The sequence below is a fragment of the Typopeltis vanoorti genome, chromosome 5 (assembly GCF_054136105.1).
Source record: "Typopeltis vanoorti isolate ZY-2024b chromosome 5, IOZ_Tvanoo_1.0, whole genome shotgun sequence".
In the NCBI taxonomy this organism is placed as follows: Eukaryota; Metazoa; Arthropoda; class Arachnida; order Uropygi; family Thelyphonidae; genus Typopeltis; species Typopeltis vanoorti.
The window spans coordinates 159058308-159180607 of record NC_143553.1 but is presented as its reverse complement, the minus strand read 5'-3'; the positions used below and the strand labels follow the sequence as shown (position 1 = coordinate 159180607).

General features: G+C 37.0%; 1 protein-coding gene across 1 annotated transcript; it reads right to left on the bottom strand.

Moving 5' to 3' along the window:
• Positions 1-871: 871 nt before the first annotated feature.
• LOC150106996 (uncharacterized) lies at positions 872-87818 on the bottom strand. The gene is made up of 5 exons (XM_090393535.1): positions 87669-87818; positions 77816-77957; positions 37724-37863; positions 20374-20590; positions 872-1965 (listed from the first exon to the last, which is right to left on the bottom strand). The coding sequence occupies exons 1-5, from the start codon at positions 87816-87818 to the stop codon at positions 1796-1798; spliced, it is 819 nt and encodes a 272-aa protein (XP_090249661.1). The 3' UTR covers positions 872-1795.
• Between the last annotated feature and the right edge of the window lie 34482 nt (positions 87819-122300).

Below are 122300 nucleotides of genomic sequence, written 5' to 3'. Positions count from 1 at the left end.
TGAACATTACACAGCACAGTTTTAAGCAAAAATAACTATGACTGTCACCACAATATAAAACTTGCTAGAAAATTAAGAAATGCAATACTTGTGAACACAATTCCATTAATTTTAAAAAAGAGAGGAAGATATTCAACATTTCTGCAAATAATTTTTTAAGGTAATGCCACACAATAATAAATAAAGCTTATAATCCAAAGAAACATGAGAATCCTCCAAAGTGATGCTTCAACTTTCTAAATGACATAAGTTTCTAATTTAATTCAATATGATGCAATTCTGGAATGGTTTTATTAAAGTCAAAACTTTTTCTGCAACTGTACTAATTTCTTATGGATGCATGAATTTATATATGCCTGAATGATTATGAATCATGCATTTCAAATTTTGCTCAACTCAAATGTAAAATACGGGAAATATTATCTATTAAAAAAGTCAATTTTATAGAATTTCATTATGGAATGGAAAATTCACCTGATCACTTTCTTGTAGTGAATAGTAATAATGAATTTTAGCCACTATAAACAATGCAAAAATAATGCAATTTTGTGTAAATTGTTAGATGGGGTACAATATTATGGCATATGAACACATATATACAACATACTTGAAAAAAAAATATATGGAGGAGTATTGTATTTTTATTCGGATAATAGCTGCAGGTATTACATTTTCATAAGCAACTTATCATACACTTGGTAGCAGCATATCTGTACAAAAAAGGCTAGTGGTAAAGTGGTTCAAATCTCCTCTGTGCTATTTCTCTGTTTCCATTGTAAGATACTTTTCTCGATTCTTAAAAATAAATGAATTAATTCATGTGCAAACTTTATTACATGAATACTGCATTTGAGAAAGCATGATAACCAAAGCAACTTCCACGGATATTTATTTTATAATGAGGCAGTACATGCCCTATACATAATATGTACATACAGACACATCTTATACTAAAGTAACTTCCAAAAATTAATTAGCAGTATGTAATCATCCATAATGCATAACTTGCCTCATTTTGATGAACCAAATCTGTTCATCAAAGGAATTCATTCTATCTTGATGGAATGTACAAATATGTCCCAGAGTCTGCTTTAAGTCTCAACATTTTTATGATACCACGATCAATAAACACCTGGCAGTATACAAACAATACAATAAAATATTATGAACAATAAAATATACAAATTCTACACATATACGTATTTAACAGCTAACAAAACAGGAATTATCTATACCTAACTGCTTCAACACGCACATTAAAAAAAAAAATAATAATAGAAAAAGAGAGAAAAAAGATTAAAAAAAAAAGGAAAAATACTCCTTTGACATCTTTTGCTGCGTAGCCACATTCTAGCACTCCTAATAATGACTGAAAGCATATTATTAGGAAGAGTCATCATTTCTATCTTTGGAGATGCATTTCAAGAGAATGAATTGGAATCTTGAAGACATACTGAGGTAACCTTATATCCACCAAGATGTAAGTCTAACAATTTTAGCACTTCAATCTTAAGTTCAGTGTTGTTGTTTTTTTTTTTTCCTTGTTTGGTTATTCAAAATTTTCTTATTGTATAAATGATAACTTACAGCACTATATCCTACAAAGAGCCCTTGTTACCTTTGTAATGTGTGCAGGAGTGACCACTGAAACGTTGCACATGTATTCTGAAATAAACAACTGGGATGTTGCCTTTGCCAACACCATGTAAAAAATCATTGTGCAGCAGCTGCAAAATGAGAGGCTGATCTCTCAAGTTCTATCTGTTAATACAAATGAGAAGGATATGAAGAAAGTTTAAGCATAAAACTCTTTGTTGCTACTGCGAGTGTAAGAATTCACTGTTGGAGACCTTTTAGGTTCATCCAATGCATAGCTACCTTCATCTTTCTTCCTCATCCGATACACGATGAACATCACCAGAAGAATTGCACATAAAAGCCCGACAACTGCACCACCTATCACAGCTAGAATTGAATTAATAAAAAAATAATAATTAGAATACATGCATACAAAAGATTTAGTGACTTTTTAGAACATTAAATTTCAAAATAAAATATATTTAATGTAACAATAAAATTATATGTAGCAGAACAGTTTATAATAAACATCAGACTTCTCAAATACCATTATAATTAGATTACAAATTAAAATGAATAAATTACTTTAGAAGGATGCATCAATTGCTTTTCACTCCTGTGAAACAAAATAGAATATAATCTTAAACTGTTTTGGAATTCCAAATAAAATTTGAAAAAAACTTTCCCAGACATACCATTTGCCTGGAATAAACTGCATTTTTATTAATGCTTCCAAACCAAAAAAAAAAAAATCATTTTGTACATGGGTGGTTTTCAGGCCACCCATGTACATACAAGGGTGGTCTGAAAAGTTCTTGGCCTAACAATGAAAAAAAAAACGAATTTATAATTTCAAAATTATTTTTATTTTTCAGCACAGCTCAGGGTGTATAGGTGCAAGAAGAGATTTTGTTCCAATTACTGAGTACTTCGGATGTCAGTAAAGCAGTGGGACTGGATGGTATTTCACCACAGGATTTGAAAGAATGTGCTAAAAAACTGACAGCTTCTTTGACGTGGCTATGGGAAAGGTACACAAGGAATGGAAGGAAGGTAAGATAGTGCTATTGCATAAGGGTGGCAGCAGACTGGAAGTGTCTAATTATAGGCTGTTTGCATGTCATCAGTAATTGTTAAGGTCCTGGAGAAATTAGAGAGGGACTATATACAGCATTGGGAAGATGAGGGTAATGTTATCTGTGAGAATCAACATGGATTTGTTAAGGGGTGCTCTTGCTTTAGTAATATGATTGCCTTTTATAATCAAGTGAGAAGAGCAGTTGATGAGGGAAAGGCATGTAATTTTTGGATTTTGCAAAGGCGTTTGACAGGGTGCCACATGATAAGCTGATATTTAAGTTGCAGCACATGGGTTTAAATGTCGGGTTAGTCAAATGGGTTCAGGATTGGCTGACTGACAGGTATCAGAGAGTTGGGTATGATGGGGCAATATCAAGGAAGCAGAAGGTTACAAGTGGGGTTCCACAGGGCTCAGTACTGGGACCTGTATTGTTCAACCTATATCAATGATATTGTCAATGGATTGCAAGGGGACATTTAGTTGTTTGCAGATGATGTGAAGCTGGGAAGGGTTACAGTAATAGTGCAGATGTCGCAGCCCTGCAAGAGGATTTGAATAAACTAGACAGATGAGCAAATGAATGGCGGTCTCGGTTCAATGCAGCAAAATGTAAACTTGTGAGGTTTGGGATCCATTGATGGGAGGATGCATAATCGATTGGAGGAGCTGTACTGGAGGAGGTAGGGGAGACAAGAGATCTGGGGATGATGACTGATAGAAAACTGAAATTCAGGGAGCATATTGCAAAGGTGGTGAGGGTAACTCAGAGGATTGCTGCAATACTGAGAAGGATGCTGACCTGCAGAGATAAAAGAGTTATCATTCCATTGTATAAGACCCTGATCAGACCACACGTAGACTATTGTTCTCAGATTTGGTCCCCAGGATTTGAAGGGGATAAATTGACTGTGGAAAGGGTACAGAGGTGGATAACAAAGATGGTTTCAGGACTGTATAATATGAGTTATGAGGATCGACTGAGGGAATGTGGACTGCAGAGTTTGGTGGATAGAGAAAGAGAAGTGATATGATTGAGACTTTTAAACTGTTGAGAGGCAGCTACAGGGTAGACATTGGAGAGTTCTTTCACTTGGTGGAATGGTGGGAAGGAGCGATGATAAGGGGCCATCCCTGGAAGTTATGAAGGAGGCTGTGCGCTAGAGGGTGAGGAGTGGTTTCTTTGCATGGAGGGTGGTTGAACTTTGGAATGCAGTGCCTGAGAGAGTGGTTGGAGTGGGAACGGTCATGGGTTCAAGGAGTGGTATGAAAAACTGTGTTTCCTAAGTTGATTCCATGGAGGCCTGGATAATGATAATGATAATAATAATAATAATAATCTCCCTTAAGACTAATACATTTATTCCAGCAATGTTCCAGCACCATTATCCTGTCTCTGTAGTGGTTCTCAGTAAGATCTGCAAAATATCCCTCTACAGCTGCAATCACCTCTAGATTTGAAGAAAAATGCTGACCAGTGAGGAAGAGTTTTAGTTTTGGGAAGAGATAGAAGTCAGAGGGAGCCAAAGAGGGTGGATGTTCTAACAATTCATAGTAGGGATCCCTTAAATTTCCCATTGCCAAAACACCTTTGTGGGCAGGTGCATTGTCCTGATGAAAGATGATTTTTTTCTTCTGCAAACCGAGTCTTTTCTCATGGTTTTTTTAAACTAGTCTGGTTAAAAGATTGAAATAATATTCCCCAGTTATTGTAATATCCTTTTCAGGATAATTAATAAACAAAATGCTTTAGCATCCCAAAACACCGATGCCATGACCTTGTCTTCTTTGGTGTTGAACAACTGGCTTCTGTCCACTGTTTTCACTGCTATTCTTGTGTGTACTGGTGAATCCAAGTCTCATCCATAGCAAAAAAATTGATGCACAAAATCAGTTTTATTCTTGTTAAAAAGCTCCAAGCACTATTCAGAGATTTTCATGCAAGTGCATTTTTGATCTGCTGTGAGTGAGTGTGGCACCGATCTTACGCAAAGCTTTTTCATTTGAAATTCTTCATGCAAAATATATCCTACGCGCTCTTTTGAAATGCCTATAGTCTCAGAAATTTCCCACACTTTGACTTCTGAGTCATCTAATACCATATCGTGCACTTGATCAATGATTTCTGGCTTTGTTATCCTTCACGTAGATCAGGGCTATCCAACCTTAGGTAATCTGAGGGCTGCATTCTGAAATCCCCATGAATTACAGAAAGAACTTTCAACTATCAAACATCACATGAAATTAAATGGCTTCTCCAAAAAAACTACACAATGTCTGTTTGATTCCTACAGTCCAATCCAGAACAACAAAGAATCAATACGTCAAGTTCCAATTCCATATATTTCAGGGATTTCAGAACCAATTTCAAGAATTCTGAAGAAATATGATTTAAAAGCCACTTATATCCCTATTAACAAAATATCCACTTATTTCCCCTCTTCTAAAGATAAACACTCAACTATGTCTCTTCCTGGTGTATATCAAGTTCCTTGTAACTGCAATCTATTGTGCTTTGGACAAACCAGATGCTCTATAGAAAAAAGAATACAAGAACATCAACTATACATTCTTCACAACAAATCCGATAAGTCTGGATTGGCACAGCACGGGATAGAGATAAGCCACAACATTCTCTGCTCCAAGACTTGCCTTCTACACAGATGTTGCTATAAATTCGAATGCCTATTCAAAGAGAGTGCTCAGGCCTTACTTCAATGCCCTAATTTGAATCAAAATGATTGTATATCCTTGTCAAAAATACGGGAAAGTTTAATCCAGATAACACACTAAAAATTCATAATCACTAGCCTTGTAGTTCCACATATATCCTTTTTTCACAGAAGTTTTCATATGATTGGTTATAACTCAGGTGATCATCTTATGCAACTCTCACCAACTGAAGAACAATTACAATCATTCACGATCACACATTCTCTGATGATATTATCAGATCTAAGATTTTCAAATATCATGTGCCTCCTGTTACATATTGCTTAAGACAGGTGTCACTCAAACCTTGCAGAATTCATTCACCTTATTCCCTGATGCTATCTCTTCATTCCACTCAATATTACCAAAATTAAAATCACCCAAAATAACACCCTTTTCTTCCTCAGTAAGGCAATTTGCATATACATTTTTGTCTCTGTCTGCCACCATTTTCTGACTTATAGCAACATCCAACTAAATATCTCATTCTATCAACATCCACCTCATGCCATACTACTTCAAACTACTGTTTTTAAGGTTACAATAGGATAACATATCAAATATATAAATATAATGCATATAATTTTGCTTGATTTAGTGAAATTTAATAATTTTTTGGGATTTGTGATACGACAAGAAGTTGTCCATTTTGTCCATGTTAAATAACAAGCAGTTGTTCATTTATATTAGAAAATTTTGGCAAAATTTTTTTTAACTGCTTTAATAATTCTGCTCTAACAAGATAGAATTTATTGATTTTTTTTTTGTTAGTATCTCTATTAAAATTTTTCAAATTTGGTTTAGATTAGACCATGTACTGAGGAAAAATTCTAAAAAAGAAAATATTATGTGTTCATGTGTAGTATTCTTTCTTTTAAGGTTACACAGCGATCAGCACACATATTTGTAAATTTAAGGACACAAAAACACATGCGTTGAACAGATTATTTTATTAGTTACTAATAAAATAAAACTTGACGTTTCGACCCCTGTATCAAGGTCTTCATCGGAAGAATACAAGTGTATAAGGAACTAAACTACATGCTCATGCCCTGTATACCGGTAAACTAAATCTACGTAGTTAATTAATCCTTTTCCCTAGCCTGACCTCTAGTGATAAAAAAAAAAAAAAAAAATCTTCTTCTTCTGCAGCTTCTCCCACTTAAGTGAGGTCACTGTTGATGATGAGTCTCCTCCACATCCTCCTGTCTTGGGCAGTCACCACATCCAAGTTCTTCATCCTCAAGTCCTCTTCTACCAGCTCCCTTCATCTCTTCTTTGGCCAACCACGCTTCCTCCTTCTTTGCACATTTGCACATCCATCTGTATGACCCTTCTTCCCACATATTCATCTTCCCTCCTCATCACATGAGCAAACCATCTCAACCTTGCCTCCTGTATCTTCACTCCTAAGTTCATAACTTTTACTGTTCCCCTCACATAGTCATTTCTCAGACGATCCTTTCTGGTCACACCGCACATCCACCTAAGCATTCTCATCTCTGCTACTTCCATCCTGCTGATGTTATTTTTCCTCAGGGCCAGAGTTTCTATAGCATACGTCATAGCTGGTCTCACTACTGTCCTATAGATTTTGCCTTTCAGATTGATCGGCACCCTCTTATTGCATAACACTCCAGCCATCTCCCTCCAGTTCCTCCAACCTGCTTGTATCCTGCATCCCACTTCCTTCTCAGCTCCTCCATCTTCTTCCACTGTTGAACCTAAGTATCTAAAGTCCCTCACCTTCCTGATGACATTTCCTTCCAGCTCCAGATCTGTCTCCTGGCCGCTGCCCACTGTGCAACACATATACTCTGTCTTACTTCTGCCCAGTCTCATACCTCTCTCTCTCCCAGTACCTTTCTCCATCTTTCCAGCTTAGTTCCCGCTTCTTCTCTTGAATCTGCACACAGCAAGATGTCATCTGCATACAACATTGTCCAAGGCGCATCTTCTCTCACCTCCTCTGTCACCACCTCCATCACAATGTTAAACAAAAACGGACTTAATGCTGACTCATGATGCAAGCCAACTGTTACTTGAAAACTTTCTGTCTATCCCAGACAGGTCGAACATTTGTCTTCACATTTCTGTACATCTCCTGCACCAACCTGACATATTTCTCCGGAACCTTCTCCCTCAGACACCTCCAGACTTCTTGCTTTGGCACTCTATCATATGCTTTCTCCAGATCAATAAATGCCAGATGTAGCTCCCATTGTTTCTCTCAAAACTTTTCCATCATCTGCTGTAACCCAAAGATAGCATCTGTTATTGATCTACCAGGCATGAAGCCAAATTGTTCCTTTGCAATCTCCACTTCCTTCCTCAATCTTCCATCAAGAACCCTTTCTCGGATTTTCATTGTCTGGGACACCAACTTTATTCCTCTGTAATTTTTACAGTCTTGTGCATCCCCTTTACCCTTGTAGATGGGGACAAGAGTACTCTCCCTCCAATTCTCGGGTATATTTTCCTGTTGGCAAACTTTTATGAACAGGTTCCACAGCAGGTCAATTCCCTCTTCCTCAGTGACTTCCATGCCTCCACAGGAATTCTGTTGGGGCCCACCGATTTTCCATTCCTCATCCTCTTCATGGCCTCCGTCACCTCCACTCTACTGATGTTCTGCACCATCCCCTCAGAAGGCTGCCCATCTTCTCTGTGAGTCCTTGCATTTTCCTCATTCAAAAGTCCATCAAAGTATATTCTCCATCTGTTTCTTATGTCCACATCCCTCCATAATACTCTCCTTCAGCATCTTTGATCTGCCTCACATGTAAGATGTCCTTTGCTGCTTTATTTCTACATTTCGCTAGTTGGTAAATTTTTCTCTGTCTTTCCTTTGTTTCTAATTGATCATACAGATCTTGATATGCCATGGCCTTCGCCTATGTCACAACTCTCTTGGCTTCTTGCTTTCTCTCTCTGTACACCTCTCTGTCCTCTTCCACTCTTGACTCATCCCACTTCTGCTTTGCCTTCCTCTTAGCTGTCACTGCCACTTGTACATTATTATTCCACCACCAACCCTCTTTCTGCTCTCTAATCTTTCCAGATGTCTCACCAAGTACCTCGATTGCACAGCTCAGGATTACTTTTGAATTATGTTTCCACCAATCTTGTACACTTTCCAGTCCATCCGAAATCCTCGTTAACACCCTCTCCCTAAAACGATTCCTCACACTCCCTTCTTTTAAGCGAAAGCACTTAATTGTCTTCATCCCATGGCTTCCAGAGGTTCTTATCTTCGATCTTATTTTAAAGTCTGTGCACAGCAGTCGGTGTTGCTGTGCCACTTGATCTGTTGGAATTACTTTACAATTTGTCACAACCTTAAGATGTTTTCTTCTAGTCAAAATGTAGTCAATTTTTGAACTGCCGTTACCACTCCTAAATGTTATCAAATCTTCTTCCCTCTTGTAGAAAAACGAGTTCACAATTGCCAGATCAAAAGCTACTGCAAAGTCCACAACCCTCTCTCTCCTTCCTGTTTCATCATTCCCACTCCATGGACACCATGCACCCTTTCACAATCTCTATTCTGTCTCCCTATGTGTCCGTTCAAGTCTCCTTCGACAATCACCATCTCATTTTCTTTGATGATGACCTCGATACAGGGGTCGAAACATCAAGTTTTATTTTATTAGTAATAAATAAAATAATCTGTTCAACACGTGTGTTTTTGTGTCCCTAAATTTACAAATCATGTGTAGAAGTGCATAACCAATACATAACTGTGAGGTTCAATCCACTGATTGATCATGGTTCATACTCTCACTCTCATGCAAAAAAGATTATCAAACTGCCTAAACTCATTCAGTGTCTCCACTCACCAATCACTCTCCATGCACAGAGCCTGCTTCTCACTCCCTTGCCCACACCCTTCATATGCAGTTTTCAGGGATGGCCTCTTGTTCTACCCTTGTTTCCCTCTATCCTGTGAAAAATCTCCTCTATATTAATCTGCTAACCCCTCAACAAATTATATGTCTCAATCTTATCCTCTCTCTCCTCCTATCCACAAGGTTCTGCAAGTTGAATACTCTCTCTCTCCTCCTATCTGATATTCAATAGACCTGACACTGACTTAGCAAACCTTCTTTGGACTCTTTCCAGTACATCCTCATCCCCTTGAAAACCAGACAACCAAATTGTGCACAGCAGTCCATATGTGGCCTAATCAAACCCATATATAAGGGAACCATAACTTCTCTGCTTTTGCATTTCACTGTCCTCATCATTATGTGCTTTCAGTTTTAGCAATATCATCCCTTAGAATAATATTATACTCTTCAATCAAGATCAGTTTCTTTCTTCTTTTGGTTGACTTTCACATCTAGACTATCACAGCACAAAAAAATTACACACACAGTATGCTCTGTCCTCAACAAATTTAGTGAATTTTTTTTTTTTTTGTTCAAAACACTAGCACTCTTCTGCACAACTCCTAACATTTTAGAAATACCAAATCTACTCAACACTACAATGCTTTCTCACATTTGGGGCAATGCACTTAAAGCCTCCAGGAGAATGCTCTATTTTATTCAGAAGAGGGTATTCTATTTAACAGTTAACCACTTTCTTAACTGCTTTCTTCTTTTTGATTCTCTAATCTCTACAATTTCTATATTATGTATTTTATTATTATTATTATTATTATTAATATCCAACCTCCATGAGAGTCAGAGACTCATCATGGGAGGCACACACTTTTGCACACGATGCTCATCCAAGTGCCTTAAAATGATTCAATGTGTCTAAATTCACAATGCACTCTGTCAATGCATTCCACTTACCAACCACTCTCCATGCAAAGAATCTGTTCCTCACTCCTCTGTTCATATCCTCTTCATGCAGTTTCCAGTGATGGCCTCTTGTTCTATCCCCATCTCTCATTCTATGAAAAATCTCTTCCATGTCAACCTGATAACAACCCCAGACTAGATTATATGTCTCAATCATATCCCCCCCTCTTCCTCCTATTTGTGAAGCATTGCAATTTATATTCTCTCAAACTGTCATACTCTACAATCCAAAGACCACTGGCAACCTTTGTGAATCTTCTCTGGACCTTTTGCAACATATCCTTGTTGCCATGAAAACCTGGCAACCAAATCTGTGCACAATAATCCATATGAGGCCTGATCAAGGCCTTATACAATGGCATCATAACCTATTTATTTCTAAATGTCAGCATCCTCTGCATCATTGCCATTATCCAATGTGATGTCTTCACAACTTGTGCAATGTGGCCCCTGAACTTCAGGTCCTTGTCCACCCCCACTCCTAGATCTCTCATTTCCTCTATCTCCTTGAAAGTTTCCCCATCAAGTGTATACTTTGCATTCCATCATTGCTTACTAAATTTCAAAACCTTACACTTTGCAACAATGAACTGACAGTTCCACTTACCTGCCCATGCAATCTATTCAAGTTCTCCTGCAAGGCCATAACATCTGCTTGACTCTGCATTGCTCTCCCCAATTTTGCATCTTCTACAAACAGCTACATATCACCAGTTAAACCCATCCCAATATCATTAATACACAAATTGCACAACAATGGTACTAAAACTGACCCTTGCAGCACACCACTAATGACTTTCCTTTTTGGGATACTGCATCCCATATACAACTTTCTGATACCTATCTGACAGCCAGTCACTGACTCAACTCAGAAGTCTGTTATCCAATCCCATCTGTCTCAATTTTTTTAAAAGTTTGTTGTATGGGAGCCTATCAAAAGCTCTTGCAAAATCCACATACACCACTGTATATGCATCTCCCCTGTCCAAGGCATTTATCACCTTGTTATAGTACATAAATAAGTTAGTAAAACATGATCTTCCCTTAACAAACTCATGCTGATAACCACAAAGAATACTGCTGTTTTCAACCCAATTCTGTATCCTACTTCTCACCAATCTCTCTAGTACCTTCCACAACTCCAGATATAGAGATTGGCCTATAATTTGCCACAGTCTTCTCACCACCTTTATGCAGTGGAACAATTTTACCTTCTTTCCACTCCCTTGGAACCTGTGCTGGTGTAAGACTCTTATTAAACAAGCATGCCAATGCCACTGCCAATTCCCTGGAACATTCCCTTAAGATGCATGGTGATATTTCATCAAATCCTATTGCCTTACTGACATTAAGATTATTTATTTCCTCAGATACCTCCTGCTCACTCACAATTAAGTCATCCTCTCCTATGTCCTCTACACTTAAGTTTCTCATGTTTCCACCATGATGAGGATGAAATACCCTTATAAACTGATCACTAAATAACTCAACAATGTCTTCTGAAGCAGCTACCATTCTACCATTTTCATTCATTAACATCATCTTACCATGATCAGTCTTCTACTTGCTACATATATAAAAAACTCTCTAATGTTTTTCTTCACCTGATTTGTCAATTTCTGCTCATTCTGCACTTTTCTTTTCTTACTAACTGAGTCACTCTCCTGGTCTGTTCTTTATACTCTTCATGAAACTGATTATTACCATTCTTCATCTTGTACTGCCTCCAAAGTACCTTCTTTTCCATGTTGAAGCCACCTCATTCATCCATTTTAAACCTATCTTATTCAGCCTTTTTGGCCTTCTGAATAAACATTCACACATTGATGTTGTTTATTTGAATGAATGTATTTTTTTGTCAGTTCCCAAGAAGCATTTATTTCCTTACCACTGAAATCCTCATTCCATGCTATAGCTCCAAGATGTCTCCTAAGCTTGTGATAATCACCACCCTTATAATTCCACACAGATCCTTTCCTCACAGAAGACTGCATATGGCTAGCCATAACCCAGGTAATCACTTCATTATCACTCTCCCCAACTGGAGGAAAGTGCAAAACCCCACATGTAATTACATTCTCTGACAATTTGATCAGATCTAAAACTATTGATCCTCGTGTGCCCTCCTTTACATGCTGCCTAAGACAGTATTTAATTAAAAGTGCCCATAATAATTACCCTTCCTTTGTTCACTAATCCAAGTTGTTTATACATTTTTTCATCACCACCCTGAACATTCCCTGGCCTATAGCAACATCCAACTAAATATGTCTTCTTGTCAACTTCCAAGTTACACCACACTGCCTCATAACCAGTGCCACTATTTCCTTCTTTCATATCTACCTTATATGGAATTAATTCCCCTGCTATCATCAGCAGCACTTCCCTCCATGCTTTCTATTCTCATGAAAAACACAGTATCCTTCTATTTCTCTTCCCTTTTTTGTAGATATTTTCATTGGTCACTGCTCATCCAAACAGGTCAATACCATTTCTCCACTTTTCCCCTAATCATGTAAGAATATGAGCGGCCATTAGCCAATATCCAAAACAAAGTTCAGCTTCATTCATACCTACTTCTGTACTTTGTAAAAACCCTCTTCATTCCTTCTTACTCCCTGCCTACACATGACACAGTGTTGCACTATAGGTTTTGCAACCCTCATGTGCAGGGTTGATATACATCCACTCACTCACCCCCCCCCCACACACACACATATAACTGGAATGAAAATTGTTAAAGAGAGAGGGAGAGAGAGAGAGAGAGAGCATAAACGATCCCTGAAGTAGCTTGAAAAAGTTTCATATTTGGTCATTACAGCAGAGCTTATTTTAACCTTATCTTGATATAAGAAATGAACTGCTATACTTATTTATAAATGCCACAAGTACAAGAAGGGATGGAAATGCTGCTTGTTATATAAGGAGAATGCCTGCACAACATTAAGATGCACGGGAATAATGGTGCCAGTGGTTTTGAAGCAGTATGGTATGAGGTGGAGGTTGATAAAATGAGATATTTAGTTGGATGTTACTTATAGGCTAGTGAATGTGAAAGTCGGAGACAATGAAATGTATAAGCAAATTAGGTTGGAAAGCAAAAGAAGTGTGATCATTATGGTTAATTTTATTTAAGGTAATACTAATTGGAATATAGAGATAGTATTAGGGAATAATGAGAATTAATTTTGCAAGCTCTAGAATGACAATATCTTATGCAGCATGTAACATGGGACACATGAGGGTTATTATTATTATTATTATTACCCCAAGACCTCACGGTGTCAGAGACTCATCTGGGAGGTCCTTTTATCACACGCACAGCACATCATACCATGCCTTGAACACATTCAAACTCCTTGCAGACACCACACTCTCAGGCAAGGCATTCCAATCATTCACAACTCTGCATGAAAAAAACCTGCCTCTCACTCCCCTATTCACACCCTCTTTATACAGTTTCCAGGGATGACCTCTGGTTCTCTTCTGATCTCCCACTATTCTCTGCAAAACTTCTGCACCATTGATCCTATAACAACCCCTTACCAACTTATAGGTTTCTATCATATCTCCCCTCTTCCTCCTGTCCACCAGACTCTGCAAATTACATCTTCTCAATCTTTCCTCATACTCAACATTCCAGAGGTTATAAACTACCTTAGTCAGTCGCCTTTGGACCCTTTCCAACATCTCTTCATCCTTCTGAAAACCCAGTGACCAAATCTGGGCACAATAGTCCATGTGTGGCCTAATCAAAGCCTTATACAATGGAACAAGAATCTCCCTACTTCTACACATCGGTGTCCTCCGCATCATTCCCAAATGACTTTGTGTTGTCTTCACAATTTTGGCTATGTGTCCCCTAAATTTTAGATCCTTATCCACTATCACTCCCAGATCTCTTATTTCCTCTACCTTCAACAATATATTTTCACCAAGCATAAATTCTGCATCTCATCCTTGTTTTCCAAATTTTAAAACCTTATATTTTGCAACATTGAACTCACATCCCCATTTCCGTGCCCAATCACTCAATTTATTCAAGTCTTCTTGTAAGGCCACAACATCTTCACTACTCTTTATGGTTCGTCCCAAATTTGCATCATCTGCAAACAACTGAATATCTCCATCCAAATCTTTGCCAATATCATTAATACACAAGTTAAACAGTAATGGCCCTAAAACAGACCCCTGAGGCACTCCACTAGTGACTTCTGCTAAGGTAGAAGTGGAGGCATTTTTTGAGGCTTTAGAAAAAGCAACTGACACAATGAAAAAGGACAAGCTGGTCCTTGTTGGGGATCTGAATAGCAGAGTAGGAAATGATTGTCAGACATACAAAAATATTTTGGGAAAATTTGGAGAAAAGAGCAAAGCTAATAATAATGGCAAATACCTGTTGGATTTCTGCTCACGACATGGACTGGTTATTACTAACATCATGTTCCAACATAAAAATGTGCACAAATTCACATGGAGAGAAGAGGCAAGAAATAAGAAAAGTCTCACTGACTATGTTATTGTTGATAGTGATGTTTTCTCCCTGGTGCAGGACACCAGAGTGTACAGAGGATTTGAAATTGGAAGTGATCACTATTTAGTTGTGAGCAGGATAAAATTGAAATTCATATTGAAAAGAATAACTTTTAAGAAAGTTTTAACACAAATAAAAGTTGAGCGGCTCTCAGATGTGAACTGTAGACTAAAATACACAAAGATTATTGAAGAAAAATGAAGGAGTTTAAGAACAGAAACCAAACCTTGGAGATTCAGCAGCAAGCCTTGAAGGAAACCCTGATTGATTCAGCGAGAGAGGCATATGGTGAGATTGTCTGCAAAGATAGAAAAATCAGAACGCTATGGTGGACACAGGAAGTTAAAGAAGCAGTGAAGGAAAAGAAGAAGGCATATCAAAAGTTCCTCACAAATAAGTCAGCTTGTGCTTTTAGAGAATACACAGGCAAATGTAGGAAAGCTAAACACTGTGTAAAACTAGCTAAAACAAAAATCATGGGAGGACTTCGATAAGAACATAGAAAATAAATACCAAGAAGGTGGCAAAATATTCTGGAGGTTGTTGAAGAAGCTAAGGAATGGAGGAAAGAGTGCTGTAAAAGGAGTTAGAAATGATAAAGGTGATATGAAAACGGGAGAAAAAGATATCCTTGAAGTATGGAGTAATTACTTTGAAAAACTGCTAAATGAAACAAGCAGTGATGACAGCACAGTGTTAAAAAACACTGACCAAGCATGCAGTCAGGAATACATATCCATACTTGAAGTAGAAAAAGCCATCAAAGGCTTGAAATGGAGAAAGGCAGCAGGAGTAGATGATATTCGACCAGAAATGCTGAAGTATGGTGGTATAAAAGTTCTACAGTGGCTGCACTGCATAGTTCAGAAAGATGGACAGAGGGATGAATTCCCGATGGTTGGAGCAGAGCTCTCATAGTACCCATATATACAAAAGGGAAATAAAACTGAATGTGAGAATTACAGAGGTATTTCCCTACTGAGCGTTCCTGGTAAGATTTATTATGCACGTATACTTGAGAAACGGTTGAGAAGAATTGTGGAAGAAAAGCTTGGTGAGGAACAAGCTGGATTCATGCCAAATAGAAGCTATCAGGATCCGATCTTCACTTTACGACAAATAGTTGAGAAATCATGGGAATATAACAAAGATCTGTATTTGAGTTTTGTCTACCTGGAAAAGGAATATCACAAGGTGCCAAGAGAGAAGCTATTCAATACGCTACAGTTATATGGTGTCAATGGGGCATTATATCAAGCAATACTAGTCTTCATTTGAGTTGTAAGTCAGCAGTTAGAATTGAAGGAAGTACAGAAAGATGGTTTAATGTTAAATCGTGTCAGATAAGGATGTACATTATCCTCTCTGTTATTCAATGACTAAATGATTCAATGACTAAGAATCCATGACTAAATGGAATAATTGTTGTAATAGATATGGTATGAAGATCAGCAATAAAAAGACAAAGACAATGAAAATAGGCAGAATCGTTGAAAATGTCAACTGCATTGTGAACAGAGAACCTGTGGAACAGGCAAAACATTCAGCTACCTAGGCATGATTTTTAGTGAAAATGGTAAATTAAATATGGAAATAGACAACAGAATCAACAAAGCTGGTATGGTAGGAAGTCAAATGAATAAATTCATATGGAATAGGAGAGAAATTAGTTGGAACACTAAATTAGCTGTATAAAAGATAGTGTTCAATCCAGTTTTATCTTATGGATCTGAGAGCTGGGTCAGACGTAAAACATTTGACCAAAGACCGAAGATATGTGAGTCCTGAGAAAGATTAGAGGCGTGAACAGATGGCATAAATGGCAATATCATATTAAAAATGAGGATAATAGGAAAGAACTTGACGTTGTCAGCATCCAGAAATGCATCAGCAGAGCTAATCTCAGGCGGTATGATCACTTAAACAGAATGGGCAAGGAAAAATTAGCAAAACAAGTGTTCTCTGCTAGGTTGGCAGGAAAATGACACAGAGAAAGACCAAGATATAGGTGAATTGATACTGACAAAGTGCCTTAGATGATAGAAATATAAGATCTGATAATGTTGGAACCTTGACAAGTAACAGACTGAATTGGATTAAAATTGTAGTTAGGAAGTTAGTAATGATGTAAATTTTTCATGTAGTACTATCATATCCTGTACACCCCTTGAGGGTATATGGCAGGAATTTGATGATGATGATATTACATGATACCTCCAGGGAATCTAAAGACTCATCGAAGGTGGGCACCTACTCCAGAACTCTCCATCTCGACCACTCAATCCGCCAACTACAACTATTTTTATCATCTACACTAATGCGATCTATCGACAACCACTAGTATTTTCACAGACAATCACAAACAGCCATGCTCCAGATGGGATTCGAATCCACAATATATAAATATATATATATATATATATATATATATATATATATATATATATATATATATATATATATTATTATTATTATTATTATTATTATTATTACCCCAAGACCTCACGGTGTCAGAGACTCATCTGGGAGGTCCTTTTATCACACACACACAGCTCATCATACCGTGCATTGAACACATTCAAACTCCCTGCAGACACCACACTCTCAGGCAAGGCATTCTAATCATTTACAACTCTGCACGAAAAAAACCTGCTTCTCAACCCCTACTCACACCTTCTTTATACAGTTTCCAGGGATGACCACTGGTTCTCCCCTGATCTCCCACTATTTTCTGTAGAACTTCTCCAGAATTAATCCTATAACAACCCCTTACCAACTTGTAGGTCTCTATTATATCTCCCCTCTTCCTCCTGTCCACCAAACTCTGCAAATTACATCGCCTCAATCTTTCCTCATACTCAACATTCCAGAGGTTTAGAAACTACCTTAGTCAGTTACCTTTGGACCCTTTCCAACATCTCTTCATCCTTCTGAAAACCAGGTGACCAAATATGGGCACAATAGTCCATGTGTGGCCTAATCAAAGCGTTATACAATGGAACAAGAATCTCCCTACTTCTACACGTCCGTGTCCTCCGCATCATTCCCAGAAGCTTTTGTGTTGTCTTCACAATTTTGGCTATGTGTCCCCTAAATTTCAGATTCTTATCCATTATCACCCCCCCAGATCTCTTATTTCTTCCACCTACAACAATATATGCTCACCAAGCATAAATTCTGCATCCCATCTTTGTTTTCAAAATTTTAAAACCTAACATTTTGCAACATTGAACTCACATCTCCATTTCCGTGCCCAATCACTCAATTTATTCAGGTCTTCTTGTAAGGTCACAACATCTTCACTACTCTTCATGGTTCGTCCCAACTTTGCATCATCTGCAAACAACTGAATGTCTCCATCCAAATCTTCACCTACATCGTTAATATACAAGTTAAACAGTAATGGCCCCAAATAAGATCCCTGAGGTACTCCACTAGTGACTTTCCTTTTCCTGGATATTGCTCCCCCATACACAACTTGTTGATACCTATCAGATAGCCAGTGTCCAATCCAATGTGCTAATCTAATATTCAACCCCATCTGCTCAAGTTTGACTATCAATTTATCATGAGGTACTCTATCAAAAGCCTTTGCGAAATTTAACTATATTACTGTGCATCCTTCTCCTCTGTCCAAGAAAGCAGTCACTTTATTGAAATAAGTAGATTTCTAAAACATGACCTCCCTTTAGCAAATCCATGCTGTCCATCAAAGATAATACCATTGTTGTCAACCCAACTCTGGATCCTAGTTCTCACAAGCTTCTCCAACAACTTAACCACACACACAGATAGGCCTGTAGTTTGATGCTTGAGTTCGATCACCTCCTTCATGAAGTGGCACAATCTTGCCCTCCTTCCACTCCTTAGGAACTTGACCAAATGCAAGACTCGTATTAAAAATATATGTCAAGATAGGTGTCAACTCCCTGGCACATTCCTTCAGAATACGCAGTGATATATTATCAAGTCCCACAGCCTTATTTACATCTAGTTTACTCAACTCCCCATACACCTCTTGCTCACTTATAGTCAATATCTCCTCCCCATCATCTACTGCTCTTAATCTCTCCATGAAGTCACATTTGTAAGATTGAAAGACCTTTATGAATTGCTCATTAAGTATCTCTACCACACATTCTGGAACAGCTGTCTTTATACCATTTCCTCCAATCAATGTCATCCTTCCATAATCACTTTTTCTTTTGCTGGCTACATATCGAAAGAACTCCCTAGGATTCTTTTTGGCTTCATTAGCTAACTGCTGTTCATACCTCTCTTTAGCTACCCTCATCAACCAAGTCACCCTCCTTTCTTGGTCTTTGTAGACCTCATGGAATTGGTTATTTCCACTTCTCTTATGCTGCCTCCACAATACCCTCTTTCTCTGTATCGCATGCTTAATCTCTTTATCCATCCATCTCACACATACCTTATTTAACCTTCTCATCCTTGGAATACACTTAGATATTGCATATAGATATTATATCTTCTAGATAGTATTTGAAATTCCCCCAAGATGCAGTGATCTCATTTCTAGCTAACTCCTCATTCCATCATGCTACACCTGCAAGCTGTCTCCTGAGCTCTTCTATATATATATCGAATGTAAGTCAAAAAGATTTTTTTATTTTTCATATCTTAAGAATTTCTTTCACTAAAAATTTCAAATGAAGTGTATACCATCTGCTGAAAATCTATTATATCTGTTTCTTTTGATTATAATAATGCTGGAAAATTATGTGAAAAATTCCATAATTGAAGTCAATTAAATAACATTGCAATATTGCAGTGGCTCTGACCACTGCAAAGTTCAAATATTATTCCATTCAAAGTATACATCTGCAATCCCTGCTTTGTGACAATAAGTGTTAATGTATTGAAAGGTGTAAGCTACAAAAATGTAGAATAAAATTTCTATAACGTAAGATGAGCACAGCTGTACAGAAAATCAATGTCAGACTTAACTGAAATTATTCTAGTCACTACAATCAAAAGACATAATTCATACCCATATCATTAAGTGACACCACCAAATTTAATTCTGTCACACCATACTTTAGCAAAAAGCATTTTCTAAACATCCTTAAATATGTAAACACATCCATGTCCATGAAGTTGGATGAACTTGTAATGTGATTCACTGCGATATAAAACAAATGAATTCAAGCCCTGCATAACTTGGTTCATGCCAATCATGTATATTTGTTGTCAATTACAGATTGTACCACTTCTATGAAAATTCATGCTATGAATTTTCATAGAAGTGGTAAATGTCACAAAAACAAATGGCATTGTTGTAGCTAGTAGTATCTCCAAAATGCAGATTCCCTAGGTTTAGTGTCACCTCTGAACTTACATTTTTTTCTGTACATTTCCAATTGATTACTTAGAAATACTATAGTTTAATTAAGATATTAGTTTACACTATTTATACATTATAACCATTCTGAAAAGTATATACAAATAGTATATGAAATTACCATAATTCTCCAGAAGTTATAACACAGTGTGGCATGTAAACAAAATGAGAGTGTTAGATTTTTTTAAAATAGGTTATGTGCAAATGGAATGTGTTACTGGTTAAGCAATATCTTTTAACTCCATGTGGAGGTCTGTTAATAACACAAACAAAGACACGCACAAAATACATGCCTTACCTGCTAATATACCAGGCTGAGCAAAAAAGGATGATGGCCTTTCATCTTGTTTCTGTCCCAGTATGTGAATTTCATTACCCAGAGTATTGTGGTCAGTGGCTTTAGTAGGTACAGCTTCAACATTTATGGGAAACTTTGTGGATGTCTCATGTGTCACAGGATCTGAGATAATTGGTACTCTGTTTTCATCATCTGATGCTGATGGTTTATTTGAAAACTATAAATTAAGTATAGAATAAACAGCAATTATTATATTGATCAAGTCAAGTTTTTGTGAAAGACAATGTTTCATGTATTCCAAAAAATACTAGGATAGTGTTTGTGATTAACAAAATATAAAATAAAGCAGATTTAGAGTAATACCAAAGTAAAAATCAAATGCACAGATATGTATTCGCTAATAAAACTCAATGCCGACCCTCTGTGACAAAGCAAATCTGAAGTCAAATGTATGTTGTTGTTGTCGTTGTGTGGGATTCTCTCAATTTTCCTCATCCATTCCTTAGGACCGGTTGAACCATCCAATGAATGATTTTTTAAGTATGTATTTTTGACTGTAGATCCGTGTGTGTTCACCGGTTAGGTGAACAGGCATACTAGTTAGACTAGTTTGCCTGTTCTGAGGGATGAAAAACCTGAGTTTCTGGGTGAAAAAAACCCTCTACCCCTATATGAGACCAATTAGCTCACCTTTAGCTGAAAGAGACCAGATAAAGGTCCCTACGTTCAAGGATGGGAATCAAGCCCAGGTCTTTCTGACCAAAGGGCTTTGTCTATACTGACTGAGCTATGGAGGTTCAATAATATCTAATAATAAATCTTATAATGATAACTCCTCATCATTCTCCCCAGTTTAGTATAATCTGCAAACAGTTACATATGTTATTTCTGCTTGTGAATGTTCCTCTTCATCATTGTGATAATCTGATGTCATTAATCTATATCTTTCAAAACTCTCCCACCAAATGTATACTTTGTATCCCATTCTTGCTTGCCAAATTTCAGAACTGTACACTTTGAACTAGTTCCACTCACTTGTCCACTCATACAATCTATTCAAATCGTCTGCAAGATTGCAACATCTGCTTAAGTATAAACTTAAATATTTCATACTGTTAACTTATTTTTACATTGTATGCTTTTGTGATTACAGCATGATGGCTCTAGCCTTGATAATGACTTACTAATTGGTAATAAAATATTTGTAATAAAGTATTTGCTTCTTTTGCTTTTTTTTATCTCGCACATGATGTGTGTGTGGGGTTGCAATAAGCCATTAAACTTTAAAATAGGGGAAGCAGAGGACTGCCAGAGCATCAACAGAACTGTGTGAAAAACAGTGATGCATGAGTAAAAATGAGAGAGTAGAGGAAAGAAATAACAATTGGTGGTAATAGTTGGAAACACAGGTGATGAAAACAGTATCAATGAATACAAGGAATACAATAAAAGATTTGAAAATAGAACTGATGGAAATGAGATTAGGTACATGCTACATGAGACTAATCAATCAGTGAATGGAAGAGGAAGAATGCAAAAGGATAGAATGACATCGATAAAGAATGATTCAAGAGTATCGCTTTATGAGGATTCTCTTATCAGAAGTAAGGTGAATGAAATGTGTTACATGGTTTGTGTTCTGGAAACAAAGACGATCAGGATGACTAGAGCTTTAGACATGAAGTGCATATGAGAAAAGTTATCAGTGATAGTGGGAATAAGAGATCTGACTCGAGAGAAACAGAATGATAGGAAGGTTGTTGCTAAGGAGAGTTAAGGTTAATAGTGTGTAAGGGAGAATGGTCAGTGTGCTATCTATTGCTTTTCCTTGTCATCTTAACTCATCACTGGTAGAGCTGCGTGAATTGAAAGGAATGGAACAATCAAATTCATCCAATAATCAAATATGCAAAATAAATTCAGCAGCGAATGGAATATATAAAAGTGATTATGTTTATAACTGAGAAGCATACAGAAAAAAGGTTATACTGAAATGGGAAGGAACAAAAGAGATCATATTGGAGGCTTAATGGATTGTATACAGCACTCAGAAAGGATTAAAACAGAATTTAATACTTCCTATATATTTTGTCTCAGTAAATGAGACATCTTCAGGGATTACAAAAAAACTAATGTAACATCAAAAACAAATAACACAGACAATCGCAAACATCCATGCTCACAGCAGGATTTGAACCCGCTGCCTTTTGGCTGGAGAGTGGATACCTAACAACTCAGCCAACCAGGCCAGGCCAGCATTCCCATTTAAGTTGGGATTACATAAAAGAAAGTTCACATCAACATGAACCATGAACGATATTACAATAAATAATTGTAATATTTGGATTAAAAAATCTCCCACAAAAACTACAACAAATATCTAAAAAACAAATCAAAAGTGTATCTAGAAATTGGAAAAAAAAGCCTACGAAACAACAGAATTCCTCACAAAAAAAATTTTTGAGAACTAATAAAGGTCAAAACTGGTCTGGATAGTGAACCTTCCCATAATTCATAGCATTATACATGCCCATAAGGATATGTGCTTTGCATTATTATTATTATTATTATTATTACAGGTATCTCCATGGAGTCAGTACACTCATCGCAGGAGACCCAAACTATCAAAACAATATCATATCTCATTTTGAATTCATTTACACAGATGAAGAACTCACAACTGAATCAGGCAATGCATTCCACTCATTCACCACCCTCCAGGCAAAAAACATCGTTCTCACACCCTTGTTAACCACACTTCTCCTTAATTTCTAGGGATGACCTCTTGTTCATCCACCACTATCACACAGTTGAAATATTTCCCCTGCATCAATCTTATAAAAACATTTTAGTAATTTAAATGTTTCTATTATATCCCCCTCTTCTCTACCTATCAACCAACCTCTGCATTCCACAAGCTCTCAATCTATCAATGTAGGGAGCATATTTTACATCACTCACCAACTTAGTCACTCTCCTTTGAACCCTCTCCACAACCTCCTCATCTCCAAGGAATCCAGGTGACCAGACTTGAGCACAGTAATCCAAATGTGGAAGTATCAATGCCTTATAAAGGGGAATAATAACCTCTTTATCTCTGGATGTTAGTATTTCTTCAATAACCAAGTAATCCTATGTGCAATCTTGGACACCGTAGCAATGTGTCCCCTGAACTTCATCTCCCTATCCACCAACACCCCTAAGTCCCTAGCCTCATCAATCTCTTGGAGTACCGTTCCATCAATGTAGTACACAGCTGGTAATCTTTTAATTCCAAAATGCATAACTTTACACTATTCCACATTGAACTGAACATCCATTACCTTTTGCCCATTTTGCCAGCTTATTTAAAGCATCCTGCAAACTCTCAACATCAGCTTTATTTTTTTATTGCACTACCCAACTTTGCATCATCAGCAAACTGAATATCTCCCTTCAATTCCTATATCATTTATGTACAAATTAAACAATAACGGTCCAAGCACAGAGCCCTGAGGCACACCACTAGTCACCTGCCTCATCCTGGACTCGGCTCCTCCATACACCACTTTCTGGTATCTCTCCCTGAGCCATTCTCTTATCCATATCACCAGTTTAGTATCCATCCCCATCTACTCCAATTTGCACAACAGTATTCCATGGGGTATCCTGTCAAAAGCCTTAGCAAAATCCAGAAGTACCACTGTGTAGCCATTTCCTTTGTCCAACTCAGATGTCATTCTATTATAAAAAGTTAATAATGGGATACTAAGGCAAGGCTTTAATTTCCTCTCCTCAAAAGTTGATTTCCTCCAGTCCCACTATTTTAACAGTGAAATCATCCTCCTAGGTGATTTTAATGTCCGTAACACCAACTGGCTTTCCTCTTCCAATTGTACAGATCCTGCAGGCAGAGATGCTGAAATATTTGCCATCACCAATGACCTTACACAAATAGTTCACAAGCTGATCAGAATACCAGATAACCCAAATCACTCCCCAAATACTCTAGATCTCTTCCTTACCAATGACCCTTCCAAATATACAGTGAATGTAGTGAGCCCCCTGTGTAATTCTGACCACAACCTAGTGCTCATCTCCTGCCCCATGCAACAATAACAAAAGTCACACCTGCACAAGAGTATTAGTCTGGCATTATAATAGTGCCAAATGGGATGGCCTCCAAGACTACTATGCTTCATTCCCATGGTTGGATTATTGTTTGCAGTCCAATCCAAACATATGCACTGCACACATCACCAAAGAAATCCTCACTGGCATGATAACATACATTCCCCACACCACTCTAAACTGCCATCCCCTATCCAAACCTTGGTTCTCCAAAAGATGTGCCAAGGCTGTACTAATGAAAAATCAGGCATACCACAACTGGCTCAAAATTAAGAACTGTATCCTCCTTCAGTGCCTATACTGTAGCCCAATACAGATGCAAAAAATTATCAATAATTCCAAAACAGAATTTGAACGGGCAAAAAGCAGGAAACTTGCAGCCTGTCCTAGCGGCAGCCATGCCTTTTGGTCTCTTTCCAAAGCGATTGGTTGCAACTTTTGCCCTACACTACTTCCACCCCTATCATACCCAGATGGCTCAATTGCAACATCACCCACAGAAAAAGCTAATCTCTTGGCTTCACACTTTGCCTGCAATGCATGCATAACTGACAATGGCAAATGCCCCCAGTCATCCCAACTGCCCAGCATACAATGCCACCTGTATCCTTTAGCCAGAAAGAGATCATAAATCTGTTGTCAAAATTAGACACAGATACAGCCCCTAGCCCCGATGGCATTCCTCCAATTGTCCTGAAGGTCTGTGCAGCAGAACTGACTCCTATCCTATGCCATCTGTACACACTATCTTACTCCACTGGTGTATATATATCCCAAAGCCTGGAAATTGGCCTATATCAACCCATTCTCAAAAAGGGAGACAAATCGTTGACATCTAACTACCGCCCTATCTCACTCACCTCAATCATATCTAAAGTGATGGAGAAAACCATCAATTCTCAACTACTACTCTACCTTGAAGGTACCCAGCTATTAAGCGCCTACCAGTATGGATTCTGCCGATGCCGATCAACAAGTGACCTGCTCTCATATATCACCCATCTCTGGACATATACCATGGAAAAATTTGGCGAATCCCAAGTAGTTGCACTTGATATCTCTAAAGCCTTTGACCGGGTCTGGCACAAAGGCTTAAAAAGCAAACTTCCATCATTTGAACTGTCTCAGGACTTCTGCAGATGGATTGCCAGCTTCCTGTCTGGATGCACACTATGTGTAATGATAGATGGCTCCCTATCCTCCCACTATCATCTAATGGTGGGGGTCCCACAAGGTTCAGTTCTCTCACCGACCGTCTTCCTTCTATACATCAATGACCTACTTCAGTTGACCTCCAACCCAATACACAGTTTTGCAGATGACAGCACATTGCACTCCTCCCTTTCATTTGATAAACCTTACCCTACACAACTCACTTCAACCATGACTTCCCTTAACGCAGACCTCCAAAACATCCTCCGATGGGGCTCAGATCACCTCGTCAACTTCAAAGCAAGTAAAACCCAGTTCTGTCTTATTTCCCACAAAAAAGAACTATTTTCCCCCAGTGTTAATTTTGATAGCTCTCAAATCCCCAGACAAGATGAAATTTCTCTTCTCAGAATTACCATGCCATCAGGCCTCTCCTGGCATAAACACATTACAACCATTGCATCCTCAGCTTCCAAAAAACTAGGCTTTCTTTTTCGTTCAAGACGTTACTTCACTTCAAAACAGCTGTTAACCTTATACAAATCGCAAATCCACCCAGCTATCGAATACTGTTCTCACATTTGGAGTGGGACTCCTAAAAGCTCCCTCAAAATGCTTGACTCAATACAGAGGAGAGCAATTAGACTGATAAATGATCCATCTCTTACTGACTCACTCCCCCCACTTTCACATAGACGTTTAGTCTCTACAATTTGTATATTCTACAAGTATTTTCATGGAAAATGCTCATCTGAAACAACATCAATAATTCCCCCACTCTGTACTAAACCCATTGGAACACGTACAGTCACCTCCCGACATCCCTTCACAGAACAAGTTTCTTTTCCTCCTCCTCCATCTCTGCTACTGCTGTACTATGGAACAGTCTTCCCCCTGAGGTATTTCCCAAGGAATACAATATACAGGCTTTCAAATCGAATGTTAACAAGTTCCTCCTTTCCCATCATATACAGTACTAAAGTACTATATGTTGACCAGTCAACCTCTCGTATATGGGCCCAATATATATAAAAGTGATGTGAAGTCATTAGCCTCTATATATGAGCTGCCCGGTCGTGAAGTTACTTCATGTTCAAGCTTTGCTTACACTTGGATAAAAGATTAAACCAAGAATATAATTTCTTGGCATCTTTGATTTATAATATAACCAAGTGTAAGAACTTTCGACTGTTGGATTTTTCTTTTAACCAACTTTTCCAATACTTTAACAACCACTCTTGATAAATTAATTGGTCTGTAGTTTGGTACTTCTGTCTTGAAGCCACCTTTATGTAAGGGATCTATTTTATCTTCTTCCTACTCCCTTGCTGTGTCAGTGCTTCAACTCAGATTGAACAACTTCAGTAGAGGCAATGTCAGTTTTCTTCATATTCATGTAGTACATAGGCTTACATGTCATCCCATCCCACTACTGTATTCACATTCATATTTTTAAATATGCTGAACACCTCCAGTTGATCTACCTCAATTGTGACATGCATCTCCCTTACATTAGCAATTGCAAAATCTTCACCTGGATGACACCTTTGCAAAATAATCACTTAATAACTCAACTATTTATTTTGCTTCTGTCACCTTACTGCCATCAGCATTCAGTAAATTCATCTTATCATAGCCATTTCCCCTCTTACTTGCTACATAATGGAAAAACAGTTTTTCATTTATTTTGGCTTGCACAGTTAATTTTCTCTCATAATCTGATTTGGTTTTTCTTACTATACTAGTCACCCTTCTTGCTTGCACATTGTACTGATCATGAATATGCTGATCACCTTTTTCTTTAAATTTTCTCCATAGTGTTTTATTTTTTTCTGCAGCTTTTGCTGTATATCTCTACTCATTCTCTTAATTCCCACTTGGTATATCCTCCTGACCTTTGGAATGCAGTCTGACAATGCTTCTCACAATCTCTGACCACTTCCCATGCACTACTGACATTCTTTCTTTGTAGCTTCTCAAGCAATGGCACTGCTCCAAGGTGCCTCCTAAGTCTGTCATGCTTACCAACTTTACAGTTCAAGATTGTCCTAGGAGGTTGCTCAACATGTGAATGTTATTAGTAAATGAGAAGTGATCAGGGATTGTTTGAGCAAGGCAGTATCAGACTGCATAAACAGGGTCAGGAGGATAAATCAAGTGGGAATTAAGTGGATGAGTGCAATATAAAGCAGGAGCTGCAAAAATAAATAACTAAACTATTGTGGAAGGAATATAAACAAAAAGGTGATCAGCATGCTCATGAATAATATAAAGCATAAGAAAGAAGGGTAGCAAGTACATTAAGGAAGCCTAAATCAGATTTTGAGAGAAAATTAGCTAAGCAGGCCAAAGTAAATCCAAAAAGAGTTTTTTTGCTACATAGCAAGTTAAGAGAAAGATGATTATGGAAAGATAACTTTACTCAGTGCTGATGGTGAAAAAATGACAGAAGCAGAAAAAATAGTTCAGTTACTAAGTGATCATGTTGCAAGAATATATCATCCAGGTGGTGACTTTGCAGTTGATGTTGCAGAGACAAATGTGAGATTTAACATAAATGAACTGGAGGTACTCAGTATATTGAAAATCCATGTGAATACAGCAGTGGGGATGGTATGTCAGCTTGTGTGCTACGAGAATGTGCAGGTGAACTAGCAGTTTTTCTGATCAAGTTGTTCAATCTAAGTCAAAGCGATGACCAGGTTCCAAGGGAGTGGAAAGAGGGTAAGATAGTTCTCTTACATAAAGTTGGTTCCAAGACAGAAGTAGCAAATTACAGACCAATTGGTATCTCTGGTATCAATGGATTAATAAAAATATTGATACTCTATAAGGCGAAGCATGGCTTTGTAAAAGGGAGGTCCTGACTCAGTAATTTATTCACATTTTATAATAAGGTGACAGCAGAATAGAATAAAGGAAATGGCTACACTATGATATCACTGGATTTTGCAAAGGCATTTGAGAGAATACTACATTGAAAATTATTATATACATTGAAGCAAATAGGAATGGATATGAGGCTGGTGGCATGGATAAGGGAATGGCTGAGGGACAGATCACAGGATGATGTATGGTGGAGTGGAATCAAGCCAAATGAGGATGACTAATGGAGTGTCCCAGTGTGCTGTACCAGGACCACTACTCTTTAATTTGTACATTAATGATATAGCAGATGATTTAAAGGGATATACTCGGTTGTTTGCTGATGATGCATAACTGGAGAGGACAATAGTTGATAATAAACGTGATATAGATATATTGCAGGATGACTTAAATTGGCAGTGTAGGAAAAGGACAATGGTTGTCAATCTCTCTCTTGGATCTCCTCATGTCTGAGGATTCGTGACCTTCCTGATGATGCTTTGCCATTTCTTTCTCTCCTGTGCTTATCTTATTGCTTGTTCTAGTTTAAGTCCAGTGATTCTTGATATTTGGTCAATCCACCTGTAGGGTGGTTTTCCTCTTTTCCTTTTCTCACACAGTTTACCCTGGATGATTATTTTTTCCAGGCAGTTGCCTTCCCTTCTACATATGTGTCCAAAATAGTGCACTGAAACGGGTCTGGGTAGTGACCTCCCTACCATAATGTAATAACAGCATACATTTCCTAGGAAATGTGTTTTTACATTATGGAAAATACCTAAGAATAGCGATCAGAATTTACCGACTTTGCTGCAAGTCTTCCGGTATTGCACTATGTGCTAGGGTCACTTGCATTTGCTCATGCCAGTGGTCGCCGATACTTTATAGTTTACTATATATATGGCAAGAAACTCTCTGATTCCAATCTTTGAGTTTCTTATCCGGTTTTAAAACTATGTGGGATTTAACATCCCCTTAATTTAAGTAAGTGCACTAATCTCTTGTCAATTATGTTTATCAGTCTTGTGTGGATATTCAGTTCTTCTTGGATACTTTTGTTTGTTCATTTTTCTGTCCCAGGCACTCTTAACAATCTTCTCCAGCACCAGAGCTCGAACACCTCAATTCTTCTTCTCTCGTTGCCCAAGATCCAGAAGCCTAAAGAAAGATCAAATAAACTAAGGGGTTTCTACAAGCTTAATTTTGGTCTTTTTGGAGATGTGCCTGTCTTTCCAGATCTTAGTTAAATCAGTCATTGCTTTCTTAGCTAGTGCTGTTCTTTATCTTCTTCTTATCTCTTTTAAACATCCATCTTTTTTTGTTATTATCACTCCAAGGTAATTGAAATTGTTGACAATTTCAACTCCTTCTACATCTATCTCTTCTATGTTGTTTATAACCATTATTTTGGTTTTGTCTTGATTTATTCGTAAACTATGGCTTAAGCTTTCCCATTCTAATTGATTTAGGATGGATTTTAATTCCTGTTCATTTGTTGCTATTATCACTGTGTCATCTGCGTATCGTAGGTTAGTGATTGTTTGGCCATCTAATTTAATGCCTCTATTCCACTTTTCTAGAGATCTTTTCATTATAGTTTCACCATAAAGGTTGAATAGTAATGGTGAGAGTATGTATCCTTGTCTTGAACCTTTTTCAAATTGGAATGCAGGGGATACTGAGTTTTCAATTCTTACTGTTGCTTGATTTTGTTGATATAAGTTCTTTATGAGGGTTACTAGATGGTTTGGTATTCCTGATTCTTGCATGATGATCCATAAAATATCCCATCTCATACAATCAAAGGCCTTGGAGTAATCTATAAAGCATAGATAAAGGCTTAAGTTGAATTCCCTTGCTTTTTCGATTATTTGACTCACGTTAGATATATGATCTCTAGTTCCTTGACCGTTTCTGAATCCTGCTTGTTCTTCTGAGATCTGATAGTCTATAAAACTTTGTAATCTTTCCTTAATAATGTGTAGTAAAATCTTGCTGGTGTGTGAGATAAGGGCAATGGTGTGGTAGTTTTCACATTTGTTGTGATTGCCTTTCGTGTAGACTGGGATAATGGTGGAACTAGTCCAGTCATTTGGTCATCTTCCAGTCTTCCAGATTTTGTTGCAAAAATCATGTATCCAGTTGACTGCATTCTCTCCAAGGTTTTTCAGCATTTCAGCCAGTATTGAATCAGGACCTGGGGCTTGGTTATTCCTTAATTTTTTGATTGCTTGTTCTACTTCACTTTTGAGAATATCCATTTCCGTGTTTTCCACAGCTCCTACATCTTTTTGTTGAATAGCTGGGTCCTTGTAAAGCTCGGCGCAATATTCTTTCCATCTTCTGGCTGTGTCATTTAAGATCTTGTCATTTTCCTCTGTAATTATATTAAGTTTTGGTTTGAATTTTTTGGTTATATCCTTAACCTTCTTGAATAAATCTGTTGTTTCATTAGAGTTGGAGTGTCTTTCTATTTCTTTACAGATGTCTTGGATATAGCTATTTTTATCTTTTTTAAAGATTTCTTAATAGCTTTATTAGGTTGGTAATTTGGGATTTGCCAGTCTGTTGTTTTAATTTGTTTCCTTTTTTTTATTTTCAATTAGTTCTAGTGTTTCTTTTGTAATCCATTGACTGCCATTCTTCTTTTTTATTGGGATGTTTTGGGCTGCAGATTTTGCAGTGGTTTGTTTTAGGTGTATCGAATGTGATTCAATGCTTTATTCCCGAGGTGTGCTTTTTTGTTTCTTGAGCTCTGCTTCAATGTCCATCGTAAATTTGTTGTCCATTTGTGAAAAGTCACATCTTTTGTTGCTGTTATTCTTGTTTGCTTTCAGATGGATCTTTAAATTAGAGATTAATAATTGATGGTCTGATCCACAGTCTGCACCTGGAAGTCTTTTGGTGTTATTGATTAGTGTCCTCCATCTTCTGTCGATTAAAATATAGTCAATTTGATTCTTATCGATTCCCAAGTGCTACCCATGTGTATAGTCTCCTCTTGTGCTGGTTGTACATTGTGTTAGTGATTGCTAATTCCCTTTCAATGCAGAACTCCAATAGTTTTTCTCCTCATTCATTTCTAATTCCCAGTCCATATTTTCCAATGATTCCATTTAAGTGATCATCATGTGCATTGGATCCCACTTTAGCATTGAAGTCCTAGAATTATTCGAATATCCTTTCTTGGTATTGTATCCATAGTTTCATTTAGGTCTTTGTAGAATTTCTCACTTAATTCATCTTCTGAATTTGATGTGGGTGCATAAACTTGTATTAGCGTTGTTGGAATTGGATTAGTGTTTAATCTTACTGTTATGATTCTGTCACTGACTGGGTTGTATCCTTTTACTGCTTTACTTATGTTTTTATTAACAATGATGGCAACTCCCTTTTCACTGTTATTGTCTGGACCAGAGAAAAACACCTTGTTTCCCTTATGTGTTGTAAAATGACCACGTTCTTTCCAGTGAGTTTTTGCCAACCCTAAGATTAGTATCTTATTGTCTTCCATTTCATTCTGTATTATGCCTAGTTTCCCAGGTTGCAGGAGTCCTCTGATGTTCCATGTTCCTATCTTGAAGGTCTTTCTGAGAGTTATTTTATGATGATCTGATTGGTTGTTGTCAATCTAATGTTGTAAAATTCAAGGTAATGAATTTTGGTATAAAACAGGAGATATCATAAACCAGTACATTAATGAGGGTGTGAAGTGCCTGTGGCAAGTGTCTAACTTGCCCCCCCCCCAACCCAAAAATGACAAAAATTTTGAAAAATATAAATGTAACAAGTTAAATTTTACTAAATGCAATATGTTAAATACTTACTATTAACCCCATCAAAATGAGTTGCAGTGTGTTGCAGAATTTGTATGTCTAAAGCAGCATATTGCCGAAATTTAAACATACAATATAAAATAGCGGACTTTTATATCCATTTATTTATTTTTAACATGTTTTACATTTTGCGCACCAAACCTCGTTGCTCCCATGGCAGGCCCCTTTTTCCACGCCCTCGTTACAGCACTGATAGAGACCTAAAATTAGTAAAGGGTTGTTATAGGATCAATGTTGGAGAGGTTCTACAGAAAACAGTGGGAGATCAGGGGAGAACCACAGGTCATCCCTGGAAGCTGTATAAGGAGAGTATGAGCAGGGAAGTGAGAAGCAGGTTTTTTGCATGCAGAGTTGTGAATGATTGGAATGCCTTGCCTGAGAGTGTAGTGTTGGCAGAGAATTTGAGTGTGTTTAAGGCATGGTATGATGAGCTGTATGTAACAAAAGGACCTCCTAGATGAATCTTCAACTCCATGGGATTTTGGGCTGGTGGTAATAATAATAATACTTTGAATCATATTGATGGTACTAGATTGCGTACAATTGATGAAGCTAGGGAATGACAATAGACAGAGATTTGAAAATCAAAAGACATATTGCAAGAGGTGGAAAAATAGTTCAAAAGATGGGTGCTTACAGGTCAAAGCTGTATAACTGAGAGGAGACCTCCACATAGCCTTTAAAGGAATGTGGAGAACCAACCAGGGTTTCTGACCTAATGTCCAATCCTCACCTCCTCGTGGTGCACCCTGTTGGGTATCTACTCGAATACTGAACGAACGAGGATGGGCTGGCAATTTGGGATTTAGCCGACCAAATTGTATTCTTATTGGTTAAACCAAAATAAAAAATGATGGTACAACATGACAAAATTTCATGCTGGCTGGGGCATCACCCAGTTATACAAGGCCCCCGTTGTTTTTGCCAGGAAACCAGGGCAAACAGCGAAAAGTCAGCTACTGGAACAAATCTGAAAACAAACCCCAACTCAACATCATCAGAGTTAAAGTTCGGTACTATCAACATAAGACGCCTAAATGGCAAAGAAATAGAGCTAGCTGAGGAATCAGATAAGTACCAGATTGACATAATAGGGGTGACTGAGACAAAAACTAGTGAGATCTTTCTGAGCAATAAATACAAAATGTTATATTCAGGCAATGACAATCAAGGAAAAGAAGGAGTAGCCATAGTATTCAACACAAAATACGAGGCTAATCTTCTTGAATGGCAGTCAGTCTCAAGTAGAGTAATGTGGGCAAATATGAGAATGGGGAACTGGACAATGAGACTTATTTGTGCCTATGGACCCACAGAAGGTTCTACTAAGGTAGAAGTGGAGGAATTTTTTGAGGCTTTAGAAAAAGCAACTGACACAATGAAAAAGGACAAGTTGGTCCTTGTTGGGGATCTAAATAGCAGAGTAGGAAATGATTGTGAGACATACAAAAATATTTTGGGAAAATTTGGAGAAAAGAGCAAAGCTAATAATAATGGCAAATACCTGTTGGATTTCTGCTCACGACATGGACTGGTTATTACTAACACCATGTTCCAACATAAAAATGTGCACAAATTCACATGGAGAGAAGAGGCAAGGAAGAAGAAAAGTCTCATTAACTATATTATTGTTGATAGTGATGTTTTCTCCCTGGTGCAGGACACCAGAGTGTACAGAGGATTTGAAATTGGAAGTGATCACTATTTAGTCTTGAGCAGGATAAAATAATTTCATATTGAAAAGAATAACATGTAAGAAAGTTTTAAAGCGAATAAAAGTTGAGCAGCTCTCAGATGTGAAGTGTAGACTAAAATACACAAAGATTATTGAAGAAAAAATGAAAGAGTTTGAGAACAGGAATCAAACCTTGGAGATTCAGTGGCGAACTCTGAAGAAAACATGGATTGATTCTGCCAGAGAGGCATGTGGTGAGGTTGTCTGCAAGGATAGAAAAATCAGAACCCATGGTGGCATAGGAAGTTAAAGAGGCAGTGAAGGAAAAGAAGAAAGCATATCAAAAGTTCCTGTCAAATAAGTCAGCTTGTGCTCGTAGAGAATACAGAGACAAATGCAAGAATGCTAAATACTGTGTAAAACTAGGTAAACAAAAGTCATGGGAGGATTTTGGCAAGAATATAGAAAATAAATATCAAGAAGGTGGCAAAATATTCTGGAGGTTGTTGAAGAAGCTTAGGAATGGAGGAAAGAGTGCTGTAAAAGGAGTTAGAGATGACAAAGGTGACATGAAAACGGAAGAAAAGGAAATCCTTGAAGTATGAAGTAATTACTTTAAAAAACTGCTAAATGAAACAAGCAGTGATGACAGCACAGTGTTAAAAAACACTGACCAGGCATGCAGTCAGGAATACATATCCATACTTGAAGTAGAAAAAGTCATCAAATGCTTGAAATGTGGAAAAGGAGCAGGAGTAGTTGATATTCGACCAGAAATGCTGAAGTATGGTGGTATAAGAGTCTTGCAGTGGCTGCACAGCATAGTTCAGAAAGCCTGGACAGAGGGACGAATTCTCAATGATTGGAGTAGAGCTCTCATTGTACCCATATATAAAAAGGGAAATAAAACTGAATGTGAGAATTACAGAGGTATTTCCCTACTGAGTGTTCCTGGCAAGATCTATGCAAGTATAGTTGAGAAACGGTTGAGAAGAATTGTTGAAGAAAAGCTTGGTGAAGAACAAGCTGGATTCAGGCCAAATAGAGGCTGTCAGTATCAGATCTTCACTTTACGACAAATAGTCAAGAAAGCATGGGAATATAACAAAGATCTGTATTTAAGTTTTGTTGATTTGGAAAAGGTATATGACAAGGTGCCAAGAGAGAAGCTATCAATACGTCAATGGTGTCAATGGGGCATTATATCAAGCAATACTAGTCTTCATTTGAGTTGTAAGTCAGCAGTTAGAATTGAAGGAAGTACAGGAAGATGGTTCAATGTTAAATCTGGTGTGAGACAAGGATATACATTATCCCCTCTGTTATTCATTATCTATATGGATCACATTATGAAGTGGTACTAAACATGATATCAAAATTGGAGATGTTAACCTCAGCTCTTTGCTTTATGCAGATGATGTTATACTTCTAAATAAATCCGCTACCAGTCTGCAAGATTCTCTGACTAAATTGAATAACTGTTGTAATAAATATGGAATGAAGGTCAGCAATAAAAAGGCAAAGACAATGAAAGTATCAGGATCATTGAAAATGTCAACTGCGTTGTGAATGGAGAACCAGTGGAACAAGTAAAACATTTCAGCTAATTAGGCACGATTTCTAGTGAAGATGGTAAATTAAATATGGAAATAGACAACAGAATCAACAAAGCTGGTATGGTAGGAAGTCAATTGAATAAATTCATATGGAATAAGAGAGAAATTAGTCAGAACACTAAATTAGCTGTATACAAGACAGTGTTCAAACCAGTTTTATCTTATGGATCTGAGAGCTGGGTCAGAAGTAAAACACTTGACCAAAGACTAGAGACCGCAGATATGCGAGTCCTGAGAAAGATTAGAGGTGTGAACAGATGGCATCAATGGCAATATCATATTAAAAACGAGGATATTAGGAAAGAACTTGATATTGTCAGCATCCAGGAATGTGCCAGCAGAGCTAATCTCAGGTGGTATGGTCACTTAAACCGAATGGGCAAAGAAAGATTAGCAAAACAAGTGTTCTCTGCCAGGTTGGCAGCAAAACGATCCAGAGAAGACCAAGATATAGGTGGATTGATACGGTATGATAGAAATATAAGATCTGATAATGTTGGAGTCTTGACAAGTAACAGACTGATTTGGAGGAAAATTGTAGATAGGAAGTTAGTAATGATGTAATTTTTTTCATGTAGTACTATCATATCCTGTACACCCCTTGAAGGTACATGGCAGGAATTTGATGATGATGAAGATTATATGGATGTTGAAGAACACACCGACAAGTAAAGATAGAACATACAAAGATAGTAAAGATATAAGAGGTTATTATCCCTCTTTATAGGGCTATTATTCAGCCACATGTTGATTACTGTGCACAGATTTGGTCATCTACATTACTGTGGTACTGGGATTTGGCGGAGAGGATTCAGCAATGAATGACCAAGCTCATGAGTCTGTGGAATGTTCCCTAAGTGGACAGATGGAAGGTGTATGGATTGCAGAGTTTAGCTGACAGGCAGAGGAGAGTGGATATGATAGAAACAGATAAGTTACTAAAGGGATTCTGTAACATTGACACAACATAAAATTTTCAATACATGGGGAGTAGGGGGTGAAGGGAACAAGGAGTTGAACTTGGAAGTTGTCTAAGAGTGTGCAGACTAGGTTCTTTACTTGGAGGATGGTGAATAAGTGGAATAGATTGCCAGGGATGGTTGTGAGCACCTCAACAGTGAATAATTTTAAGGAGATATATAATAGGTATTGTGTTAATGGATAGTTTGGGTCTCCTGCAATGTCTTTTGACTCCATGGAGTACCTGTATAAATAATAATAATAATAATAAGATAAAGTGAATAGGAGGAGAGAGGGAGGTTAAGTTGGTTAGTGGTTGTTACCAGGTTAATGTGAAAAATATTTTTTCATAGAATGGGGGGGTGGCGATTGGAACAATCAACCATCCCTGGAAACTGTATGAGGAGTAAGGAGTAAACTGTGTGAGGTGGTTTTTTTGCATGGAGAATGGATTATAAGTGGAATGCATTGCTTGACAGTGTGGGGAATCAGACACACTAAAGCAGAGTTTGATGAGCTTTGTGTGTACTTTCTGTGATGAATCTTTTGACTAAATGGAGGGTTATTATTAATAGCCCTCCATTTAGTCAAAAGATTCATCACAGAAAGTACACACAAAGCTCATCATACTGTAAAATAATACAGGGCCTATGGCTGAGCACATCTAATGGCAGATAGAGAAAAGAGTTTTTAAATTTCAAGGATTAAAGTGAAGAGAGGAGATATGATAGAAACATACAGATTATCTTACAATACACAAGATTTTGAGAGTTTGATTTCAAGATTAAGCTTTTGAAGCTTATAGGTGATGAGGGTAAAAACTTGATGCCTCTTCCCATTCCTAGACATTAGCTAAAGGATGTGGCTAAGAAGAAGAAAGTGAGGTCTAGGTTCTTCTCAACTATAGCCCCATAGGTGTAATTCTAAAAGAAATTACTATAGCAAATTATCCACTATAACAAATTGTTCTTGGGTCCTTATCAATTTTTTTATAGAGAGAGTCAATTGTATTTAAGTATAAGTGAGTAAAGGACACCTCTTTGATGAATCTTTGAACTATGTGGAGGAGCTAATAATAATAAACTACAAGCTAGACAATTCTTTTTTAAAATTAAATATGCATTTAATCTCATTACCTGATTTTCTTTATCTGCTGTGTTTTTTGTTGCATCTGGTTTTTTAGAAGGTGATCTCACAGTAGTTGAGGTAGCAGAGGAAGCTGTAGTCATATCCTTAGGGTGTCCATCTCTTGCATTTATATCAGGTGGCACAATTACTACAATGAATAACAAACAGACTATCAGCAAAAATTAAAATGATCACTTTTAATTAAATAGAAAAACCAGGAATTTAGTTTCTACTGCATTTATATTTGTATAAAAAATATAACTATACTACAAATATATTACTAAAATTGTCAAAGAAATGAAATTCCTGAATGATGAATGTTCAATGAGGGAAAATGCTAGAAATATCTCATTTCATCTTCGGTTTACCCTCTTTTACCTTGCAGTGTCGAGAGTTAATTAATCATCGGACCTCAAACCGTTCACAGGATAAAGTGGTCAGCCCTATGCCCCAGTGTATCCTATGTTCATAGTGTTGAGTTCTCAAGGCCGGTTTGCCTGCTTTGCAGGATGAAAAATCCCAGGATAAATTGGGGAAAAAACCCTAGTGTCCATGACCAAGATCGGCTAACTTGGCTATGGATGAGGAAGATCCTTCAGCTCCTCACGTCACCGACGGGAATTGAACCTAGGACACTCCCCAGGCATATGGTTGCGAAGCACACAGCCACTAGGCTAACTGTGCAGACCTAGAAATACACAGAAAGTGAAAATAGTTTCTTCAGTGATTAAACTAATGATAGTAGTTCATGAAATAGTACATTTATAGCCATAAAGTGAATAATAAAACTTTATGCATATACTTTGTGATCCTTAGGGATGCGCAATTTTATTGATACATAATACAAATAATATTCAAGTGAACAGTTGGTCCCAATGGACTTTTCCAGATTTAACAAAGTGATGTTTAAAGAATAATCTTTAAATATTTGCCACATAAGGTAGGTAAGTGGAACCAAACTGAAGTACTGAAAAAAAAAAAATGAATAAATAATATGGACAATTTCTGATTATGAATATTTGATTGTTTCTCATGTCTATGGCATAGCTTGCTGATTTGGTCACAAAGTATGCAAGGAATTTTCAGCTTACAAGAAAAAAAAAAAGTAGAAAAACAATTCATAGGCAGAGTGAATTTAGAGATTACAGCAATAATATTTCCTGGATGCTATGTTTACACACAAATCATATCATGCATCTTTAGAAATGTGGCGCTTTTTAAGATATCTTCCGATTAAAGGGTAGAATGACAGCTCTACATTCTGATAGTGTTTGTGGTATATATAAATATAATGTGTAATGAAATTTTTAAGACTTCTTTTTTTATATAAATAACAGCATCCTTGATTGTCATTAGCTGATGCTACCAGTCTCATTAGTCAAGTGGACAGCATTTCTTCTCTGTTCAACAATCTGTGGGTTTGAGTCCCACTGTGGGGAAGGAGGTTTTGTGAATTTCCTGGTTGGCCGAGTGGTTAGTGTATCTGCACTCCAGCCAAAAGGCTGTCATGTAATTATTATTATTATGTAACACCTCAAGCGAGTCCAAAAACTCATCGAGGGAGGGCACCTACTCTACACCTCTGTCTCCGCCACTCCACAATCCACCAACCGCAACTACCTTCATCGTCTACACCAGTGGTTCTCAAGCTTTTTTGTCTGGCTGCACACTAAAATCAATAAATAAATTTCATGGCACTCCTAGTATTATTTGCTTTATATAGAGAGTAAAGTGCCGATTAATTGATTCTGAAAGACTTGTATATATAACCCATAAATAAATTGATATTACAGATACTAAAAATATGAAGGAAAGCATGTTTAAAAGAAAACAGATTTTATTTAAACTAAATTGGTTTATTTTCAAACAAACCCAAAATACAAAACAAATGCTATTATACAGGTTCAGATAATAAAATATAAACTTAATGTGAAATATGTGCCTGGTGTTGTTTGCATATTTCTTTGATATTAGTCCTTGTTTTTGAGAGACATATTCTCATCTCATTTTCAAGGGCCTTGAGTCTGTCTCTCTTCTTTGTTTTAATATTTACGAGTGCAGAAAAACCCAGTTCACACAAATAAGATGTAGAAAATTGCAATAAGATGTTAAGTGCTTTGAATCCTATATTGGGGTACTCCTTCATAGTTGTTATCCAAAATGAATTCAGACACATTTCTGAATGCTTCAATTTCAACGTACGATCGTTACTTATATCAATTAATTCTTCAGCTTCTATAATACTTAACTCACTGATTGCTGATGTTGAATCTACAAATGGATTTCGAATCCAATCGTATAAATTGACTGAAATGTCTGGAAAATAATGGTCAATTTTTTCTTCTAATGTAAATAAGCTTTTGCAGATCAGTGTTCTTACATTTTCTGGAGGCAACTTTAAGGAACATTTCTGCATTGTTGGTGCTTAATTTTATATTCTGCATTTTTATTTTATCTTTAAAAGCTTTAATTTTATCTGTAGATGTCAAAATATTTGTCACACTGAACAGAGAAATACTAAAATAGACAGCAGGACAACTAACCATTCATTAGTTCATTTTCCCCAGTATTTATGTGCCGTCATATATCTAGTTACTACGACATGCGGTGATCTAATGAAATCCCAGGATATAATATAAGAGTGATACAAAAAATTATAATTTTTATATACGCTTCATCCATTAAAATCAAAATATATAATTTTTTTGTTTTTGATTTAGTTATTTGTGGTAATTGAATATTTTGCTTTTTTTCAAATAAATGATTCAAAATTTTGCGGCACCCTTGTGGCATATTTGCGGCACCCAGTTTGAGAACCACTGGTCTACACCAATGCCATCTACTGCTGACCACCACCGCTAGTATTTCCACAGACAATCACAAACATTCATGCCCATGGGGGGGGATTCGAACTCGCAGCCTTTCAGCTGGAGAGTGGATACGCTAACCACTCAGTCAACCAGGCCGGAAAATATAATAATAATAACAATAAAATATAATAATAATAATAATAATTTCTGAATATGAATTTAGAATCAAGAATGTACATATCTCAGGATCTATCTGTAGCTCTTAAATAGCACTCAAGCAGCACTAATCTCTTTTCAATCCAAACTTCTCATTCCATACTACACCTGCAAGCTGTCTCCTCATAATCACCAGCCTTGTAGTTCCACATATGCCCTTTCCTTAAAGAAGTCCTCACACTGCTGGCAAACCACCCAAGTAATCACTTCATGGTCACTCTCACCAACTGGAGGGTGATTTGACACCTCATTTATAATAACATTCTCTGATGAGATGATCAAATCCAAGACTCTCAATCCTTGTGTGCCCTCTGTTATATACTACCTGAGGTAGCTGTCTCAAAAATTCAAGAAAATCATTTTCTTTACTTCCTGTGGCTGTTTCATGATCCCAATCTATGGTGCTCATAATGGTGATTTTAATTATTATTATTATTATTATTTGTGACACTTCCAAGGAGTCCGAAGACTGATCGCAGGAGGACACCCACTATACATCTGTCTCCCACTACAACGAACCTCTACTACCAATCATCTTCATCAACACCATCTACCGCCCACCACCACAACTAGTATTTTTTGTCTGTAAATTGCGTGTGTTCTGAAGGGCCGATTTGTCTGCATGCGGGATGAAAAACCCGAGTTTCCGGGAGAATAAACCCTACTACCTCCGTATGAGATCGGCTAACTCACCTTCGGCTGAAAAAGTCCACAAAGGTTCCTTCCATCACGACGAGAATCAAACTTAGGTATATATATATTCCAATCGAAGGGCACAATGTACTGTTATTCTTCCAATTGCGCTACAGAGGCTCTCATCCAGCATTATAGCAACATCAAACTAAGTATTTCATTCTATGCACCTCTATCACATGCCATACTGCCTCAAAACCACTGTCACTCTTTCTGCGCTTGCATCTCTACCATGTATGGACGTAATTCTTTTTCTATTCATCAAAAGTACTCCACCTCGCTTTTTTATATCCTTTCTATCTACACGAAATACATTGTACCCTTCAATCTCTATTCCTGTCAGAATATCATTCTTATCCAATCATGTCTCACTTATTCGAATAATGTTTATGTGAACAAATGCGATCAATGCCGTCATGACGAGAATCGAACTTAGGCCTATTCCAATCGAAGGGTGCAATGTACCATCGTTCTTCAAATTGCATATGGGGGGTTCTCATCCAGCATTATAGCGACATTGAACTAAGTATTTCATTTTATTCACCTCTATCACATGCCATACTGCCTCAAAACCACGGTCACTCTTTCCGCTCTTGCATCTCTACCTTGTTTGGACATAACTCTTTTTCTATTCATCAACAGCACTCCACCTCCCTTTTTTATATCCTTTCTATCTTCATGAAATACATTGTACCCTTCAATCTCTATTCCTGTCAGAATATCATCCTTATCCAACCATGCCTCACTTATTCCAATAATTTTTATGTGAACAAATGCGATCAATGCAACCAATTCATTTGCCTTGTTTCTTATACTTCTAGCATTTGAAATTAATGAGTGATGATGGTCACGAGGAGACATAAGCAGATAAAATAGTTGAGTTACTGAGTGACCACTTTGCAAAGGTAAGTCATCCTAGTGAGGGTACTACTCTAACATATGTGACAGACACTCATGTGGGAACAGAGGTGGATGAATTGGAGATTCTTAAGATATTGCAAAATCTCTATGTAAATACAGCTGTGGGATTAGATGGGATATCAGCTAGTTTGACAGAATGTGAGGGAACTTCCAAGGCCTTTGACTAAGCTCTTTAAGTCTCAGCTCTGGTAGAGTTTCAAGGTAGTGGAAAGAGGGCAAAATAATTCCCTTGCATTAGGGAGGTTCAAAGACTGCAGTAGCAAATTATAGGCCAATCAGTATCTCAGGCATGGTGGTAAAAGTACTAGAAAAATTGATCAAAAAGATAATTCAAGAATGGGTAGATAAAAATATGATAATGTATGATCAACATGGCTTTGTGAAGGGTGTGTCATGCCTTAGTAATTTACTCACTTTTTATAATAGAGTAACAGCTGAGTTGGAAAAAGGAAATGGCTACACGATGATTTTGCTGGATTTTACAAAGGCATTCGACAGAATACAGCATAAACTCGTTATGAAAATCAGAACAAATGAGGATGGACATGACACTAGTTAAGTGGATAAGAGATGTATGATTGTGCTCTACAGATATCAAAAAGTGGTGCATGGAGGGGCAGAATCAAGGTGAAAACAGGTGACTAGTGGTGTGCCACAAGGTTCAGTTCTGGGACCATTGCTGTCTAATTTGTGCATAAATGATATAGGGAAAACTTGAAAGGAAATATTCGGTTGTTTGCTATGTAAATACAGCTGTGGGATTAGATGGGATATCAGCTAGAGTTGGTGATGTGAAATTAGGTAGAGTAATAGTCAATCAAGGCAATGTGGAAACACTTGCAGGGCGATTTAAATAAGATGTCAGTATGGGCAAAAGATAATGGGAATTAGTTTAATGTGGAGAAATGTGAAGTTATGCATTTTGGGAAAAATAGATTACAAGCCATTTATCACATTGATGGCATTGTACTCCAGGAAATAGATGAAGCTAGAGATTTAGGGATTTAGGAATGGTGGTAGACAGAGAGTTAAAGTTTGAAGGACATTCCTCTTTATAAGGCCTTGATATGTCCCCATCTGGATTACTGTGCTCAAGTCTAGTCGCCTGGGTTTCTTCGGGGATGAGGAAGCAGTGGAGAGGATTCAGAGGTGAGTGGATTGTTCCTTATGAGGATAGATTGAGGGTGTGCGTGAATATGATAGAAACATTTAAGTTGCTTAAAAGGTTTTATAGGATTGATGCAGGGGAAATGTTTCAGCACTTGGCTAGAGAGACCAGAACAAGGGGTCATTCCTTGAAGTTGAATAAAGGTGTGGTTAGTAGGAGTGTGAGGAGTAAATTTTTTGCTTGGAGAGTTGAGAATGAGTGGAATGGGTTGCCAGAGTCAGATATGTGTGCTTTTTCTGTTAATGGGTTCAAAAAGGGGAGGGGAGTATGATAGATATTCTACATCTCTCTCTGTCTCCACCACTCAATCCACCAACGACATCAACTGCCCACCACCACCACTAGTATTTCCACAGACAATCACAAACATCCATGCCCACGGCAGGATTCGAATTGCCTTTTGGCTGGAGAGCGGATACGCTAACCACTCGGCCAACCAACATGGATGATGTCTTCACTATATGGCCATATCTTGAAGCTGCTCTACCTTCATTTATATCAAAATCAATTAGCCCACACCCTAGTATCTTGTCACAGAGAAAATCATGGAAAATTAGCTTTGAATATCTCCTCATATCATCTTCTCAAAAAAAAAAAAAAAAAAAAAAAAAAAAGCATTAACAAAAGCACAAGTTGTTTGCTCCAATCCTTATGATCTCAAACTAGAATCTCTTAAACTATCGAAAGAATTATATGGCGGAATGGCTTCATTCCATAGAAGATCCAGTGTATTGTAGATACATACAAACCTGTTTCTAAGCACTTGATCCTATACATAAAGTCCCAATCCCATACATTGTTGAATCTCTGAACCAATTTCAAGGATCCTAAAAAAAATATTAAGGTGATACTTACTTTCCTTGCTGTCAATAAATTCTCCTCCATGTTACCTTTAATTATTATTATTATTATTATTATTATTATGTGAGAGCTCCAAGGAGTCCAAAGAGTCATCGAGGGAGGGCACCTACTCTACAGCTCTTCATCTCCACCACTCAATCCACCAACTACAGAGAATTGCATCATCTACACCAGGGTTTCTCAAACTTTTTCTATGATGGAACACTTCACAAATCCTGAAATTCTCACGGAACACTTTGATTATTTTATAATGTATTAATTAAGACTTAATTGGTAATTTAACTGATTTTTTATTAATTAATAATTGATAATCATTATTAATTGATAATTAATTAAACATCAATTAAACTATCAATAAATTAATTTGTGCTGATTTTCACTGACATATCCTATTCTGATCACCAAAAAATTATATTATAAGTACTTATGAGTGAATGCAGACTTTTTCTCCTGTGTGCTGGTAGTTTTCCCCTCCTTTTGTACATCCTGGAGATCTTTGTAGGCTTGAGGTGGATGACTCACTATCTGTTCCGTCACAAACTCCTTCAATAAGAGATTTCTTAACACCAAAATTATACAAAGTGCCTTGCCTCTTATTCATATTAGAATTTAAATCTGTATTCCTATTACTTCTAAAAAAATCACGGCACTCTGGTTTCAGAACAAGCACTTACTCACTGCAATACGAACTTGGGAAGAAAGTATTCAGTATTAATAGATTTGAGAATCAGATACAGAATACCTTGATCTTCAATTTCAGTGGAAAAATTTTCTTTATACTTCCTTGCTGATTGGTCACTGACATTTGCCACCCATTGTTATAATCCGCTTGCAGGCAATTTTTATGACCGGTCATAAACAGCGGTATTCCCCTTCCCAAATGTTGAAAGGTTTCGATGTGTGAAAATTAACGATACACAGATGGTATTAGGGATTCTGTGTCTGAGCTTTTCGACATATGCACGAATATTATTCTCCTCAGAATATTTCTACTATAAAATATTTATTCATGAAAAATGCTTAGAAAATTAAAATGACAAATTCCAGAACTTCTCGCGGAACACCTATTCATCTTTCGTGGAACACCAGTGTTCCGCAGAACACAGTTTGAGAAACCCTGATCTACACCAATCGCATCTACTATCCACCACCACTACTAGTATTTTCACAGACAATCACAAACATCCATGCCCACAGCGTGATTCAAGCCTGCAGCCTTTTGGTTAAAGAGCAGATATGCTAACCACTCAGCCAACCAGGCCAGCTTTAACTAAGGATAAAGGCTCCTCTTTTCTTACCTAGTGTTTAACAGGTTACTTGTAAATGTCTTCTCTCATACTTTGGTAAAATAAGATGTTTAGTAAAAAAGAAAGAGACTGCAAGAATATCAATCCTACATCATCTATTTAAAAACAAAAAGTCTGCTCTGGCACAGCATGGGGTCAACACAGATCATGGAATCTTCTGGTTGAAGATCTATCTGTCACATCAATGTCATTTTATATTTGAGAGCTTATCCAAAGAGAGCGCTGAAGCACTATTACATTGCTCTGCTCCTAACTTGAACCAGAATGACTCTCTTTATCAAAAATTTGGGAAAGTCTGATATAACGACTATACTATACTATATCATTCTAGTAGTGGCTTATATTTCATTTGAAATCCATTATTGTTATTTGACCATTTCTTGAATCATCAGTTCACTGAAGATTGGTTATATACTTGATGATAGATTACATGCTCAAAATGGGACCTTGTCCAAGACAGGTTTTGTAGAGCATGCAAAGGTTCTCTGTCATCTTGTGGAACAAGGGTTGGGATATCTGCTGGACATATTGTGCAATCTTACTCCTCAGTTCATCAAGCTTTGAAGGCAGGTCATGGTGGAATACCCATTCCTTCAACATACCCCAAACTAAGGCATCATATGATGTGACATTAGGGAACGTGAAGAGTACGAAAATTATGTGAAAATGAGACTGCTGGGGAAGTATTCTGATAAGTGGGCTCTAGAACCATGTAATGTGTGACAGTTTCTCCATCCTGTTGGAATACCTGTGCATGAAATGGAACGTTTTTTGCACAGCACATCCTATTCAAATCCTGGGTGAACGGAACTAACACACACTCTCGACATAGCGTTTGCTATTCAAGGTCACGGTTACACCACCTTCTTCAATGACGTAAGGCCCAATTATGCCATGACTGGAAACCGCACACCATGCAGTGATCTTCTCACTGCAAAAAAGTTTCTTTTGGACAAATTCAAGTCTTGAGAAACAAAGAAACATGTAGGTTTGTCTGTTTACATGACTGCTTAGATGGAAATGCCCTGTCCGAGAACCAGACATTATGGAAGAAGGATGGATTTTCATATACGCTGACCAGCACTCATGCACAGTATTCTCACCATGTAGTGTAATCCATGACTGTTAAACACTGACCCACCTGAATGATGTATGAAAAAGCACCCAGCTCCTTAAGGATTCTCTGTAGCGACTGCCTTGGTATCCCAAGTTTTGATGCTGTTTGGTGTTGATTGAGTTTTGGAGATTGTAACATTTGCTCCAGCACACACTTGTATTTCTCATTTGTATTAACAGTTCGTGGTCCACATCATTTTGTACATGTATGAAATGATGAATAAACTGCTCACAAAAACATGTCATGGGCTTGGACCATTTGTTCTATCAACTACGTATGAACAAAAATAATGTTCAACAATGAATGTCTTTTCTTCCAATGTCAACACCGTTGCTACAGTTAAATGTAATTGCCTAGACTCTACACTTGTTCTTGTATTAATGTGCATGCAGTCAAGTGGCATATCTCCATAGCATGTGTACTGAAGAGGGTGCCAAAGTTCAGTACTGTTTTTTATTCTGAGCCATAATGTATAAAGCTAATTATTGCTATGACAAGACACTTGACAATGTCTGTCAGACACAGACATTGTCAAGTGTCTGACAGACACTTAACGCAGTTGGTTTGTCTATTTTGTGCTGTGCAAAATTACTTCCTTGCTATAACTTTCCTGCTGGTTCTCATAACATCATGCTTAGTATTCCTGACATACTATGAAGTTCATGTAAAAACAGTACTGAACTTTTTTGTACAACTAATGATAATAATATTATCATTAAACAATGGATCTATACAGGACAGAGATGACATGTTCTTCATTGGCCATATGGAGAACCCATCTAAACAATCAATGTCCCAGGATTCAGTTCACCCTTAGAAAAGAGAAAATAACAACAGCCTCTCCTTTCTAGACACACTTTAATTACATGCCAGCCTGATGGATCTATGGCATTCTCTGTTTACAACCCCCCCCTCCCCACACACTGGTAGATACATTCACAAACTACCCCTCTCTTTTCCAACAGTATGGGATTATTAAAACTCTATAATATTAATAGGGCTAAATTAATTTAGTTCAGATAACAGCACCCGCTCCACTGAAATTAATCGCATTCACAAAACCTTCTTAGCCAATGGATACAACTACCAACATATTTGAAAAAATATTAAAATCTCCAAACCACCTTCCCTCTTCAGAACAGAGACTATACCAACACTCTCACCATGTGCTGCCTCGTTTTGACAATTATCAGTTAAGTAGATGAGCGATGATAATGAATGATATGATTGCAAAAATGTGCAAAAAAAAGAGGTCTGGAATTTGTTGATGTCTGGAGTGTGCTTGAAGGAAAAAGACAGTTGTATGGTACAGATGGGCTGCATCTGAATATGGAAGGACATGAGCAATTGAAGAAGTTACTGTTTTCTGAATAAGTTGAAGTAATTGGACAGGGAAACTAATATCGAAAAGGTTGAGTGTAAGTGAAAGAAAATTTAGCAGTGATTGTATATTTATCGATCCTTATTCACAGAATTAATTGCAGAAGAGCGGGGATAAAAATCGGCATGGGAGTACTGAAATTAGTGACTTGTATATCAGTTCTAAAGCCGGTACAAGAACTAGAGGGAATCTGCAATTTTTGTATACCAATGCAAGAAGCATTTGAAATAAGAGAGAAGAATTTTTGGCATTAGTCAGTGCAATCTCACCAAAAGTTGTAGGCATTAGTGAAACTTGGCTGTCAGCAGAAGATGTGGTCACTGGAATTGAATGTGATGGGTACAGTATTTTCAGGGAGGATAGAGAAGATAGAACAGGGGGAGGAGTACTGTTGAGGATAGCTGATGTGTTGCAGCCAAAGAAAGTAGTATATCAAGATGATAGACATGTGAATGAGAGTTCATTTGAGGCAGTCTGGTGTAAAATAGTGACCAATGCAGCCAAATATACAGTTGGATGCTGCTATAGGCCAGGGGGGTATATTGAATTTATGCATCAGCAAATTAGTGCAATGAGTGCAGGTTTAGTGATTATTATGGGGGATTTTAATTATGGTGATATCAATTGGAAGGAGGAAATATCACATAGCAAAAAGGAAATGGAGTTCATACATCTTCTATGAGATAATTACTTGAAACAGCACATAACTGAAGGGACACGTGGTGTGAGATTGTTGGACCTGGTTATTGGTTCAGAGGATATATGCATAAATAAGGTATCCTCGTTTTGGTGAAAGCAATCATGTAGTATTGACTTGGGAAGTTACAAAATCTGTGGATTTTTCTGTTAAGAAGGGGTGTATACAGAACTACAGGTTAGGCAATTACTGCAAGCTCACTTCAAAGCTTGTTATAATTGCCTAACCTGTTGCAGAACATATTAACAGTGCATGGGATAAAATTAGTGGGTATCTGAGGAAAGCAATATCAGATTGTGTCCCCATGGTCAGGAAGACAAACAAGGTAGGCGTTATATGGATGAGCAGTAGTATCAAGCTTGATCTGCAAAAAAAGAAAATGTTATGGAGAATGTACAAGGAGAAATGCGATCAGTACAAGGCTCGAGCTAGGAAGGTTACCAGCATAGTAAGAAAAGCTAAATCAGATTATGAGAAGACCTTAGCCAATGAGATCAAGAGTTCTTCCGCTATGTGGCAAGTAAAAGGAAGAATGACTTTGAAAGGATAACTTTAGTGGGTGCTGATGGTATTTAGGTGACAAAATCAGATGTAATAGTTGAGTTACTGAGTGATCACTTTTCAAAAGTCTATCACCCAAATGAGGATATCTCTGTACCTGTAGCAATAACTAATGTGACAATTGAAGTTTAGAAATCATAGGTATTTAATGTATTGTAAAATTGAAAAGCAAACACTGCTATAGGTTTACATGGAATATCAGCTCGGGTGTTACGTGAATGTGCAAAGGAATTGTCAACCCCTCTTAGTTGGATATTTAACTTAAGTTTGAACTCTGGTATGGTCCCTAGGGAGTGGAAGTTAGGCAAAGTGGTTCCTTTGCATAAAGGTGGCTCTAAAACTTTGGTCTGTAATTAACTACTGCGGTAGTTAATTACAGACCAATCACCATCTCAGGAGTAGTGGTTAAGGACAAAAGTCAACAATGGGTGGATCAGGCTTTGATACTCTATAGAGGCCAACATGATTTTGTTAAAGGTAGATCCTGCCTTACCAATCTATTAACTTTTTATAATAGAATGACATCTGAGTTGGACAAAGGAACTGGCTACACAGTGGTACTTCTGGATTTTGCTAAGGCTTTTGACAGGATACCCCATGGAACACGGTTACGCAAATTGGAGCGGATGGGAATGGATACTAAATTGGTGATATGGATAGGAGAATGGCTCAGGGAGAGATACCAGAAGGTGGTGTATGGAGGAGCCGAGTCCAGGATGAGGCAGATGACCAGTGGTGTGTGCCTCAGGGTTCTGTGCTTGGGCCATTGTTGTTTAATTTGTATATAAATGATATAGGAATTCAGTTGTTTGCTGATGATGAGAAGTTGGGTAGTGCAATAAAAAATCAAGCTGATGTTAAAGTTTGGAGGATTATTATTATTATTATTATTATTATTTTGACACCTTCAGGGAGTCCAAAGACTCATCGAGGGAGAGTGTGCCGACAGCATTGAACGATTGGTCCCCTTCTAACTACTAACCGCGCTCAAACTTACTTAACTGAGCCATTAGTAGCAGAGGCTCTACCAATCGACCAACTTTTGCCGGCAAAGGTTGATTTAAATAAGCTGGTAGAATGGGCAAAAGGTAATGGATGTCAGTTCAATGTGGAAAAGTGTAAAGTTATGTATTTTGGAATTAAAAGATTACCAGCTGTGTACTACATTGATGGAACAGTACTCCAAGAGAGATTGATGAGGCTAGGGACTTAGGGGTGTTGGTAGATAGGGAGATGAAGCTCAGGGGACACATTGCTAAGGTGTCCAAGATTGCACATAGGATTACTTGGTTGTTGAGGAACACAGTGACATCCAGAGATAAAGAGGTTATTATTCCCCTTTATAAAGTGCTGATACTTCCATATTTGGATTACTGTGCTCAGGTCTGGTCACCTGGATTCCTTGGAGATGAGGAAATTGTGGAGAGGGTTCAGAGGAGGGAATAAGTTGCTGAGTGATGTAAAAAATGTTCCCTACATTAATAGATTGAGAGCTTATAGATTGCAGAGGTTGGTTGATAAGCGGAGAAGAGGGGATATGATAGAAACATTTAAATTACTAAAAGGTTTCTATAAGATTGATGCAGGGGAAATGTTTCAGCTGTGTGATAGTGATGGAAGAACAAGAGGTCATCCCTGGAAATTAAAGAAGAGTGTGGTTAACAAGGGTGTGTGAGAACAAGGTTTTTTGCCTGGAGGGTGGTGAATGAGAGGAATTCATTGCCTGACTTAGTTGTGAGTTCTTCATCTGTAAATGAATTCAAGAAGAGATATGACAGATATTGTTTTGCTAGTTTGGGTCTCCCGCGATGAGTCTACTGACGCCAGGAGATACCTGTAATAATAATAATAATTTCCATACATCCAAGGTACATCCAAAAACTTAACTGAAATCCTAAAAATATACAATCTTACAGCCACTTACATGTCATATAAAAATTTAGCATCCCTTATCTATTCCACTAAAGAACAGCCACAGTCCCTAGACCTGCTAGGTGTTTACAAGGTCCTTTGCAGTTGTAAACAATCCTATTATGGCCAAATGGACAGGACAGCCAACATCAAATTTGCTGAATATAAGGACTATATCTGAAATTGTTAATTCTTGACTACAAAGATTAATGAAAATTAACTATTATTTAGATATTGGTCAAGTGTAGGTGAATAACTAATTTAATTACCAACTAGTTTCACCGGCTTGTGCTATCGGTTTAATCAGGGTACAATCAGGAAAGCAAAGAAACGAAAATTACAAGCTAAATGTTACCTGACAATTCTATTTCAATAACAAAATAGTAGTGCACGTGAAACAATAATATAGTAACTTAGACCACAGGAACAAGGGATGTTATAAACTCCTGCATGTTTGTAGAAAGGATTGAAATCTTTTGTTGATCTTAGAAATTTCTGGATAGTTTCAACTGGTTTGAAGTATAGTCTAACTCCTAGATTATACAGCGTTCCAAAAGAACATAAGGATGGCTCCTCATTACACCCAATAGTGGATGGAATCAACTCTCCAACGTATTTACTGTCAAAATATCTAGCTAAAATTCTATAACAACACATCCATAATTCAGATACTTATATTAAAAACTCTCAACATTTTATAGAAAAATTAAAAAAACATCTCTATCTCTGAAAATGATATACTTGCCATCCTTGATGTCACTTCCCTGTTTACCAACATTCCAGTGGTTGAAGTTATCAACATCTTAGACAATTTATTCCCACAAGATGTCTCTTCATTGTTTAGGCACTGTCTATCTTCTAACTATTTCATATGGAAGAAAACAATTTACAAACAATTAACCGGATTGGCCATGGGCAGCCCCTCTCACCCTCCTGTGCTGACTTATTTATGGAAGATCTTGAACCTAAGGCATGGTTCAGATTTGTTGATGACATCTTTATCATTTGGAACCACAAAAAGGAAGAGCTATTAGATTACCTAAACAAAATCAATATGTTCCACCATACTATCGAATTCACACTAGCTCTTGTAAAGGACAAACAACTACTATTCCTAGACATCATAATAAAGAAAAAAAATAAAAAATAACAGTGTCAACTTATCAGTTTACAGAAAACCAACAAATACTGGATGTTATCTAAACTTTAGCTCATCACACCACATCTCCCAAAAACTCAGCATCATTCATATGCTAAAGAAAAGAGCTATACAATTCACCACAGACCATTATGATCTACAAGAAGAATTAAATGAAATATCAAACAACAACCTACTCCTAAATGGCTACCCTAGAGGATTTTTAACAAGATTCTCTTTTCTGATATACCACAAAGACAACGTGATGACACCCAATATATAACTACTATAACTATTCCATACGTTGGTACCATCTCCAAAAAACTAGCTCGCCTCCTAAAACCACACAATATTAGAGTGACCTTCAAACCAGTTGAAACTATCCAGAGATTTCTAAGATCACCAAAAGATTTCAATCCTTTCTACAAACATGCAGGAGTTTATAACATCCCTTGTTCCTGTGGTCTAAGTTACATTGGTCAGATGTCTAGAAGCTTCGAAGTGAGACAAAAGGAACACATCAGCTATGTTAGAAACAACAGACAAGATATATCTGGCCTTTCTTCCCACTTCTCTACAACTAACCACATTATTGAATGGAATAAAAGTCTTATGCCATATATAGAAGAAAACTACCGTTCCAGAATATTCAAAGAAGCTGCTACAGTCACTCATTCCACAAATAACCTCAACAGGAACCAAGGTTTAATCCTACCAGATATATGGAAGACTTTAATTAGATCAATAAACACACAAGAAATGAACTTCAGTGCAAACTACAAAATGCATCTCAACAAGTAAATCATGTATCCGCGACACGCATATCGTTTCACACGCACTACTATTTTGTTATTGAAATAGAATTGTCAGTTAACGTTTACCTTGTAATTTTTGTTTCTTTGCTTTCCTGATTGTACCCTGATGAAGCCAACAGCATAAGCCAGCGAAACTAGTTGGTAATTAAATTAGTTATTCACCTACACTTGACCAATATCTAAATAATACTTAATTTTCATTAAGGACTATATCTGTTTCCACTACTACAGTTTCTCTAGACTTATTGACCATGCCTTCGATGCCAGCCATAGGATACGCAGGAAGAAGGCCACTCTATTCCATCTTAGCAAATATAAGTATGAAAGGCTTTTCATTGAATCTGCTTCTGCTTAAAGAAACCACACAAACCTCAACAAATTTGGTTGCCTGAAACTGCCTCAAATTTGGGAAGCTCTCATCCTAAATACTTCAGCTAAGGACACCACTAATTAGGACTTAGGTCTAATTACTCTTAGTTGACATGCTTCAGCCTCATTACTTAGTGTAGTGCCTGCATGTACATATATCATATTATATTGTGTTCCCTGATTGTTGGCAATTTGACTTTGCCAAAATATTTGAAGAATTAATTAAATTTATTTTAGTTAATATTAGTCTGTATTATAATTTCTTTAAAAAAATACAGTTATAATATTATTAGCATTCTCAGAGCATCTCCATGGGGTCTCTCACTGTAGATTAATATAACCATTATTTACATGGTGTATATCATACCTCAAAAACTAATTCACTGACAATGTACTCACAGCTATCTTAAAAATAATTTATTCCACTTTTGGAAAAAAAAAAAAAAACTAGTCCTAGCATCCTTGCTAATGTTTTCTTTTTCTGCTAGTAAATCTAACCAATAAAGGACTGTTAACCCATAGTACAATGGTATCATTGCTGGACTCAGGATACAATAGATACAATGGGGGGGGATTTTACTACAGAATCTAAACATGGCATTTTTTCAAGCCACTTCAAGCATCTAATAAGTAGGATGGTCGTCTTGCAGCAGATTATCTAAGACTAAGGACTTTACACTACTTCTCTAATCATTTGTACCAACATCACTATTATTTCATCCACAATTTGCCTCACTTCATACTCATCAGCACATTCTCTATTGTTCCTCCAGGCAAACGCTCCTCTAATACTCTACTTGCACACACCAAATCATTGAATACATGAGTTCTCATCGCTCCATTTATTATTCTCTCACTGGCATTCCTTTCTCTCCAACTTGTCTCTTCTTCCTCTCATCTCTCGATCCTAGGTTGAGCCAGGCTAAGAATGGATATTGCAGTTTGGACATTCTTCTAGATGCTTATTTGGCTAAATAATATCAATGCAGTGTGTATCTACATAATGATATTTTGTACAAATATCATGGTGTAGGTACAAATTAAGTTGATACATGGAGCCAAAATGATATTTTGTACAAATATTATAGTAGAATAATTTTATCCCCTAATGCTCCTTTTGGACATGTCCTGTTGGTAGACACATGTTAAACAAAACAAAAGTGTCATTAACTCACTGGAGCATTTCTTTAACGTCAACTCTCTGCATCTCTGCAGCATTCCTTTAAGCATATGTGATATGTTCTCAAGTCCTGCCTTATTAAAATCAAGTTTACTCATTTCCTTATATGTCTTCTACTCACTCACTATCAGTCCCTCATACCGTATTTACTTGAATATAACTCACCTTCACGTATATCTCACACTCCTGATTTTACTTTACAAAAAAAAAATTAAAAAGTTTCGCATATACCTTGCACAAACAAAATAGATAGTGAATGTTTTTATGGCAGTTGCAGATATTTTGGAATTCGGTTGAAGAAAATCAGCATAGCAACTCAACAATTTTTGGCTTGCTTATTGTTGAGTGACGTGATCTTTTGTTAATACCACATCAATCATATGCACGTCTTCAAAAGTGTACTTTACTGGCCTAAAATTGCTGTCCGTTTCATGCTCAGCTTTCACTTCTCATTAGTCATTCACTAATTTGAATCTTTAGCAACAATGCTAATTATCATTAAAGATTCAAATGTATCGCATGATGAAGGTGACAAGCTGATCATGTAAATAATGTTGATAATTACATTTTTTTTATTTTATTTTATTTTTCTTTTTTTATGTTGAGCCTATACACAAGAGGTTGGTAGATCAACCTATAATACATTAGTACCGTGTATGGGTTGGGAAAGAAGGTACTTGTTCACATTAGATTTGAACGACTGTAGATTGTATTCCCTGGGGAACATCAAGGGGGAAGGCTGTTCCACAGTGTAGCGGTTGCAGGGACGAAGGAGGAGGAGAAGAAATTTGTTCTGTGGGTTTCAAGGTGCACCGTGTAGGGATGTTGAGCAGCAGCTGCACGTGTTCCAATGAGCCTAGAACTAAGTGGAGGAATTATTGATGCTATTTTGGGTGAACATTTTCCATGGAAATATTTGTAGAAGACACATAGTGCAGAGACTGATCGCCTGTGTGAAAATGGGGGGGGGGGGTTAGTTAGTAAGAGATGGGTCATTAATAAGTCTGATTGCTCTCCTCTGTATGGAGTTGAGCAATTTGAGGGAAATTTTGGGGACTCCACCCCATATGTGGGAGCAGTATTCAATGGTTGGGCAGATTTGTGATTTATATAAGGTTAACAGCTGTTCAGGGGTAAAGAAATGTCTTGAGCGAAAGAGAAATCCTAGTTTTTTAGAAGCCAAGGATGCAATGGTTGTTATGTGTTTATACCCGGAAAGGCTTGATGTCAGGGTTCCAAGAAGAGAAATCTCAGATTGTCTGGAAATTTGGGTGTTGTCAAAAATAATACTGGGAGAAACTAGTTCTTTTTTATGAGAAATGGGTTTTATTTGCATTAAAATTGACTAGGTTATCTGACCCCATTGGAGGATGGCTCGGAGGTCTGAATTGAGGGTAGTGGTGGTTGCTGTTCTGTAGGTTGAGGAGAGTTGTGTGGAGTAAGGTTTATCAAAAGAAAGGGATGAGTGCAATGTGCTGTCATCGGCAAAACTATGTATTGGGTTGGAGGTAAGCTAAAGTACAAATAAAATGCATTCATTTTATAAATAATGTGCACAATTATAAATTATAATGAATACTGAGGATTTAATTATAAACATCAATTTCATTTTTTCTTGAAAAACTTTAGTTTCCAAAAATACTTGTACCATGATTTTTTAACCTTAATTTTGGGGAAAAAAAGAGCGCGTTATATTCGAGTAAATACAGTACATCACCAGACCTTTAAAATTCAAGAATGAAATACAATAAACTGTATAACAAATATATCAAGCATATCCTCTACAGCAGTTAATAATGTGCCATATTCATCCAGTAACATTATCCTCCCATAATAATTCGTTCTTCTACTTGCCATTGAAAGATCTTTAGTATTTTTTCTTGGCTTGACTGTCTAATTTCTGCTTGTGCTGCACTTCAGCTGTCCTTACCATATTCTGAGTGGCCTTCATGGCCTGTTTTTGATTACCTTATACCTGTTTATTATCCATTATCTTAAGTTAATCTTTATCCAGACTATATACTTTGTCTCTTCATTCATCTATTGTACTCCAATCTTACTTCACCTTTTTACTTTTGCAATGCATCAGTGTCCTTGATCTCTCGATCAGTGCCCAAGTGGCATTTATCTCCTTTCCACCAAATTCATGTTTCCACACTACTGCTCCCTGTTGTCTCTAAGTTTTTCATAATCACCAGTGCTTTATACAGTGACACAACCACTTCTTTATCCCTACATGTTAGAGTACTTCTTATCATAGCAGCACTACGATGTATAGCCTTTGCAACACTAGCAATATGCCCTCTAATCACTTCATGAGCATGCTTCCCAAAAGGAGGAAGATTAGACACTTCCCATCCAATGAAGATATGATCAGATATATGATCCTTAATCTCAATAAGGATATTATATTTGATGTGTATGATACAACATGTGTCATACATTACATATTGCAAAAAAAAAAAAGTTATTCCTCAAGAACTTGTGAAATTCATTCTTCTTGTTCCATGATGTCATCTCTTCATTCCAATCAATATTACTGATGATGAATCCATGTGATATACTCACTAAGTTAGATTGAGTATTGCTATTTACATTCCAGCAAACGACACTTGAATTATTATTATTACACCCTCCATGGAGTCAGCAGACTCATCATGGGAGGTTCATTCAACTGACAACATGATTATCATATAGAATCTTAAAATCCTTAACACTCCTCGCATTAAAACAACACATTCCCATAATGCGTTCCATTCACTGACAATTCTCCATGTAAAAAATCTGCTCCTCTTCACCACACTTTTACATTGCTCCTCCCCAGGAATGACCTCTGGTTCTTCCCCTGTCACCTTCTACTCTTTATATAATACCCTCTGGATTAATCTAATAAAATCCTCTAACTTAAATGCCTCTATCATATCACCTCTCTTCCTCCTATCCACCAAACTCTGTAATCCACATCTCTTGAACCTTTCTCCATAGCCAGCATTCCAAAGTCCTGACACTGTCTTAGTCACTCGCCTCTGGATAATCTCCAATGTCTCCACATCATGCATTGAAAACCAGGTGACCAGATTTGAGCACAGTAGTCCAAGTGTAGTCTGACCAGTGCTTTATACAGTGGCACAACCACTTCATTATCCCTACATGCTAGAGTACTTCTTATCATAGCAGCACTACAATGTACAGCCTGTGCAACACTAGCAATATGCCCTCTAAACTTCCATCTACTCCCAACCATCACTTTCAAATCTCGAATCTCATCCACTTCCTGCAGTATGGGACCGTCAATATAGTACTGATCCTTATATTTCTGCACTCCAAAATGCAACACATTATATTTATTAATAATAAAACTGCAACTCCACCCCTTTGTCCAAGTAAAAAGTCCATTCATATCTTCCTGAAGGTAATTAACATCAGCAGTGCTACTTATCAGAAAACAACTGAAGATCCCTAAGTCCACACGATATTTAATTTACAAACAAGTTAAACACTGGTGGCCCAAGACCAGAACTCTGGGGTACTCCACTGGTTACCCTCCTTTTTTGAGATACTGATCCATCATACACAACCTGCTGGTATTGTTCAGACAGCCAATATCTGATCCATCTAACCAATATACTATCTATTATCATCCTCTGCAGGTTTGTATACCAACTTATTATTATTATTATTATTACGGGCAACTCCAAGGAGTCCTTAGACTCATCGAGGGAGGCCCTAACATCACGTCAAGAACAACTATTCAACATTCGCACAGTATCTATCATACTTTGCCTTGAACTCGTTTACAGTCATGCACCCACAACAGACTCTGACAGCTTATTCCACTCATTCACCACTCTCCAAGTAAAAAACTTAGCTCGAACACCCTTGCTAACCACACTCTTGCCCAGCTTCCATGGATGGCCCCTAGTACTCCCATCACCAATCCTATTTTCAAAAATATCTTCTGAATTAATCTTATAGAAACCCTTCAGTAATTTGAATGTCTCAATCACATCACCCCTTTTCTGCCTATCAGCCAATTTCTGCAACCCACAAATCCTCAACCTGTTCTCATAAGGTTCATTCCATAGACCTGCTATCATCTTGGTCTATCTATCCAAATCATTCTGATTTGGATAGTTCCAAATTATCATGTAGTAATCTATCAAACACTTTTGCAAAGTCCAAGAATATCACTGTATATGATTCTCCCTTAACATACTTATCATAAAATGCAAGTAAATTGCTAATTAGACACAATTACTCTTTAAAAATCCATGCTGACCATCATAAACAATGCTATGTCCATCAATCCAATCCTGTATTCTATTCCTTACATTCTCTCCAACATCTTGACCACAACTGCAGTTATACAGAATGGTCTATATTTGGAGACTTATGTCCTACAACCATGCTTGTGGGGGGTACTATTTTGTCTTCTTTTCACTCCTTAGGAACCATACCCACTGCAAGAATAAAAACCAAGTCAAGGCATAGCCAACTGTGGTGCACATTCCTTAAGAATACGTGGTGATATGTCATCCATTTCCACAGCCTTCTTAATATCTAACTCAACCAACATCTGATACACTTCTGATTCTTTCACTTCCAATTCTCTATACTTGCCTCTCTTCTGTATATTCCACCGCATCATTTACACCAGTAGGATATATGCTGGTAAAGGGCTTATTCAATAATTCCACTATATCCTTTACAGCTGTTATTCTGCTATCATGACTATCCACCAGTGTTAACTTGCCATTATTATTCTTTCTCTTAGGGAAAGGGAGATAGGGAGATCGCAAATACCTTGGCCTTTCATTTTCAAAATATAAGTAAACTAGAGATGAATACTAGAAAAGACCATCAAATATCAAAACAAGCTCGACAGCAGAAAAATGCTGCAAACTCCCCAAAATATCAAAACAAACTTTTCTGTGATCCATTTACAATCTCTGAATTGGGAGATGCCTTGGAGAGACCAGATATAAATAAATCATGTGGACCAGATAACATACAAGGAATTATGATCAAACATCTTCCTTCCCTAGCCCTAGATTGGCTACTTTGCCTATACAACAATAGCCTAAAACAAGGAAAAGTTCTGAAAGATAGCCACAATCGTACCAATCTTAAAGCCTAACAAACCGCAAGACCAACCAGGAAGTTATAGACCAATTTCACTGACTTCAATTCCAGGCAAATTAATGGAAAAAATGATACTCCAACATTTGAATTACTATCTAACTAAACAAAAATAGTATACTACCAAATTTTCAGGCTGCCTTTTTCTACTTAACCCAGATAATTCAAGTTAACTTCCAGACCAAACCTACCAAATCCACCATTGCAGCTTTTATAGATTTTAGCAATGTCTTTGACAAGGTGTGGAGGCAGCAACTCTTTTCCAAACTTTGTCATATTGGAATAGAAAGGAAAGTTCTTAACTGGATCTATGACTTTCTAAGAAACAGAACAATTCAAGTTAAAATAAATAATACATTTTCCAAGAAAGTGAAAATAAGACAGGGACTCCCTCAAGGTAGCATTTTGAGCCGACTCCTTTTTTCCATCTACTTAAATGACTTAGATAAAAATATAAATAAAGAAACAAAGATTGCTATGTTTGCTGATGATTTGGTCCTATTCTCAGCTCACAACAAAACTAGAAACAGCTAGAAACAGCAGAAGGTCACTTAAACAAAGCCATTGAAAGTTTAGCTACATACTGTGAAAACCAAAAAATCAAAATTAACCCTACTAAATCAGAAATCTGTGTTTTTACTATTAATAACCAACTCAGAAAGTGGAGACCAAAGATTAAGCTAAACAGTCAACTAATTATCATTTAATGAAAACCCCAAATATCTTGGAGTTACTCTGGATCCATCACTAAGCTTCAATAAACATATCAACAATGTTGCAGTCAGAGCAAAAAGAAGACTAAATATCATGAAAAGTATCTCAGGTAAAGATTGGGGAGCCGATGCTAAAACCTTAAAAGTCACATATATCTCTATTATCCATCCCATAATGGAATATGCTACGCCTATCTGGATGCAAACATCACAAACCAGTTTAGACAAGCTTATAAAAATTCAGAAAAATGCAGCTAAAATCATATGTGGACTAAGAAATACAACTCCTGGGAAAATAGCAGAATTTGAATCCAACCTTGTTCCTTTAAAAATTAGGTGGCAAGAAAATCTAACCAAATTTGTAGAAAAAAGAGCCAACCTTGCACATCATAGAACAAGTGAACTTTTTAAAAACTGGAAACCAACAAACAGAATAAAGAAAAAATCAACAATGCACGAAATCATAGAAAATAAAATTCCCTTGGATTGTCCAAATAAAATAGCCGACTTCCCAGCATTTCCTCCAAATCAAGACAGGAAAAATATAGTTATCAACTCTGAAATAGGAAAACATGAGAAAAAAAGCCTAGAAAACCCTGAAATCTTGAGATCATTAGCCCTTTCAAAAATAATGGAATATGGACCTGACTCAATAAAGATCTACATACATGGCTCCAAAAATCCAAATGAGAATTCTGGGAGTGGCATACTCATCTATGGCTCTCATAATATAGAACTAAAAACAACTAACAGTATTGGATGCAACTCATACCATGCAGAATTAATAGCCATTAACACTGCACTGCAATATTTGGACAAACAACACCCGAAGGAGTTTATATTTTTCACAGATTCTTTAGCAGCCCTTCAAGCTATTAAGAACTGCTACACTAGCCATCAAGAAATACTTAGAGACATAACAAAAAACATAAGGATTCCAAAATAATCTTCCAATGGATCCCATCCCATGTGGGATTAAAGGGAAACGAAACTGCAGATGAAGTAGCAAAAATGGCCGTAACAGCAAGTGATACCACAGATTTCGATCTTTTTAAAACCACCCAAAAAGAAAACATAAAAAGAACAATTCTTCAGGACATGACTCACCACTGGTACTCAGCAGAAAATCTAGGAGCTACCATCAACTCCAAGTTTAATCGCAGTGCCACTACCATGATCTCTCGCCTCAAGACCGGCCAAACAAGACTAATCAAGTTTAGCAATGGCATAAAAGTCTTCCCCACCTTCAAAATCTGTAACATCGAGGAAGCATCACCAATGCATTTGCTAAACTGTATGAATATTTCCAAATGTGAACTCTATAACAACCCAGAAAAAGTGCTGTATAAAATACATGAACTTGACCTCTATGATCTGGTGTAATAATACCATGGGATAATAAAAAAAATTTTTAAATAAAAATAAATAAATAAATAAAAAATTCTTTCTCTTGCTTACCAGAAAAATTCCCGTTAGTTAACCTTGACCTGACCAGCAAATCTCCTCTCATAATGCACCTTTTTTTTCTTTACCATGCTCATCACTTTTCTAGCCTGCCTTTTATACTCTTCACGGATCTGATCACCACGGACTGTCTTGTACCTCCTCCATAACATTTTCTTTTCCAGCATAGCTTGCTTGATTTCGCTGTTCATCTATTTCACTCCCACTCTATTTACTTGCTTAACCCTTGGTATGTAGTTATACAATGCTTATGACAGATACTGCCATGTGAGTTTCCATGCATTGTCAACATCTTTTTCGCTGAGCTCATCTACCCAGCGTACTGATACTAGCTGACTACAGAGCTTCCTATAATGACCTCCTTTATATTTCCACGTATATCCATTTTTGCCAGTAACCTTTTCTTGTTTCATCACTTCCCAAACGAGTACCTCATGATCACTCTCACCAAATGGCAGCAGTTGTGATAACTTCACAACTACAGTACATCTTGTGAAGTTATCACCAAATCCAAAACATTAAAGCCTCTGGTTGCTTCAATCACATGCTACTTAAGATACTTATCCCTCAGAAATTCCACAAACTCACTCTCCTTGTTCCCATCCATTATCTCCTCCTTCCATTCTATATTCCTGTAATTAAAGTATCCCATCAGGATCACCTTTTTACATGCCCAAATATTTTGCCTAAACATTTCAAAATTGGTATTCTCTGATTCCCTGGCCTATAACAGCAACCTATCAGATATACTAACCTGTTTATTTCAACTTCACACCACACAGATTCAAAATCTGTGCATGCACTATCAACTTCCAGACTTTGTGGACACAATTCCTCTGCAATCATTAACAGCACTCCTGTTCTTGTTTTCACATTTCTATCCTTCTGGAAAATTATATATCCTTCTATTTCTTTTCCTGGCATCACATCCTCCTCAGACAACCAAGTTTCACTTATTCCAATTATCTTTAGGTGTAGCGGCTCAATCAATGCAACAAACTCAGCTCTCTTGTTAATACTCCTTACATTCGTGTACAAACATAACTATCCCTGTGTGTTTGAGGTCATTCTACCAGCACCAACATTATCTGTTATATATACGTATTTAGAGTAGTAGTAATGGAACTAAATTTCTGGAATTTTTGAGAAAGAAATATCTTAAGCAACAACATGGAGTAGAGGGAACACAAATATTAAAAGTTTTGTATTCAGTCTTAGCAGGGATAGCTTTTTGTGGAGATAATTGCTTGCGAAATGGAGGGTATATAGCATAACAAGGGTAGTGAGAGCGCAAACAGGGAACAAGTTTAAGGAATGGCATGATAGATTTAATGTTTCTCTCAGATAAGCTTTATATGATGAAGCTTTGTAATTCTGTGCAGGCCCTGAATAATAATACACATATACATCACAGAACTCAGTCTTTAAAAGTTAATGTCTGAAAAAGAATTTCAGAACAGTTGAATATAGGGGAAGGGTAAATAATATTTTACCTAGTATTTAAAGAGTACAAATGCATATAATGAAGCTTCATTAAACAAATGCACAGATAACAATGTACTTTTAAAACAATTGCAGTATGAAGGTTAGAGCAACAAACTTGACATAAAAAAATTCTCTTGGTGTATTATGGAACTTAAATATCAGCTGAACAATTATGATGTTAAGTTAAGATTTAAATAAAATTGCTCCTTAAAATCGGTAAATTTTATATAATTTATTTTTTTTTTATCACCACATGTGGGCAACGAATATACGCATACTGGCAACTAAATTAGAAACCTAAATTTATGCATATGTACATAAATGACACTTTGATGTATATGCAAAATACTTGTTACATGCATCACCATGGTTTTTGGCAACTATTTAAGAATTCTGATGTTCAGTAATTGTCAACAGTGTTGAGCACAATGGGAAAAACAAAGGATCTTTCAGAGTTCAATAAAGGATTTATTGTGGGTGCTCATCTGGCTAGAGTGACGATTTTGAAAACAGCAGAGCTGACTGGTTTCTCAAAAGGTGAGATATCATCATCATAATGCTAATTATGGATATAGACCATATCAGTCTGCTCCAGTCTCATTATCCATTTAATTATTATTATTCATGACACCGAAGACTCATTGTGGGAAGTATCACGAATTTACTGCCCACCACCACCACAGCTAATATTTTTTGTCTGTAAATTGCGTGTTCTGATAATGCATCTAATAGCCTCTTTTGAGATCTACCCAGCCTTCTCTTTCCAGTTGGTTTATGTTTTATTAATTTTTTAGGAAATAGCATCCTGAGATGCTATAGCATGATGGTTATAGCATCAGAAGAGTTGATAATAATTAAGATGACATCTCTACCACCAGTTGGAGAGAGTGACCATATGGTGTTGACTTGGAAAATGAATAGACATGCAGGAGTATCAAAGAGACGGGAATGTATGTGGAATTATAAGGCAAGTGATTATAATAGTCTAAGATGTCAACTTGGGGAAGTTCCATGGAGGGAGGAATTGGAAGGTCGGGATATCATTAGTCCGTGGGATATTATGAAACGATATTTGTTAGCAGCAATGATAAGTTGTATACCACGAGTGAACAAGAGGACACAATTTGGAGTAGAGTGGATGACAAACAATACTAAACAGGAATTGCATGTGAAAGAGAGGCTATGGAAGAGATATAAGGACACAGGCGAAGAGAAGATGCATGAAGAGTATAAGACACAGGCCAGAAGAGTGACTAGTATGGTAAGGAAGATGAAACTGGAATATGAGAGGAGATTGGCCCTAAGATCCAAAGAAAATCCTAGGGAATTTTTTAAATATTATTATTATTATTATTACGGGCAGCTCCAAGGAGTCCTTAGTCTCATCGAGGGAGGCAGAACATCATGTCAAGAAGAACTATTCAAACATTCACACAGTATCTATCATACTTCACCTTGAACTCATTTACAGTCATAGCACCCACCACAGACTCCGGCAACTTATTCCACTCATTTACCACTCTCCAAGTAAAAAACCTAGCTCTAACGCCCTTGCTAACCACACTCTTGCCCAGCTTCCATGGATGGTCCCTAGTCCTCCCACTACCAGTCCTATTCTCAAAAATATCTTCTGAATTAATCTTATAGAAACCCTTCAGTAATTTGAATGTCTCAATCATATCACCTCCTTTTCCGCCTATCAACCAATTAATGCAGCCCACAAATCTTCAACCTGTTCTCATAAGGTTCATTCCATAGAACTGTTATTATCTTGGTCACTCGTCTATGGATCCTCTCCACCTCCTCCCCATCGAGAAAAAACCCTGGCGCCCAAATCTGGGCACAGTAGTTTAGATGGGGTCTTATCAAGGCGCGATACAGAGAAACAATAACCTGTTTGTCTCTGCTCGTTAAAGTGTTTTTCAGCAACCAAGTGATTAGATGAGTTGATTTTGCTACTTTTGTGATGTGTCCCCTAAACTTTGTATGCATTTTTTCTTTTACTTGCAACATATCGAAAAAACTGTTTGGGATTCTCTTTAGCCTGCATGGCTAATGTTCTTTCATAATCCACTTTTGCTTTTCTTACCACACTTATTACCCTTCTAGCCTGGGCTTTATACCGTTCATGTGCCTGCAGGTCACCTTTCTCCTTAAATTCCCTCCACAGTTGTTTCTTTTTTTGCAGCTCAAGCTTAATGGTGTTATTCATCCATTTAATCCCTACTTGATTTATTATTCGGACTCTAGGTATACAGTCAGCCATTGTCTCCTGCAAACACTTCTTAACCACCTCCCAAATGTAAATTCCACACTTTTAGCCATCTCCCAAGTCAAGATCCTATGGTCACTCTCACCAATTGGTGGCAATGTGGTCATATTTGTTGCAGCCAAATCATCAGATGCAATTACTAGGTCAAGCACTCTCTGACTCCTAATATTTTCCATTACATGCTGTCGCAGATAGTTATCCCTTAATAACTGCATAAAATCCAATTCCTTTCTCCCATGTGTTCTCTCCTCCCTCCAATCAATGTTACCATAGTTGAAATCCCCCACAATAATTACTCATTGCTTCTATTTGCTTATGCATACTGTCTCTACCATCTATTCCATCACCTGGTCTATAGCAGCACCCAAATGTATATTTTGTTCTGTTAGCCTGAATCTCACATGAAATAGCCTCAAATGTGCTCTTTTCTTTATCCTGCAGTTCTACTTCTATTCTCCTTGGCTGTAGCTCATCAGCTATCATCAAGAACACTCCTTCACCCCATTTTATTCTCCCTGTCACTCCTGAACACACCATACCCTTCACATTCAATCCCACTAGCTGTGTCATCTTCTGTCAGCCATGCTTCACTAATGCCAATAACCTGTGGTCTGGAAGTGCCAACAAGGCCAAAACTTCTTCCTTCTTGTTCCTAATACTTCTGGCATTAGTATACATGAATTGCAGAAGCCCATTTGTCCCATCCCTATTTTGATGCCTTATACTAATTATCATGTTCTGATCTGTTTTCTTTCCTACTCTCTCAGGCATATTACACACATTCATACACTCAACTGTCTCCATAAAGTTTGCATATCTACTCCCCCCCCCCCTTAATAAATCTAGTTTTCCTGATTCTGCACATCCGCTTCATTCAACAACACTTTTTCAAGTCTCTTTATACCGAATCCTTTCAAATTCAAACCATCCATCTTATATAGATCCTTTCGCCCATCGAACTCACTTCACAAATTCCACAAAACTCATCCTACATAACCCAAGCATAAAGTCATTTGCAATTATGGCCCTCCTCCTAAACTCTTCACTGTCATACCACGCCAAAAGACTAATCATCCTAACTCTCACTCTTCTCTTTTGCTATCTCAAACAATTCCTTCAGGTCCTCTATCATTTCCATTTTATCTCCTTTCAAATCATTTGTACCTGCCACAACTATCATTTCTTTCACCCTTTGCTTTTGCTCCGTAACAGACTCACTTACGTCCTTAATGGTCCCACCAGGTTGGTACGATTTTTCTCAAATTCTCTACTATCACACCTCGTACTAAAGAATCTCCATACAGCACTCGCTCCTTCATTTTGTTTACGTTCACAATCATACTCTTATTTTTCAGATCATACTTTTTTTTATTGGCTGGTACACTTGGTAGATATTTGTGCATATGCTCCAGTTGCCGCTTTGCACTATGTATCGCTCCGCTCAACCACGCGATCTTGCTGTATCTATCTCATCTTTTTTATTATCTGTTAAACCATTAATTTGCTCTGTATCAATACCTTCATTCTCACTTTCTACACTGCCCTCATAGCTCTCTGGTACAACCTTGCAATTTCTTATCATATCGCCATTTTCTGCATTCTGAAATTTGACAAAAATATCACACTCGCGACATGAAACGCACTTTAATTCCTTGTTTTCCTTACATTTTCTGCACACATTCACTCCACTATCATCATCTAACCATACTCCAACCACTCTCCACAATGCATACATTTCGCAGATAGTACATTGAATAATCTCCTTTATGTTAAAGTTATTGAACAAAGATGGCGAACCATTATTACTAGCTGCCATTTTCTTTCTTACCAGAGCCATGTGCACGCTTCTATCGTATCTTTTCAAATTAATAATTGAAACAACACCAAAAACACACAAACAAACACACCAAGATACGAAAAGCAAACAAAACTAAGTAATATTCAAACAAAATTGTCAATGATAACTTAAAATAACACTTATCTTATCAGGAGCTCTCAACAAACACTACATACCACGAGTCCTTCTAGCAGACAATCAATATGTGGCCAGTAGGAGGAGAAATGACTGTGGAAGAATGATATTGTGGGATAAAAATGGGAATAGAGGACATAGTGGAATTCTTCAATGAACACTTTATTGGAGTATTTCATCCTGGAGGAGTCAGTTTTAATGCTAGAGGCATTGGGCAGGTTCGAGGTTTAGAGGTACAGGAGGAGAGTGTGTTTCAAATACTGAGTACTCTGGATGTCAGTAAAACTGTGGGACTGCATGATATTTCACCATGAGTTTTGAGAGAATGTGCTAGGGAACTGACAGTACCGTTGACCTGGCTTTTCAATGAAAGTCTGGCTACTGGAAAGGTGCCCATGGAATGGAAGGAAGGTAAGATAGTGCCATTGCATAAGGGTGGTAGCAGACTGGAAGTGTCTAATTATAGGCAAGTTTGTGTGTCATCAGTAGTTAGTAAGATGTTGGAGAATGTAGTGAAGGACCGTATACAGCATTGGGCAAATGAGGGTAATGTTATCTGTGAGAGTCAACATGGATTTGTGAAGGGGTGCTCTTGTTTTAACAATATGCTAGCCTTTTATGATAAAGTTACAAGAGCATTAGATGAGGAAAAGGCATATACTGCCATTTTCTTAGAGTTAGCGAAGGCATTTAACAGGGTGCCACATGATAAGCTGATATTTAAGTTGCAGCACATGGGTCTAAATGTCAGATTGGTCAACTGGATTCAGGATTGGCTGTCCAATAGGTATCAGAGAGTTGTCTATGGTGGGGCAGTTTCAAGGAAACAGAGGGTTAAAAGTGTAGTCCCACAGGGCTCAGTACTGGGACCTACATTGTTTAACCTTTATATCAATGACATTGTCAGTGGATTGCAAGGGGATATTCAGTTGTTTGAGGATGATGCAAAGCTGGGAAGGATTATTAGTAATGGTGCAGATGCGGCAGCCCTGCAAAAGGATTTGAATAAGCTAGATAGATGGGCAAATGAATGGGGGTGTCAGTTTAATGCAGCAAAATGTAAGGTCTTGAAGTTTGGGAAACATCAATGGGATGCTGCATACTCTATGGGAGGAGTTATACTGGAGGAAGTAGGGGAGACAAGAGATCTGGGGTTGATGATTGATAGAAACCTGAAATTTAGGGGACATATTGCAAAGGTGGTGAAGGTAACACAGAGGATTGCTGCAATTATGAGAAGGACATTGACCTGCAGAGATAAAAGGGTTATCATTCCATTGTATAAGTCTCTGATCAGACCACACTTAGACTATTGTTCTCAGATTTGGTCCCCAGGATTTAAAGGGGATAAATTAATTGTGGAAAGGGTGCAATGACAGATGACAAAGATGGTTTCAGGACTGTACAATTTTGGTTATGAGGATCGGCTGAGGGAATTTGGACTGCAGAGTTTGGTGGATAGAAGAAGGAGAGGTGATATGATTGAGACTTTTAAACTGTTGAGAGGTGGTTACAGGGGTGACACTGGGGGAGTTCTTTCGCTTGGATGAACAGCGGGAAGGAGTGACAAGAAGCCATCCCTGGAAGATACGAAAGGAATCTGTGAGCAAGAGGGTGAGGAGTGGTTTCTTTGCATGGAGGGTGGTTGAACCATGGAATGCATTGCCTGATGGAGTGGTGAGAGTGAGAACGGTCAATGAGTTTAAGGAGTGGTATGGTAGACTTTGTGTTTCTCGGGGGGGGCTCCCCTCGAAGAGTCTTGATAGACTTCGTGTTTCTTAGGAAGGACCTCCCACGATGAGTCTTTTGACTCCATGGATTCCTAAATAATAATAATAATAATAATATATCATGTGCTGGCCATTCAGTTTACGTCAATTGTTTAGTTTTTATTCTATTGATTTTATTTTTAGTTCTTTTAGAATATCTTCATTCCTTTTTTTTTGTCTAATAATGTGTATTTTGCAGTTCTTCTCATGAATCTTATTTGACTTGTTTTTATTCTTTGTTTATCTTATTTGTTTATTGCTCGAATTTCGCTGCCATATAATAATATAGTCAATGCTAAAGTATAGTATATTTTTAAGCATGTTTCTTTTTGTACAATATTTGGATTGAGTGGTCTATTTATGAATTCTATAATCTGTAAGAATTTTGAAGTTTTTAATTTTATGTCTTTTTCTCTTTCATATGATATTTCGCATCCAAGTAATTGAAATTATTAATGATTATTTTACTTCTAACTGGAGTATCTCCACAAAATGCCATTGTTTTAGTTTTCTCTGTAGATATTTTCATTCCAAACTCTTCTACTATAATGTTTAAATTATATATTGCTCTTTGTAAATTGTCTTCCTTATCTGATATTATTACCTGATCATCTGCAAATAATAGCATATTTATTTTGTTATTCCCCAGAAATTTCTATACCTGGATTGTTTCAGGTGTATTAATATTTCATTAATATAAATATTAAAAAGTGTTTGGGACAGAGGGCATCCTTGTCTTACTCCTTTGTTTATAGATTATTTTGCAGACATTTTTTTTCATTTATTTTTAACTTTATTTCATTATCTTTGTATATGCTCAATATTGCATGTAGTAAAATATTAGGTATATTTATTCTTTGTAATATATCTAACAGTATATATCTTTTTACTTGGTCAAATGTTTTTTCAGAATCTATAAACAAAAGATGAGTTTCTAAATTAAATTCTCTTATCTGAGTTGTTTTCGGTATTGAGACCATATTATGATGTAAATAAAGAGTTTAATAAAAATAAGCAATTAAAACCCAACAAGTTTCGTAAGTCGTAAGACTTACATCATCAGGGGTACTAGTACAGAAAAGTTTTACACATCAAAAGTCTATTAACAATTAATTACACATATTAGAGGTTTTGATAACTTCACAACTGTTACATATTACTGATAAACCAGAATACAAACAGTAAATGGACAGCCAGGCTGGCCGAGTGGTTAGCGTATCTGCTCCCCAGCCAAAAGGCTGCAGGTTCGAATCCCGCCGTGGGCATGGATGTTTGCGATTGTCTGTGGAAATACTAGTGGTGATGGTTGGCGATAGATGACATTTGTGTAGTTGCAGTCAGTTGGTGGATTGTGAGTGGATGCCCTCCCTCGATGACTCTTTGGACTCCCTGGAGGTGACAAATAATAATAATAAAAAAATTCATTATTATATTCCTGTTGGAATGTCGCTAGTTGTTGCTATCACATTCTGTGGTATCACACGTGTTATATCCTAGTTATGTGGCAGTTAAATTTTTGATGAAAGCAGACCATATCTGATATAAAATTAAGCCTTGATTTTTACTGCATTGTGTAGGGATCCTAATCATTTGTAATTCTTTAAATTTTCTTATAAAACAGTTAAGATCAATGTATGACACTGATCTCTTCCTAAGCCATCCTTACTTTGTTATTTAGGCCAGACAGGAAGGTCAGGATAGTGTCATAGACCTAGGATATAACACGTGTGATACCACAGAACGTGATAGCAACCACTAGCAATGTTCCAACACGTATACAGTAAAGAATGTATCTTTTGTATTCTGGTTTATCAATTATTTAACAGTTGTGAAGTTATCAAAAACATCTAATATGTGTAATTAATTGTTAATAGGTTTTTGTTGTGTAAAACTTTTATGTACCAGTATCCCTGATGTTGTAAGTCTTATGACTTATGAAACTTGTTGGGTTTAATTGTTTATTTTTATTACTCTTTATTTACATCATAATGTGGTCTCAATAACGAAACTACCCACAGAACTGCTAAACCACGGAAACTTATATTTGCATGAATTCTCCCTCTTTTCTCTATAAGTAATCTGAACCAAAAAGCTGAATCCATTGTAGAACGTTCTTTTCTAAATCCATTTTGAAATTCTAATAATATTATTTCACTTATTTTCAATTTTTTATTAACTATCCTACTATATATTTTGAAGCATGTATTCAATAAACTAATATCTCTGTAATTAGCAGGTTTTGTTTTATCTCCCTTTTTAAATACAAGTATTACTATACTTGTATTCCATTCTATTGGAATTTTTCATTGTTGTTGTTTATCCCTCAACCTTATGGTTGGTGGGGTGGAAATATGCTACTTTACTAGGAAATATTGATTGTGGTTTCCTGCTGCCTTCCTTGCCCTACAGTAAATATTTATATCTGCATATGTGTGTATTGATGGGACTGGTTTGAGGGATGAAAAACCCAAGTTTCCAGGAGAAAAGACCATCCACCTACATATGAGACCAGCTAATTCACCTTTAGTCCTGATAAAGGTTCCTTGCATCATGGATGGGAATCGAACCCAGGTCATTCCGACTGGCTTTCTAGCTTTGTCTATATAACTGAGCTAAAGCGGCTCATACCCATTTGTGTATGTTTTATTTAAAAATTTTAATAATCTCTGATGAAATTTTTTTCTAGCAAATTTATACAGTCTGTAGTTTATCCCATCTTCTAACTGCTGATTTACCATTTTTTATTTTACTTAGGTTGTCCTTTAATTCTTTCCTTTAAGTAGACTTACCATAAAATTTTTTAATCAAACCGGGACATTTTTGAGAGTTTGCTCAAAACAGAGAGTAACGCCTTCTACGCTAAGTACTTATGATTCAAAAGGGCTAAATAATGGAGTGGTTAACAAAAAACATTTCGTGGTAATAATTTTTAATTACTCTTAACTGAACATAACTTATTACTAAAAAGTTATTAATATTTATCACTAGCATGAACTTTCTTTAAAAATTCTTTGTTATTTTTAATCGCATCGAAAAATTCACTACAATTTAGTTCACTATTAATTTTGCAGTGCAATACAGTTTTTATTGTTGATTCAGCCATTCTACCTCTTCCTTCAGACCATATGTTATTCATTATTGAGAATATCCTTTCAACAGGTGAAGATGCGCCTGGCAGGCTGAAAATGTATTTTATAATTTGGACAAGATTGGGCAATGAAATGTTCTTTTCTTTGAAATGACTGAATAGTTGTATCCATTTTTCTTCGTAACTTGTATTTTTCAAAATGTCATAGTTTGCTGACCAAAAAGCTTTTGTAATCACCACTTCATCAAACAGTTCATCCATGTTTATTGCATTATTTGCAAGAGTTTCATTAATTTTTTCATCTGAAGCTTCAATTTCCAACCAAATGAATTCATTGTTGTTTATCCAAGTAAAAGATTCTACTCCACCAAAACTGTTTTCTCAAAGCTCAATGTAAGAAAGACATCGGTCAAAATTAATATTGCATTAATATTAATACTTCCATTATTTTCCAGTATTCTAAAAAGCTTTTTTGCTTCTTGAGGTATAAATTTATTATCACACCTTTCCTCAAGATTTGTTTTTAATTTTCTAAGTTCAATGACAATATCTGTTGCACTCGCTTTTGTACTTTCCATAATCAAGATAGATTTGTTAAACAAGTTGAGTTGCCCGTGCACAAACCACAAATATATTTCACCACAATCATTTTCAAAGAACTGTTTTATCATCACCAGACAGTGTTCTTGTGAAATAAAATATGATTTCAGTCCCTCATAGATTTCAAGTATTCTGTCAATAGCTGGAAGTAGGGAAAGAAAAGGGTGTTGCCGTGTTGAAGAACCTTTTTATACTCTACATCTACAAATTCACAGAATGCTTTTAGTTGAGTGACTCGAACCATATAAATGTGGAAATATTTATAAATTTTGACTACTAAAGCTTCTATTTCAATAGGTAGAACATCAACTGCAGTTTGAAGACAGTTGTGAACGATGTGAGCACCGCAACCAATGCTCACAATATTTCTTCCTAGTTCCTTCTTCAATCAACTGTAAATATTGTTTTCTCCTCTCCGTTTTACACCCCCAAAATTGGTATTGCAGTTATCTCCACAAAATCCAATAATATTTTTTTGTTATATTATGAGCTTTCATAACTGACATTAAATGGTTTGTCAGTATTTCTGCAGTTTCACCAGGAACTGATTCAAAGTCAAAAAGTTTAACTTTTACTCCACAATCTGGTGCAAAATACCGCACAATACATGGCACAGTTTTAATTTCTTTCCTGTTGGAAGAATCAATTGATATCGTCACAAAATTTGTTTTGTTTAAATCTTCACAAAGTTGCTGAAACAACAGTGGCTCAATCACATTAACAATGACAGCTTCACTTTTTGTTCTACCCAGTCTAAACTTTGTTTCAAAAAGCTTTAATATCAATTTAGATGAACAATCAGCAGACTTAACGCTGAGATTGTGAATAGCAACATGAAATGCAAAAGTTGCTTCTTTAGCAGCTATTAAAAATTCTTTGTCGCTTGGATCGGCATCTTTAAAATATGACAATATCTTTGAGAAAGTTCCTGCTGCTGTATGACTAGCCTTTTAGCAAATGACAAGTGATTTTTTATGTCCGAACGCCCACCATGAGCCACAGAAAATTCTGAAGAGCACTGTTCACATTTCACTTTGTCAATATGAACACAAACTTTTTTCAAAAACGGATAATCCTTTTTTAATTCATCTGTAAACACAGTTTCTTTTTGGCATTTTGGGGTTAAAATAATTTAACGAAGTAAAAAAATCACAAACAACATGCCGAAAAGAAACATCGACTCGCAATCTAAACTCAACTAAGATTGCACATGCTCAACAATGACTTGTGACACAGCTCACTTTTAAATTTGTACGCAGCATACAAATTTAAAAGTGCTGTATTCTGCACTTTTAAATTTTTACCAAATCACCGGGACAAAATGACACACTCGCTGGGACGCGGGACCATACCTTCAAACCGGGACGTATGGTAAGCCTACCTTTAAGTCCTTTAAGGCTTATTATGTTATTATCATCAAATTCCTGATATATCCCCTCAAGCGATGTACAGGATATGATAGTACTACATGAAAAATTACACCATTACTAACTTCCTATCTACAATTTTCCTCCAAAGCAGTCTGTTACCTGTCAAGACTCCAACATTATCAGATCTTATATTTCTATCTGCTAAGGCACTTTTTACTGTATCAATCCACCTATATCCTGGTCTTCCTCTGGGTCTCTTTCCTGCCAAACTGGCAGAGAACACTCGTTTTGCTCATCTTTCCTCTCCCATTCTGTTTAAGTGACCATACCACCTGAGATTAACTCTTCTAACGCATTCCTGGATGCTAATAATGTCAAGTTCTTTCTTAATATCCTCGTTTTGATGTTCATGCAGCTAATCTTTCTCAAGACTCTCATATCTGCAGTCTCTTGTCTTTGGTCAAGTGTTTTACTTCTGACTCAGCTCTCAGATCTATAAGTTAAAATTGGCTTGAATACTGTCTTGTATACAGCTAATTTAGTGCCTTGGCTAATGTCGTTCTTATTCCATATAAATTTATTCAGTTGACTTCCTACCATACCTGCTTTGTTGATTCTGTTGTCTATTTCTATATTTAATTTACCATCTTCACTAAAAAACGTGCTTAAGTAGCTGAAATGTTTTACTTGATATATAGGTTCTCCATTGACAATGCGGTTTCAATGTTTCTGCCTATTGTCATTGTCTTTGTCTTTCTAATGCTGACCTTCATACCATATCTATAACAAAAGTTATTCACTTTAGTCAGGGAATCTTGCAGATTTGTAGCGGATTTATTTAGAAGTATAACATTATCCGCATAAAGCAAAGAGCTGAGGTTAACATCTCCAATTTTGATATCAGATTTAATGCCATTTTCCTTCTTAATGTGATCCATATAGATAATGAATAAAAGAGGGGATAATGTACATCCTCATCCTTGCCAGATTTAACATTAAACCACCTTCCTGTACTTCCTTCAATTCTAACAAATTCTAAGTATTGCTTGATATAATGCACCACTGACACCATATAACAGTAGTGTTTCGAACAGCTTCTCTATTGGCACCTTGTCATATGCCTTTTCCATATCTCACTCTCTCTCCACTACTATGAATCCTACCATGACACTACAACTGTCGATGCCATCTATTGCCCATTGTACATCAACAACAGTATTTTTTTTCTGTAAATTCCATATTCTGAAGGCCGATTTGTCTGATTATATCATATAAAGCATTTTGTAAGTTTCTGGCGTAAATTTTTTTAATGTTAGTATTATCTATCCAAAGATCTGTGAAATAATCCAAGAATTCTTTAAAATCTATTTTGCAATTTATATTTTTAGTTTCTTTTATATCTGTATTCATGTGCTTGAGTATTTTATATGCATTGGGTCTCATTTTGTATATATCATTTTCTAGATATTAGTAGTAAGACTTATACGTTGGTTAGACATAACTGGTAATTAATTTACGGAATTAACAACGCATATGAAGTATTTAATTAAAGATAACTTTAATGAATCACTTCTATATTTCAGCAATGTCACATTGCCGAAATATAGAAGTCAGCCCAACTGCCAAGACTACCAAATTAGCCTGCAAGAGGGCACCATTAGGACTTTAGGAACAAAATTAGTTTCTTACTGATGATATAATCACGTAATCACAAGAAAGATATTTATTTAACCAAATATTTCGGTCTGGAAATAGCAGACCATCGTCGGTGGTATTACAACAAATTAGTTTCTTACATTCTTCCTCATTTGCTTTGTTAGTTCTTTAGTGCACGTACCATATCTTTATGTTCCTGAAGATGGCAATGTGACATTGCCGAAATATAGAAGTGATTCATTAAAGTTATCTTTAATTAAATACTTCATATGCGTTGTTAATTCCGTAAATTAATTACCAGTCATTTTCTAGATATGATACAAATTGTTCCCTGCTTTCTCTGTGTTTCTTTCTGGTTTCTCTTTTGGCTATTACTTGTCTATTTTTTTTTAATATTCAATTTTATCTTCTTGTTTGTTTGCTTGTTTTTGCTACTTAACCATCTTTTAAAGGACAGTTTTTCAATTATTGTCTTTATTTCATTGTCCATTATGTATATTTTTTTATTTATTTTTATGATTTTTTTGTGTGTCCCTAGACTTTCATATGCTGCTGATGTAATAATTTCTTTTATGTTATTCCATTCTTTCTCGATGTCTCATTTTCTTGTATTTTTCTAAGTAGTTATTAATCCTCAGTTGTATAAATTTCTTATACTTGAATCGTTTAGCAGTCTTACTTTGTAATTAGATTTTGTTTTTCTAGTTTCTTTCTTTATTTATTTTTTTGTATTTTTCATAACCAGTTTGGTGGAAACCTTAATTTTGCCTGCACTAAATAATGATCTGTATCTATTGCTAAACCTCTTCTGAGTTTAACATCTAGGAAGAGGTTTGCTGTTTTTTCATTTGCTATAAATTAGTCTATTTTAGAATTCTGCTGGTCTGTAATTGTTAACAGTGTTGATCACAATGTGAAAAACAAAGGATCTTTTGGAGTTCAATAAAGGACTTATTATGGGTGCCCAATCTGGCTGGAGCCACAATTTTGAAAACAGCAGAGCTTACTGGTTTCTCAAAAGGTGAAATATCCCGGGTGTTTAATCAGTGGAAATATATAACCCACATTGCATGTCTAAGCGGCATAACTGTGGTCCTAAGACAATCTGTCAGGAATGAGATGACTGTCATCTGAGAAGGCGTGTATGGACAAACAGAACTTCCTGCGTGCAGCAACTGACTGACGCATTTAATGAAGACTGTCCTCAACCCATATCTCAATGAACTATGCATAGGGAACTGAAGAGGACTGGTATTGGCAGTCGCTAAGGAGGTCCAACATGGTATTAAATAAAGATTTCTAATTCAGTGGCCAGTATGTGTGCACACAAAATGTTAAAGATATTATATACAAGAAAAAAATTGTTTTATTTCTCAGTTTGAAATTCTTGGAATTAAAAAAGAAGAATGTCTATAACTATTGCTTACATCCACCTGAACCAGAATCATCTTCACCTCCATCAGGCCCAAATCCTGATCCTGGTGTGTCCTCATCATCTTCTCCTCTTCCAGAAGAATGATCTAAATCTCCAAATTCATCATAAGTAGCACTGCCCTCTATCTGGTCTCCCTGATAATGTGTTAAAATTAATATCTCATTTAATAATCAAATAAAAAAATTTTTCATACAAATATACCACCAGTGTAATTACAAAACAATAAGTATCTGAATGAGGATTTTATATGACATTTTAAATAAATATATTAAATAATTCTTTCTTTTAAGGTTACACGGTGATCAGCATTCATATTTATGAATTTAAGGACACAAAACATACGTGTTAAAAAGATTATTTTACTGATTAATAATAAAATAATAACTTGAAATTTCGAGCCCTGTATTGAGGTCATCATCAGAAGGATACATGTGTATAAGAACTAAGCTACATGCTGTTGCACTCTATACAGGTAAATTACATCTACGTTGTTAACTAATCTTTTTTCTTTGCCTGCCCTCTAGTGATAAAAAAAAAAAAAATTACCAAAAAAAACTACAATTAACTCTGCTAAAGTCCTCACATACAGTTCGCCCACCATTTGTAGGTCTATCCTTGGAATTTTGCCAAGAATAGTCAATTCATGCTGAAGGGGAGAAAGAAATGAAGGATGTACGAATTGGTTGCCAACATGCGAAATCACGTGCTTTCTTGTCTGTCGTTGTACTAGTACTAGCTTGATTTTTGTTGTCGCTTTTTTGCATTTTTTTTTATTATTAATTTGTATGATGGATCCAGTACAGTCAACAAGTTCTGTTGTTAAAAGTTTCAGTAGCTCTTGCAAAAGAATATTGAATAATGTGCTGACATTCTGCAAAAAAGAATTGTCAGAAGGCCGTCTCCTTGTTCCCCTTTCTCAAGTCATAAAACATGCAAGTGCAATTGCGGGCATATCGGGGTCGACTGTTAAAAGAATTTGTAGGGAATCAAAAGGTGAAGGTAAGCCAAAATTTAAATCTCCTAAAAAAAGCACCAGAGAAAGAAAACCATCAAAACCGTAGCTTTGAATGATTTTGATGTAGACGTTATAAGAAGAACTATTCACGAATTTTACGTGGTCGAGAAAAGAGTGCCAACTGCTTCCGAAATTCATTCCTGTGCTTAAAGAAAAAATTAATTTTCTTTCGAAAAGAGAAACTTTAAGGAAAATACTTCATGAAATCGGAATTTGTTTTAAAAAGTCCCAGAATAAAAGGAAACTTATCATGGAGTGAAGTGACATTGTTTTATCTAGAATGCAGTATTTGAGAGCAATAAGATGTTTCAGGGAGGAGAAAAGACTGATTGTTTATCTAGATGAAACTTGGATTGATAGTAATTTAACTTATGGAAAATGTTGGCAGTCTAAAGAAGTATGTGGAGTGCTACAAACAGGAAATGCCTCACGGCGCATAATAATTTTGTGTGCGGGTGGAGAAATGGATTTTTTACCGAATTCAAACTTACTATACAAAGCCAATTCAACTATTGGAGATTACCATGGGCTAATGAATTTTACGATCTTCGAAAAGTGGGCAGAAGAAAAACTGATTCCAAACCTTCCTAAAAATGCTGTTGTTATAATTGATAATGCTTCATATCACTCTATTTCATTAAACAAATTTCCAAATTGGTCCAATAAGAAGCAAGTTCTTATGGATTGGCTCTATGCAAATAACATTTCTCATTCCCCAGATATGCGAAAAATTGAATTGCTTAATTTGGTCAAAAGAAACTCGCCCCAACTAAACTATTTAAATTCGATACGACTCAAAGAGCATGGATTTCTAGCTTTGAGGCTACCACCATATCATTGCGATATTAATGCTATTGAGTATGTTTGGGCAGAAGTGAAAAGTTTCATTCGCCATTGCAACGTAACTGGGGATATTGAAAGCTGTATTGGGAGGATGTGAGCAGGGAAATGAGAAGCAGATTATTTGCATGGAGAGTGATAAGTGACTGGAATGCATTGCTTCAAAGTGTGGTGAGTGCAGAAACTGTGAACGGTTTGATGATCTTTTTTGCATTAGAGAGTATTGATTTCCTGTATTGAGTCCTTTGACTCCATGGAGGTTAGATATCAATAATAATAATACCATTGGATTTAACATGCTATTACACTTCATAGTAATCATAGAGAACTTTTCTTTTCTTTCCTTCTTTTTTTTGTATTATCATTATTAATTATTATTATTATTATTATACAGTATCTCCATGGAGTCTGAAAACTCATCATGGGAGATCCACACTAACATTTATACACACAAAACCTATCATAACTCTCCTTAAACTCATTTACTGTCAGGGCACTCATGACTAATTCTGGTAATCCATTCCACTCATTCACCACTCTCCGAGCAAAAAATCTAGTCCACGCACCCCTACTAACCACACTCTTACACAATGTCCACAGATGATCCCTAAGTTCTCTGGCTGTTTGTCATTTCCTTTATTAATTTAAAAGAAGACTACATCCCTGCAAACAGATCAAAAGATCAACAGCTTTCTAGCTAATCTCAATCCCAAACCCTGTAACACTATACTATTCTAAGTAGGATGGCCTCAGGAGATTTCTATGAATCTTTTTCATGGTTTAATTACTCTTTCCACTCTCCCAATCCAAACAACTGTTCTGACCTAATATCTGAAATCATTTTTAGTTTTTTGAACCTCAGATTATGTTGTTCCTCAAAGTACTAAATATAAATATCTATAGCAGGCTTACTTTTGATGGAGCATCTCCTACTTAGCTTATCTTTTCAGTGACTACTTCATGCATGACTAGGGTGTAGGATACAGTGGATTTAAGATAGGATTTGATTAAAAATGAAATGCAGACATTACTATATCTATCAAAAATTAAATTAAAGAAGAGAAAAAACTACCTTCAGAAGTTCAAGGAACCTGAATAATATAATTATGGTAAGCAAATGTAGTTGACTTTAAAAATTAACTTGTGCATTATAACTAAAATGAAAATTTGATAAACCATGTACACAGAACTGACAAAAGAAAAAACAAAATGGCTGAACATTAAAACAAACCAATGAATAGATACTTATATAAAAGTAAACATAAAATTAATAAAATAATAAAAATCCCGAGAAGAAGTATCTTGCAAATTGATGGAGAAGTATGAAAGAATAAAAAAGCTCATGGGTGATTTTACAGATGAGTGGAAAAGGAAAAAAATGACATAAATGGTGGACAACTGATATTTCTTTCATAACAATGAAGTACAAGTGAATGAAGATGAATAAAAAACTACAGTATGGACTATTTCAAAACATACAGTTGTCCTCAGAAGTAAAAAAAGTATGAAAAATGTGAAAACACAGATGGCAGTGCTCCTATATCTTCTTCATTGATCTTCTTATACCTGAGGACTCTTGATCTTGGCAACAATATTTCTCCATCTACTTCTATCTCTTGACATGGCAGTTGCTTCTTCCAAGGAAAGTCTTGAGATCCTTTGGATTTGATCTCTATCCATCTTGTTCTTGGTTTTCCTTTCCTGTGTTTTCCTTCTACTGTTCCTTGCATAATTTCCTTCTCTATGTTATCACCATCCTGTTGCGATACATGTCCAAAATATTGAAGTATCTTCTTGTTGATTATTTCACTCAGTCTCTTTTCGATGTTTAATTGGTTGAGAATACTGACATTGGTTATTTTATCCATCCATGATATATTCAGCATCCTTCTCCAGCACCACATTTCAAAGCTGTCAAGTGTCTCTTTGTCTCTCTTACCAAGTGTCCATGATTCTACACCATAGAGAACACTGAGAAAATAAGGGTATTCACTAGTTTATCTTTGGTAGTGTTAGACATATTTCTATCTTTCCATATCTTTTTAGTTGTGTCATGGCATTCCTTCCCATAATAAGTCTTCTTTTTATTATATAGTTTTATTATATAGTTCCTTATATAGTTGGCATGAAAGAGCAGGATGTACTGTGGTTGGTTATGAGTTTTAGGTTAATTTTATTAAGATTCCATTACCAGATTTTTGAGATGAGGTAGGCACAATGGACATTTATGGCATTAATGTTAGTTTTCATTACCAGGGTATCAGATATACGTACTTGTTTCATTATCTTGAAAATCAATTACAGTGGACTTTTTTTGTTGTTGTTGTTGTTTTTAAGTAGTAACACATGGTTCTTGTTGTACATGTAGTTGCAGTTTTAGAGTTTTCATTCTTTTAAATCTTTTTTTCTTTTTAATAGTCCTACTGAAATTATTGGGAATTGTTGTTATTATTATGTTCAACATAATAATAATTATTATTATGATTATTATTATAAAGACCTCTATGCAGTCAAATACTCATTGTGGAAGGTTCCTCTATTATACACACAATTCATCATACCAAGCCTTAAATTCATTCGCATTCTTTGATACACCCTCAGGCAATGCATTCGAACTATTCACCACTCTCCATGCACAAAATCTGCTTTCTATTCCCTTCCTCACCCTCCTTATATATAGCTCCCAGGGACAATCTCTTATTCTCCATCCATTATACGAAAAACCTCATCCATGTTAATCTTATAAAAAATCTTTTACCAACACATATGTCTCTATAGCTCCCAACTCCTCCTATTCACTAGACTTTGCATATTGCAGAGACCAGAATCCACTTTAGACAATCATCTCTGAACCCTTTCTAATATATTTTCATCCTTTTGGAAAATAAGGTGACCATATCTGTGCACAGTAGTCCATGTATGGCCTAATCAAGGCCTTATACAATGAACCAAATATCTTTACTTCAACAAGTCAGTGTCCTCTACATCAATGCAAGATACTGTTATGTTGTCCTCCCAATTTTAGCAACATGTCCTATAAATTTTACATCCCTATTTGCAATCTGTGGATCTCTAATTTCCTCCATTTTCTTCAATTATATACTCTGCATCCCATCTTTGTTTCCTGAATTTTAAAAATGTAAACCTTACTTTGCAACACTGGATACACGCAGTCTATTAAAGTCCTCTTGTAAAAACCATAACATATGTTCTACTCCTTATAGTTCTTCTCAACTTTGAATCATCTGCAAACAACTGAATATTCCCACTCAAACCTTCCCCAATGTCATTATCATACAAATTAAACTAAGCAGCAACTGGCCTAAAACAGACCCTTGAATCACACAATTAGTGACTTTTCTCTTCTGAGATATTGCTCCCAATACATAACTTGCTGATATCTAACAGTCAGTCTCAAAACCAATACATCAATCTATTATGTAACCTCAACTTATCATGTGGCAATCTATCACATGCCTTTGCAAAATTGAAGTATACAACTGTGTATGTATTCCGTACATCCAATGAACTTGTCACTGTATTGTAATAAGTAAGTAGATTACAAGCACGACCTTCTTTTAGAAAACTCATGATATCCATCAAGGAAAATGCTGCCACTGTCAACCCAGTTGTATCTGTTGGTTCTCACTAACTCCCTAATACTTACCATAATACCATTATATAACTATATAAAATATAATAACCATAACACCTGACATACAAATTGGCCTACAATTTGAAGCTTCAATCTTGTCATTTCTCTTATGAAGCAGTACAATCTTCCCTTCCTTCCCTCTGCTACTTTGGAACTTGGCCCAGTGTAAGAATTATATTAAACAAGTATGTTAGGGGAGATGTCAACTCCCTGGCACATTCCCTCAAAATATGCACATGGCCATATATCATCAAGTCTCCCCAGACATATTAACATCAAGTTTACTCATTCTCCATATGCCTCTTGCTCACTCACGGTTAGTATTTTCCTCCTCCCTTTCCATTGCACTCCAACTTTGCATGATATGACAATCACGAGGATGAAATACCTTTATAAACTACTCATTTAATATCTCAAATCCTGCAGGTTGCTTAAGGGTCATAACTAGATAACTGGGAGAATGCCACATACTGACCAAAGTTTCTGACGTAACATCTAACTTCCTTCTCATGGTGCACCCTGTTAATAGGTATCTACCTAGATATTGAACAAATGAGGATGGGCTGGAAATTTGGGATTTAGCAAATTAAATTGTATTCTTACTGGCTTAAACCAAAATAGCATAATGGTACAACATGATGGAATTTCATGCCTGCTAGAGCAATGCCTAATTAAACACATCCCTTGTTGTTTTTGTCAGGGAACCGGGGTGAAAAAAAAAGTCAGGAACTGGAACAAATCTCAACTCACTATCAGCAGAGTTCAAGATTGGCACATCAACATAAGAAGAATCAAAGTAAAAAAATAGAAATAGCACAAGAAAACGATAAGAAACATACCAGATTGATAGAATAGATGCTACCAAAACAAGACAAAAGCAGGTGAGATTTTTTTAAACAACAAAGCAGCTTTGGACAAAATAAGGGGAATCCAACAACTGGAACAGCTGAGTACAAACATCTGGAAATTCATATCAGAAAAGTTCAGCTCACTAACATACGGAGAGCTCATAATCCCTATAGCAGATATACACATGGATTGCTTGGCATTAGTACAAGGCTCACTTAATTTTAGGTAACACTATCCCAGCAATAACATTTTTGGATCACAAATTAATTGTGCTCATGTTTCACTGCCTTGAAAAAGTAGATATTGGTCGAGGTTCCTGGAAGTTTCCACTAGACTCCCCATCCTTTTTCTCAGCCTAGCTTCACTATCTCTTTTCCAACAATGCTTCTTTTTTTTTTGCTTCCATTATTTCTATAATGTACATGGTTTATCAATTTTTCATTTGTCAAAGAAACCTATAGTGTTCTTTTGATATCTAGCCAGCAAAAAAAAAAAAAGAATGATTATGGAAGGATGACATTGATTGCAGAAAATGATATAAAGACAGCTGTTGCAGAAGATGTAGTGGAGTTACTTAATGAGCAGTTCATAAAAGTCTTTCAATCTTGTGACCTCATGGAGAGATTGAGAGTGATGGGGAGGAGAGACTGACTGTAAATGAGCAAGAGGTGTATGGGGAGTTGAGCACACTAGATGTAAATAAGGCTGTGGGAGTTGATAAGATATCACCACGTATTCTGAAGGAATGTGCCAGGGAGTTGACGCTAGCCTTGACATAATACGAGTCTTGCACTGGGTCAAGTTCCTAAGGAGTGGAAGGAGGGCAAGATTGTACCACTTCATAAGGGACGTGATAAAACTCCAGCATCAAATTATAGACCCATCTGTGTTCAGGTGTTGTGGTTAAGTTGTTGGAGAAGCTTTTGAGAACTAGGATACAGAATTGGGTTGACAACAATGGTATTATCTTTGATGGACAGCATGGATTTGCTAAAGGGAGGTCATGTTTTAGTAATCTACCTACTTATTACAATAAGGTGACTGCTTCCTTGGACAAAGGAGAAGGATACACAGTAATATACTTAGATTTCGCAAAGGCTTTTGATAGATTACCACATGATAAGTTGATAGTCAAACTAGAGCAGATAGGGTTGGATATTAGATTAGTGTACTGGATTGGAGACTGGCTATCTGATAGGTATCAGCAAGTTGTGTATGGGTGAGCAATATCCAGGAAAAGGAGAGTCACTAACGGCCTCAGGGGTTTTAGGGCCATTACAGTTTAATTTGTATATTAATGATATTCATGACGACTTGGATGGAGATATTCAGTTGTTTGCAGATGATGCAAAGTTGGGATGAACCATGAAGAGTAGAGATGTTGTGGCCTTACAAGAAGACTTGAATAAATTGAGTAATTGGGCATTGGAATGGTGATGAGAGTTCAATGTTGCAAAATGTAAAGTTTCAAAATTTGGGAAACAAAGATGGAATGCAGAATTTATGCTTGGTGAGGATATACTGTTGAAGGTGAAGGAAATAAGAGCTCTTGGGGTGACAGTGGATAGGGATCTGAAATTAGGGGACACATTGGCAAAATTGTGAAGACAACACAAAGACTTCTGAGAATAATGTGGAGAACAGTAGTTTGTAGAAGTAAGGAGATTCTTGTTCCATTGTATAAGGCTTTAATTAGGCCACACACACACATGGACTACTGTGCCCAGATTTGGTCACCTGGTTTTGGAAGGATGAGGAGATGTTGGAAAAGGTCCAGAGGCAACTGACTAAGTTTCTGACTTCTGGAATGTCGAATATGAGGAAAGATTGAGAAGATGAATTTACAGAGTCTGGTGGATAGGAGGAAGAGGGGGAGATATGATAGAGACCTACAAGTTAGTAAGAGGTTGTTATAGGATCAATGTTGGAGAGGTTCTACAGAAAACAGTGGGAGATCGGGGGAGAACCAGAGATCCCTGGAAACTGCATAAAGAGGATGTGAGCAGGAGAATGAGAAGCAGGTTTTTTGCATGCAGAGTTATTATTACGTAATACCTCAAGGGAGTCCAAAGACTCATCGAGGAGGGAGGTATGTACTCTACAACTCTCCGTGTCCACCACTCCATCAACTGCACCTACCTTTATCATCTACACCAATGCCATCTACCACCACCACTAGTATTTTCACAGACAATCACAACATCCATGCCCACAGCAGGATTCGAACCCGCAGCCTTTTGGCAGGAGAGCGGTATGCTAACCACTCATCCAACCAGGTTGGCATGATTTATGAATGATTGGAATGCCTTCCCTGAGAGTGTGGTGTTTACAGAGAATTTGAGTGTGTTTAAAGGGTGGTATGATGAGCTTTGTGTATGATAAAAGGACCTCCTAGGTGAATCTTTGACTCTGTGGGGGTCATGGGTAGTAATAATAATAATAATAATATTTTATTTCATTTTATTACAGAAGTCAGTTTTTAGAGACAACTACATTAACATGCTAAAGGATACAGAAATAACTGCATCTTTCAGATACCCTGAACTTCTGAAAGTATTTCTTTTCATTATTTTAATTTTTGTCAGATATAGTAATGTCGTCATTTCATTATTAATCAAATCTTACCTTAAATCCATTTGATCTTATACTCTAATCATGCATTAAAGTAATTGCCAAAAAGGTAATGTATATTGGATGCATCATTAAACAGAGAATATACTATACATATTTAGAACTGAAATAAACTATACTGGAATGATGACTTTCATTCCTTACTCTACTACAAACCCCTCAATCTCTCTCTCCAAGCACTGGTTCTCTAAAAATGTGCCTTTGCAGTCCAAGATAAATATAAAGCATATTTAAATATAAAGAGCTAATAAGCTTCATTTCAGCGATATAAACATTATTTAAATTAAGGGGATATTAAATCCCACATTGTTTTAAAAATATATATATAAAGCATATATTTAATGGCTAAAGTCAAAAACTCTGGCTTCTCACTCAGCTTATACCACAGATGATAACAACAACTGTAAAAAGTTATCAACAAATCCAAAGCAGACTTTGTAAAGATAAAATTTAATAAGCTTGCCTCCTACTTCATTAGTAGCTAAGCCTTCTGGTGCCTTTCTAAATAAGACTAACGGGTATAACTTTTGTCCTTCCTTGTTTCCACTTCTCCTGCATCCTGATGGTACCATGGTTACATCATCCAAAGAAATGCAGACATCTTGGCAAAAGTCTTTTCCTCCAACTCTTGTTAGACAACCATCACAGCATATAACCTTCAGAACACACACAATTTACAGACAAAAAATACTAGTGGTGGTGGGCAGTAGATGGTGTTGATGTAGATGATAATAGTAGAGGTTCGGTGTAGTTGGTGGATGGAGTGGTGGAAATGGAGAGTTGTAGAGTAGGTGTCCCCTCTCAATGAGTCCTCAGACTCCTTGGAGGTGTCACGGAATAATAAATAATAATAACCTCTAATACTACAGGAAGCTGTTCACTGCATGTCTTCTCTGATCTTTCAACAGAAAGAATATCATAAAAATCCTCATTATTCTTAATACAAATAAATCTCTTGATCCAGATAGTATCCTTCAAAACTTGTACTCTGGAATTAGCACCCATCTCGTATTGTTATATAAGCTGTTATATTTATCTGAAACAAATTGCTTGTAATTTTAGAACAAAAAATAAAAAAGGAAAAATACTCAATATTATCCTCCAGTACTATAAAAATACTATAAAAACAATAAAATTTGAAGTAGCTGAAAATTCTGAAATACCAGTTTAGAAAGGTGTCATGCAGGAATGTCTGTTTTCACCATGTTTGTTTAACCTGCAACAGGAAGAACTAGTAAGAGTCTACTACAGAAAACATGGGAATAACTGTGAATGGACAAAATTTACATCATATAAAATATGCAGATGATACATTATCTGTATTATTTACAGATAATAAGAAAATCTTAAAGTACAGGTATCCCTCGTTGTATGCGATCTCACTTTATGCATTTTCACTATAATGCGAATTTAAAAAGTTAATTTAAAAAATCACAACTGGTAGCAATTTCGCAGCCACCCTGTGCGTGGTCACGTGACTTTGTGCATGCACCGCTTTAACAAGGCAGCATCTTGTTACATATCAGTCTCACAGAAGGTGTAGAACTAGTAAGCTCCACTGTTGGTCTTCTGCAATGCAAACATTATGGAAAAAGGAGGTAATTGTGATCAAAATACTTCCAAGACTAAAAAACAGAGAAAAGTTATAACACTGGAGGAAAAATTAGAAGTTATAAAGAGGTATGAATGTAATGAGTGCACAGTCGATATAGTCAGAGCTACAGGAATTTCAGAATCAACTTTAAGAACAATAAGAAATCAAGCAGATATCAAGAGAAATCAAGAGAAAATAAAAGAAAGTTGTAAAAGTGCGATGAGAATACCGACAACTAAGATAACACAGATACGGGCACCAATTATGGAGAAATTGGAAAGGATGTTGGCCCAATGGATTGAACATTAAAATCAACATGCTGTTCCGTTATCCACCTTGATTATCCAGGCTAAAGCAAAAAGTTTGTTTGATGAATGCAATAGATCCTGATCCTAAAGTGCAATCATTTGCTGCAAGTGCTGGGTGGTTTGAACGTTTCAAGGTGCGACATGGATTCAATTTCATTTTACATTTTTTTATCCTTCTGAAGAAACCCCTATCCCCAGGGGTGGCTCGTCTATAGGGGCCGGGCCGCACCTATATTTATATAACTAGCCCAATAATTGGTTTTAAAAAATATGTTTCTTGTAATTATTATTTTTTGATCTATTTCCAACACGTTTTATTGTTTAATAAAAAAATTACTGTAGTATTTTGTGGCAATATTGTATAATGCGACTTAGTATGGTCTCTGGGGTCAGCCACGGCTGGCCCTATTTTGTACGTGTAAAACACAGGGCATGTATGAGGCAAGTGCACTAGCGATCGTGCTTTCTTTTTACCGAGTGCAACGCTTATCTTGGGGCCAGTTTAGTCTGGCCCAGTCACAGCGTTTGTACATAAAAAGCGGGCGATTCTTTCATTGTCTTATTATTTATTCTCGTTGTCGATCTGTTTTATTTTTTTTAGTGTGTTTAATTGTTGTTGTTTTTTGTTATAATTTATTTTAAAGTTTAAATTTTTATTACGTCCATACACAATACATTTTAACTATGAACAAAATCGATAGTTTATTGGAAAAACGTTTCTCATTATTTCTCAGAATCTCAACATTGACTTATAAAATAAATAATAGATTAAATAACTTTTTTGTGTTAACACTTGAAAATGAAAACATTTTGCAGGGCAGCCAGCTGGAGTCGAACCAGCGTCTTTGGATTTCCGGTTCACTGCTTTAAGGAATTGAGTTTTTTTTTTTTTGCTCTAGTGTTGAGTTATGCCCGCCACTGCAAATCTTTCGAGTTTTCGTGTTATTAACACGTTGAGCACGTATATGTTACATTCTAACAATTTAAAAAATTAATAGCTCAATGCATCAGTGGATTCTGACTAAACATTATTGTAATAGAAATAATAACTATAAATCAATAATAGAACCCACTATATAAATATAAAAAAAAGTAACTTGTTTTTGGCCCCTGACCCCACCTGTTTCTATTATCACCAGCCGCCACTGCCTATCCCTATCTCACCCAAGCTAAATTCAACTCACTTTACATGATTATTTCACAGAACCAATTAAAATCGCAAAGTGAGGGACACATGTATACAACTGAAAACCTACATAAAAAGAGCAAGGACTATGCAATGCAGATAAATTTTAGTAAAACCAAAACAATGGCTAAAATACATTAATGGTTATTTCTTGCATCAGAGGAGTAATTACAAAATTAAAGGGGAACATGTTTATGAGCATTCCAAAAAGTTCTTGTTCATATTTAATGGATTGAAATATTTAGTCACAGTACAATATTTCAGTATTGCACTAATACAGCAATTACACAATATTTCAGTAATGCACTAATATAGTAATCATCTTTTTTTTGATGCATTACACTGAAACTCATTAATTAATGCTTCACTCAGTTCAGTTTCAGTTAGTACTTAATATTTTCAGAACTAGTTAACCTCATTATTTGAGATATTGATGTATATAGTTCAACTCCAAATATCAAACCACCTTCTCACCTTTTCCCTTCGTTTAAATCTTTGGAATGGTATGATCACCATGATGTTTTTTTATCCAATGAATATTATTATCACCTGACCTCAATGGAGTCAGAGACTCATCATGGGAGGTACACATTACTGCACACAATGCTCATCCAACCATACCTTAAACTGATTCAATATGTCTACATTCACAACACACTGAGGCAATGCATTCCACTCACCAACTACTCTCCATACAAAGAACCTTTACCTCACTTCTCTGCTCACACCCTCCTTATACAGATTCCAGTGATGACCTCTTGTTCTACCCCTCTCCTATTCTATGAAAATCTCTTCCATGTCAACCTGAATAAAACTTCTGACTAGCTTATATGTCTCAATCATATCCCCCCTCTTCCTCCTATTCACGAGGCTTTGAAACTTACATTCTCTCAATCTGTCCTTGTACTCCACATTCCAAAGACCACTAACCACCTTTGTGAATCTTCTCTGGATGCTTTCCAACATATCCTTGTCACTATGAGAATCTGGCAACCAAATCTGTGCATAGTAATCCATACAAGGCCTGATCAAGGCCTCGTATGGATTACTTCCACCACCACTAGTATTTTTCACAGACAATCACAAATATCCATGCCCACGGCAGGATTCAAAACTGCAGCCTTTTGGCTGGAGAGCGGATATGCTAACCACTCGGCCAGCCACACTAGCATATTGATAAAATAAAATTTTATCAATTTCCTGCAAACCAGCACCATCACTTTGCTACACTGTATGTAACCTTTTCAATCCAAAGTGTATAATCTTACATTTGACATCATAAAATGAAGATATCGAGGAGGTTATTGAAAATGAATTAACTTCCAAAATAGAAAAGTTAAGGCAGATTATCAAAGAAACAATGTAGGAATTACAGAAATAGAGGCATTTGAATGAACATAGGGAGGAAAAGAAAATTAAGCACTAAAATAAGAAACAACAAAGCACAGAATCAGTACATCAGTAAGTAACAAAATCAGGTAAGTAATGCTGTTAATAAAAAGAAGGATCTTATTTGGTATGCTGATTCTATCATGAAACATGCTGTTTATGAGCGAATTATAACATCACATTTTCCAGGAGCAAAAATTAAGAATATAACACATGCAATTCAAAAACAGAAAAGAAAAGAAAATTAAATTATAATTGTAGTAGATATTAATGATTTAACTAGTGATAAGTTCAGTATGAGAAGGGACATGAAAAAATTGTTGAAAGAGGTGAGAGTGAAGAGTGAGAAAGTGAAAATAATAACTATATTACCAAGATATGATAAAAATGAATTAAGAACGGCTATGATGGCAAACAATTCAATACATAGGGATGTATAGAAGGAATGGATGTGAGGTTTTGGATGTGTCAAGCGAGTTTGAGGGAAGATTAGATTTGTATATCAATGATGGCTTACACCTCAATGTGTTTGGTAACAGGAGTCTTGAAAAACTAACTGGTATGAGACCTAATACAGAGAGTCAGGGAAACTAAATTATAATGGAAGGAATGGTGAGAATATGAGTGTAAGAGTAACATTGTTGTATAATTGTGCTAATGATGGGAATGGGCATAATCAATGAAATGATTAAGAGGAGAGAACAATTTCGACTTTGTGTTCGTCCTATTCAGATCCATGAAATGTATGCAAAGATGTATACATGTATAAGGTACTAGAAAAGAATAGAGATCTGCAAGTTGTCCAACAGTGCTATGTAGACTGGAGACAAGAGTATACAAAAGAACATGCAGGTAGCTTATTATGTCTATATACGAATGTCTGGAGTAACGGAAACAACAGCATGGAGTTTGTTGGGCCAGGTGGCCTGGTTGGCCGAGTGGTTAGCATATCAGCTCTCCAGCCAAAATGCTGTGGGTTCGAATCCCGCTGTGGGCATGGATGACTGTGAAGATACTAGTGCTGGTGGTCAGTGGTAGATGCCGTTGGTGGAGATGGAGAGTTATAGAGTAGGTAGGTACCCTCCCTCGATGAGTCCTTGGACCCCTGGAGGTGTTATGTAATAATAATAATAATAATAATAAAAATATATGGGTCCTCAGATTGTAGGCATTAGTAAGACCTGGCTATCAGAATCAGACATATTAAATGGTATTGAGTGAAAATGGTACAGTATCTTAGGAAGGATAGATAGGATAGGAGAGGAGGGGGGGAACATGCTGCTAATGATATCAGATGACTTGACTACAGTTACTGTTGAGAAATACGACTGTAGTACTAATAACAGTATTTCGTGTGACAGTGAATTTCAAGTCATCGGTATGAGGTGAAATCTAATAAGATTGATTATACAGGGTGTTCGGGATAAATTTGACATATTTATAATTAATTATATTTTTCTGTAAGTTACATGTATTAACACACACTTCTCTTCATTTAAAAGTTTGGACCCTTCTTCATTCATATACAAGATGTCAGAAAGGATGGATAGCTGGAACCCACCTGAATCATGGAAGAGAATAACTTGTATCATGATGATTCGTGCCCGCCATCAAAATAAGGATATTACGACTGCTGCCCAATGCTCCCTGAATACAGTAAAAACAATCAGGCATGAACTAGAGACTTGCAATGGTGACTACGAGGATGTAGCAAGAAGAAAGATCCCTAGCAGACGATCTGATTGCGTTCGTACAGCAGAATTCCTCGCAAATCTGCAGGAACAGGTGTTGAAGAACCCTGGCATTGGAATTCGGGCTTTGTTCGTGGAGTTGCTAACTGTAGTCAAGCCCTGGATAACAAGGGTAGCCAATGGTAGGCCGTATGTATGGCAGCAGGATTCGGCCCCTTGCCACACCTCTGGGAAAAGTCAAAAATGGTTGTCTGAAAATTTCTACGACTTCACCAGTCCAAATGTTTGGCCTCCAAACTCCCCAGACCTTAACCCCATGGATTATTTTGTATGGGGCGCAGTTGAAAAAGACACCAATCGCACTTCCAGTAATACAAAAGCCCAGTTAATGGATAAAATTAAAACAGTTTTTGCGGCCCTTCCCAGGGAGACTGTAGCATCAGCTTGTTCGAGGTTCCGAAGCAGAATTGAAGCTGTGATCGATGCTAATGGTGGTTATTTTGAGTAAATCTTGTTGATAGTATTGTAATTAACTCTGCCTGTAATGTTTTTTTGTCAATTCATTAAATTTAATAGATACAAAGAAGATTTTCTTTTTCCTTACGAAACTGTCAAATTTATCCCGAACACCCTGTATAGTGGGGTGTTATTACAGGCCTAGTAGATTGGATGCTAGTGATGAAGAAATGCATCAATAAATAGAGACGATGGGGACAAAAAGAGTAATCATAATGGTAGACTTTAATTATCCAAATATTGATTGGGTAGCAGTAAAAGCTCATGAGTAGAATAAAAGTAAATTTATTGATCAGATGTGAGACAACTTCCTCAAGCAGCATGTCACTGTCACAGAAGGACCTAGAGGTCAAAGCGTGTAGGATTTGATTATAGTGTCAGAGTGTGTTTCAGTTAAAGACCTAAGTATTCTGCCTGTGGTTGGTGACAGTGATCATGAGGAATATTCATAACTTAGTCACTTGGGAAGTTACTAAGTTTATGAATGTTCCATTTGGAAAAGGTTACATGCTGGACTACAAAGCAGAAAATCATAACCAACTGAGGAGTATATTGAGTACAGTGGAATAGTATCGGTTACTGGATGGGAAGAATATCAACAGTGCATGAGAAGGATTTAAAAAATACTTAAATGATGCAATATCAGAATGTGTCCCAAGAGGTCGAAGAATAAATAGGGTAGGTGTCAAATTAAGTTGTAATCTTCTTCAGCACAAAATTCATAAGAAACAGATATTGTGGAAAGAATATTGTGTGCATAAGGATGATGTCCATTATGAAAATTATAAACAGCAAGAGCTAGAAGAGTCACAATGTTGTACGGAAAGCTAAGTATGAAAAGAAACTGGAGCTACAAGATAAAGACAACCCACAAGAATTCTATTGATATGCTGCAAGTAAAAGAAAGAATGAATATGAAAGAATAATTCTACTGAATGCAGATGGTGTGAAGGTGAGAGAATTAAAGAGTGGCCATTTTGCTAAAAGTTATCAACCTGGTGTATGCAACATTGAGTTGTTCACTGTCTCTTCACAGAATGAAGAAACTCAGGTGGATGAATAGGAGGTATTAGAGCTGTTGAGCAAACTGAATAAGAATTCAGCAATAGCAACTGATGGGATATCAGCATGTGTGCTACAAAAATGTTCAGCTGAACTGGTTATTACTTTGACCAGATTATATAATTTAAGTCTCAAAAAAGGTAAGATTCTGCAGGAATGGAAAGGATGCATGGCACTCTGATTGCACAAGGGTGGTGCAAAGACCGATGCATCCAATCCAACTATTGACCAACCAGCATCTCAGGAGTGGGTGGTGAAGATACTGGAAAAATTGGTTAGGGCTCATATTAGGAAATTAGTTGACAGTGAACCTCTACTTTGCAATGAATAGCATGGGTTTAATAAGGGAAGGTCATTGCCAGCCTGGTTGGCCGAGTGGTTAGCGTACCTACTCTCCAGCCAAAAGGCTGCGGGTTCGAATCCTGGCATGAGCATGGATGTTTGTGATTGTCTGTGAAAATAGTGGTGATGATTAGCAGTAAATGGCATTTGGGTAGATGAAGGTAGTTGCAGTTGGTGGAGATGGAGAGTTGTAGAGTAGCTGCCCTCCCTCGATGAGTCTTTGGACTCCCTGGAGGTGTTACGCAATAATTATTATAATAATAATGTTTTAGCAACTTGCTCACAAGACAAAGAGAATGGGTACACCATGATAATTTTGGATTTTGCTAAGGCTTTTGACAGAATCCAGCATGAAAGACTGTTGCATAAATTGGACATCATGGTTTGGACTATAAAATATTAGCATGGTAAAGAGGTTGGCTAACTGACAGATATCAAAAAGTAGTATACAGGGGATGTATGTGTGCAAGATTTAAGGTAACTAGTGGCGTTCCACAAGGATTGGTCCTTGGTTCACTGTTATTCATTCTCTACATTAATAATATTGGAAAGGATTTGACAGGCAACATACAGCTATTTGCTGACGATGGTAGGTTAATTAGGAATACTGCTGATATGCAGTATATTTGCAGAATGATTTGAATAGGTTGAAACTATGGGCATGATAAAATGGATGTCAGTTCAATGTCAGTAAATGTAAACTCATGCACTTTGCCTTGATTAGATATCCAATGTCATATTATATTTGAGGATTATGCTAGAAGAAACTGATCAGAGTAGGGATCTTGGAGTGTTAGTAGATAGAATGTTGAAGTTCAGGGGGACATGTAGCAAAGATTGCAAATACAACTCAAAAGATAATTGCAATGCTGAAAAACTTTAACATGTAAAGATAAGGATGTCATTTTGCCTCCTTACACCAGGCCTAGATAACACCTTACTTGGACTGTTCTGCATAGGTCTATTCTCCTGGTTTCCTTTGTGATTCTGATGCAATGGAGAGAGTGGAAAGGAGAGTGTTAAAATGATATCAGGACTGTGGTATACTGATTATGAAGACAGATTGAGAATTTATAGGCTTGGGACACTAGCAAACAGAAGAAATAGGGATGATATGATTGAGACGTATAAACTTCTGAAAGGGTTATACAGAATTTCAGTAGATGGAATTTTTCATTTTATGGAGGGTGGAGAAAGAATGCAAGAGCATCCATGGAAGTTCAGAATGAATGCAGTCAAGAAGGGGGTTAGAGCTAGATTTTTCTGTCATAGAGCGGTGTGTGATTGGGATGGATTGCCAATGCATGTTGTGTGTGTGTGTATGCAACATGAATGAACTCAAGAACAGGTAAAACAGCTGGTGCAAATAGTATGTCCTCCCCTCAATGATTTCCTGACTCCCTTGAAGTCTCTCTTAATAATTATATATAAGTAGGAGTTAAATGGATGAATAACACCATTAAGCTTGAGATGCAAAAAAAGAAACAACTGTGGAGGGAATTTAAGGAGAAAGGTGACCTGTAGGCACACAAACGGTATAAAGCGCAGGCCAGAAAGGTAACCAGTGTGGTAAGAAAAGCAAAACCGGATTATGAAAGAGAATTAGTCATGCAAGCTAAAGAGAATTCCAAACAGTTTTTTCGATATGTTGCAAATAAAAGAAAAAAATGTATATGCCAGAATGATTTTAAAGAATGTCGATAGTAGGGAGGTAACCGAATCAGTTGATACAGTGGAATTACTGAGTGAGCACTTTGCAAGAGTATATCATCCAGGTGGTGATATTGCAGGAATGAAGGAACCAACAGCTTATACAGGAATTGTGGTGAATGAAGCGGAGGTGAATAGTCTATTCTTCTTCTTCATGTAGCTTCCTCAGTGAGAGGGTGCAGCACCATGTCCTTCCAGTTCTCTCTGTTGGTGGCTTTCCTTTTTGTTTCTGCATAGCCATGTGATCCAGTCCATGATCTTATATCTTCAAGCCATGTCCTTCATTTTTTGCCTCTTGATCCTTTTCCCATAATTTTTCCTTCTAAAACTGTTAATATCCTCTGTCCTGCTAAACCTCTCAGTACATGTAATGCCAATCTCATCGTTCTCTGGATCATTTCCTGTAATAAAGATCTCTGTGTTCTCATTCTCTGTAGGACATCTGTATTTGTCACATGTTCTGTCCATGGGATTTTCAGAGCTCTCCTATAGCACCACATTTCAAAGGCCATTATCTGTTGCCTTACTCTCTTCTTGAATATCCAGGTCTCACTTCCATATGTGAAAATTGGCCATACTAATGTTCTTATCATTCTTTGTCTCGATACTCACAGAACTTCCAAGCAGATCTTTATTTCTGCAGAATGCATCTTTAGCTATGGCTGTTTTTATTTTTATTTCTTTATCTTGCTTTCCATCTGCAGTAAAGTAGATGCCTAAATATTTGTATTCTGTTGTATGTTCAATTTTCATATTGTTTATGAATATTTCTGACTCGGATCTGCTTTCTTTTGAGATTTTCATAAATTTGGTTTTTTTTTTGCATTAATATCTAATCCAAATTCTTTACCTTCTTCAATTAGTAGCTGCAGTGAGTTGATTAATTTGTTTCTGTTTTCTGCTATTAGAATGGTATCATCAGCATATCTAAGATTGTTGTATTTTATACCATTGACACTAATTCCTGTTTTTTTGTTTTTCATTCTTTTTCATCACTGTCTCACTATAGATAGATATGATGCCTATCGGACAGCCAATCCTGAATCCAGTTGACCAATCTGACATCCAGACCCATGTGCTGCAACTTAAATATCAGCTTATCATGTGGCACCCTGTCAAATGCTTTCGCTAAATCTAAGAAAATGGCAGTATATGCCCTTCCCTCATCTAATGCTCTTGTAACTTTATTATAAAAGGTTAGCATATTGCTAAAACAAGAGCGCCCCTTCATAAATCCATGTTGACTCTCATGGATAACACAACGCTCATCTGCCCAGTGCTGTATACGGTCCCTCACTACTTTCTCCAAGATCTTAACAACTACTGATGACAAGCAAACTTGCCTATAATTAGACACTTCCAGTCTGCTACCACCCTTATGCAATGCCACTATCTTACCTTCCATCCATTCCATGGGCACCTTTTCCGCAGCCGGACTTTCAATGAAAAGCCAGGTCAAAGGCACTGTCAGTTCCCTAGCATATTCTCTCAAAACTCGTGGTGAAATACCATCCAGTCCCAAAGCTTTACTGACATCCAGAGTGCTCAGTATTTGAAACACACTTTCCTCCTGTACCTCTAAACCTCGAACCTGTCCTATCCCTTTAGTATTAAAACTGACTCCTCTAGGATGAAATACTCCAATAAAATGTTCATTGAACAATTCCACTGTGTGTTCTGCATCAGTCACTCTATTCCCATTTTTATCCCAATATCATTCTTCGACAGTCATTTCTCCTCCTACTGGCCACATAGCTAAAAAATTCCCTAGGATTTTCTTTCAATCTTAGGGCCAATCTCCTCTCATATTCCAGTTTTGCCTTCCTTACCATACTAGTCACTCTTCTGGTTTGTGTCTTATATTCTTCATGCATCCTCTCTTCACCTGTCTTCTTATATCTCTTCCATACATCCACTTTACTCCAAATTGTGTCCTCTTCTTCATTCGTGGTATACAACTTACCATTGCTGCTAACAAATATATGCTTTCAGAATTTTCCATGCACTAATGATATCCCGGCCTTCCAATTCCTCCCTCCATGAAACTTTCCCCAAGTTGACATCTTAGAGTATTATAATCATCTGCCTTATAATTCCACATATGTTCCCTTCTCTTTGATACTCCTGTATGTCTATTCATTTTACAAGTCAAAACCATGTTGAAAGTTTATTTTTCACTTGGTCAGACTATAATAAATTTAGTTTAATCCTTTATCCAAGTGTGTGCAAACAAAGTTTGCGCCTGAAAGTATCTTCAGGACTGGGGTAAAGTAGTACAACACCGGCCGATTCCTTGCAAAGGTGGAGCAAGCTACCAACACTCCTATCTCAGTATCTCCCATAATGCAAAACACATCTCCTTGCAGATATATATAATGTTATGCAAACCCTTAATGCATAACATTATACATATCCGCAAGGAGATGTGTTTTGCATTATGGGAGATACTGAGATAGGAGTGTTGGTAGCTTGCTCCACTTTTGCAAGGAGTTGCCCGGTGTTGTACCACTTTACCCCAGTCCTGAAGATACTTTCAGGTGCAAACTTTGTTTGCACACACTTGGATAAAGGATTAAACTAAATTTATTAAAGTCAAAACCATATAGTCAATCTCTCCAACTGGTGGGAGAGATGTCATCTCAGTTATTATCAACTCTTCTGATGCTATAACCAAATCCAAAACTCTTGAACCTCTTGTTCCCTCTACTACATGTTGCCTAAGACATTTGTCCCTCAAGAAGTCTAGAAATTCCATTCCCTTATTGCTACATGCATCTTCCTCTCCCCAATTTATACTACTGTAAAATCTCCTATAACAATCATTCTTCTTGCTCTTGCCAAACTAAACTGTCTAAATTTCTCCTGGTCGCCACCCTTTGGGCTCCTGGGTCTGTAGCAACACCCCACTAAATATCCTATCTTGCCCACCTCTACCACACACCATATGCTTTCAAAATCATTAGTGTCACTGCCTTCCAAAGCCTCCACTCTTAGAGGACATAGTTCGTCACTTATCATAAGCAGTACTCCACCACTACCACGCTTTCCCTTCCTATCCTGCAGAAAAATGCTGTACCCAGCGACTTCTATTTCTGTTATTATATCCTCTTCTGTCAACCACGTCTCAGTGATCCCAATAATTTTTGGCCAGGCTGATGCTATCTGCATCACCAATTCCTCTCCCTTATTCCGGATACTTCTGGCATTAGTAGAAAGCATATAAATGCCGTTGTTTCTATACCAAGCATTATCTCCTCTAGACTCCACTGAGCTCAGTGTTACCTGATGTTGACCCCCTTCACCCAAGTACCCATTCCCACAAGAGGCCACCCCTGCTACCATCCTCCCTGGGACACACTGACTCGTTCAGAACAGCAATCTCTCCAGATGCCTACGTCCTTCCTCATTCAAATGTAAGCGGTCTCTCACATACAATTCCTCTCTGTCTTCAAATGCACTCCAAACATCCACATATTCCAGTCCTCTCTTGTCACACATTCCAGCTATTATGTCATTCAATATTAACGCTCTTCTGCTCAGCTCGTCATTATCATACCTCAGCAACACGCATACTATCTTTCCTCTCAAGTTAGTGAAACATGATCTCCTCTTAACAAACCCACGCTGATCTTCTTGAGTATTCTGCAATTGAGCAAGTTCTTCTTTTAGTAGAAGAAACTTTCCTTCCACTCTCTTCTGTTATGAGCGTTCTTTTTCAAGGTTGTGTACCTGTCTCCATTCAGCATGTCATCTAGCATTGTTTTCCTTACTCTTCCCCTGGGTCTTTTTCCATCTATTATTCCTTCGATGGCATCTCTCTGATGATTCCATTTCCTCTCAGAATTGTCCAATCCAGTTTCCCTTGCTTCTTATTATCCTCCTTAATAGACTTCTTTCTTCTTCTACTTTTTTAAGACCTCTTCATTAGTTATTTTATCTGTCCATTTGATTTTTTCCATCCTTCTCCAAATCCATATCTTAAAGCTTTCCAAAATCTTAATTTCTGCTTTCTTCAACGTCCAAGTTTCAGCTGCATAGAGGGCAACACTCCACTCCACACATAACATGCAAACTGTATATAAAATTATAAAAGAATTAACTAAGATATATAAAGATAACCCACTAACAACGAAAGATAAAAACAACCTAGAAACTGGATCAATACAAAATATTAAAATAATCTGGAAGGACTACTATCAAACATTATTTCAGAAAGAACATGAGGAGAAAAGTATAACAGAAGAGATAATATATGAAAAGGCACTACCCATAACTGCAGCAGAAATTATAAATGCAATGAACCAAATGAAACTCTCGAAAGCTATGGGCAACGATGAAATATATACAGAACTATAGAAATATGGTGGCAAGGAAGCTATTAACTTCTTAATGAAATTATTTAACCAAATTCTTTATACTGGAGTAATTACAACTGACTGGAAAACAGGAGTTATTATACCAATTCATAAAAAAGGAGACAAAAGAATATGTGAAAATTACAGACCCATAACACTCTTAAGTCATAGTTATAAACTATTTATCCGAATTATTCAAAAGAGAACACAGGTACTTACAGAAAAAATCATAGAAGAAAATCAAGTAGGATTCAGGCCACATAGATCCACTATAGACCACATGTTCACTATTAATAATATAGCAGAAAAATATTGGTAATACAATCTTCCCATATACAGTTGTTTTATAGATTTCAAGCATGCCTTTGATTCAGTTAATAGAAATAAATTGATAACCGTTTTAAAAAGTGTAAGAATGGATTATGATATTTTAACATTTATTAGAAATTATTATGGAGACACTAAAGCTATTGTTAAAACAAACAACATTAAAACCAAGGATTTCAGAGTTGAGAAAGGTGTAATGCAGGGTTGCCCTCTTTTACCTCAACTCTTTATCATCTTCCTAGAAGAAGTCTGTAAAACCATAGTTGATGAACTTGGTTTAAAAATCAATGGCACCAACATTAATCACATCAAATATGCTGATTATTTCATTATCCTACCAGACTCTAAATCACAGTTAGAAAAAACTATTAATATCTTAAATGACTCCTGTAAAACCTATGGTATGAAAATAAATCTTCATAAAAGAAAACTAATGAAGATAGGTAAAGAAGAAGAAATTATTTCTATAAATCTCGAAAATCATCCGTTGGAAAACAAGTTAATAAATATGTCTATCTTGGCAGTCTCATTTCTAGTAACCTCAACAACATGGAAACAGTAAAACACAGACTAAACCTTGGTTGGACCAGCATGAAATAAAATATGGAAAAATAAAAAAATCCCAACAAGTCTAAAACTAAAATTATATAAAACAATTATCATCCCCACGGCTATCAATGCTTCAGAAGCCTGGAGATTAACTCAACAACCAATCAAGAAACTTCAAGCATTTGAAATGAAATGCTTCAGAAAAATCAATAACACCCACTGGATGCAACACAAGACCAATGATCAAGTCAGAATAGATTTAAATTTCCCAGAGGATATAATAGATACAATCATTAAGCATCAGCTGAGATGATTTGGACACATCCATAGAATGACCCCTCATAGATTGCCATATTTAGCTCTGAATGGATGTATAGGAGGTAGAAGATCCAGAGGCAGACCAAGAAGTACTTGGATAAAGTTGCTGAAAGAACATTCTCATCTGCCCAGTTATAGCGTCATGACTGAGATGGCCAAAGATCGCAATAAGTGGAGAACCTTTCTTCTTAGTGGACTCAACCTGTTACCAAGCAGATGAGATGATGAACGAGATATTTAAATGTCTTTACTTGATTCAATTTTTCTCCATTTATTCTGATTAGCCATATTTGCCTCTTTCCTTGTTATTTTCATAACCTTTCATTACCCATGCTGATAACCACATCTTATCTTTACATGTTAAAGTTCATTTCAGCATTGCAATTATCTTTTGAGCTGTATTTGCAGTCTTTGCTATATGATCCCTGAACTTCAACTTGCTATCTATTAACACTCCAAGATCCTTAACCCGATCAGTTTCTTCTAGCACAATCCCACCAATATAATACAGCATTGAATATCTAATCAAGGCAAAGTGCATGAGTTTACATTTACTGACATCCATTTTCTCATGCCCACAATTCCATCTGCTTCAAATCATTCTGCAAGTACTGCATATCAGCAGCATTCCTGATTAACCTACCATCATCAACAAATAGTGGTATGTTGACTGTCAAATCCTTTCCAATATCATTAATGTAGAGATTGAATAACAGTGACCAAGGACTGATCCTTGTGGTAAACCACTAGTTACCTTGAATCTTGCACACTCACATCCGTGTATACTACTTTTTGATATCTGTCAGTCAGCCAACCTCTTTACCATGCTAATATTTTATAGCTCAAACCATGTTGTCCAATTTCTGTCAAAAGTCTTAGCAAAATCCAAAATTATCATGGTGTACCCATTCTCTTTGTTTTGTTCAATGGTAACATTAATATAGAATGTGAGCAAGTTGCTAAAACATGACCTTCCCTTATTAAACCCATGCTATTCATTGCAAAGTAGAGGTTTACTGTCAACTCATTTCCTAATGTGAGCCCTAACCAATTTTTCCAATATCTTCACCACCACTCCTGAGATACTGATTGGTCGATAGTTGGATACATCGGTCTTTGCACCACCCTTGTGCAATTGGAGTGCCATACATCCTTTCCATTCCTGCAGAATTTTCCCTTTTCTGAGACTTAAATTATATAGCCTGGTCAAAGTAATAGCCAGTTCAGCTGAACATGCTGATATCCCATCAGTTGCTATTCCTGAATTCTTATTTAGTTTGCATAACAGCTCTAAAACCTCCTAATCATACACTTCAGTTTCTTCATTCTGTAAAGAGGTAGCAGTGAACAACTCAATGTTGCATAATACACCAGGTTGATAACTTTTAGTAAAATGGCCACTCATTAATTAAACAACCTCTTCTATATCACTCAGCTTCACACCATCTGCATTCAGAATTATTCTTTCATATTTATTCTTTCTTTTACTTGCAGCATATCGATAGAATTCTTGTGGGTTGTCTTTATCTTGCAGCTCCAGTTTCTTTTCATACTTAGCTTTCTGTACAACAGTTGTGACTCTTCTAGCTCCTGTTGTTTATAATTTTCATAATGGACATCATCCTTATGCACACAGTATTCTTTCCACAATATCTTCGCTAAATCTAAGCTATTCACTCCTTGCTGTCACCTCATCATCGGTATTACTTTCATCCACTTCTTTTATGCTCTCATTCATATTTTGTGCGCTAGCATTCACTACATCAACATTCTCCAGAACACTGTTGATATTTTCTCTTATATCTTTGATATTCATTCCTTCACTTTCCCTTTTCCCAGGACTCACATTTCTTACACTTACATACGAAACACTTATTACACTCTCTCTCTCTCTCTCTCTGCAGTTTTATTTTCATACTATAATCCATTTAATCTAAGCAAAGAATACATAGAATATACACTACATCATATAAAATCCTTCGTGCAAAACTCAGTGAACAAGGAAGACTTGGCCACCATTTTCCTTGTACACTCTGGTTTCATGAAAAAATGCTTTCTAATCGATATCCAGTATTAAATTTCTGAAACACACACAACTTTACAATCTAAAATAAGTAAGATATAATCAAAATAATTATAAATATTCATTCAAATCTGAATATTGAATAAAAAGAAGACATCTGTATGGACATGTACAACACTGCTACTACTACTCTGCACTACACACTACTCTGACTTAATCTGTTATCTGTCAAGAATCCAACATTATCAGATCTTATATTTCTGTCTACTAAGGCACTTTCATTACTGTATCAATCCATCTATATCTTGGTCTTCCTCTGGGTCTTTTTCCTGCCAACTAGTCTAAGAACATGTCTTTTGCTAATCCGCCCCCCCCCCCTATTTTGTTTAAGTTGCTATACTATCTGAGATTAGCTCTGCTAAAACATTCCAGAATGCTCACAATGGCAAGTTCTTTCCAGATGTCTTCAACATCCTCATTTTTAATATGATACTGCCATTGATACAATCTGTTCACTCCTGTAATCTTTCTCAGAACTCTCATATCTGTGGTCTCTGGTCTTTGATCAAGGGTTTTATTGAGTTCTCAGATCCATAAGTTAATACTGGTTAGAACACTGCCTTGTATACAGCTAATTTAGTGTTTCGACTAATTTCTTTCCTATTCAATATATTGTCTATTTCCGTATTTAATTTGCTATCTTCACTAAAAATTGTGCCTACACAGCTGAAAGGTTTTACTTGTTCTAGAGGTTCATTAGTCAGGATATAGTTGATGTTTTCAATGTTTTGGGTGAGTTTCATTATCTTTGACTTTTTATTGCTGATTTTTGTACCAAATTTATTAATACAGTTATTCAATTTAGTCAAGGAATCTTGCAGACTTCTACTAGATTTATGTAAAGTATAACATCATATACTTAAAGTAAAGAGCAAATATAAACATTGCCAATTTTGATATCAGATTTAATACCACTTCAACTGAAGGAAACTAGGATTTTGAAAGTGGTGGTGGTGGACAGAGAACTCAAGTTTAGCGGTCACATTGCTAAAATTGTGATAACACATTACAAATTATGACAATGATGACATACAGAAGTAAAGAAGTTATGGTTCCACTGTATAACAACTTAGATGAAACCATGTGTGGATTAGCACATATGGCTGCACAAATTTGATCACCTGGTTTTCAAAGAGGATATACTGAAGAGGACCCTAAGAAGATTGATGAAGGTAGTGTTAGTCTCATTAATATTGAGTATGAAGATAGATTTAGAGAGATTATTATGAATTATATAATAGTTATGTATATATACACACACTGCTTGGAAAAAAATCAATAGACAAATGCAAGAACAAACAGCCATGGTGCCTACATACTAACTACATCATTACATCATACAAAATCCTTCATGCGAAACTCGGTGAACAAGGAAGACTTGGCCACCATTTTCCTCTGGCCACCTCCTTTCGCTACAATGACTGCAACAAAAGAAGCCATGAGGCAGACTTTCCACAAACGTGTGATGGTGATCAATGAGAACTTGATCACCATGACAACAATGAGACCATTTCTCCTATAGGCATCTAATGAAGTCCTGAACTGTTGTGGGGCAGACGTCCCTTGACCTCACCTACTAGTTCATCTCACAGATGTTCAGTAGGGTTCAGATCAGTGCTCTGTAGGGGCCAGTCAAGTGTGGTCACATTCATGTCCACAAACCATGTACTTGCAGCAGCAACATTATGACACGGTGTATTGTCTTGCTGAAAGAGACAATGGTCCACTCCATAGAAAAGCCACAAAGTAGGAAGCACTGCATCGTCAAGAAAGTTCAGATACCTCTCAGAGTTCAATGGCTCCACAAACAAAGGTCCAAGTCCAAATCAGGAAAAATAAGACAATACCATCACACTGCCACCTCTGAATTTCACAGTTGGGATAATGCACTCTACTAAGAGACATTCATTGAGCATCTGCCACAACCACCCATCTGCTCGGTAGAGGGTGTAGCGTGATTCGTCGCTCCATAACACAGCTTTCCAAGCTTCCATGTCCCACTGTACATGCTCTCTGCACTATTGATGATGCTGCATGTTGGTTTGGGTAATGTGGGACTTGTATATTGTGCTCCCACCATGGAAACCCCATGTTGTGAACTTTGGTTCTGAATGTTTTTGTCGCATTGAGTAGAACATGAACTTGTTCAACTCGATGCCTGGAACTCTGCATTCAATGTGTTGGCTGATGAATGGCAATTTTTACATATTATCCTTTGTAGCGCCATAAGATGTTATGTTTGGTAAGTCATCCATTGCAGGTAGCACTTATAGTTGATTCCATCTCAGTATGGTATCACCGATTGCTGACCTGGGATGGTCCTATTTGTAAATAAACTGCCGAACAGTTAGGCCCGCAACATGGTATCTTATCACAATGCTCCTTCCAAACTCCATCAGTTGCCTTCTTGCAGCCATTTCACCCAGACTCAGTTGCATTGACTTGGAAGCATCATATTCCACTGATTAATACTGGCTACAAACACGTGACTCATTACATGATGATGCGATGTAATGAGTCACGTGTCGACAGACAACCCTTGCCAGTGGGGTTGTCTGTCGACTTCTTTCCAAGCAGTGTATATACCTATAGAATTCATTAATTCTATATATTCATTGCTTGTAAAAAGGACATTGTCAGGGAAAGAATAAAAGATCAGTTAACAACATTCAAAATTGATGTGTCACATAAGACTGATTTATATTTTTTTGTGTCCTATTTTTTTTACATTTTGCTAAGAATTATTTAATTCAATAATATCTACAACATATATTGCCTTAAAACAACTAGTTAACAGACTAAGGGAATGATTTGCAGAGTCTCATGAATAAAAAGAGGGGGGGGGGGTGATAATGGCTGAGGAATATACATAAGCGGTTGTTACTGGTTAAATGTGAAAAAGATTATATAAAAATAGTGAATATTAAAGATCCAACATTATTTCAAAGCTGAATCCATGTAGAAACGTTTTGCAATTTTGAACAGAGAACTTATGAGAATACAACCCTCGGCATCGGAGTTGTCTTAGTTTGCACTACTTAAAAGACAAGAGCTGCCCAAGCACTGCTATATATATTATTATTATTAATACATTTGATAATAGTTTCACTGGCCTAACAGCTGTTAGGCCAGTTTCACTGGTTTTGAACTGGTTGTTTCTCTTCAAAGATCAGGCAGTAAGAGCGCAAGAACTCAAATTTAATACTAAAGAAATTATTATTATTATTATTACCTCAAGACCTCATGGAGTCAAAGATTCATTTGGGAGGTCCTTTTATCACACACACATTTCATCATACCGTGTCTTAAATACACTCAAACTCCTTGCAGACACCACACTCTCAGGCAAAGTATTCCAATCATTCACAACTCTGAATGAAAATAAACCTGCCTCTCACTCCCCTACTCACACCGTCTTTATAGTTTCCAGGAATGACCACTGGTTCTCCCCTGATCTCCCACTATTCTCTGTAGAACATCTCCACCATTGATCCTATAACAACTCCTTACCAACTTATAGGTCTCTATCATATCTCCCCTCTTCCTCCTGTTCACCAGACTCAGCAAATTACATCTTCTTAATCTTTCCTCATACTCGACATTCCAGAGGTCAGAAACTACCTTAGTCAGTCGCCTTTGGACCCTTTCCAACATCTCTTCATCCTTCTGAAAACCCAGTGACCAATTCTGGGCACAATAGTCCATGTGTGGCCTAATCAAAGCCTTATACAATGGAACAAGAATCTCCCTACTTCTACACATCGGTGTCCTCTGCATCATTCCCAAATGACTTTGTGTTGTCTTCACAATTTTGGCTATGTGTCCCCTAAATTTTAGATCCTTATCCACTATCACCCCTAGATCTCTTATTTCCTCTACCTCCAACAATATATTTTCACCAAGCATAAATTCTGCATCTCATCCTTGTTTTCCAAATTTTAAAGCCTTATATTTTGCAACATTGAACTCACATCCCAATTTCCGTGCCCAATCACTCAATTTATTCAAGTCTTCTTCTAAGGCCACAACATCTTCACTACTCTTTATGGTTCGTCCCAACTTTGCATCATCTGCAAACAACTGAATATCTCCAACCAAAGCTTTGCTAATATCATTAATATACAAGTTAAACAGTAATGGCCCTAAAACAGACCCCTGAGGCACTCCACTAGTGACTTTCCTTTTCCTGGATATCGCACCCCCATACACAACTTGCTGATACCTATCAGATAGCCAGTCTCCAATCCAATGCACTAATCTAATATCCAATCCCATCTGCTCTAGTTTGACTGTCAATTTATCATGAGGTACTCTATCAAAAGCCTTTGCGAAATCCAAGTATATTACTGTGTATCCTTCTCCTCTGTCCAAGGAAGCAGTGACTTTATTGTAATAAGTAAGTAGATTACTAAAACATGACCTCCCTTTAGCAAATCCATGCTGTCCATCAAAGATAATACCATTGTTGTCAACCCAACTCTGGATCCTAGTTCTCACAAGCTTCTCCAACAACTTAACCACATACACAGACAGGCCTATAATTTGATGCTTGAGTTCGATCACTTCCTTTATGAAGTGGCACAATCTTGCCCTCCTTCCACTCCTTAGGAACTTGACCAAGTGCAAGACTCATATTAAAAAAAATATGTCAAGGCAGGTGTCAACTCCCTGGCACATTCCTTCAGAATATGCGTTGATATATTATCAAGTCCCACAGCCTTATTTACATCTAGTTTACTCAACTCCCCAAACACCTCTTGCTCACTTACAGTCAGTCACTCCTCCCCCATCATCAACTGCTCTCAATCTCTCCATGAAGTCACATTCACAAGATTGAAAGATCTTTATGAACTGCTCATTAAATATCTCCACCACACATTCTGCAACAGCTGTCTTTATACCATTTTCTCCAATCAATGTCATCCTTTCATAATCATTCTTTCTTTTGCTGGCTACATATCGAAAGAATTCCCTAGGATTCTTTTTGGCTTCATTAGCTAACAGGCAAGGAGGGTGACTTGGTTGCCTGGTCTTTGTAGACCTCATGAAAATGATTATTTCCACTTCTCTTATGCTGCCTCCACAAAGCCCTTTTTCTCTGTATCGCATGCTTAATCTCTTTATTCATCCATCTCACACCTACCTTATTTAACCTTCTCACCCTTGGAATACATTTAGACATTGCATCTACTAGATAGTTTTTGAAAATCCCCCAAGCTGCATTGATCTCTCTTTTCCAGCTAACTCCTCATTCCACGCTCAGAGAGTTGTATTTTTCTTAAGTGAACTCTTGGTCAATGCATATTAATTTCTTTTGATAATAATTATCAAAAGATAGAGCAATATGGCTACATTTCAGTGATGTAAATCATATAAAAATAGTGGATATGTGAAAAGATTTTTCCACAGAGTGAATGGAGGAAGACAGATAAAATAACAGGTCATCCCTGGAAAGCTTTATAAGGAGGATACAAGCAGTGGAGTGTGAAGTAGGTTCTATGGTAGTTTCATAATTTTGTATGTAGCAGTAGGGATCTTTTAGACTGAGTATTTTGATTCTAAGGAGGTCAAATATTAATAATAATATTATGTTGGAGGTTTAATGGATTTTTTAAAACACTCAAAAAGAATTAAAATAGAATTTAATACTTCCTTTGGAAAAAATAGCCAAGATACTAAAAAAGTATAACCTACACACAGCATATAAGCCCTACTGCAAACTTGCTACCCTTATTCGGTCTACGAAAGATCAACTCCCTCCTCTCTCTCTGCCTGGAGTTTACAAAGTACCCTGTTCCTGTAAGCTTGCGTACTTTGGACAGACAGGCAGATCAGCATCCATCCGCCTGGAGGAACACAAGTCGTACATCGTTAAACACAACTATGGCCATTCAGGCTTGGCTGACCATGTGTTGGACACCACCCACAGAGTATCATGGAAGAAAACCACCATGCTCCACCACAGCAAATTCAAGAAAGAGAGACTTTTCTCAGAAGCAGCAGCAGCTCTCAAAAACCAACCAAATCTAAATAAATACAGTTGCATTAAGCTTCCGAAGATTTGGGAAACGCTCATCACCAGAGGTCCCACCTTACATCCAGGTCACCTACGACCGCCCTTAGAGGGCGCTCCACCTTGATAGGACTTTAGTGTCAACCACGTGGTTGGGCTTAGCATTGTAAGTTTTTGTGTGCATGTTACATTAATTGTTTTGGTAATCCCCGTAGATGTCCTAGTGACTAGGACGAAATATAGGAAGTATTAAATTCTATTTTAATTCTTTTTGAGTGTTGTAAAAAATCCATTACACCTCCAACATAATGTCCTCACAGCACTTAAGCCTCTACACAAGAATTAATAATAATAATAATAATAATAAAAATTCTTAGGTTATAATTTCTTGGATATAGAAATTGAGGAGGAAAATTGTTATGGCTTCTTCATCTGCACATCACTTAACAAAAGTGTATACTTCGGTTGTTTCGATTAACATGACGTGGAAGTGCTAAGTTAATGTTACAATAATGGTGGAAGTAAAGAAGCATACACTAGCATCACTGAAGGTTTCAACTCGTAGATCGAGTTTTCCCTGGACTTTTGCAGTAGATACGATGAGACAATTATTACATGTATGTGCTCATGAATATGTTACATGTAATTAAAGACTTATGGAGTGTTAGATTAAATAAGAAGAAGAAGGAATGCCTTATAGTGTGTGAGAAGCACGATGAAAGGTTAGAGCATTCCAAAAATGAGTTGTTACCAGGATTAATCAGAAAATGGATGGAAGTGTTTAAGCAAGCATTAATGAAATTAAGAAAATGAAGAATTTGGATTAAACATATGGAGGAGGAAACCGAATATTTAAAGAAGAGATTAATGATGTAAATGAAAAGAAGATTTATAGGAAGAAGCAAGTATCTAGAGATGTAAATGAGGAGTATGATAGGTGGTTTTATATGGCAATTCAATCATTGTTTTATACGGCAATTCAATCATTGAAGGTTTGGTAAATAATAAGATACATAAGACATGTTTTCCAGGTGGTACAATGAAATGAATATCAAATGCCTTGCATAGAAGGAAGGAATGGGGATGAGCATCAGAATTAGTGGTGAGCACAAACAACTTGGATAGTGAGACAAAGAATGTGGAAAGAGATCTGAAGAAGTTGTTGCAGGAAGTGAAGGATTATAGTGTCACAGGGAAAGTGGTTAGTTTGTTGCCCAGCTATGATAGTAGTGAACTGAGAAGGAGGGCAATAATACTGAATGACAAGATGGCTGAATTGTTTCAGGAGGAGAGTGTTCAATTTGTGAGTGTATGGAATGAATTGGAAGGGAAATTAGAATGGTTTAAAGCTGATGGAATGTATTTGAATTGGTTTAGTGTTGGTCACTTGAAGCGATTGTTGTTTACTAAGAGTACACAGGATTCATACAAAATTAGCCACTAAGAGTTAGAGAGAGGCTAAGAAACAGATGTGGAAGGGCAAGAAGGGGATGGATAGAAGGTGAGAAAATGATTATAGCAAGGCAGAGTGATGAAGTGCAAAATGGTGGGAATGATAAGAATATGAACGAAAATTAGAATCAAGATCAGGAAAAGGGGATTAGTCAGAATGAAGAGAGAAATGTGCCATAGCAGAGAGAGAGAGAGAGAGAGAGAGTAAAGAGTGATTATGTTGATGGGATGGACTCAAAGAGTAGAAAATTGTTATGCTTGTATACTAATGTATGGAGCATCGGAAATAAAGGGGCCAAGATTGTAGCATTATTGAATCAGTATGCACAAAGATAATTGGCATAAGTGAAACTTCGTGACTGAGGATGATATACTGTCAGGACTTGAAATTGTAGGATATAGAATTTTCCAAAAGGATAGGAAAATGAAGGTAGGAAGGGGGGGGGGGGATGTACTGTTAATGGTAGCAGAGGAATTGTGTACCTCAAGCGTTTGAAGTAGAAAATAGTAATATGTGTGAAGATTTTGAAGCTATTTGGTGTGAAGTTGATATTAATAGAACAGAATATCTAATACGATGTTGTTATAGGCAAGAGAATGTGGACAGTGCTGATTGTGAAGTGTTTAGACAAATCAGTTGGGCAAGTAAAAGAAAGATGATACTAATGAGAGATTTTAATTATAGGAATGTGAAGTGAAAATAAAAGATAGTGTATGGTAACAAGGAGAGTGAATTTGATTATGGTGGATTATGAATGAGGTATCAACACAACAAGTGTTGATACTTCATTCATAATCCACCTCTTGGTGAGAGTGATTAAGAGGTGTTGGTTTGGAATGTAAGGAAAAAGTTATTATCAAGAATGTATATATGTCGAACTATAAGGTGGGTTATTATGAGAAGCTCTGTAGTCAACTAACATCAATAGATTGAGTTAATGAGTTGTGCAGAAAAGATGTGAACAGTGCATGGGACATGATAAGGCAGTATCTAACACAAACAATGCATAACTGTTAGTTTGTTATTTAAATCTCGTAGACAGGCTTATACGTTGGTTATGCATTACTAAATCACTTAAGGAATTGACAATGTACATAAGAATATAAATTAAATTACACTTTAATAAATATTTCCGATATTTCAGCAACGTCACGTTGCCATCTTCAAAAGGAACTTACAAAAAAAGGCATGTGCACGTAGGCACTACAACACAGTAACTGAGAATGAAGTGATGAAGCTATTGTTCTCCTAAAAGTCCTGGCACCCTCTAGCGGCTAAGTAGGTGTTCTTGGCTGTTGGGCTGATGGTCTGCTAGGTAAGCCCCCAAAATTTGGGGCAATCTCATACAACCTCAGAAAAAATTACCAGAATCTTAAAAAAACATGACTTGACCTCCTGTTACAGACCATATAGAAAATTAGCATCCCTTATCTGCTCCACTAAAGACCAACTACTTCCCCTAGAACTACCTGGTGTATATCAGGTCTCTTGCAGCTGTAAACTGTCTAACTTTGGCCAAACAGGCAGGATAGCGAATATCAGAATTTCGGAACACAAGGACTACATCCATTTTCACAAGTACAGCCATTCTGGTTCTTGCAGACCATGCTCTGGATACACGCCACAGAATACAGTTGAAGAAAGCTACAGTAATACACCGTAGCAAATACAAATTCGAATGACTATTTATGGAATCAGCCTCAGCCAAGAAACTCTCCAAACAGCAACAAATTTGGTTGTATGAGACTGCCCCAAATTTGGAAGGCTTACCTCAGCAGCCCTTCAGTCAAACGGCCAAGAACACCTACTTAGCCCACTAGAATGCACCATCAGAACTTTTAGGAGAACAATAGCTTCATTCTCAGTTACTGTGTTGTAGTGCCTTTTTTTATAAGTTCATTTTGAAGATGCAACGTGACGTTGCCAAAATATCAATTAATTACACTTTAATTCTTTAAAGTGTAATTTAATTTATATTCGTATCTGCGTTGTCAATTCCTTAAGTGATGTGGGGGGGGGGGGGGGTGGGGGGGGGGGGGGGTGGGGGGGGGGGGGGGTGGGGGGGGGGGGGGGTGGGGGGGGGGGGGGGTGGGGGGGGGGGGGGGTGGGGGGGGGGGGGGGTGGGGGGGGGGGGGGGTGGGGGGGGGGGGGGGTGGGGGGGGGGGGGGGTGGGGGGGGGGGGGGGTGGGGGGGGGGGGGGGTGGGGGGGGGGGGGGGTGGGGGGGGGGGGGGGTGGGGGGGGGGGGGGGTGGGGGGGGGGGGGGGTGGGGGGGGGGGGGGGTGGGGGGGGGGGGGGGTGGGGGGGGGGGGGGGTGGGGGGGGGGGGGGGTGGGGGGGGGGGGGGGTGGGGGGGGGGGGGGGTGGGGGGGGGGGGGGGTGGGGGGGGGGGGGGGTGGGGGGGGGGGGGGGTGGGGGGGGGGGGGGGTGGGGGGGGGGGGGGGTGGGGGGGGGGGGGGGTGGGGGGGGGGGGGGGTGGGGGGGGGGGGGGGTGGGGGGGGGGGGGGGTGGATACTATCATACTTTTTCTTAATCGGTTTATATAACACATCGAATGCATGCCAGCATGGTGCTATAATAGCAGATTGTAACAATACAATACAATTAAATTCACTATTCCTTATTAAATTATATTATGGACAAATAAATGTCTGCAAGTGAAATATCTTCATGACTAGGCTATGTGTATGTAGCATTGGTGCACCCAGGGAGAGGGACAAGCCTCCCCCCCCCCCCCCCCAAAAAGGTGAAAAAAGACTAGAGAATTTTCCAAAAATCTTTTCCTAATTAAAATTCTTTTTTTTTTTATTTATGTTGTGTCGTGTCTTCTATTTCTATACTACTTATGAATTAGTGGTCACATAAGGTGGGAATACCCTCTGGCTCTCGGTAATCACGGCTGTTTTGAACACAAGGCGAATGAAGTAGTGCTCGGGCGATACTTTGTTTGCCTGAGCTGGGCCAGAGATCACGGGTATCATAGGTCGTATACAATGTGTTGTGTGTATTCTCAAATTGTCTATTCAACTGCCCCCCCCCCCCCCCCAAGATTAAATCCTGAGTGCACCACTGGTATGTAGAGATAGTTCACTTCACAACAAGTTGCCCTAGTATTCCTTACTAGTATCGCCTTCCTATAATGCATGGTATGTATAATGCCATGTAACTATCCAGACCAGTTTCAACTCTACTCAAGTTTCATCAGTGGAAGCTAGGTTCATTGATATACCGAGAGCTAACTCAATGGCAGAAACAAAATAAGGATTAAAAAAAGATATCCATTAAAGCTTAAGTGCTGGGAGGAATCATGTTGAAGATTTAATAGAGCAAAACAACACTGAGAAGTGATTAAAAATACTATTTAATTCTTTGAATATTCTTTCAATATTGGTCATCTTGGTCATAGAGATATCTTCAAAAAGTACATATAAGATATTACATACACACAAAGCTAAGTAAAACATGTGGATGAAAGACTAGAGTCCTAACTAAAGGGGCATCCACTGTGGACACCTTTGGTTATCTAGGGTGTAAACTGAGAACTTGAAGTATTAGTGTTTCACATATTTTAGGAAATTTTGTGCAATTATATTTATTCAGGTTAGGCTGATTTTGAGAGAAGCTGCATATTCTAAAAACAGTCTTTTTTTTTTCTAAATTTGCTGCAATGGTCTATTTCCAATTGATTCTATGAGCCCTATCCAAAGCATGGCCTGATTGACCCCAGTTATGATCGCAGATATATTTTTTATGTTCTTCTATGTGGATGGTGGGTGATCTCCATAGTAGACCTACTTGCAGGCCAAAGAGGTGCTCCACCTATTTAGAACTTTAGTCTTTCGTCAACATGTTTCATTTAATTTTGTGTTCACTTTGTGTGCAGATGTGTCTCATGTTGTTCTCCCTGAAGATATCTCTGTGACAGATGAAATATTGAAAGAACTAAATAGTATTTTTAATCCTTTCTTAGAACGAGAACTATGAATCTATGAGTTTCATATATACCGAAAAACTATCAGCGAATCCAAGTGTAAATGACCACTTGGTAGTACAACACCAAAGCAACTCGAAGCAAAGGTGGAGCACGCTCCCTCACTATCCTTGATATTTTCTCCTAATGTAAAAGCACAGCCCCTAGAGGATGTAATACTGTAATTACATTATGAGGAGAGGTCACTACCCAGACCGGTTTGAGGTCTCATCAGTGAGTAGGTAGACCTGGAAGATAACAAGGTTTAAGTAAAAAGAACTTACATACCTTTACTATACGAATGCCATAAAGGTGTGTTTGTATATTATAACATAAATTGAAAGCCAAACGGCTATTTTTCTGGCATCCTTAATAATAATTAAGGGGATACAAATCCCTTGTTGTTCAACTGCCAGTAAGCAAAACTCTAAGATCGAGAACTACGAATCTATGAGTTTCATATATACTGAAAAACTATCGGCTTGGTGTTGTACTACCAAGTGGTCATTTACACTTGGATTTTCCGATAGTTTTTTCGGTATATATGAAACTCATAGATTCGTAGTTCTCAATCTTGATAGGCGGAGGAGGGGAGATATGATTGAGACATTCAAATTACTGAAGGGTTTTTATAAAATTAATTCAGAAGATATTTTTGAGAACAGGGCTGGTTGTGGGAGGACTAGGGGACATCCATGGAAACTGGGCAAAAGTGTGGTTAGTAAAGGTGTTAGAGCTGGGTTCTTTACTTTTAGAGTAGTGAATGAGTAGAATGTGCTCCCTGAGTCTGTGGTGGATGCTGTGACAGTGAATGAGTTTAAGGCGAGGTATGATAGATACTGTATGAATGTCAAATAGTTGTGATGAATATGATTTGGGGCCTCCCTCGATGAGTCTAATGACTCCCTGGAGTTGCCCGTAATAATAATAATAGTAATAGTAATCTTAGAGTTTTGCTTACTGGCAGTTGAACAACAAGGGATTTGTATCACCTTAATTAAGAATACAATTTGGTTGAGGTTCAACAGGCTACTTATTTCAATTAGTTAGGTAAAAAAAAAAAAAAAAAGGCTTGCCTAAATATCCATCAGCCTATCGGCCTGGGGGATGGCTATAATCATGCATATTCCCTAACCAGAAGCAGAAATAAAAATGATGAATTCTTAGCACTGGTTAGTGCAAAGGAGACAGAGATATTAGAATTGATAAGACTGAAAAAAACACTAAACACCGAAGCTTTTCATCCTAATTATGTATAGAGACTCTCTATGTTGTTCATAGTTTCTTTAAGCTTCACTGTTTAGTGTTTTTTCTTTTCTTTTATAATGTCACCTGATGAAGGCTGTTATAAGCCGAAACTAGTCGTGTTTTACTATTAAACCTTTTTTTACTTAACTCAATATGTATTTCAACCGAGTCAATGAATCTCCATGCATATATATATATATATATATATATATCATAAGTTTTCTCTATTAAAATATTTTGCAGGTAACAGTTATCGTCATAATTCCTTTCCAATATTTTTTTTTATTAAAGTATCTGTAGGGATGCTGAAAAAAAAAAAAAAATTCACATAGGGTTCTACAGACTCAAAAAATTTAAGAAACTCTTAATGTAGAGTGCTTCACACTCATTAGAGGAAGACACTGTACACCACACACACCATTATCAACACTACTAAATCTACCATGCATACTATGCTACTAATCACCAACTAACAGTATTTTTGTCTGCCATGTGTTCTCTGGTCAATCTACCTGAATGCAAGATGAAAAACACAAGTTTCCAGGATGGGAAAAAACTGTCATTCCATCATATGAAATTGCCCTACGCACCTTCAACTGATAAAAGGCTATACAATGAGTAAGTGTAAAATATGCTTAATTTAATTGTAATGAAACAGTAAATAGCAAGGTAAAGATGACCTTGCTATTGCTTCTGCCTGGTATCTCCAACTCTGGGCCTGGCTCCAACTGAAAAGACCTCAATAAAGGTCGAAACTAGTCTGGGTAGTGGCCAATCCCTTAATACATAACATTATACATATCCGCAAGGAGATGTATTTTGCATTTTGGGAGATACTGGGATAGGAGTGTTGGTAGCTTGCTCCACCTTTGCTAAGAGTTGCCTGATGTTGTACTACTTACCCAGGTAAGATAGTACAACGCCATATTCAGTCCTGAAGATATTTTCAGGTGCAAACTTTGTTTGCTCTCACTTGGATAAAGGATTAAACTAAATTTATTATTAATTGTAATGAAAATAATTTCCTTTTCATGATTTTTTCCTGGGTCTCCAAGGTAAAAAAATGGTTGCATTCCAAAAGTATGATCAAGCCTTTTTGAAGAACTCAGATAACCATAGGTCACAATTCAATGAATGGACTTTTGGTTACTATATGTTGCATTGTTTACCCTTTGTACTCTACTGTGCCATGCATGTTCGACTGTACAATTTACTTCATCCTCCATTGGCCTCAGATTACTCCCTCCTCCCCTTATGTTTTAGCCCTATGAATTTTGGGATTTGCAGATGGGACACATTACTCTATAAGTGAAAGTGAAATTTAAAGAGCATATTTGCAAAGGTAATAAAGACAGCTCAGAGGACTACTACAATGTTAAGATGAACATGAATCAGCAGAAATAAAATGGCAGTGATTCCATTGTATAAAGCCCTGTTCAGGCTACATCTGGATACTGTGCACAAGTCTGGTCACTGGGAATTTGAAAGAGATGAAGACACTTTAAAGAGGGTGCTGAGATGGTTGATAAAAATGATTTTAGGACTGTGTAATGTTAGCTATGAGGATAGCTGAAGTCATGTAATCTGCTTCTATTTGGATGACAGAAGGTAAAGGGGGGGATATGATCGAGATATTTAAGCTGTTGAGAAGTATTTACCGCATGGATATGAGAGAGATTTTATTGACAGTGGGAAATAAGGAAAGGCAAGAACTAGATGCTATCCTTGGAAATTGTGCAAGGGAGTGGTGAATACGAGGGTGAAGAGTTTTTTTTTTTTTTTTTTTTTTTTTTGAATGGAGAGTGGTGGGTGAGTGGAATGCATTGCTTGATTATGTTGTGAATGCTAAGAGTGTGAATGAGTTTAAGCTTCAGTATGAAGCTTAAACACATTCACATCTTGCAGGCATGAGACATTTTCCATAAATCTGTGGACTTTTGTGATATATGTATACTTCTTATATCTTGTATGTAATTGTTAATGGCATAAATCTCTCTCTCTTTCACTTCAGATAGTTAATGTAATAATAATATGTTTGTTTGGATGGACAATTGTTTAGTTAACACGGGTCCCTTTTGGTAGTGTTGTTCGCGGACACCTACCAAGGGACTGATTGTATTCACGATATTCCTCTACTTCCAAAAATATCTCAAACTACTGCTAGATGGAGTTTCTTTTGTAGGTCTTATTTGCTGCAAAAATCACATGTAACATTGGTTTTCCCAATACGTTACGGAGCAGTCAATAATATGCAGCTTGGATTATTCTTAACTTTTTTTTGCGCTGAGTATATTTAATAATAAACCATTGCGACGGTTGTTCCAAGTTCTGAATAACAAAACGACCTCAAATGCAAAACATTTCCCAAGGCAATCGCAAATACCAGGTAGCGGTATACCGATGCTTTACTAAACTAACTCGGCCATACACACATATACTGTAATATCTGTCTTTTAATCTCGTCACCATGAATCAAAGATATTAAGAATGCGTTCCGCTACTAGGGAACAAATTGCTAGTTACAAAAACTGCGGTGTAAAGAGAAAAATTAATATGTTTGGAACTAAAAAAAAAAACCTTGGGTTAAAAGCAGTAAGAAAGCCTGAATGTAGAGAATGTGTGATGAACGCAACAGATCATTAAAGTTAAGCAAAGAGTTGACGTAATCGATTAGTTCCGTCAGTGTCTGCGAGCAAATAGGTTCGATAATTTTCCTCAAGTAATGTGCTTCTGGTACGAATAGCAGTCTGTTACCTAGGCGATCTGCCCGCAAGAGGAGGCGTCTTGTCGTCAAAAGCGTTGTCACCCGTCACGTGAGGAAGAAGCCATCGTTCATACCAATTGTATTCACTTTTCATCTCGCAATTTTTATTGACGCTGTACCTGTTCAAGCAACACACAAAATGAGAAGCTAATTTTAAAACAGTGAAGCGCAAACGAAAGTATGAAATCTTATATATATATATCATATCGTGACACCTCCAAGGAGTGCAAAGACTCATCGAGGGAGGTGTAATCGAGTTGTACCTACTCTACAACTAACCGTCTCCATCATCTACACCAACGCCATCTATATATAGAGGCAAAATTAAAAGCCAACATTTATAATCGCCAGATTTAAAAAAAAAAAAGGAAAATTATTAGTAAACAGTATTTTCAGGATTTAGTAAAAACTGTATGTTCCTACAGCTCAACTTGCTGCTATTATTATTATTATTATTATTATTATTATTATTATTATTATTATTATTAAAATATAAATATTATATAAATATAAATATAAAAATATTATTATTAAAAAATTATTATTATTCGGGCAAGTTGCTGCTATAAATTAATCTGCAGCGCTTTTTTTTTCCCTCTTTTTTTGGATTCTTTTAGTATTTTTTCTTTTGGCAATGTACTATTTTTTTAGTTATTTTTTCTATTGTAGTTAGTTTTTCGTATTTTCGTATCTTTTTCTTTTGGTATGAAAATCCGCATCCGCATTAAAAAGGCAAAGACAATGAAAATAAGCAGAAACACTGCACCCTGAATGGAGAACCTATAGAACAAGTAAAATATATCAGCTTTTTAGGCACAGTGTTTAGTGAAGATGGCAGGCTAAGCAAAGTCATATGCTGGTATGGTGGGTGGCCAGCTAGATACATGTATATGGAATAAGAGAGAAATTAGTCAAAACACTAAATTAGCTGTATACAAGACTGTGTTCAAACCGATTTTCACTTATGGATCTGAGCTGGTTCAGAAATAAAATACTTGACCAAAGACTAGAGACCGCAGATATGAGAGTCTTGAGAAAGATTAGGGGCATGAACAGATGGCATCAATGACAATATCATAATAAAAACGAGGATTAGGAAAGAACTTGACATTATCAGCATCCAGGAATGCATTAGCAGAGCTAATCTCAGGAGGTATAGTCACTTAAACAGAATGGGAGAGGAAAGATTAGCAAAACAAATATTCTCTGCCAGGTTGGCAGGAAAAAGAAAAGGAAGAAAGAAAAGGCCTGTACACCTTTTTTTGATGATGAGGAGATTCTTTTATACTATACAACAGTCAAATGATATGTACTTGATTTGATTGATCTCATCCATCCCTTTAGGACGGATAGAGTCCTCTAATGAAGGGTTCACGACGAAATCAATGCGGCCGGTTCATCACTCCTTGCTGCATCTCCTAAGGGTATTCATGACTAATCCGTGTGTGTTCACGGAGCCGGTTTGTCTGCTTGCGGAATGAAAAACCCCAGATAAATTGACGGAAAAATCCTGCTATCCACGCCCAAGACCGGTTAACTTCGCTATGGCTGAGGAAGATCCTTAAGCTCTTCACGTCGTTGACGGGAATCGAACCTAGGACACTCCTTCCCCAGGCATATGGTTGCGAAGCGCAAAGCCACTAGGCTAACTGCGCGGACACTTTTTCTAGTAAAATTATATCATAGCATATAATTTAATTTCATCAGCAACGCCTTAATCAGCCAACTAAGACGGTGCCTTGGATAAGGTTTGGGGGGACAAAGGCAGGGTCTGAATTAAGGTTTGTGTCCCCCTATACTGAGTAAAGTTTAAGTTATCTATACTCATGAAAAGATCCCTTGTAATATGAAGCCCTAAGCTGTAGCTTGGCTAACTCATGCGCAAATCCAGCCTTGAGCAAAGGCTTACGGTCTCTTCGCAGATATCTTAATTTAACAGTACCTTCATTTAACAGCTTTACTATTATTTCATTTATTTAGGTACAGAACGAATATTTAGAACTACTGGCGCTCAGTTTGAAACGTGAACAATTAGCAAAGAAATATGCCTCTCATTAACATGCAACCTTTTGTTAAGCACATCATAATTACTGTTATTATATTTTAAAATGTCAGGCACGCAATTTTCAAATAAGGCTTCGGGTTCCAATTACCCAGCACACTTTTACAGCGAATGATATCTACGTATGTTTTTGAAATTCATGGCGAAAGAGCATTTACTTCCCTGAAAATCTTGATTCACTGATTACTTCGAGCTCACTATTAGTGATGGCTGAAGGGAGGAAACTGGCTGTCCATCAGTCTTTCAAAAGTTAGCAACTTGGAGCCTTTCTACTCCCTTTTGGAATGAAACTATTAGAGGGGTTATTTTATTTTAATTGTACATTATCCGCCATTATGCACTTCCATATTTATGAAGAACAATGTCATGCCAGGTTTTATAGTACAATGCTCTCCATTTTTTGTATAAATCCTTGTTTTTTTTGTCTAGCTTGCTTTGGACTCTCTACAGCTCGATTTCTCTAACAAAAAAAAAATAAATTAATAAAATAAAATAAAATAATTAATAAATAAATAAATAAATAACCAGCAAAAAATTTCGTCACTGATCC

What these genes read in the sequence shown, in the direction of transcription:
- LOC150106996 (XM_090393535.1), bottom strand. Translation starts at nt 87,818, where the DNA reads ATGGGTGCTAATTCCAGAGTACAAGTTTTGAAGGATACTATCTGGATC. An exon ending in TGATTCTGGTTCAGGTGGAT is followed by an intron (nt 37,864 to 77,815) that starts GTAAGCAATAGT and finishes TATTCATTGTAG; the next exon opens with TAATTGTGCCACCTGATATA. An exon ending in CAGCAGATAAAGAAAATCAG is followed by an intron (nt 20,591 to 37,723) that starts GTAATGAGATTA and finishes CTTAATTTATAG; the next exon opens with TTTTCAAATAAACCATCAGC.